Source organism: Cryptomeria japonica, chromosome 10 (genome assembly GCF_030272615.1).
Source record: "Cryptomeria japonica chromosome 10, Sugi_1.0, whole genome shotgun sequence".
In the NCBI taxonomy this organism is placed as follows: Eukaryota; Viridiplantae; Streptophyta; class Pinopsida; order Cupressales; family Cupressaceae; genus Cryptomeria; species Cryptomeria japonica.
Window position 1 is genome coordinate 508,765,890 of NC_081414.1, and position 144,179 is coordinate 508,910,068.

Sequence of the window (144,179 nt, forward strand, 5' to 3'; positions counted from 1 at the left end):
TCTATATGCAACCTTCTGAGGAAGAATTCTTTGACAACTCTTTCTCTTTTGATGGATCTACCATTTGGAATGCAGTGCAATCTGCTAAAGGCTGGGCTGCTGCTGGCAGAACCTGGAACCTTGGGGATGGGAGGAAAATAAGATTTTGGGAAGATAGATGGATCCTGAATAAACCTTTGGAGGAAATCCCTATCCTCAAAGATTGGAAAGACAGTTTCAAAAGCAGGTACGGTGAAATGGTAAGAGATTACTGGATAAATGGGGACTGGATTGACTTTAGCCAGCAGTGCCCGGATCTCAAGTTCCTTTAGATTACTCTTTTTGCTAAAATCCCTAGAGACAAAAAAGATGACATTCTGATATGGGGGAAAACTCTGGATGGGAAATACTCTGTTTCCTCTATTGTGGCTATTCATAATGTCCCGGTGGAAGCTACTCCCATCTGGGCTAAAGTTTGGAATAAGAACTTAGTTCCCAAAGTCAACATCTTCTTTTGGATTTTCATCCAAAATAAGATATTAACCCTGGATAATCTTCATAAAAGAGGCATTATTTTTCCTAACATGTGTTCTCTTTGTTGTAGGGAAGAAGAGATAGCTTGCCATATTCTCAATCAATGCTCTTTTAGCCAGGACATCTGGAAAATCATCTTGTCCAGGTGGAACCTGACCTAGGTCTTCCCGAACTCTCTTGGTGACACTTGGCTTCAATGGCATTGTTCTAACTCTAATCTTAAAATTGTGGAGACCTGGAGACTTACTCTACCAATTGTTATCTGGAATATATGGAAAGAGCGCAATAACAGGATTTTCAGAGATAAAAGGGCTAGTCCTGAAGTGGTTGCAGACAAAATCTTTAGGAGTATTTTTGAATGCCTCTATGGTACTAATCAGGGACTTGCTGCTAAAGATGATTTCAAAGATAGATGGAATCTTTCTACTATGACTACTAGCAAGGACAAAAGGCAGAGAAGGTCTTGTCTGGTGTTTCCCCCCACAAGGATGGATTAAGGCTAACTTTGATGGGGCTTCTAAAGGAAATCCGGGTAAAGCTGGATATGGGGGCATTATCAGGAATTTTGCTAGAAGTTGCCTTAATGCGGTGGCTGGTCCTCTGGGGAATCAAACTAGCCATTTTGTTGAAGCCTCCGCTGCCTTGCATACTTTAATTATAGCCAAAAATCTCAATTATGATAAAATATGGCTTGAGGGGGATTCACTTAATATTATTAAGTCCTTAAAGGGGGAATCAAAGCCTTCTTAGTCTATTGAGAATATCATCATGAAAGCTAGAGAGATCATCGCCAGTTTCAAAGAAATTATTATACAACATGCCTTCAGAGAGCAAAACAGTGTTGCTGACTGTTTAGCGAATACTGGAGTTAACTTTGATGCTCAAATGATTTGGCACGAGGATGATCTCAATTTAAATATTAAAGAGATACTCAGAAAGGACCGTTATACGGGGAGAGAAGGACAATTAAATCATGACAAGTAAAAAGTATCATTTACGCCTTGCTGGAAAGGCCATCATTACTTGGTACTGTAGCAGATCTCCTACTATCTCCAATAAATCACCGCATGCTTTGTGGGTTACTCAGAGCAAAAATTTGAGTTGCATTGGGAAAGAAGGTCTCAATTTGCAGAGAAATAGAGTCAATAGCCTACATTCAAAAATGGGAGGAGATCTAAGATGTGAAGAACCTGACAACATGTCGACTTGGAAAGCAATGCCTAAAGTCTAGGCAAAGCTGGAGAAGGGCTCTCTCACCAACTTCATGGAAAAGCTTGAGGACTATGACAAAGGTAGGGTTAACTTAGTCATTTCCAAGATTTCTGAAAACTGGTCTAATGGCTCTTTTAAACTTTACGGAGTTAAATTTAAGTTGGATGTTGGGCTTATTTCAACTGTGACTGGAATGCCCCACACTGGGCTTAACTTCTTTCAAGGCCTCAAGTTCTCCAACAATGTGGTTACCTTGTTCCCCCGGAAAGAGAAAGAGCGGGCCAAAATTGGCAAGGCTACCGGGGGCTACTACGATGCTACAAACATCAAGAAGTTGTTGGGTTGGGTCCTGAATGCAATCATGGAGTATATTATGGTTGAAGGTCATTTCTCCAGGGCCCACACCTACCAATTCGTGCTCTTAAACCATTTCAGACACAACAAAAAAGTGTCTCTGCCCTACTACCTTTTTCAATCCCTCTCCAGGTCCTTGAACAAGCACAAGACTAACCCTTCCAACCTGATTATCCACTGCGGGCTCCTGCTACTCATCTATGAGCATTGCAAAACCCTCACTCTACAGGAAAATAAGCAGATTTCTGCTTCCCCAGGTAAAAGGAGGATGGAAGAGGGAGATACTAGCAAGGAGAAGGCGTCATCCAACAAGAAAAGGAAAAGCGCCCCCGGGTTGGAAACTGAGGACATTGTCAAGGAAAGCAGTGGTATGGAGACAAACGACTCTAATGGTGAAGACAACTGGAAAGAAGAGGAGCTGGGCAACGAGGAAGAAAGTGGAGATTTTGAGCCTGGTCAAGATAGCCCTATTCTAAGTGATCACCCTGGTAAGGACAATAGCCATCTGATGGAGGAGACAGCTCCCAAGGATATTGAGGAATCTGAAGTTAATTCTGAGAAGGAAAAAAACAAAGGCTCTGAGAAGAACCTAACTGAGGAAAGGGATAGCAAGGACAAGGAAAGTGCTGGTGAGGGGCTTATCCTAGATAATCTCAAGAAGCTCTTGGAGGCCAGAATGAATTTTGATAGACGGACTTACGAAACCCTGAAAAACTTGGAGAAGAAAGGGATAAATTCGGATAAAAAAAGGGAGGATGAAAACAGAGAGCATATTAATTGGAAGCAGGAAATGGAGAACAAGGTAAAATCGCTGGTAGAGGGAAAAGAAGTGATGAAAAATCTGATGGGAATTATCCCAAGTATCCTCTCTACTGTCACCAAAAACCTAGAAGACATTGCCAAGGTCTTTGACCATACTCCTAAACTGGTTGTGGATCTTGACCTGGAGGAGGAGACCATCCAGACTGGAAGTGGTGGTGATGCTACCCCGATGGGTGGAACTGCGAAGAGAACCAGGGCCAGTATCAAGAAAGTTGTGGCTGCTATGGCCAAGGACCCTCCCAACTTCAAAGATAACATCAAAGAGCTGCAAGAAATTTGCAGCACCCTGGCTAAAGCCTTGGATAAAATCCAATTCCTGGATGGTATGCTGGCTTTATGAGGCTTTTGTGGGTTTTCTTTGGTTTTCCGCTGGTTTTTTCCTTTTAGTTCTGTTTCTCGTGGCTTTGCTTTTTAAGTCTTGCTTGTAAAGGGTTTTAGGGCCCCTTCAAAACCTGCTTTTTCATTAATCAAAAACACTACAAGGAGTAGAACTCCCAGAAGATATGAGAGAAGAGATGGAAGGAATCAAAGAATTGTTTGCACCACTAAATATTTCGGTCACATATAAAGGAAGAATGCAAGTAGATGATTCACAAAAAAACTTGAATGAGTATGAATGGGGTCCAGAGCCTCTCTCAAATGCATCTACTGAGGAAAATCTTGAAGAACCTATTGATATCATAGATGAAGCACAAGAGATAATACGCTTGAAGCTGCAAAAGGAAATAGAGGAAATCAGACTCAAAAGACAAGAAGACTATGAACAACAGCTAAAAGAAGAAAGAGCACAAGAAAATTATTCACCTACTATATCTCCCTCTAAAGAGATAGAGAAAATTAGGTACGAGAATACAAATGAAAAATTGGAGGCTATAGAAGCAGCACCGATCATTAGGCCAGAGGAAGCTGAATGGAAAAGGTGACAGAGACTAACAAAGTCATCAAGGATATGTCAACAGGTATGTCAACTACAAGGGATCATTGAACCAAATCATGAAGGAACTTGCAACATCAAAGGTGTAGATATTGATACTATACATGCTTTCACTAAGCCACTTGAAGAAGAGTCAGAGGCTTCATCTTCTGACTTTGATCACTCTGAAATAAGATCTATTTATGACATTACCTATTTGACACCAAACTATGACTACTTCGTCATGAATGTCGAGACTCTGTTTGCTAAACCTGTGAGTCTGTTGAACCTGTTACTGTCAACCATGATATGTAGTCCAGTCCGAAGTAGAGGACGGTGCTAGTGGTAGGTCTGTTGGGTTAGGTCCCCTAAATACTAACATAAACTTTGATAATCATGTTATAACTCTTCCTGGTCTCGAGACGCTTACGCAAGGTAGTCTTCTGGAACTCAACTTGTCAGTCCGAGGTTGTGATGACAATACCGTGAATTCCCTTGAACCTGTTAAATCTTTATCACTGGTACATCTTGAGCTTATTAACTGTACTCTAAGATCAACCTTTGAATATACTTACCTTTGCTAACGGTTATACATTATCCTGTTATCTTCATGCAATTGAACAAATGGACTCTTCCACCTGTGAACAAAGTGAGAACATGACAGCAACAGATGTCAAGTATCTCAGTTGCAAAAATAAAATAAAAAGAAAAAATAAGAGTTCTGATGGCGAAAACCACATTGTGGCAGTGTTAGAATAAAAAATAGTAAAAATAAAGGATGTACCTAACGGTGAAAACCTCTTTGAGGTGCCTGAAGGTGAGATACTTAACATTTTTCCTGATCACTTTCAAAAGTGGTCAACAATGCTGATAGAACCTACACAACCAGTAAACATTGGAATGGAATAAACTCAACACATCATACATGTAGCTCAATCCTTTTCAGCCGAAGAACTAAGAGAATTTGTTGATTTCTTCAAGGAAAAGAAGATCAATTTTCCATGGACATATGTTGATATGTCAGGTCTGGATCCTAACCTCATAATGCATCATCTCTCTACCACTCCCAGAGTTAAACCTGTTAAGTAAAAACTCCAAAAAATGCATCCTCATGTTGCATTACTTGTTAAAGTTGAGCTAGAAAAATTACTAAAAGCTGGATTCATCAGAGCATTTGATTATGATGAGTGGATAGATCTAATATTGTACCTATTTCCAAACCTGACAAATTAATACATGTTTGCACAGATTTTAGAGATTTAAACAAATCTTGTCCAAAAGATGATTTTCCACTACCCAACATAGACATGATAGTGAACATGACTGTTGGCTATGAAATGTACTCTTTAATGGATGGTTTTTCCAAATACAATCATATCAAAATTGCACCTGAGGATCAAGAGAAAATAACATTCACCTGTGCATGGGGAAATTTCTGTTGGAATGTAATGCCCTTCGGCTTAAAGAATGCAGACACTACTTATCAAAGAGCCATAACAACAATTTTTCATGATATGATGCACAAAAACATGGAGGAATATGTTGGTGATACTCTAGTAAAATCTATGAAAAGATCAACACATCTATCAAAACTAGGTCCAATCTTAGATAGGATGGAAAAATTCAAACTCAGATTGAATCCCGAGAAATGTGCATTTGGAGTTACATCTGGTATGCTCCTAGGATACATTGTTTCAACAAAATGGATTGAAGTGGATCCATAAAAAGTTAAAGGCTATAATGGAAATTTCACCTCCGAAGAATGTTATTCAAATGAGGACTCTCCAAGGGTGGCTCCAATCCATAAGACGTTTCATCTCTCAGCTAGTAGATAAGGCTCAACCATTCACAAAGGAATTACAAAAAGGAGTCACATATAACTGGAATGAAGATTGTGAACAACATCTAAAGCAGATCAAAGAATATATTTCTAATCCACCTATATTGATGCCACCAATTCAAGGCAAGCCATTGATTCTCTACATATCAGCAACTGATACAGCACTAGGGGCACTTTTGGCACAACAGGATGAGAATAAAAAGGAAAGAGCTATATACTATATCAGTAGGACCTTGGTGTCCTATGAGATGATCTATACTATCATAGAGAAAGCTTGTTTGGCATTGGTCTTTGCATCACAAAAATTAAGACACTACATGCTAGCACATTCTATCAAGCTAGTGGCTAATATTGATCCGCTCAAATATCTTCTTAGCAAAGCAATTCTTATAGGGAGATTGGCTAAATGGATCATGATTCTTACAAAATTTGACATTGAATATGTAGAACACAAATCTATCAAGGGATAGGTCATTGCAGATCAACTTGTTGATGCTTCGCTTAAAGACAATTAACCTTTGCACATAAAATTTCCAGATGAATCTATCATGCACCTTACTCAGCGATCCTGGAAAATGTTCTTTGATGGGTATTTCAGTCAACAAGGTTCTAGTGCTAGAATACTTTTTATCACTCCTCAAAGACATTCAATCCCAAAGTCTTACAAGATCCTCTTTCCTTGCACAAACAATATTGCAGAATATGAAGCCTTGGTAAATGGTATCAAGCTAGCTATTGAATGGAAGGTTGTTGAGTTACACATCTATGGAGACTCTTAGCTGATTATCAACCAAATTAATGATGTATATCAAACTCAGGATGAAAAAATGATGCCCTATAAGAGAATGGTTGATGACCTCAAGAAATGCTTTACCTTTGTATCATTTCAGCAGATTCCCAGATCAGCAAACAGAGCAACACATGCTATGGCTACCTTGGCATCTATACCATAGCTACAAGAATCTGCTCAAGTTCCACTTTGAATTCCTCATGGAAGAGTTACATTATCTTACTTATGATTCCCCTAATTCCCAGATGGTCTATACTATCATTGGACAGAAACTAATCTCTCTATAGCCACATTTACTCTTGTGTGACCAAATTATCCCTGCTAATCTTACCCATAATGAGAAAAGGAACCTAATCCAAAATACTTCACTATATGTCATCATCATAAATTACTTGTATAGGAGAGGTTTGGATAGTACTTTTCTTATGTGTCTAGAAACTGAAGAGTCTCAACACACGTTATCTGAAGTCCATGAAGGTATTTGTGGATCTCATTCAAACCGTCTTACTCTAACTCAAAAACTGCTAAGGGCTAGCTAATACTGGCCAGATATGGAAAAAGATGCTATAAAATTTGTTAAAACTTGTGAAAGTGTCAACTACATGGAAATATCATACATGCTTCAGCCAGGGATCTAATACTTTTAATCACACATTGGCCTTTTCAATAATGGGTGTTTTACCTCATTGGCCAAATCTATTCTGCATCATCTAACAGACACAAGTTTATCATAACTGCCACTGAGTACTTCACTAAGTGGGTTGAAGTGGTTCCGCTAATCAAAGCAACTGGTAAACAAGTAACTCTATTCATCCTTAACTATATCATTTGCAGGTATGGGATAACTTCTTCAATTGTGACTGACAGTGGAGGGCAGTTTAAAAACAAAGATCTAGATGAGCTCTACGAAAAGTTCAAAATCAAACAACACTGGTCTTCCATATACTACCCTCAAGGTAATGGGCAAGATGAAGCATCTAACAAAAATCTGTTGACTATCTTGCACAGAACGGTAAACAAATCTGGAAAGGATTGACATCTGCAGCTCAATCCTGCATTATGGGCTTATAGAACAAGTATCAGAACATCTACTAGGGCTACACCTTTTGCTTTGGTGTATGGGTCTGAAGAAGTCTATCCTATTGAGGTGGAAATTCCTTCTTTGAGAGTTTCTTTGCAAGGTCTTATTATTGATGAATACTATAGAATATCTAGATTGCAAGAACTCGAGTTGTTGGATGAACATCGGCAAGTGGCCTTTGATCATCTGAGAGCCTACCAAAAGAGAATGTCTAGAGGTTATAACAAGAAATTTCAACAAAGAGAATTTCAAGTTGGTGACCTTGTCTTCAAAGAGAATCCTAAAAATCAACAGTTTCAAAATAACAAAGGGAAGTTTGAACCCAATTGGTTGGGTCCCTATATTGTTACTACAGTCTTTGGCTCTAGTGCTTATCAACTCTCAACATTGGAAGAAGAACAACTCTGTGAATTGATCAATGTCATCCACTTGAAGAAATTCTTCACTTAGTATTCTCTGCTCCAACAACCTGTACAGTGAAAAAGTCCTGAAAAAAAATCCTGAAAATCAGAAAAAGTCCTAAAAAGAAAAAGCCTTGGTGAAAACCTGGTAAAGAGGCACCTTGGTAAAAAAAAAAAGGATCTTTGCCAAGTAGGTGAAAACCTGGTAAATAGGTACCTCTAGTACTCAAGCACTCCATCTATCAATGCAAATTTGGCATTTCCTATTTTCATTCCCATTTTCCTGCATCTTTGCTTTCGCTTGTACATGTCTTTTAATCACTTTCATGACATCTAGTTATTTTTGAACCCTCATGGCTTGAAACCAATCAACATCCTAGTCTTAGGGTAATCGACTGGTCAATTTACATGTCCTAAGTAGTTTGACCAAGTCATCTTTCTCTCAGTAGTACTAGGTCATCTGCTCTGAGTTAGCCAGGTCATTCGCTCTGAGTCAGTCATCTGTCTCCAAACTACTGAAGAGTTTTATTACTGAGTAAACAAGCAAAACAAGACTACTGAAAAACAATCATTAAACTGTTTGAGATATGATTGAAATTTTCTTTGTGTGTTGTCTTTTAAATTGGTTTTTCGATTATTATTCCCTCTGAGTAACGTGAGGAAGTCTATCTTGACTAAGAGGATCAAGGATTGGTGGCATAATACTTTTCTTTGTTTTCTGCTTGTAGGAGTGATTATGATGATTTGGAAACATCTATTAAGTTGGGTGTTTGTGACAAGTTCCTTCACATCAGGGTGAAATCACCACACATACCTCGACTCCGCTTATTTGTATGCTACACGGAGGTTGGAGTCATTTCTTTGTTTGTTTTGAGGTAATTTATTTAGTGTGCAATCCAGATGCATGCATAATCTGTCCAAGGATATGAACAATAAAAGGGTCATTGCAAACAAGATAATTAATATTGCATATATAAAGTAAGGAACTCTGCTATGCTTGTTGTGTTTGTAAAAAGCCCAGTGATGAAAATTAAGCATACCAAATCCAGTGACTAATTTTAGGTTGCATTCATTCTAAATTTTATGCATTTCAAGTGATTTCAGTGTGATAACAATGATCTCTTTATCTTTTGAATGAGAGTCTGAAGCAATCATCATTTCTCAACTAAGTGGTCTCTTTTTCATCATCATTTCTCCGATCGAGTACTTGTGTATTGAGATGTTAGCTGCATACATAAAGATCTTATATAGATCCATATATTTCATTATATATTCATTTGCATTCATATTACTCCATGAAAACTAAACATTTGCATTACTAGTTACTCATTTCCATCATTTATTTGCATATGAAAAAGAAACAAAAAAATAATAATAAAGCAAAAACCCATCCATATCCATCTACATTACATACATCCATACTTAAAAAGATATGCATACATATAGATAGAAAGATATCTCATAATCAATCAACACAAGTACGAAAAAATCAAATCAAGAGCTCGTATATCTCGTCATAATCTCAATGTCTATGAGTACAAATGATATCAACTGTCATATACAATGTCTCATCAAAGCAAGAATCATATAGGCTACAAAAATGGGGTATATAACAAAATCTAGGAGATATAACAAATCTAGCTCTCTGCCTCTCTCTCATCGTCGGGTGGAGGAGGTGGTGCCTACTGACTGACGTCTTGTTTGGGTTCCCTAGCTCCCTTAAATCGAGCCATATACTGAGAATATGACACAACCTATTGTGCAACTGGAACCGCTACGCTATAAGCTACAACATAATAAGTTGCCTAACTCGTCTGATGCAAAACCTCTCACTGAAGAGCATCTCACTTTGCTCTCACCTCTGTGATCTGTCGATCACACTCAGCTCTGATCTCAATGATCTATCGGTCTCGCTTCGCCAGCTGCATCTGTGCCACTGTCAACTATGACTGTAAACCTGTCACCCTCACCCTCAAAGACCGTACTACGTCCGGTACTGCCTGCTCTCTCCCCATCTCCCCCTCTCCACCTCCCTTCTCATCCCTCAGCTGCCTAATATGTCGAGAAGCTTGTCTCTCCTCCTTACCTCCAACCTCTGCTGCCCTAGAACCACCAACCTCAACCCCAACTGCTCCTAAGGATCCACCCTCCCCTCTCTATCGTTGTCGACCTCTAGTTGGTGCCCTGTTGCTACTAGCACCAAGATCACCTCCTGTCCGTCTAGGTACATCCACTCTCTATCCCTATACCTACACTCGTCCTTGTACTTGACCTGGTATCTATGCCTGTGCTGGTACATCCTGCTCAACCTCCTCTATAAGAGGTGCATGCTCTCCAGGATCTGTAAATCAAGGAAAAGGATGTCTCTAAAACCAATTTCTATACTAGGGCAATACCCCCGCATCTACCACATCCTCTAGGTAGTCCCATATTTGTGGCTATAAACCCACTAACTCCTACATGCTCAATGCATATGATAGTCTCGATGCCCATCCTCATCTCTCCTCCTATTCATTACATCTTTTTAGTGATTATCATTATTCAAAAGTCGAGAAATTTTTCAAATCTTCATCTAAATTGGACCAAAAATCCTTTCAATCAAAGAAAATCAACCAAACCTTGTCACGGGGGGCATCTTAACTAAATCACGTTATATTAAGTTGAGATTCTTTGATGTCAAATAAAGCAATCTCTAGGGGCATATCAATCTTTTTCCTTATCTGAATCAATCTTCAAATCAATGTTCAGTTTCATCACATCAAATCAAGCTGGACATTTTCTCTTGCTAATCGGTTCTTGTTCAATCAAGTTCAGAATTGGTTTTATCGCTTTTCTCAGTTGATTCTTGTTCAATCAAGTTCAGAATCAGTTTTATCACTTTGCTCAGTCAATTCTTGCTCAATCAAGTTCGGAATCGGTTGCATCTCTCTCTCAATGTAGTTCAATCAAGTTCTAGATCGATGCTTGTTTCTTGATCAATCAAGTTCAAGAATGGTATCTCGCTCTTTGTCAGTCCTAGTTCATTTAAGTTCAGGATCGGTATCGCTTTAATTAATATGTTCAGTTTCATTGCTTCAAATCAAGCTGACCGTCTCACTCTTCATCAGTTTGTGATCCATCAAGTTCAGAACTGATATCTATTTGACATCAACTATTCTTTGAACCAACGCGTTGCTCGCACATTAATTCAAAGAGAGGCAAATGTAATACCCTAAAAATGGTCACCTAAACCATGGGCCCCTAATCTCAACAACATCACCAAGGTCCTAGCCAAAGGCAATTAAATCAACTTTGAGCACCTAATTAATTAATTCTTTAATCATTAATGTTAGATGGCAAATAAATCACTCTATATTAATTAAATATTATTTAATTAATTAAATCATTCCAAATAAATCATTTTGATCAATTATCCTCTTTATTTAATTAAATATCCTAGCATATTTAATTAATAAATGAATTTGCCATTTAAATCACAAAAAAGGAATAAATTTAAAGAAAAAGAGGAATTAATTTACAAAAAGAGATTTATCACAAAAAGAGGAATTAATCTGCAAAAGAAAGAGTTAAATTGAAAACAAAAGAAAACAATTAAATTGAGAGAAGAAATCAAACTTAAGATATTTCTTTTTCTAAAATTGAGATAACTTGAGAAATTAGAAAAACAATTAAATTGAATTAATCATTATCTCTAAAATTAAAAATCAAAGCTTTTCTTGAGGAAAGAGGTTCAGTTGCATTGAATAGGTTTTTTCTAAATAAAAAAATCTTGAGAAAATTAAAGAAATGTGCATGGAATCAACTAAATTTATCTCCAATGCAAACTTAGACTTATAATCTGAATGCATTCAATCAAGTTATAATTGGAATCTATCTCAAGATTAACTTAATCTGATCTCTCCATTATTTCAATTATCTTGAATTGTGCTTTTTCTTGAGGAATCTCAACCGCTCATTGCTAATCGATCTTGACCATTGGTCTCTCTTTTGAGTCTCTATAAATTCAACCTTCATCTCTCATTCAAAACACCCTGGAGATTTATTGCTATTGTGTAGTTTTTGCTCTGGAGTCATTGAAGATATTGTGCTTTGAGATTATTGCATCTTAGTTTATCTTTTTGCATATTTAGTTTAATCATGATTACTTGAATTCATCTATCTTAATATTCATTCATCTAGCTTAATGTTCATTCATCTAGCTTATTTTTCATTCATTTAGCTTAATATTCATTCATCTAGCTTAATCTTGCATACATTTAGCTTAATCTTGTGCTCATATAGATTAAATCCTCCGTCTTGGTGTAGTCTAGTCACTGGTATTGCTTAGACAAATCTAAGAGCAAGTCTATATTCGCATCTTTTAGAAGGCAATAGGTCAATTTATTATGGTTTTTATATTCATGATTATATCTCTCTAACCGTGCATGCAATGATTTAATTGAAGTGTTGTGTCTTACAGCTTGCAGATACTTATTCCACTTTTCACACACACTAGATTGTTGCTTGCATATGTTGCTTATAAAGTTTTCAAGGTATATTAGATGGATGCCAAGTCAGCTTTTCTGAATGGTGATCTTGAGGAAGAAGTCTACATTGAGCAACTTAATGGATTTTCATTATCAGATGATCGTGACATGGTATGAAAATTGAAGAAATCTCTTTATGGATTGAAATAAGCCCCTAGAGCCTGGTATGCTAGATTGGATAATTATTTGCTGAAATTGGGATTTAATAAAGGTACTGCTGATAGTAATCTGTATTTCAAGATTGAGAATGATAACATCTTAATTGTTGAAGTTTTTGTTGATGATATTATGTTTGAAGGAGATGATAACTTGAGCATGAAGTTTGTCAGTGATATGCAAAAAGAATTTGAGATGTCTATGATAGGAGATATGATTTCTTAGGTTTGCATATTTCACAGACTGGAAAAGATATTTTTATATCTCAAACTAAATATGTGAAGGAATTGATGAAGAAGTTTGGGTTAGATGATTCTAAACCGGTTGGAACTCCTATGGTGACTAGCTGCAAATTGTCTAAAAATGATGAATCTCCGAAAGCTAATCAGACTTTGTACATATCTATGGTTGGTGGACTACTATATCTTACTAAGAATAGACTGAACATTATGAATGTTGTGTGCATGACTGGTAGATATCAAGCTGATCCAAAAGAGAGTCATGTCGCTACTGTAAAGAGGATATTCATATACTTGAAAGGAACTGTAGATTATGGTTTGTGGTATCCGAGGAATGATGATTTCATGTTGTGTGCTTACACTGATGTTGATTGGGCTGGTGATGTTGATGGCTGGAAGAGTACCTCCAATGGTGCTTTCTTTTTGGGTAAGAAATTGGTTTCATGGGCAAGTAAGAAACAAGATTCGGTGTCCTTATCTACTACTGAAGTTGAGTACATTGTTGCTACTAGTAACTACACTCAGGTAGTTTGGATGAAGCAAATGTTGAAGGATATCAGAGTTATCTATGATAAGCCTACTATCATATATTGTGATAATTCTAGTGCTATTAATATGTCAAAGAACTCGGTGCAACATTCAAAGACTAAACATGTGTCAATCAAGTATCATTTCTTGAGAGAGAAAGTTAGTGAAGAGGAAGTGAAGCTAGAATGTGTGTCTACAAAGGAACAAATTGTTGATATTTTTACTAAGCCTTTACCCACAGATACATTTGTCTATTTGAGAGACAAGTTAGGGGTATCCACCCCTCCTGATGAGAAGTAGATGGATTGAGTTGCATCAATCTAGTGGACTTCACAATCTTATCTCTTTGTCTGGATTGATGAGTTGGTGTTGCTACTCTGCTAGAGTAGTCAGTGTGTTTATGGGGGAGAAAATCCTGATTTTCTTATCAAAGGAGGAGACTAAGTTTGGTTTTTTGTTTTGAGCATCTTTGGCATTGCTGTCAAAGGGAGACAGAAGCATGTGAAAAACTATTTTATTTGCTTGATCTTAGGGGGAGTTTATTGGAGATGTTTTCTTTCTTTATATTGATTGTTTTTCATATTCATATGTTTCCATCAATGCCAAAGGGGGAGATTGTTGGACATTGCTACTACTATGATTTGTTGTTGTCATTGATGTCAACATATTCTTGTGATTCATTGCTCCAGTGATTGCATATTGGTTTATTGGGATCATGGTTTGGTATATGGAGTATTTCTCATGTTATTACATCTTTTTGTATTAGTTTTGGTGATCCAGAAAGCTTAATTGATCATATCATATGATCTAGTTTGCATTTTGTTTTTTTCATCAGTGCTTTGTAGACTTTGGTATTTCCTCTGGTATATTCTGGTGTGATAAGATCTTGAGAAGATTTTTTGGGAGATTGTTTGGGATGGTCTTGTGTATCTTAATTTTAGATGGTTCATGATTTGGTGCTCCACAAGTTATCTTTCTTCGTGGCAATTGTTGTTGTTTGAGTGTTCTTGAGGTTCAAATGTTGATCAATGAAGATTTGATAAGTGGTGTTGGTACAACTATTGTTGATGATTCTAATGTGCTTGCTGGTGTTTCCTATTTGTGTCCTATTTTCTTGATGATCTGCATTGATCATTGTACGAGTTCTTGGTCATTTTGCTGATCCGGTGATGTTCTTCGCATTATGCGGTATTCTCGATGGTGTAGCGTGTTGCGGTTGATCTTGGTGTGATTTCCAATGGTATTGAGCATTTGGAGATTTGAATTAGCTCCATGTTATGTCATGTATATCATTATATTGGTCTGGTGGTCAATCTTTGTATCGTGTGATATAATTTTGTAATTACGAGTTGAGGGTTTAGCCGAACTTGTTGTCAAGGTTGATGATTTGTATAAATAGGTGGTATAGTCATGTAATTTAGGTTTCAAGGTTGTATCTGCATTATGAGAGATTGGTGTATGTGAAAACAAAGGAATTCATCTTTTGGTGTGATATATTGAGAAGAGATTGGTATTGCAGAGCAAACAAATATGCTTAACTGAAACTATCATAAGGCATTAGCAGATGTTGTTATTGCAGTTCATTTGATTCTGGATTGTTGTCCAAACATTTTGTAAGTCAGCGACACTTCCTTGTAAGGTAGTGAAACTTCCCTGAGGGTTGTATCCTTCTAGGTTATTGTGTCTTGAGTTGCAAGCTCTAGGGAGTGTGCCTAAATGCTGGTGCATTCCCCGTTGTAATATTTACACATACTACTGCAAGGTATCATCTTATTTTGGGTAGGTTCCCATCATGGTTTTTCCCTTAACCGGGTTTTCCACGTCAAAATCTTGGTGTTGTGCCATCTATTTTCTTATCTTTATTGTTGTTGCAATTTATCAGATTTGTATTTGTGATTGAGTTAGTAGATCTAGTGAAAATTGATTCACCCCCCTCTCACTTTTCCTTCGTTGTTGTTGCCAATAGAAGTCTCAGGAGATATTAAAAAAAGAGAAATATTTTTTATGCCTTTGTTTAAGGCAGTTATCCTATACATTTTCTACTATTGATTATCAGGTTAAATGACATAATGCTTTTCATAGGACGATACATAAGAAATCAACATCAATTTTACATTAAAAAAATGAGTTTAACTAATGTACATAGCTTCAAAGCTTGGACTTCAAGCTAATATTTGCTATAATGAAATCCTTTGTTGAAGCTAGTCTCTAGAAACTACTTTGGGTTGCAACCAAAACCATGAAAGAAATGATCACTGACTCATTGCATTGCAGCAAAAACGTATCCTTCTATATTGCTTAATGAACACACTAACAAATTTCATAAAAAAGTTTCTTTGCAAAAGTCAAATCTAGTGTTAGTTTTACGAGTGAAAGACAATGAAAGTTGCTTCAATTGCGCTACAAGCCTTGCAACACCATGGTAGAACACTCATGCATAGATGCCATTTTTAATCAGGACAAAAGACTTAAATGGTTCTTTATTTACGTGTTGTGATGGAATATATTGAGATAAAATGTATTGCATAAGTAGATTACCAACAATTTTATTTGGGTGCTTCAAATCAATGCCCTTGAACACCTTTCTCCAATTTTCCACACTAGATCCTTTACCTGAAAAATCTTGACTAGACTTTACAAATTGTTCATTCTAGACATGATTTTAAATAAGCATATATTGCACATGAGAAGTGGTTTTAGACTTTTGGTGCTAAGAATTCACCCTCCACACAAAATAAAAGAGAAATCATCTAATTATGAATTTAACAAAATAAGATTACAAGGTAAGTCATCATGATGATCCTTAGTAATTAATCTATATCTTAGATCTTAATCCTACCATTAATATATTTAGACAAATGTTACATGTGTTGACTTGAATTTCATCATCAGAATACTACCTGCAATATGTTGGTTTCACAAAATACAAAGGAAATGATACAGGAAATCCAAAATCAACCAATGAAAGTACATGAAATGAATATTAAAATAAAAATATTATTTTTACCTTCACGATTTAAGTCTCATTATGTCCTAACTCCACTGTTCCTGGTTGCAGGTGATGTGCTCTCAGACAGGTACTGATAGCTTCCAAGATGGCATATGAAGAATGGACTGATAACTGATAGTTAACTGATACTATGATATGCAATGCTAAATGATTATGCTATTTGCTTCAAGATTAAACTCACAGATGCATAAGTTTTCACAAATTATTAACTTGAAAACTCACTTGAAGACTAACTCTTTCTCAACTCCAACTCTTGATTTTATAGACTTTGAGAGGATAAGATGATGTGGCCTAGATCAATGGTCATATCTAGAGATTTAGATGGCTGTGAGCAAAGGTGAAGGTTGAGAGAAAGGGGGAAGGAGAAGACAAGTGTCAATCATCTCACCTTGACTGGGTTTCTGACTGAGGGAATCTAGGGATGACTAGAGAAGATTTAGGCATGAGAGGACAAGTGGACTCAAGTCCTTCCTAAGATGTAGGGATGTTGGAGAGAATATAGAAGAAGGTTAGGAAATATGTGTATGTACACAATATTTCATTTATTTTTGGAAGTTGGAGATAAGTGGATAATAAATTATTTATTTAATTAATTTTGTTGAATTAATTTAGCCACATGATGGATGAGTTGGCAAAGGGAAGATGAAGTGGAGGTAGAAGGTGAGTTGGAAAAGGGATTAAATAATTTATAAATTATTTAATAATTGAGACTATAGGATAGAAGAATAATCATTAAATATTAGATATTTAATTGATTAGAGGAATAATTAAATATTAGATATTTAATTAATTAGAGGAATAGGATAAATGAATTAATTAATAAAATATTTCAATTAAATTAATTAATAGAAAGACATGAAAATGAATTAAATTAATTAATCTTTTCAAATTAATTATTTAATAGAAGAATAATTATTAAATAAATATAAAATATTTATTTAATTGCTCATAGCCATTTTTATGTGTATACATTTTGCCCCTCTTTGAAATGATCTTGAGACAACATTGTTTCAAAGATTAAATCAAGTCTCGTTAATGTGCCTGATGGAGATAAAAATCCTGATTGTGTTCCCCCTCGGGAGATTGATTGTGAAATTATTGAAAATTTTGGATAAGCGGTTGATCTCACGATAATTGAAAAGGTCCTTCAATTAAATCTATTTGTGAAAAATAAATAAAATTGCCCCGTTTTAATAGCATTAATTATCCTTCCAAATGGTCAATATAAAATTAACCAAAGGTAATTTTAATTTCATTTGCATCCTTGCCATCTTGTGAAGAAAAATGTCTTTGGTGAGGTGGCGAAATGGTGATCTCATTTGAGAACCATCAATTTGAGTGCGTTCGACGATATCAATGACCTCCTAACTATGGTTATCTGGTATGTACCTTATCCCGAGCTTGCATGTCAATTTTTCGTACGATTTTGCTTCTTTTTCGATGCGTGTGAGTCTATTTTGAATTTTTTGATTTTTAGCATCCTATTTTAACGTTTTCATTTCGTTTGTTAGCACATTTGCATTGAATGTTAGCGCCTTTGATAGTTTTAGCACATATGTTTGTTTTGTTAGCGCCTTGATGATGTATGTTAGTGCATATGTTGTGTCAGTGCTTTTGCTTTGAGTGTTTGCACATATGATGACTAGGGTAGCCCTTATGACTGTTTCACGCTTTTGTTCCAAGGTTTAGCACTTTTGTGAAAAAGATTCATGCATATGTTTGGTTTAGCGCATGCGTTCAATAGAATAGCGCTTTTTGTAAAAAAAATTAGTGCTTATGCTCCAGATGAATTTGTTTGATGTTGTTCATGTTAAAATTCACTTTGATGATTAGATTGAGGAACTTTGATGCACAATTGTGATTGATGGGTAGTCGATTGATTTCTTGATTGATAGGATAAATGATTGAATGATTTGATTGATTAACAGATTAGCTCTAAGAAACCGATTCAGTTTCTGATGAAGAGCATAGAAGAGTTTGATTGATAAAAAAACCATGATTGATAGGTTTAGATTGGTTTGATAGCGTGATTTGCTTCATTTTGAAAAGATGTATCAATTGTTGATTTTAGAGATTAGTGATTTCTTTGATTTGATAGATAGATGATTCATGTTTGATAGAGATCAAATTCTTTTGTTCAACAGAAGAAACTCAATGTTCTCCAGTGTCGGGAGAAATTCTCAGCTATGCACAACTTAGTGCCAGAGCTTACACAGGCTAAGGTTAGACATATAGATGCATGTGGATTATGCCACTTGTTATATATGCCTGATATTACCCATAATAGGGGATTGTTGACTGCGTTAGCAGAGATATGGCATAGTGAACATAACACTTTCCACCTGCCTACTGGTGAGATTAGTGTGACACTCGAGGATGTCTATAGGATTCTCCACATCCTCGTGACTAGTGAGTTAGTCCAGTATGATTTTTTGGATTGTGGAGGGAAAGAGGCTTGCAGAGCCGTATTTGGTGATGAGAGAATTTCCAGAGGAGAGATCCAATGGGAGGATATGATTATGTATTACGAGACTCTCCCCGTGATTCTTGCAGATTTGATTGGGGGATTCATCTATCCAGACAAAAGATCTTGAGGTTTTTCTATTGCTTGGGTTGAGATTCTTAGAGCATGATGTAGCATCAGACTCGATATGCTTGGGGTTTTTGTATGCTCGCTCATTTGTATCATGATCTTCATCAGGTTGTTTTCGATGAGAGTGCTAGTCTGTCGACATGATGCACACTTTTACAGATCTGGTGCTTGGAAAACATTGCTATTACTCATCCTATCCATCATAGAGTTTGTGGTGAGAGACAACCATATGTTTATTTATATGCAGGTATCCTTACTCAGCATAAGTTGGGTAAGATGGAGTATTGATGTTGGGTTCTTGATTCATTGGATAGTGTTATTTGGAGACCTTATATCGATTATGAGCCATGGATGGATGATGCACATACATTACCATTTATTATGCAGACTAGATATCTGATTGGTCGGACTCCATACATTGTGGAGAGACAGTTGATTAGTCGCATTTTGAGGCAATTTGGTATCATTCAGCACATGCCTACTGGTTTTACGATATATGCACGGCAGTATAGGGATAGGCGAGATTGGGGACCGTCTTTGTCTTTTGAGATAGCATGCGCAAAGTTTTTGGCTACTCCTAGGGTGGCTTATGATTTGAGATTGCACATTCTAGATCATGGGGTGATTGTAGATTATGCTCAGTACATGCTTGCACACCTGTTTCCTTGCATTACCGATCCAACAGACCCTCCTCCCAGCTCAGGAGATGAGGAGGATGACTCAAATGATCCTATCATTAGGAGATGACGATGAAGATGAGAGCTTAGAGTGGCATAGGAGAGCAGAGTGGATGGAGATGAGGGAGGAGATGGAGGTGGAGGTGGTAGGAGACCCAGATGGAGAGGAGGTCATTTGAGAGTCCATGGAGGACCTTTTGAACCAGTTGGCAGGATTGGGAGACCACTTCCTATGGGTGGGAGAGAGGCAGGACAGATTGGGAGGGATATTGGAAAGGCATGGATTAGATCAGTGAGAGGGTTACCCTCAACAAGAGGAGACAAGATTATTGAACTAGATGGGGGTTGTGGAAGAGGCTTGAATTTGGTCAAATTCAACCAGACCCTAGGGTTATTTTAGCTCATGGTGAAGAGGAGAAGGACCTAGAGGATCATGTTCCCCTTATTAGGTGACAGGTTCTGAGATCTACTTGGGATGAGATTCCAGTAGGTGGATAGGGAGGTGGAGAGATTCGGGGTCATGCTCCTCAACAGGATGTGCCAGAGCAGGAGACCTTGGATAGTCTTAGAGCACAGATAAATTAGCTTAGAGAATAGGTACAAACACTCATGACAAAGAGAGACAGGGTTGTTAGGAGACAACAGGATACTCAAGGCCTCCTTGATCATATTCAATAGGTTGGATCAGGCTCTCTTAGATGATACCGTTAGAGAACTAATTTGGGCCAGGAAGGAGACATCACACTGGCGACGATTATATGAGAATTTAGTCACCAAGAGCTAGAGGACAGGTAGCTATCAGACCACTATGAGGATGGATACTAGCAGCCGTAGAGTGACGGGACCTCCTCAGAGGAGTGGTGATCATTCGAGATAGGCATCTAGAGGATCTTCTTGCCCACAACCACAAAGATGGACAGAGTCAGGTGGTAGTGGTATAGGATAGTCGTGACTTGATTTATATGGATGAGACATTTGTATTTTTGATCTGATATCATTGTATACTTGGACTTTTTATTGTTTATGATGATTTATTATGCATGTTACTCTATATGATGATCTATATGCATTGATTACATAGATACAGATTTTGATGATCTTTTCTTTCCTTATCACGATGATGATGTTCTATATGATGTGATAATGATGATATGAAAAATGCTTTTGATTTTTTATTTTGATGATCTTGAATGCACTTTAATGGTTACTAACATAAATGATGCAAATGCAATGATCTATATGGGAATGTAAATGAATGATTATTTTTGTTTTTAACGTGTATGCATATAATGATGTGAAAATGCAAATGATCTATTTTTTATTTCAAGTTTTTATGATTTAAATGCAAATGATGATTATGAATGCTTATAATGATAAATTAATCTAAGTGCAAAGATGCAACTAAATGACTTTAATGGATAAAAAGAACTACAATGATAATGATCTTAATGTAAATAATAATGATGATATACTACATGATTTAAATGAAATGTACTTGATTGAATGCAAACTAATGCAATGATTGAAATGCAACTAAATGAAATGGATGATGGTTGAAATGATTCTAAAGATGAATGCACCTACAATGATCAAATGCAAATTATTTTTGTTTGTCCAAGTATACTCAATCTTTATTTATAGCCATTAATCTCAGAATGAAATGATATGCTTATAATGAAATTGACAATGAATGTTTATAATGCAGATGAATAATGAGCTAATCTAAAAATGATACTTCAATTCTTCATATGTTGTCTTATAACAATGCTTGATTTCATCATTGAGCTTTGAAAATGTTGTAAGATAATACAACTAACTTGACATAATGATCCAAGCTGACCCGAGTATTTCTTACATGGATTTTGATATAGCAAGTTTATACAAGAAACTTGATATAATGAATCAAGATGGCCTGAGTATTTCTTGTAGAACAGACAAGGATTATCCCCTTTCATGCATGACTCAGAATGTCCTCATTGATCTTTTGTCGATCATATCCTTAAACAAGTACATACCTTAATAAGAGATAAACCATAGACAACAAACAAAGAAAATAATCATGCCCCATCATGGCTTCTCTAGTCATGGACATCCTTGAGTCACATAGAGTACATGATTAGCAATAAAATCAAGATATAAATACTGAATTTCATATGTCATTCACATGTTCTCATGGTAATTAACTGATATAATCATCTTGATGAATGATCATTGAAAATATTTTATTACTTGTTGGTTGATTTTTGGTATCTTGAGTTTCATGATTCAGATGTCATAAAAGGCCTTGATCTTTGTTGCTTTGTTGCTCGTTATCTGTTTCAAAATCCTATATGTTTTTGGTTTTTCTAATTTTTCTGAATGTTTTGGATTTTCAAAGATTCAAAAGATCACCTTAGCAAAACAAAATAGGATTTTTCCCCTAGCGGAAACAAAACTTTATTATGGATTTATGAATTGATCAAGATCCAAACCATGGCGGGATATAAATGCAGATATGATTGATTATGAGAAAATCTAAGACAGTGACTATGATAAGTATATCGAAGATTGATAACTGTTGGTAAGATGCATATTTTTGCTAATGGTTCAAAGTAATGGATGCGAAAGATGAAATGGATGAGCTAGGATAGATGGAAGTGATAGATGCGAAAGGATGGATAGATAGGTGCGCAAAGCGATCTCATAGATGCAATAACTCACTTTTTAAATAGAACCTATTTGCTAGGTTTTTACTATCTAGATTTATTGCATTTTTTCTAGATTTTTTTTTAAATGCTTTTTAGGGATTTTCTTCTTTTTTTGATTTCTTGAGGGCTTTATATGCTTTTTATTGATTTTTTCCATGACTTCTCATCTCAAGCATAAAATTTCTTCAGATGGATAGAATTGATAGGTTCATCAAACCAATCACCTTTAGGAGTAGATAACTTGTATGCTCCTGAGCCATATGTTGCTACTATGACAAAAGGACCTAGCCAATTTGGTTCAAAATTAACCTTATTTTCTCAGTCTTGCTGATTTCTTGGATTCTCCCTTAGAACTATATCTCCAATTTGAAAAATGTGTGGCTTGACTCTATGATTATAAATTCTTTCCATTCTCTGTTGATATACCTTTAAATGGTATGTTGCATTTTGGCGACGTTCTTGAATCAACTCAAGTTCTTGAAGCTAGAGACTCATTGTTCTTCTTCTGGTATAAGACCTTTCAAGGAAACTCATAGAAAAGGCATCTCTACTTCTATTGGTAATATGGCTTCTGATCCATAGACTAAGCAATATGGAGTTTCCCTCGTTGGTGTGCGGATGCTGGTTCGATATGCCCAAAGAGCAGGATTTAGCTAAATGTGCCAATCTTTCCCAGCTTCATTGACTGTTTTCTTCAAGATTTTCAAGATGGTTTTGTTTGATGACTCAGCTTGACCATTTACTTATGGATAATATGGAGTAGAAAACCTATGTTGGATATGAAATTGCTTACATAGTTCCTTCACATCTTGATTCTTAAATGGTCGTCCATTATCAGTGATAATGGTCATAGGAACTCCATAGCGACAGATTATATAATTCAAGATGAATGATGATATTTGTTTTCCTATCACTTTTGTCAAGGGTACTACTTCAATCCATTTAGTGAAATTTTTAGTAGCAGTCAAAATGAACTTATATCCATTAGAAGATGAAGGGTTTATCTTACCCACCAAATCAAGACCCCATTGAGAAAATGGAAATGATCATGCCATAGGATACAATTCTTATGCTGGTGCGTGAATGAGATTCCCATGGATTTGGCATTGTTTGCATTTCTTGGCATATGTGAATGAATATGTCTCCATAGTAGGCCAATAATAACCCATACGAAGAAGTTTCTTAGCCAGTGTTAATCTACTTGTGTGTGTGCCATAAATACCTGCGTGAACTTCGTTAAGAACTTTCTCAGATTCTTCTTGTTCGAGACATCTCAATAAACTGCTATCTAGACCTCACCTATATAAGGTATCAACAATAATAGTATAGCGGGATGACTGACGGATAAAATTTCTTCTCTGATTGCGAGATAGGTCAGGAGGAAGGATATTCTCTTTTAAGTACTGATAGGTTTGGCCGTATAAGGATTGATCAATTATCGATATATGGAAAATCATGTAGGTATGTTGGGATTGAATGGTAGGGCTTAAGATATCTTCCACTAGGAATTCATAACGTTGTTGATTCTCCCGATTCTGCAAGAGAGATGCTATTGTAGCCATTACATCTGCTGCTTTATTCTCATTTCTTGGGATCAAAGTGAATGATACTTCTTCAAAGTGTTCTTTAAACTCTTCTACTTTGTAGGGCATGAGCTTGTCATCCTTAGTTTGATAATCATCATTTATTTGGTTGATGATAAGTTGTGAATCACCATAGACATGTAATTCCTTGATATTCCAGTCAATAACCATTTTGAGACCAATAGTCAATGCTTCATATTTTGCAGTATTATTTGTGCATGAAAACCACAACCTATATGATTTTGGAATTGTGTGTCCCTGAGGTGAGATGAAAAAAATTCCCGCGCCTGATCCATATTGTGTATAAGAACCATCAAAGTACAATTCCCAAAATTTTGTACTTATTGTCAGAATTTCTACATCAAAAAATTCAACGTGTAATGGTATGTCATCTTGTAAAGGTGCTTCAGTTAATTGATTAGCGATGACCTGTCCTTTGATAGATTTTTTATCAACATACTTTATATCAAACTCACTTAGTACCATAACCCATTTTTCCAGTCTACCTGTCAAAGTTGACTTGTTTAGCAAATACTTTAGTGGATCTATCTTTTCTGTTAGTTTCACAGAATGAATTATCATATAATGTCACAGCTTCTGAGTTGCAAATACAACTACCAGGCATGTCTTCTCTATTGATGTATAATTTAATTCATAGCCAACAAGTGTTCTACTGATGTAATACACTTGTCTTTCTTTTCCTTCTTCATCATGTTGTGCTAGGAGAGCTCCTAATGATACATTTATCGCTGAGATATAAAGTAACAATGGTCTCCCTTTGATTGGTGATTCAAGTACTGGAGGATTCATGAGATATTATTTTATTTGCATAAAAGCCGCTTCACATTTCTGATCCCATTTGAATGGAATGTTCTTATATAAAAGGTGAGTGAATGGATGACATCTATCTGCTAATTGAGAGACAAATCTTCTGATTGATTACAATCTTCCTTGTAAAGAACACAATTGACTTATGTTCCTAGGTGACTCCATTTCCATGATAGCTTTGACCTTTTCTGGATCTACTTCAATTCCATGAGCTGATATAATGTACCCAAGAAGTTTTCCAGAGATTACTCCAAATGCACATTTCTTTGGGTTTAACCTTAACTGATATCTTTCAAGCCTATCAAAGATCTTGCCCAAAATGTTCAAATGTTCTTTTCTTGTATGAGATTTTACAAGTATATCATCTACATAGTCTTCCATAAATGTATGCATCATATCATGGAAGATTGTTGTCATAGCTCTTTGATAAGTTGCTCCTGCATTCTTAAGCCCAAATGGCATAACATTCCAGTAGTAAGTACCCCATGCACAGGTGAATGTTGTCTTTTCTTGATCTTCAGTGGCGATTCTTATTTGATTGTATCCTGAGAATTGATCCATTGATGAAAACATCTCATGTCTTAGCTGATAAGTCCACAATTATATCAATGTTGGGTAGTGGGAAATCATCTTTGGGACATGCCTTATTCAAATCTCTAAAATCTATGCAAACTCTTATGCTTTTATTTGGCTTTGACACTGGCACAATGCTTGAAACCCATTCTGGATAGGCAACAGGTCTTATGAAACCCACATCTAATAGTTTCTTTAGCTCAACTTTTATAAGAAGAGCGATGTGTGGATTCATCTTCCTTAGTTTTTGTTGATAACTCAATGATGAACGGATAGTACCAAACTGGTACTGAGAGGGGGGGGGAGTGAATCAGTATAGGCAAAAACATAATCCTAAACCGGTTTGTCAGTAGACACTGTGCTTTGATAGACAAACAATAACACCGGTCTTAAACAGAGTACAACTGACAGAACCCAGAATAACCGAGACAAGCATAAACTGGTTAACACTTATCTTTTCATACATTCTAATACTTCATTTCCATTTCACCCTAGTGCATGAATAGGTAATCTATCATCAAAAGATATAGAAGCAGCTAGATCAACATGATTTACCTTCAGACACAAATCACTCAAACCATCACAAGAATATCACCACACATGACACACAGATTTTTCACATGGAAACCCAACTGGGAAAAAACCACGGTGGGGATGAATACCCACAAGCTATTTTTGAACTCTTAAGAAGTCCACTTTGTTAGAAGCCTTGTCCAGTTAAGGACTAATACAATAGGTTCTGTTAGGAACCGATCCTGTTAGGGATCACCTAGTTAAGTGATGGATAGAATACCCAGTTAAGGGTTAAACCCTGTTAGAGGTTACCTTGTTAGAGGATTTCAAGAACTCAATGGTTTTGAGTCACTCTGTTAAAGGATTTACAGCAAGCCGGTTAAAGCTACCCTGTTAAAGGATTTCCCAACTGTTGAAGTGGGTAGAGATCAACAGGTATTACAATGATCTGGTAACAATACTCAATGCCAATGCAGATCCGCTTTAGCTCCTCTTCACCTTCTGCACTTACACTCTATAGGTATCACTTCTCTCTTTTTGGTATGGCAAGAATCATGTATCTCTTCTCTTGGATACACACACACAACTTTTGCCAACAACCTCAGCAAGGAACACAACATCAACCTTATAGGAAATAGATAGGTCTGTAGCATAAACCCTAAACGCTAAACCTATTAGTTTAAGCAATTCAAATGGTTCAATCCTGACCATTGAGCATATTGCATTAAATGCAACAATCTTGATCCAATCTCAAGAAATTCTCCATCATTCATTTTCCACTGATTTCATGGCGGCTGATAACCCATCAAACATTATCACCATTTACAGACTTCACACATTCCCGAGGTAGATAGGGACAATCTCCTTCATGCAAGATCCTTCACGCGCACAAAGCTGACGTGGCAACATGATCTATTCTTCGTTACAATGCTAACTCATCACACAAAGTCATCGATTGAGCCACACAGGCTTGAAGCACATACATATAATCCACATAAGTACATTCACTTATGATTTATCCATTAATAAAAATGCATCTATCATTATAGTCCTATTACAATCCTTTCCACTTGGAGTATCCAATTACAAATATCCTTTCAATTACAAGTATAAATATACAATTACGTATTCTTTTACATCAATTCTGAAAGATACACAACAAATACATTACAAGGGTAGAACAATATGCATCTGAATGTGAAAACACTAGAATATAAGGTAAGGTCCATCTAGCTACACATGAACAAGAACTCCAAAATCCAAGTGGATGGTAAACACTACCACCTAACCATGTGGAACCCAAAGGTCCACCCCTCGTGTTAGAGATAGACAACAAGCAAGAAGGCTAGGGATACAAGAACTAAAAAAATACCATAACCAGGATACACAAGACACCACTGCACAAGATAAGAAAGTAAGGATAACAACCAAAGGACTTCCAGAGACTTCCACATAAAAGTTGAAACAATACGATATTATGATACATGAAGGAGAGAGTTTCATCACATAGCCTCAATATGGGTTATATTGGAAGCCTCTCTAGACCTCGAACCCCATTTGATAACTCATGTGGAGCTGTACAATCCTTTCATGAAGATAAGGTATTGCACAATCATGCCAGTTCTAAACTCTCAAGACGGACATGCCTTTCCAATCTCATCCTTTGTCTATACGAGCACATGAGGTCATGAGTAGGGCATAAAACATTATCTTATTAGTGTGTAAACCCAACCCAAAGTTTTATTAATGTTATCATTTATTAATCTACTCTCCTATCGGTTATCTTGGTTGCCACTTTGGGCCCCAGCCCCCATAGAGAGCCACTCCCACATAATGCACCTAGATAACATATCCTCTATGGCTCAAAATAAGCATTATGAAACATATTATATAAAAATAGGAACATCAAGAATCCATATACACTAATGATTGCACAATCTACAAATAAGACCTCTAAAACAAAGACCAATCACAAGGTCAAGTCCTGAAACCGAATTATAACCTCAAAATTGTTGTTCCTTTTCACAAGTCAATTTAGGAAAGGGCATATTAAAACCAATATAGCCAAATTAAGTCTAATCAGACATGTAAATCCAAAACTGATAGGATATACAATCACATATAGCCTTTGGAACCGACCGTGAAACCAAATTGAACCAAAATTGCAAACTGGGACAAACCTAGAAGACTTGTGCAATTTGTCTTTGAACCTATAGAGTTAAGATTAAAGGATGCACAATTGAGCCCAGAAGCTGCCTAGTTGAGTTCAATTGCTGTGTAGTTGAGCTATGTAGCTACGTAGTTGCTCAAAAATACAAAAAAATAAAAATAAATAGAACATAAAGACTCCAAACTGAAATCTGACAAAAACCCATTTGAACAAGGCTTGATTACATCATAAAAATTTAAAAAATTATACATAGGGATTCATATAGGGTTTTCAATCAAGAATAAAGAAAAACTGATTAATTAAAATAAGCAATTCCCACACTCAATTTAAGCATATTGCAATCTTTTCAAAACATGAATAAATAATTAATTTTAGACAATAGATATAATCAAAACCACAGTCCCAAATCCTCCTTACAATCAATTTTAATGAAAACTAAAAATAAAACCGTAATGAAGATTAAAACCTATTGGGAAACCTATGAAGAAAGATAGGAGAAAAAGAGAGAATTTACAGACAAAAATATGAATGTGAATCCTCTTCAAATTAGCAACAAAATTCTAGCATACAATCATTCAATCAATACAAAAAAACTGTGAATCCGTCTCCACAATTCACAATCCAAAATTCTCCTTCAAAATTCTTGACAATTGTATATATGTATATGTATGTGTATATGTATGTGTATATGTATGTGTATATGTATATGTATATGTATATATATAGGTATGTATGTATGTATGTATGTATGTTTATGTATATATATGTATATACACACACACATACATATAGATACATATATATACATACATATACATACATATACGTATACATATATATACATACATATACATATACATATACATATATATATACATATATATACATATATATACATATATATACATATATATACATACACATACATATACATCTATATACACATACACATACACATACACATACACATATACTCCCATCTAGTGAAAGGAGATCATGACATCGTATACGACTCACAAATGAGTAATACAAAACCATTCCTTTTACCCTAATCCCAAGCAAACAATACAATAAAGATCTATTCTACACATAAAATCCATAAGCATCAATATCATCAATAATTAATCTTCAAATCCAAATAATAAAATTTGATCATAGATTAACTTCTCATAAAGCATCATAATAAATTACCAATAGATGATCTGTCATAACTATACTATCATTAACATCAATATGCCCATCTCAAATAAATTATAACAGTAATCATGTCTTGAAACATATAAGCATCATAAAATAATCTAATGACATGGATCACATGAATGTATCCACACACACACACACACCAACGAAATAAACCACACATAATGAGTCGAACATATTCTAACGAGTCAAAATAATAAGTATCTAGAGAAAAGGATGGAGGGGTACTACAAAATACATAGCTGACAATTACAAGAAGTGAGTGAAGGATAACTACAAGAGTTGAGGAAGGATAAATAATTATTCAACCACACACGATCTAAGTCCTTTGGTCCCCATTGGTGATTGGAAACACTACCTAACCATGTGAAACCCACAGGTTCCAACCCCACCGTGCTCATGGAGATAATCATATGGTCCAAAAAATCATACATTCAAACAAGGGAGTCAAATAGGTTCACACGAGAAAACATAGATTGACACTCAACATGAATATACAAACAACCAAACACATAATTCCACATCAATAAGTGAACAAAAGAAAGGCATAATCCTCAATGCAACCATATACAACATGAGCATGAAAGTACTCAACAAGGAGTATCAAAACCAAAACAAGTATATACCAATCTCAAAATCCACTCATCGAAGAGATCACATGGCCAACAGGCCAACAAATATGGATGCCTCTAGAATCCATTAATAAGCACAATCACATGGAAGGCACATCCTCTTCCGGGTACTACTCATATTTACAGGGCTAGGTACATAGGAAACAAGAGCAAGGAGTGCCATCACCTAGCTCAAAGGGATGGCTCACAAAATTGAGTTGTTCACTCATATGGACAAAAAGACTCAATCATGCTAGATCAATGCCCCATGGATGGCCAAGCCTTCCCAACTCATCTTTATTCTATTCAAGAACTCAAGGCAATGAGAGGGGCATCCAATTTATCTTGGTTCATTTTATTAATGTGTCGTTAGTTTTTACTTGATTACAAAATGTCCAATGAGTTACCCTGGTGGTCCCTTTGTACCCAAGCCCCCATTGGAAACCACTACATCATTGGTCCTATTACCTATCCTAGGCTCAAGAAATCCAAAACATGAATTCATTGAAAAGATATCAAATTACAACATCAACTACTTACATAATTTGAACCCAAATTATCAAATATACTCAATTGCCCAATTGGTCAAAATACCCAGAAAATGGATCCCAAACGATCCCATGTCAAAATTTACATATATAATATCATCACTCCACAATATAATATCATCTCAAAACATTCCAATTCCACTTTTAACAAATTCATAATTTGAGACCAAAGCTAGTCATGGAGGCCATCCACCATTGATGGACCTCCAAAAACATAGAAAATTCAAAGTGCTCAGAATAGAAAAAGGAAAGAGGCTCGTATGAGGGAATATGCACAACAACATGAATCCAAAATATAAATTCCCAAACATTTATTCCACACAAATTTGGGTAGCATTTTGTTTCATAAAAACTAGGTTTTCAAATCAAAATTGAGAACTTTAAATTTAGATCATAAAATGATTATATTTCAAAAGGAAGAATGTTTTATTTGATTAAACTAATCATTTTAAACAAATTCAAAGCAATAAGATGGAGAAATTAAAGAAATATTAAACTTCCTACCTCTCATATTGCCAAAAACTTCAAATGATTGAATTCCACATACCAAAAATGAGGGCATGAAGACAAAGCAGCAAGGAGTATTTGTAAATACAAATCCAAAGAGCTATCACCCACAAAATTATACCAAGAAAATATCCCTCACTCATCAATCCAAAACCCAAATATAGGGGTTTTGACAAGAAACCAAAAAAATAGACTAAGTGCTAAAAATCATCACTTTTTCCATATAAGAACCCAATTGGTTTTAACAATTAAAATGACAAAATAAATAAATAATTAAATAAAACTTCAATTCCCATATTCATAAACTCATCCTAATGAAAAACATAATAAAATAAATATAATTAAGCCCCATAAAAATATGTCAAAACACTAAATAGCCATAAAACAATTAAAAGCCAAACCAACATTAAATAATCTAAAAATTAAATTTAAATTCTCCAAAAGTACAAATCTGACTCCAACAATCACCCATACACCCAATTAAGTAAATGTCGATTAAAATAAATACTTGAAAGGCATATATCACAATTAAATATCAAGTTAGCTCAACAATATTAAAATATCATTAATATATGCATTATATTTTATGACAATTCACATATGACCAATTATGCAGAAACAATCTTTACTGGTCATAACTGGACATTACCAAATTAGTAACCGAAGGTATAAATAAATAAAATTAAGAAAAATCATCTGAATTAGGAATGATGGCTTATGGTTGGGTAACATAAATGGCAAGTGTGCTATCTCCTATAACCACCGTCAAGGATATGAGTGTGCTCAAACTTGTGGAGCCAAGTGTAGTCGATGCTTTGTACCTGTACTAACCAAAATATACAAACACATGTACATACATATACATACAATATAATATAATTGAAAGCATCGTTAAAGTTCCCCAATAAGGGTCACATAATAACATTGTTAGTAACATGATATCTCATCAAATCAATATAGCATCTTCAAATGAATTTACTGCTAAGTAGTTAATCTCATAAAAGAAATACAATAACATAAAATATGATTTATTACTTTTAAATCAACCAACTAGATTAGCATCATTTGTTGCATTCTATTTATTAACTGAGTCAACATTAATATTAAAAAATCATAAATAGTGTAACAACCCCCAATGAATCCCATATCCAAATAGATATGTAGTATACAACAACACCATGGTCCTCACAACCAAACATAACAAGAAATCATACCTCCCAATGAAAAAGCATAGTCAGCATCATCACGAAGCAATATAGAACATCACTAGTCCAACACAAACATTGAACATATATCTGCTCACAACATAAGCTATGCACTCAAGGCCTCACACTGAAACCAAATGCAACATCCAAAATAATATCACAACACCTCCAAAAGGTTCACACCCAAGAGAAAATGTCACAATCACAGGCTCATAGACAAATCCACATCAAGGAGAAGAAATAGAGAAGATCAACTGGAGGGGCATTATAAGGATTCCCTAAAGATGCTATTATTTCTTTCTTTCCAAAATCCCCAAGCAATATAAGGAAAAATGAGAGATCAAAGAAACAAAAGAGAAGGATTCCTTGTAGGAGTCATCCATTGAGATAAAAAATTGTAAAGTGTATTGATAAAAACCAAACAAAGAGCCCAAATGGAGAGAATATGAGCCCAAATCTCCATAACAAAGTTGTAGCCAACAAGAAGGTGAAACGTGATAACTCAATGATGAATGAATAGTACCAAACCGGTACTGAGAGGGGGGGGTGAATCAGTACAGACAAAAACACAATCCTAAACCGGTTTGTCAGCAGACATTGTGCTTTGACAGACAAACAGTAACACCGGTCTTAAACAGAGTACAATCGGCAAAACCTAGAATAACTCAGACAAGCATAAACCAGTTGACACTTATCTTTTCATACAATCTAATACTTCATTTCCATTTCACCCTAGTGCATGAACAGGTAATCTATCATCAAAGATATATAAACAGCTAGATTAACATGAATTACCTTCAGACACAAATCACTTAAACCTTCACATGAATAACACCACACATGACACACAGATTTTTCATGTGGAAAACCAATTGGGAAAAACCATGGTGGGGATGAATACCCACAAGCTATTTTTGAACTCTTTAGAAGTCCGTTCTGTTAGGAGCCTTGTCCGGTTAAAGACTGATACAATAGGTTCTGTTAGGAACCGATCCTGTTAGGGATCACCCGGTTAAGGATGGCTAGAATACCTGGTTAAGGGTTAAACCCTGTTAAAGGTTACCTTGTTATAGGATTTCAAGAACTCAATGGTTTTGAGTCATCCTGTTAAAGGATTTATAGTAAGCCAGTTAAAGCTACCCTGTTAAGGGATTTCCCAACTACTGAAGTGGTTAGAGATCAATAGGTATTACAATGATCTGGTAACAGCACTCAATGCCAATGTAGATCTGCTTTAGCTCCTCTTCACCTTCTGCACTTACACTCTACAGGTATCACTTCTCTCTTTTGGTCTGGAAAGAATCATGTATCTCTTCACTTGGATACTCACACACAACTTTTCCCAACCACCTCAGAAAGAAACACAACATCGACCTTATAGGAAACATATAGGTCAGTAGCATAAACCCTAAACCCTAAACCTATTAGGTTGAGCAATTCAAATGGTTCAATCCTAACCATTGAGCACATTACATTAAATGCAACAATCTTGAACCAATCTCAAGATGTTCTCCATCGTTTGTTTTCCACCGCTTTCATGGCAGCTGATAACCCATCACGCGTTATCACCGTTTACTGACTTCACACATTCCTGAGGTAGATAGGGACAATCTCCTTCATGCAAGATCCTTCACATGCACAAGGCTATCATGGCAACACTATTTTTTCTTCGTTACAATGCTAATTCATCACACAAGGTCATCGATTGAGTCACACAGGCTTGAAGCTTATCAACCGGAAACCCTGAGACTACCAACCGGTAATCATACAAAGCTTCCATGTACCGGTTCCCATAACCACATGCCCGTTCACCTTGAACAAACACACCACTTCACTTTGGCACATATACCGGTTGACAATGTTATACCGGTTCTCACATATACCGGTTCTTGGTAACATATCGGTTCTCTCTTCTTCAGCATATTGACATCAATGACAACATACAATGTCATCATGTCCTCATACTGGTTCACATAATGCCAACAATCTCCCCTTTTTGACATTGATGGCAATATACAAAGATATCTCTCCGCTTCACATCTTCTCCCCCAATTTTTGCAGATATCTTCTCCACTTCACTTCTTCTCCCCCTTTGACAACAATGCCAAAGTGGAGGCACAAGTTTCCCTGTTCCATTATGCTGCTCCCCCTGAGGAGTAGCATCCTTCAACACATCAATCCTGAAGAAAAATTTGACTATGCAATACTTGACTAATGTGGAGCATATACCTTTAGTTTACCTCCTGAAGGGGCAACACCCCTAATTCACCTGTTAAGTACATAAATGTAGCCTTTGGGAGAGGCTTGGTGAATATGTCTGCTAACTGCTCCTTACTGGAAACATGTTCCAGTGCAATCTCTTTGTTCTAAACCTTTTCCCTTAAGAAATGATACTTAAGCTCAAAGTGCTTGGTTCTAGAATGTAAAATCGGATTCTTGGAGATGTTAATTGCACTAGTATTGTCACAAAATATACTTACCGGTTCAGATACGGGAACTTTGAAGCCATTTAATACATGCTTCATCTAAATTGTCTGAGTGCAGTTCATGAAAGCTGCAACATACTCTGCTTCCACTGTAGACTGAGAGATACAACTCTGCTTCTTACTCATTCATGAGACCAGTCTACCATCGAGAAAGAATACACCACCGGTTTTGCTCTTCTAGTTGTCCACATTACCTACCCAATCAGCATCTGTGAATACTTTCAGGTTGAAATCCTTGCTATATGGATACCACAACCATAATCAATAGTTCCCTTCAAATACCTAAGAATCCACTTGACTGCAACCAAGTGGGATTCTCTTGGACTTTTCTGGAACCTTGCAGTAATGCCAACTGCATGTGCAATATCCAGTCTGCTATGCACTACATAATGCAACTTACCAATCATTGATCGGTACTCCTTCTCATCAACCAATGTTGAGTCTTCCTCCTTGGATAGTTTACAACCGGTCACCATCGGTGTACCAACCAGTTTGCTATCTTCCATGCCAAAGGTCTTTAACACCTCTTTGACATACTTGGACTGAGTGATAAAGATTCCATCTTTCATCTGTTGAATTTGCAGTCTAATGAAGAACTTAATCTCCACTATGAGTGACATCTCAAACTCTTTCTTCATCTCATCTGCAAACTCATGACTCATCTTGTCATCTCCACCAAAGATAATGTCATCAAAAAATTCCTCACAGATCAGGATCTGATCTCCTTCAGACTTCAAGTAGATATTGATATCTTCGCTTTTTCTCTCAAATCCAATCTTCACAAGATGGGAGTGCAGGCGTTCATACCATGCTCTATGTTCCTTCTTTAGACCATATAAGGCTTTATGTAGCCTACACACCATGTCACTACCTTCAGATAGGGCAAACCCATCTGATTTCTCTATATACACCTTCTCTTCAAGTACACCATTTAGGAATGCAGATTTTACATTCATTTGATATACTTTGAATCCTTTAAAAGCTGCATCTGCAAGAAGCATATGAACTCCTTCCAATATGGCTATAGGAGAAAAGGTTTCTCCATAGTCTTCTCCTTCTTCTTGAGCATATCCTTTACACACCAGTCTGGCTTTGTTTCTAATCACTGTGCCATCCTCATTCAGCTTATTTATGAAAACCCATTTGGTACCACTGACATTTTTATGCTCTAGTCTGGGTACCAAAGACCATGTACCATTTCTCTCTATCTGGTCAAGTTCCTCTTCGATTGCCTTGAACCAGTCTTCATCTTTATGTGCCTCTTTGAATGATTTAGGCTCAAATTCAGAGATCATACATGAGTTTTCTCTAACCTTTCTTCTTGTAAGGATTTCTACATCCTTATCTCCTATGATCTGCTTAGGATCATGATTTAGCTTAACATACCGAGGAATGGTCTTGATAGATTCCTCTTGCTTTTCTTCTTCATCCTCATCTCCATCAGTATCAACATCTACATTTATCGATGTAGGAACACTGTTACTGGTACTTGGTTGACTGGCAACTGGTTCCCAGAAGGTTACAACCGGTTCATTTACCGCTTGCTCACTATCGGTTTCCTCAGTTTTCTTTGAGGTCTCATCAACTCTTACATTGATACTTTCCATAATTCTCTGAGTCTTATTATTGAAACACTTGAGAGCTTTTCTCTTGGTGGAATACCCCAGGAATATTCCCTCATCACATTTCACATCAAATTTGCTCTAGTGTTCACTCCTCTTGATGTAACATTTGTTACCAAACACTCTAAAGTAGCTAACCGCAGGTGTCTTACCAGACCAATACTCATAAGGATTTTTATCCTTACCTTTCTTGATGAGTACCCGGTTCATTGTGTAGACTATAGTGCCCACCGCTTCTCTCCAAAAGGTGTGAGTGACCTTTCCTTGAATCAACATAGTTCTAGCTGCTTCAACCACAATCTGGTTATTCCTCTCTGCTAGGCCATTCTACTGTGGAGTCTAGGGGGCAGATAGTTGCCTCTTGATGCCATGTTCTTCACAGTACTTGTTGAATTCACCGGAAGTGAATTCCCCTCCTTGATCAGTTCTCAAGCACTTGATCCTTTTACCGCTTTCCTTCTCCACTAATGCTCTGAAAGCTTTGAACTTTACAAAAGCTTCAGACTTATCTTTCAAGAATGTGACCCACATCATTCTTGAGCAGTCATTAGTGAGAATCATGAAGTACCTATCACCCTACGCACTCCTACTTTTCATAGGACCATACAAATCAGTATGCACAAGATCAAGCAAATTGTTAGCAGTGAAGGGTTTACCTTTAAAGGTTGAGGAAGACATTTTCCCCAGTTGACACTCTTTGCACAAGGTATTTTTTGGTTTTCTCAGCACCAGCAACCCTCTAACTGCCTTGATCTTACTAGCCTTCATAATGTTATCAAAGTTTACATACCAGAGTCTCCTATTCGATATCCAGCTATCATCAAATTTAGCCATAAGACATGTACTTATATTTGCATTCAACTGAAATAGGTTACCTTTGGTCTGCATGTTGATAGCCACCAATTCACCATTCTTTCCTTTGATTTTGCACACTCCATTCTTGAATTCTAGAGTGAGACCACTATCATTCAGGTGGGCAACACTTAGAAGGTTGTGTCTTAGACCATCAACCCAATACACATTGTCAGCACTACTCTTTCCATTCAGAGAGATGGACCCTCTGCCTTTGACCATACATGGTGCATCATTACCAAAGTGAACCACACCACCATCATACTCTTCCAAGCATAGAAACTTGCTCCGGTCACCAGTCATATGGTGAGAACAACCACTGTCAATAATCCACTCATTGGAATTATCAAAGCGAGAGACAAGAGCCTTCTTGTCTGACACATCTTCCTTGATAGCAACAAACACAATATCTTCATTTTCTTCATCTGTGACACCTTCATCAACTGCCAGAAAATAGTTTCTCCGATTTCCTCCTTTGAATTTCTTGAACCTTTCCCATTTGTCCTTGTTGTCACCATTAGGACAGTTTACAACAATATGTCCTATCCGGTTACAAGAAAAGCATTTTAAAGGGAGCTTACCTCTGTATTTACCGGTTCCTTTAGGAAGTTTCCTGGCAAGAAGAGCTTCAAATGCCATCAAAATCTCCTCATCATCCATTTCTCTGCTCTATCTTGGTTCACCACTAGTGCTAGCTTCTTTTCCTTTTCTGGATGGTACAACAGAAGCTTTAAAAGTTGATTCAGTCTTTTGAACACTGCCATCAAAACTATTTAGCTCATAGGCTGTCAACTTTGCAATGATGGAGTCTAGGGATACCTTAGTCTTGTCTATTGATCTCAACTCCTGAATAGCAGCAACCCTTATTACATAGACCGGTAATAAGGATCTCAGGACTTTGCTTACCATGGTGGAATCTTCCATTTTACCACTTGCACTCTTGATATCTCCAACAACAGTTTTGATTCTTATTCCATACTGTTGAATAGTCTCACCTTCAACCATCCTTATGTCTTCAAACTTCCCTCTAAGACTTTCTTCCTTAGCTTGTTTTACATGTTCATCACCGCCATAGATTTTTTCAAGAGCATCCCATACATCTTTGGGATTTACTTTATCTTGGACATCAATAAACTCAATGTCAGATAAACTACTAATTAGGGCTTCCATGACTTGCCCATTCTCCTACACCTCTCTCTTTTGGTCATCGGTGAAAGTACTGGTATGGGCAACATAGCTCCAATGTTGAGCACCCATGCTTCTGATGTATATCTTCATTCTGTCTTTCCATATACTGAAATTATCTCTGTTGAACTTTGGACCTTCCCTCTTCATCGTTAGACTAGGATCTTTTCCTCAAGTGGTTAAGCTTATAACACAGAGGACCTGGAGGATGCTCTGATACCAATTGATAACTCAATGATGAATGAATAGTACCAAACTGGTACTGAGAGGGGGGGGGTGAATCAGTACAGACAAAAACACAATCCTAAACCGGTTTGTCAGTAGACATTGTGCTTTGACAGACAAATAGTAACACCGGTCTTAAATAGAGTACAACCGGCAAAACCCAGAATAACTCAGACAAGCATAAACCGGTTGACACTTATCTTTTCATACAATCTAATACTTCATTTCCATTTCACCCTAGTGCATGAACAGGTAATCTATCATCAAAGATATATAAACAACTAGATTAACATGATTTACCTTCAGACACAAATCACTTAAACCATTACATGAATAACACCACACATGACACACAAATTTTTCACGTGGAAACCCAACTGGGAAAAACCACGGTGGGGATAAATACCCACAAGCTATTTTTGAACTCTTTAGAAGTCTGCTCTGTTAGGAGCCTTGTCTGGTTAAAGACTGATATAATAGGTTCTGTTAGGAATTGATCCTGTTAGGGATCACCCAGTTAAGGGATGGCTAGAATACCCGGTTAAGGGTTAAACCTTGTTAAAGGTTACCTTGTTAGAGGATTTCAAGATCTCAATGGTTTTGAGTCACCCTATTAAAGGATTTACAGTAAGCCAGTTAAAGCTACCCTGTTAAGGGATTTCCCAACTGTTGAAGTGGTTAGAGATCAACAGGTATTACAATGATCTGGTAACAACACTCAATGCCAATGCAGATCCACTTTACCTCCTCTTCACCTTCTGCACTTACACTCTACAAGTATCACTTCTCTCTTTTGGTCTGGCAAGAATCACATATCTCTTCACTTGGATACTCACACACAACTTTTTCCAACCACCTCAGAAAGAAACACAACATCGACCTTATAGGAAACATGCAGGTCGGTAGCATAAACCCTAAACCCTAAACCCTAAACCTATTAGGTTGAGCAATTCAAACGGTTCAATCCTGACCATTGAGCACATTGCATTAAATGCAATAGCCTTGAACCAATCTCAAGACGTTCTCCATCGTTCATTTTCTACCACTTTCATGGTGGCTGATAACCCATCATGCATTATCACTGTTTACTGACTTCGCACATTCCCGAGGTAGATAGGGACAATCTCCTTCATGCAAGATCTTTCACGTGCACAAGGTTGTCGTGGCAACATGATCTGTTCTTTGTTACAATGCTAACTCATCACACAAGGTCACTGATTGAGTCACACAGGCTTGAAGCTTATCAACTGGAAACCTTGAGACTACCAACCGGTAATCATACAAAGCTTCCATGTACCAATTCCCATAACCACATGCCGGTTCACCTTGAACAAACACACCGCTTCACTTTGGCACATATATCGGTTGACAATGTTATATCGGTTCTCACATATATCGGTTCTTGGTAACATACCGGTTCTCTCTTCTTCAGCATATTGACATCAATGACAACATACAATGTCATCATGTCCTCATACTGGTTCACATAATGCCAACAAAATGAACTGTCCAAAGCCTCCTCACAAAGACAACATTTATTAGGCATTGGGAGAATATTCTTACTTAAATTATCAATAGTAAGCACTTTGTCCTGAGCCAAAAGCCTGGAAAAAATATTAAGCTTGGGAACTTCCAATCACCATATAAGTTCCAACACACATGATACTCCGACCAAGAAGAGGGATATGAACAAAAAAAAGCATAATCTACAAAGTCGTAAGAGAAAGATTAACACACAAAAAAATATTTCCACTTACCATCAACCAAATAATCAACAATAAAACAACCAAACCTAATCCTCCCTAAAAGAGGAAGCCCAAGTGATATCTTTAAGGGGGCAATTCACAAATCACCAACCATCCTAGAAAAGAATTCTACTACCACTTCTCATAGGCCATCTCAAACCCTTCTCAACAACACATCTAGAATTCATTATGCTATTGTATACCAAGAGGAATACACTAATGGGAATCAAAAAGATTCTGAAGCTATCATAACTACCAAGATATTTGCTAGTGAAGATTTTGATCCACTCATTTCTATCCATCAAGAGTCTCAACAATTGTTTAGCCATCAGAGCATAATTAAACTCCCTATTGTTATTTATCAACCACCAAGTTTCTTGGGATGTCAGATTTGATCCCAAGCCGCAAGATGCATTCTTTTCCTATCTTCGGTCCCAACCCATAAAAAGTTATTTTAAATGAGTTCAATATTTTCTACAAACATACTAATAATTTTAAAGGAGTTCATAACATAAACATGAAGATTTTGAAGAGTAGATTTAAGTTATTGGAGCTTACCAGCTTGACTTAGTAGTGCCCTCTTCTAACTAGTAAGCTTCGTTTGAAATCTTCTCATAATCCCCAACCAAAATGAGTTTGGAACCTTCTTTAAACATAAAGGCAGACCAAGATGCATAGAGGGGAGATCACTCATGGATCATTGAAGAATTCTAATGATTCTTCACTTCATTTGGTCGAGATTATTTGTAAGCAAGTTTCTAGAAAAGATTGTCTGTGAGTTTCATAGATCAATGTTGTGGATCACACTACATGATCCATCACCAAGATGATTGAGAGTGCAAGATACAAAAAATAAGTGGTTGTATACCAAGAGGAAACTTAAAAAGGTGGGAGAGGAGAGAGAAAGAAAGAAAAATTACATAGAGACAAAGGAGGAAAATAGACAATTAAAAATAACAAAAGCTAATGTCTGTTGGCCTCATGGCTTAGAGAAGTTTGAGAAATTTGATGCTTATGTTAACAACATTGTGCATTGCATCACCTTCACCAAGGAGATAGAATCGAATAACCAACTTTTGTTTTTGGACATCCTATTCATTAAGAAATCTGATGGTTCCTTGGGTCATCGTGTATATCATAAAGCTACCCACATTGACCTCTACCTTCACTCCTCTTCCCACCACCACCCCAACCAAAATATGGGGATCCTTAAAATTCTCACCATTAGAGAACATTGAATTTGGGATGAAGGATACTTAAAGCTGGAGTTGAACCATCTTCGTAAGGTTTTCATGTTGAATGGGTATTCTTCTAAACAAATTTCTAGAGATTTCAACCATGTTAGGTCCTAGCTCATTTCGGATCCTAATCCATCCTAACCTTCTATACCATTTAATGGATCCCTTCCCTATATTGAAGGTATATCCCAAAAAATCAACAAGATCCTTCTTATTAAAGGCATTTTTTGTGCTTTCAAACCATGTGCCACAGTTAAAATTTGTCTTCCTCCCCTCAATGACTCCAAGTACATATTCCTTGACTCAGGTGTTTACAAGGTAGTTTATTCCTATGGCACACCCTATATAGGTGAAATAGGTCATTCTTTCTCTGCCCAGATCAAAGAGCATTGTGTAGATATCAAGTATAACCAAGTATACTAATCTACTCTTGTTTATCACTCCTCATCCACCAAACACCATATTTGTATGGAAAACATGCAAATCTCATTCAAGGAAGATAGTTACTTCAAAAGGAAACTTTTGGAGGCTAATGAGATCCATAATCACCCCAATAACTTGAACAGAGATGATGGATAGAGTTTGAGTTTTGAATGGCACCCCTTGCTTTCCAACCTTGGCAAGTGTCAAACCCCCCAAACTTAACCCCTTCCTCCTTTTATTTTTCCTTTTTCTTTTTTCCCCTTTCTTGTCTCCCTTTGTTTCCTAGTTTAATTTTGGCCTTTTGGTGTGTTCATTGTCTTGAATCTTATTTTTTGGGTTCCTTGGTGTGTTGTGTTTATGTATTGGTTTATATATATACTCTCTTGGTTTGTATATATATATATATAGAGAGAGAGAGAGAGAGACAGAGAGAGAGAGAGAGTTTTTTTTATTTTATAGAGGCTATAGTTAGCTTCCTTTTTTACCTTTTTCACTATTTTTGGATGGTTTCCTTTAGTTTTTTTATGTCTTTTCTTATTTTTTACATACATGCATATGATTTATTTTGTTTAATTTATTGGCTATTTTTTTATGTATTTTGGTTATTTTAATTTTTCTTTCTTTATTTTTTATTGCCTTTTTAATTGATTATTTTGTTTATTTGTGTCTTTTAGGTTAGGTTTTGGCTTCTTTTTTATCTTGTGCTTATTTTGGGATTTCCTCCTTAGTGTATTATCTTTATTGTATTCCTTTTGGCCTTATTTGTTATTTTTTCTTTTTGGTTATTATCTTTTTTAGCTTATTATTGAGGTATATTATTTTAGTTTATTATTGTCCATCGCTTTTTTTTTTTTTAATTGTTTATTTTCCTCCTTTGTCTCTATGTAGTTTTTTGACTCTCTCTCCTCTCCCACCTTTTTAAGTTTCCTCTTGGTCTACAATCACTCATTTTTTGCATGTTGTGCTCTCAATCATCGTGATGATGGATCATGAAGTGCGATTCGAAACATTGATCTAAAAAACTCACACACAACCTTTTCCAAAACCTTCTTACAAATAATTCTATGGATTATATAAATATTATATCATTAATTGGTTAGACTGTTCAAAAAATAAATGATTCTTTTAGGAAGACCAATTTTTTGTCCCAAAGAAGCCTCATAACTCAACAAGATTGTTTTTAACTACTTGGATTCAAAAACAAAAGCATCTCCTAAGATGATTGTATCATCAACAAAGTGTTGATGAGAATAGACCTGGCCATTGGAAGAAGGGGACAATCCTTTGAGATCACCACTATCAACCACCTTTTGAATAAGCCTACTGAGAGCCTCCACCATAATGATAAAAGTAAAGGGGAGATACGATCTCCTTTCCTTATACTCCTAAAACTAAAAAAGAAACCAAAAGAGGAGCCATTAAGAACTATAGGAAACTTCAAAGTAGAGATAAGCTACCGAATAATTTGAAACACCTTGCTATCAAACCCAAAGGATTTGAGAACACTGAGTAGGAATTGTCAATTAACTCTATCATAGGCCTTCATGAGGTCTAACTTCAATAAAAAAAAACTAGGTTTTTTATTCATCGATGAGAGTGAATATATTCATGAACGGTGAGAATCGAGTTAAGAATTTGGCAACTAGGAAAAAAGCCATTTTTTTGATCTGAGATAGTCGTAGGAAGAATATCTTTGAGTCTCTGAACTAGGACTTTAGAAAAGATCTTTTAATTTGAGTTAAAAAGATTTATCAGATAGAAATCAACAAAATATTGTACACCAATTGATTTGGGAATGAGAACAATAAATGTCAAATTCAAATCCTTAAGCAAATTTTCACTTCCAAAGAAATCCTTGGTGGCATCAAAAACATCCTTTTTCAAAATATTTCAAAAGGTCTATAAGAAGATCATAGGGAAGTCATTAGGCCCAAGATTTTTGTTTCCTTAAAATTTCATTCATTGAAGGAATGCAATTGATTCTCTTGTTCATCTCTTATGTGATAAGATTCAGAATGACATTAAAGAACTAGGCCTAACAATCTTGATCCAATTTTTTTCCCCAACCGCAAGAATATTAGAGAAAAAATAGGAAGCAACCTGCATTAAGTCCTCCTCCTTGCCCAATAAAGACCCATTATACAAAATAGATTTGATACAATTGAAATCTTGGTGATTTAAAGTGGAAATATGGAAAAAGTTTGTGTTGTGATCTCCACTTTGCAACTGTAGAGCCCTCAACCTTTGTTTCCAAAACTCATCTTATTTAGAAATAATATCATGAAGGCAAGAAAAGAGAGAGAATTATTATTCAATTAAAAGAGGATCAGAACCATTAGTTTGGATCAAGTTTTGGACACCATATAACTCAATCTTAATTTGTTCCTTATCTTGAAAATTTTAACCAAAAGAAGATTTGATTCATCTCTAGACATTATATTTTACAAAAGCTAATTTTTTAACCACCCTGAACATAATAGACCCATCCACCCTGATATCTAACTATTTGCTAATTTTATCTCTGATATTAGGATGTTCTAGCCACATCTTCTCAAATCTAAAAGGAAACTTCTTTCTATGCCCCAAAAAATTTGTAACAAGAGCAATGTAAAAATTATCAAATCTCACTCTAGTTAGAAAAGATAAAAATAAAGAATAAGAGAACATCCAATCTTGAAAAAGAAGGGCATGATCAAGCTTGACTTGAATAAGAGACTCCCCCATATGTTGATTCAACCACATAAAAGCCACACTCTAAATATCCAAGTCCATCAAAGCTTGATCATTTAAAAAGTCCATCAAATATAACATACTATCTTTAGGAACTTGGGAGACACCCTGTTTATCTTCCTTTTTTAGAGGAGTAGTAAAAACCCTATAGCCTGCAATCTATCATTCTAGAATCTTGACTTGAAAGAGCTTAAAGAGATCCACAATCTTTTTCTATAAAAAATTTTATTAGGAGCATAAATGTGAGATATAATGCATGAAGTATCATCTCGCAAGTGGGAGAAATGAGTAGCAATATGATTAGAGTCAACATACAAAGGTGACCCATTAATAATCCTAGGGTTCTAGAAGGTAGCAATAACTTTGGAAGCCCCATCGGAATTACAATAGTGAAGACCACAATTATTAAGAAATATGTTCTTAATCTTATCCAATTTCTTAATTTTCATCTTAGTTTCTTGAATCTGTAAAATATCTAGCGTGTTATCTCTTGCCAAGTTTGATAAAGGTCATGTTTAAGAGGTTTATTGAACCCTCTAATGTTCTAGGAAATAATCTTAATTTGGGTTTTTGAGGAGTGTTGTTCAAGCTCATCTTAAACAAGGCTTTCTGAGTACAATCAACAATCTCTAGTTTTCTATCCTCTCAACTTCATTGGGAATTAGGTCTACCTTTGCCCCTCGATTATGATCCACAATCTAATTTTTTTTCTACTACTAGTCATTATACCTTGGCTGAAAGGTGAGGAAGATTTTCTCCTATTTTTAGGTTTAACCAAAATGAAAGGAGACCCTCGGTATCCACCAAATAAGAACAATCAGAATATTTCAACCATAAAAGTTCTCTTTAAGAGCTTCAAAGCCACCATAAGGAATAGGGATATGGGGGTCCACCTACAAAATTATCAATTAAATGAACTTCTCCTTTTGTGAAATCTTGTCGGACATATCTTGAGTAATAATACTCCCTAAAGAAATCTCATTCTTACAAGCTCTTTTTAAAAAACTCAACATTAGAAGAATCAATAAGCTCCCTTTTTAACCCATTAGAACTAGTAGAACCAATCTTAAAATTCCCTTCCCCATCTTGAGAGATGGCCCCATTACTAGAGGCATTTAAAATCTTTATTTTCAACAACAAGCGTCTAAAAACCATTAGGAATCTCATAAGACATATCTCCAATCATATCCTTCTCTAAAATTACTTCAAAAGGATCAACGAGCTTCTTTGGAAAACCCTTCTCCCTTCAATTTTTTGGGGGAGGTTTTTATATCATACTAGGGTATTTCTTAACCCAATGACCAACCTTCTTGCATAAAAAAATAGGCAAAAGCAATAGATTCAAACTCAATAGTTTGACTCCAAACACCAAGCTTGGAATTAATTTTGTAACACTTGCCAAGAATACCCTAGAGAAACTAACCAACTAACTAGAAAATAGAGATCATGTTTTTTTTTAAATAACTACTACAACACATAAACCTCAAATTAACAACATACATCATCTAAACATGATCTTATATAAATGCACAAGCGGAAATAACTTACATCATTTAGATTTACATTCCCTAGGGTAACTCAATGTCATTACTTAACATAATATTTAAGATATGAACATCATCAGATAACACTAATACATGATTTTCCTTCATTAATCTATTGATTATTCTATTTAAAAGAACATATGAAAGTAACCATTAACCACACTAACTCTCATTCATGATTTATAACATTTAACTCTTCTAATGCAATAGGTTCATTTTAAAGCACCAATTCCAAATGTTCCTAAGCAATATTCCCAACAACAAGGAATTCCATACAGCTCTATAATATAATCAAAACCATTCTAAATAGAAGAAACCATGTAAGTCCTTTACATATTATATATTACATCTCTTACAAGAATGATTAGTACAAGTATACATAATCTACTTCAATAAGGAATCATAAACTCTAACTACAAGAATAATTAATCAAGTTACATATTATAATGACATCTCTCAAACATAGAGAATAGATCATAACTCCTCCAAGAATCCATAGCACACAAAATTGAAGAGATGAATAATCCTCAATCACACACATGAACATCATATGAAGCAAGTCTCAATGGAATAAGGCATCAAACTACCTGACTATGTGGAAAAAAAAAGGTCAACCCCTTATGCTTCATAGAATGACATAAGGTCCCACTCATACTCTAAACCTAGGATGACACCCAACTTCCAAGGAACATAGAACAATATACTAGCCACAACAAGACATAAACAATACACCAAACAAGTCTTAACCATAAATCACAAAACTCACCAGAGGCGACAATCAAAACACAAGGCTAAGGTAGTAGGACACATATAGGGAAGAGTGTCATCACATGCTATCAATAAGGATTTTACTGGTATTCCCTAGACCTTGACACCCATCAACAAGGGTTTCCCTGGTAGACTCTCTCTAGACCTCGGATCCTAAGTGATACCCATGTGGAACCAACTCAACCTTTTGTGAAGACAAGGGAGTATAGTCATGCCAACTAGGCCTTCCCAAACTCATCCTGAGCCCGAATTAGTGCTATAGGCCATGAGTGGGGCTCCAAAAGATTTCTTATCTTGTTAATGTGAAATCTACCCAAACCCCTAAATGATTTAATTAATATTATCACTTTCTTATAGTAAAACTTCGAATGAGATTCCCTAGTAGTCTCTGTCTAGACCCCGACACTCACTTGGAAGCAACTTCCCCTATCATGATCCTAAAACTTAGGGTAAAACATAAATACCAAGAATCTCAAGAGAATTACATGATACGTCTTATAAAGGCTTCATATCAATCTGAACCATAATCACATATAATTCCAAAATGCCATATTCCAATAGCCTCATACAAAATCCAATCATGAACCAGTAATCTCAACAACATGATACAACCAAAATATGAATCCAACATTTCACTACAAGACATATCAATCTTTCCCAAAAGATATAATGCAATCATATATCAAAATCTTAAACCAAATAAATAAAAAACTAGAACATCACAAGAAATCACAGAAATCCCAAATCAAGCCTTTGGTTGGACACAAACTCAGAAAATCAACTAGAAAGGTCAAAATGACAGAAGAACGCTTTTCAAAATTAACTGGCACATACAATAATTACTATGGTTCCTTCATAAAATCTTTTAGCACTTTTACTATGCATATTAGTGTATAAGACACATAATATGGTGCATACAGAACAAACTATGGCATATATACTGTCAAAGTCACTGATGGACTCAATCTTCCAGGATCACCTACAAAACCAAGATCAACCTTCTACATGAGAGTAACGGCGAGGATGAAATGTTGGAATATGGTGCGATAACCAGAATAATGATATTATCACATTCCAAATGATACAATATGGATCAACACTCCCTTGTACTAACCAAGCTGATATAAACTCATTTGATTTAGCTCTGAATTAGCTTATAAGGAAGAGGTGAGTGTTGATCATATAGAAAAATGTGGGCACAAAATTCCAAGAGGAATAATAATTCCCAAATAACCAAATTAGGTGGGAGTTGTGCCTACTTGGAAAATGCCAAACATGTGGCAAACCAATTCAAGTAGGGACAAACAAATGGTTATGGGGAGGTGGCAAATGAGTCCAAAAAGGGTGTGACATTCAACCACCCAAATGTGGGTGTGAATGAAACATGTAAATGTAGGATTATGCCACGTGTCCTCACATAAACTATCCTAATATAACCTAATTATACCTAATAATGTGTAGGAAAAATAAATATAGAAAACCTACACTAGCATATACCACCCAGAACAGTGCTTTTGTTAACCAGTTTAGCGCATATACTTCTTAGAATATCGCATATACAAGATAGTATAGTGCATATGTTTACCAAAATAGTGCATTTGACACATAAACTAACACTTATAACCACTATTTTAGTGCATATAAAATAGAGGACAAAAATACAACTCAGACGCAACAAAAATAAATTGTCTAAGTTCAGAAAGGACCCAAAATCGAAATATGACTCTAGAAGGAACAAGAAAGAACTTGAAACAACCATATGCATTGTGATAATTTGCCAAGATCTAGAGGCAATGGAAAGAATAAATAAGAGAACAAAATGTGACAAGAATAAAGTGTATTCCTATCAATGATGTCAAAAGAGACCAATTGGATCATCAAGTGTTACATACAATGAATATGAGCCTACTTATATAGGCAAGGCTATATGGATATGTGAGCACACAAACATGACATGTGGATCAATGAGAAACAAGGGTAGGTAGGAAATAGGTGTGGTAGGTAGGAGAAACAATAAAATATTCCACATCAAGTGGATCACCCACCAAAGGGGGAATTATCATCCCACAATAAGTGGATATGATAAAGTAATAACAAGATCACACCATAAAAGGTGGAAATCTCCTACAACACACTATCCCAATGTGGCACATCTCCCTAAGTGTCTCATATTTAAACTACTATGATATGCATGTACCTAAGTAAACTTAAGTAAAGTGTAATTATATCCAACATGAGTAAATAATTACACCAACATGCATAGTTCCAACAATCTAAAACGAAAGCCATAAGTCACAAATGCTAATCATAAGGACCAACCCAGCAGGAGAGAATCCAAAACTTAGTAACTCCAAAAACCAAAGCACTAGGAAATAAACACATAAATTCCAAAAAGAGGAACAACTCTCATAGGAATCCAAGCACATTACAAGCCCCAGGAAAATGAAAAAAAAAAAATCCCAACCAATTAACAGATCTGAAAAAGAGAAATAGAAAGTTTCCAGATTACCAATAGACACTAACTAACATACAACAAACATTATTTTTCCTTTCACAACACAGTGCAGACAATATTTTTCTTTTAACAAAATTTCATAGACCAAGTTACATCAGAACCACCAACCTTGAAAATATGAAGAATGGACAATGAAATTTGAAGAAGGAAATGCATGGCCAAAACAGATGAAGTCAAAAAATCCACAATATAGCCAATCCTCCCACACATACACAACAACAACGCAAGTTTGAAAACCAATCTCCAAATCCACAAGCATATGCCAAAAACTATCCTAAAAAACCAAGATCAAAATCCCATACAAGAACTCTCCTAGCCCAAAAAAACTTCACGGCAATATCCTTCTCCCAATTTAAAAAAAACACAATAGTCATACCTCATCACAACCCAAAAATAAAAATAATAAAAAATAATAATATTATCAACAACCCTTCACAATTAATGAGATAAAATAATTTAAATAATGTTATCCTCCAAATGCAACTCTCAAAGACCAATAGTAAGAAAGGGTAAGTAAATAAACAATAAAACAAATGGATAAATAATCAAACAATTAAATAAACCAATAAATAAATAATCAAATAAATTAAATGCATAAATAACATAAATTCTCAACTAAATACAATCCCACAAAAATAAACATTAATTTATTATAAACTTCAATAAATAAATATATTTTTATTTAAATATCCAAACCAATCATCACAATAATTTAACATCAATCAACTATGTATAACAATTAATTAACTAATTAATTAATTACCTCAACTCACATAATCAACCAAACATGAAATTAAATAAAACACAATGTAACACCTAACAAGGCAACTCAAGCCCAAACACTAGGACTAACAAGACCAACTAAGCCTAGAGTGTGATGAGACCTCATGTCACCTCGGATCAACTTGTCATTGGGATTAGAGACACACTCAAACCTGTGAAACTAGGTGGAGTCAAATGTCTAGGCCGCAGAGGTCGATTCAACAATCATGAATGATTCCCCCAAGTCTCCATGAAAAGATACAACATTCAATATGATGAATTTCATACTGCAAAATTCAAAAATTATCAACACGAAAAAATGGAAGAAGCTACTTCGGCGAAAAGAATGCTTAAGGAGCGTCAGTACCAATAGAAGGGAAAAATCTAATAAAGGTGAGTATATTCCCCATCATGTTTTCCCCCAATGTGGTGAGGAAAATAGGAAGGAAAACGAGACAAAAGTATCCCGAAATGAGCAAGAAAAATTTTGGGCAAAAATTAGGCTATATACTCGAGGATGGGCCCCAAGAAAGGTCATTTTCACTATTCACCGTGGGTATTGGAGCTAACATTTGAATAGAGTCTAAGAAAAAATTTCATGCAAATGAGAGCATAGACCAAGCAAGATCGAGGAGTTGCGAACCACAGTAGACCAAGGCCATGAGCCCGACCAGGTACGTCTCGAATCGTACTCTATCTTTTTATTTTATGCATTTTTTTGACTTTTTATTTCAGATGACTGCGCAAGCATCCATGCAATGTGTAGTGATCTAGACATTGTGTTGTCATCTTTGACACATGCTAGTGTCCAGACTTCACACTGAAGTCCTTCATAGACGTCGTTGTCCATAAGGTGCGCTGGCCTCTTATGGGTGCACAAGCGTCAAGAGATAAACATGATGGGCACTGATTGAACTTTTATTTTGTGTACAGACATTGCCTGAGATGCAGGAGCATACGTCGAGACACATACTACAGATATTGTGCAATCAGGTGGAGGAGCTATTGGTGACAAATAGACAACTTCTCTAGAGAGTAGGTCTATATTGGACAATCTGTCTGTCATAGTTCTAGTTCCACGCCTCGATGATGTGAGTTCTCATGGAGAGGTGGTACGCAGACACCGTGTCATTTCATCTGCCTGCGGGGGAGATGATAGTGACACTGATCAATGTATATCATATTCTCTGACTACCCATTTGGGGGGAGTGGGTATCACCAGCCATACTATTGGTCGTAGAGTTGGTCAGACAGCAAGAGTGGGCCCAGGGACAGAGGGTTGATGCCACAGGACATTTGTACTTGCGAGCATTGGGCCAAGGGCGAGTATCGATTCCCTTGGTATGATGCATCATGATAGTGACCATCACATGATGGGTGTTGACAGACAGTCAAGGTTCAGAGTTGACCATGGGGTTCATGCCCTTGATTCAAGAGATGGAGGAGAGGTAGACAGTGTATGCATGGGGACGTAGCATGCTCACCCACCTATAATATGAGCTATCCTGATACGTCCATCACAAGTATCAGACCTTGATAGCATGCACACTTGTATAGGTCTGGGATTTTAAGCACATCACCTGCACACAGCCAATCAAGTTCCTAGTGTCGATGCTCTTAGACATGCCACAAGAACATGGGTATCCATTACGACATGAGGGATGATGCAGGGGAGATTTGACCTACTGGAGGGTTACCCTGGACCAGCTCAGGATCAAAGATGTCATCTAGCAGCCATACTGAGATATGGGGGTCTAGGTTATAGACTGCACATAGCTTCCGTGGATGTAGCGTGATCACTTTCTACTAGACCAACATGACCATATCATGATGTCGTACTACTCACAGCGATGCATGCAGCAATTTGGACAGGTGAAGGCTATTCCACCTGTCACACCTACGTACATGTGGTTGACCAAGATCACATTGAGGCAACAAGATCTACCTCACCCCACCTTAGGAGATGTGTGGGACAGCTTTGAGGGTCATGATGATGATGACATTTCCCCATAGCTAGACATTGACAATTTTAGAGTCACTCCAGACTTCCTAGACTAGTTGGGTAGGGTAGGTCCTACGCTGATCTTCTCGCCGAATACAGCAGGAGGAGATATTGGAGCACTAGGAGGCAATAGTGATGACCAAGCCTCCTTGAGTGATAAGGCTGAGAGGCTCATGCAGAGGTACCAGAGGGAGAGCGAGAGCCCAAAGAGACAAGTTCCCACATCTAGGGCGCTCCCTCCATCACCTACCACACCACCATCTGCACCACTAGCGCAACTAGTAGCACCAATGACAACCATAGAGGGATCAACTAGTAGAGTACCTCCATGAGATCTAGACTGGCAGAGGGCAAACCTAGTACATGCTTTGATTTCAATTGATGTACTTCAGTCTTCCTCATACATATGTTTATGAACTTATAGATGTAGATATTTTGATGCTATGGGTATTGATATTGGAATGTTTTATGTTTAAAGAGGGCATCACCCAATGGTTGATCTTAATTCATTAGGAACTCGAGGATATCATCCTTGCTATATAGTCTTGGAGTCTTGTGTTGGACACCTATCAGCCACTCTAGACTTCAAGGAGACACATCCATCTGTTTGAGCCTATAGCACATGTATGGACATCATATGAGGAGAGGCAGGTAGAGCTGGTGTAGGGAGCATTGAAGCTAGCCACTATGACGAGACAGAGAGACCAGGCCTGACTAGAGGCTCGTCTTGTTCTTGAAGAGAGAGACAAAGTTGTGACATGAGCCAAGAGTGCCAAGAGGACACATGATGCTTTGCAGAGGCAAGTCAATGACCTTTGTCAATAGGATTATGTCTCCCAACAAGACACAACTGGTCATCTTGACCACCCCTAAGTACGTCAGCTGATGGCAGATCTAGAGGTAGCTCACCAAAGAGAGATGGCAGCACATGAGGATCTCATGATGTAGTGAGAGATCATGGTAGAGATACGAGGGGAGATGAGGGGTTTATAGTCATAGAGAACCACTGTTGTGAGATCACAATCCACCTCAGTGGGACAACCCTCACTCTGAGACTAGGACCCTCCAACACCTGCAATATCAGAGACCCATCCACCATAGGGGTTATGAGACATTTTTGATCTAGCACATGTACAACATTCTTTTGATGTATAGACGGATGCATTTATGTATTTCAGAGACACATATGACAACATCATGTGTTTTTGTAGTGATATGATATATGTACATTGATATTGACATTATACATTCACAGACACACACACACACACACACACACACACACACATACACACACACACACACACACACACACACACACTCACACACACACACACACACACACACACACACACACACACACACACATATGAGATCATTGTTCCAACCTTTATCTTGTGTTATCATGGATAGATGTGCTTGTTATTTTACATATTGTCATATATATGCATGATTAAATTTAATGATGGTCATTGTATGGATGTTTGGAGATGTAGATGGAACATATGCACACACACACACACACAAACACACACACACACACACACACACACACACACACACACACACACACACACACACACACACACACACACACACACACACACACACACACACACACACACACACACACACATGCGTAGATATAGATATGCACAGTCACTTCATAACACAAAAAATGGGTAGATGTCATGTTGATGAAGATATGCATATATCGTGGTGTGACCACCATTGAAATCTAGGTGTCATGCATAGGGCATATACATAGTCTATTTTCTATGCATAGTATTGACGCAGGTGGGCTACGTTCATAGGCTCTTTAAGAGGCATGCCATGTATGTAGGATAAACCATAAGCACCTGAATCATAAACAAAGGTGACAATGTATGGACCTAACCAATTCAGACTAAACTTTCCTCTTTGGTTAGGTTGCATGCTAACATTCCTCTGATTCTCACAAAGAACCAGGTCACCTACCTTGAAAGTTTGGGGTAGCCACTTTGATTATATTGTCAAGATAAATATAGATGTTGAAGAGAATTCAAATGATGTTCATCCAACAATTCAAGTTGGTTAAGATGAAGGGTACGATAAGATTCATCATCAATCACCCTTTAAAGGAGACACAAAACAATGGGATCTCTAACTCAAGAGGCATGATAGAATCGATGCCATACACGAGGTTGTAGGGTGTCCTCCCTATAGTCATGCGAACACTCATGCGATAGGCCCATAATGCGTAGACCAACTAAATATGCCAATCTTTGCCATGCTTGGTAACGGTCTTATGTAAGATGTGTTCAATGGTTTTGTTAGATGCTTTCGCTTCACCATTAGATTGAGGGTAATAGGGTGTAGAGAAATGATGTTGAATGTGAAACTTTTTGAGGAATTTCCTAACCTCTTTCTTCTTAAATGGTGTACTACTCTCGAAAACAAGGGTAGCAAGCAAGCCAAAATGGGATATAATGTTAACCATGATGAAGCCACAAATTATGTCAGCAGAAGTGGATCTCAATGGTATAACTTTGACCCACTTTATGAAATAATTTGTAGCAGTGATGATGAAGACATGACCCTTAGATAAAGGGGGAGATATATTGATAATGATATCCAATCCCCATGTCTAGAAAGGCCATGGAAAAATTTGAGTTCGGAGCTCCTATGCAAGAGCACGAATCAAATTGATGTGTTGTTGACATTAGGGGCATTTCTTGACAAAGGCAAAGGAAGCTTGTTCCATTGTTTGCCAGTAATACCCCATATGAATTAAGTATTTTCCCCCAAAATGGGCTTCCTAGAGGGCAAGGGGTATTTCATCTTTTGATAAGAAACATAAGAGAAGACCATTATATGATCTTAGATAAAGAATATTAGATAAGAGGATATATTTAATGGCTAGCTTTCAAATTCGCACACGCAAAATCTTATTGGTGTCATCGAGAAAGCTTCTGGTTTTTAGGTAATATAGATGCATGAAAATCATTCTCCTAAAAAATATGAGAACACATGAATTTATTGAATTGGATTTGGTCAGTCACAACCGGAGAGTGCAGCACTTGTACCATAAAATGATACTCATCCTGCCAAAAAATTGGGCCTACAAGGGAAGCAGCACTTGCCATTACATCCACATGACAATTTTCTCTTTGGGAAATGTTGTTGATCGTGTAAGTAGCAAAATTCTCCAGTATGGTTACAATGAGATCTTTATACTGAGACAATTTCAACTACTTCACATGATAAGCTCTTGTGACCTGATTTATGATAATCTCAAAATCTCCAAGGATGCATATATTCTTTCCCCCAATGGAAATCGCATCACGTAGCCCCGTAGTCAGGGCTTCATACTCAGTGATGTTGTTACTACAATGGAATTCCAAATGGAAAGAGAGAGGGAATGGCTTAGCTTTACTTCAAGTGAGACCAAAACTACACCTTCTCTTGAGCCAATCTGACATCTCGATTCGTCGAAATACATGTCCCATACAGGGTCATGATCGGTAACAAACACATCCTCATCAGGAAAAACATCTAAAGTAGGAAAAAAAATTCAGATGGGGCATCAGCCAACTGATCGGCAATGACCAGCCCTTTGATTGACTTTTGAGTTATAAATTTTAGGTCAAACTCAAAGAGAAGCATAACCCACTTCACCAATCTTCCTAAAAGATTAGATTTTGAAAAGAGAAGATTAAGGATATCATTCTTAGCAATAACTTGTGTCTCTACATGAAGGATATAATGCCTTAGCTTCTGAGTCACAAAGACGAGAGCTAGGCATTATTTTTCCATGACAAAATATTGATTCTCGTATTCTATCAAAGTGTGACTAACATAATAGGCTACTCATTCTCGACCTTCATCATCGTGTTGGCCTAACAAAGCTACTAGTACATGAGATGAGGCAAAGATGTACAAAAATAAAGGTCTATCATACATAGTTGGCATTAAGATGGGAGAATTAGTAATTCTTGATAGAATCAAAAGCTTCTTGGCATTCATCATTCAATTTGAAACAAGCATCTTTCTTTAACAGTCGTGTAAAGGGAAGGGTATAATCATCCAATTGCGTCACAAATCTACAAATGGCTTGAATTTTCCCTTGTAAACTACAAAGTTGAGAGATGTTTCTAGATGAAGGCATGTTTACAATCTCATTAATCTTATCAGTGTCTATCTCAATTCCTCAATGAGAGGCAATAAATCCAAAAAAAATTCTAGCATCAATACTGAAAACACACTTTGAACTTTCCAAGTGCTTTTGATTTTTCTCTAAGAAAAGTAACCCAACACATTCTAGAGTAGTCATCAATGATTAGCATGAAATATCTATCACCTTGTAAGCTTTTAGTTCTAGCTGGACCACATAAATCAGTGTGAATCAAGTCGAGCATTATTGGATTTTTCTGGAATACTTTTGAAATTAGCTCTAACTTGTTTTCCAAATTGACATTCTTTACATATTGTATTGTGAGGTTTGACAATTTTAGGTAAATCTCTAACTGCCTTAATAGTACTGATCTTCACCATGCAATCAAAGTTTACATGACAGAGTCTCTTATGCCATAGCCAACTTTCATCAATATGAGAAATCAAGCATGTCTTTTCATTGTTATTTAAATGAAAGATGTTACCTCTAGTCTGATTACCGGTTGCAATTTCCAAACCACTTCTATTCATGATTTTGCATTTTCTATTTTTGAATTGTAACTGAAATCCTTTCTCAACTAATTGACCAACACTCAAAAGATTATGCTTTAATCCTTCAACATAGTAAACATTGTCGGTTTTATGCTTACCATCAAGAGATATTGTACCCTTACCTTTGATCAAACAAGCTTTGTCATCTCCAAATCTCACTAAGCCTCCATTGTATTCTTAAAAGTTCAAGAATTTACCTTTGTCTCCTGTCATATGATGTGAGCATCCTGAATCAATGATCCATTCATCCTTTACTTCAACTTTAGCTGCCAAGGCCTATTCTATCGGTTGAGCAGTAGGTGCCGGTGGATCTTCTGTTATAGCAACAAAAACCCACCCATTATTTGCCAGATCCTCATTTGAATCATCAGTCACACCTTCATCAGCAATGTAACAAGATTTGTCTTTATTCTTCTTAAATCTGTATCTCTGATATTCAGGGTTAGGCTTGTATGTTCTTCTATCTTCTTCTCTTAATCTAGAATGTCTATCATGGCATCTTGAAGCCATATGACCAATCTTATTGCAATTAAAACATTTAAAGGGTGCTTTACCTTCATACTTACTTCCAACTGGACCTTTAGGCATTTTCCTTGCAAATAGTGCTTCAAGTTCTTCAAGTTCTTCATTCTCTTTCCTAGTTTCTTCAAGTTCTCTTGCATAAAAGGCTTTCCAATTAGATTTGTCAAATGATGGAGCGGATGATGTTGATGCTTTAAATTCCAAATCTATCTTTATAGTAGCAACAGGACCAAATTCTTCAATTTCAAAAGCTGAAAGTTTCCCAATCAATGTATCCCTAGTTACTGATGTACTAGGCATTGTTCTTAATTCATTTATAGCAGTGACTTTCATTTTATATGCTGGTGGCAATCCTTTTAAAACTTTTGAAACAATTTCATCCTCACTTAAGGTTCCTCCACAACATTTAATACCCAAAACAATCTCATTTACTCTTTCCATAAAAGCATAAATCCTTTCATCTTCTTCCATTTTCAGATGTTCATACCTGACCTGGAAGCTTTCAAGTTTTGCAATTTTCACTGTGGAATCTCCTTCATTAAGTGTTTCCAAATGATCCCAAATAGCTTTAGTAGTAGATCTATCTAATAGTCCCATGATTTATTGATCTGATAATGCACTCAAAAGTGCTTCTCTTGCTTTGCAATCATTTTCTTCATCTTTACCCAAGGTAGGTGGATTAGGCTGACCAGGAGTAGGAGCAGTATAACCATTCTTTGTAACATCCTAGATGTCCTTTCCAATGCAATTTAGATGTGTCTCCATTTTGATCTTCCATATGCCATAATTGGTTCCATCAAGTTTAGGACTATCCTTTCTGAAATAGTTAGTAGACATTGGATCTCCTCAAGCTGTTAAACTTTTGCAAAAGAGGACTAGGCTCTGATACCAATTGTTAGGTCTTGGAGACAACTGAGAGGGGGGGGATGAATCAGTTGTCTAATAAATTCAAACCAAAAACAACTTAACCAACTTAATGCTTAATACTGGTAAACTAGTTTAATATGCCGGTAGGCAGATTTAACAGTTAATTGCTATATTGGTAAGGATTAGTGCATGAAACATAAAGACAAAGTCATCCACAACACATAACACCAATATTTGTACGTGGAAACCCTGTAAGGGGAAAAACCATGGTGGGAAACCTTACCCACAATCAGATGATACTACTATAGATAGTAAGTGTACATAAATGGGGTATGAACATGCAGAAAGGCCAAGCACCTAGAGCTCATTGCTCAATCACAAAAGGGAGTCACACTGACTTCAATTGGATGGTTAAATCCAATAAGAATGTACTGCACAAAATAGCATCTTCATATGTTGGATTCAGTACCGGTGTAGTTCTGATTGTCTTCACAAAAACCCTCCTTCAATCTTCAAATGATGTCTGCATGTATAGCTCTACTTATTCTCGCATATACCTTCTCACAATCCTTTTTCGCATTCCACATTTGATCTTAGAAATAAGATCTTATATTTATACCATAACCTAAGACCAATTTAAGTAGGTCAGCACTACAAGATATTTATAATAAAAGCATTTTACAAACAAAACAATATCCAATGCAATAACTGATTGAACATGTCAGCTTAATGCATTTACAACAATAATTAATCATCTCCAAAGCGTGCCTTGCTGATCTGGAAAAGATAAACCTGTCGGTGTATACCCTGGACCTATTTGTTGGTAATAGCAAATATGCAAATGTGAATATACCAATAACCAATTCTCCAAAGCAAGATGTCAAAATGATGTTTTTGACATTACCAAGTGTTTTCCACACCATTCCAAGTGTCGGTGATCATTATATCCTATCGGTGTACCATATACCGGTGACTGTGCAAAAGTCACTTGTTTGTCAGTGAATGTTGTTGGATCTCCAAAGTGCTAGAGTTTTAGTAGGTGTTGACATTAATGACAAAACCATACCAAAATACCAACACGTGACTTCTTCTTTCTCCCATACTTCCTTTCCAGGGTACGAGATAGAGGTAGAAGTTGCCACTGAAGAAGACAAAGTAGGTACATAATTCTGGAATGAGGGTGCAACCTAGGCTTGGCCAACTGCTTCTATTTGACATAAATGCATAGCTTTGGGGTTAACCTTGACTGTGACAACTTGATTGTTAGATACAAACTTCACTAATCCATGAAGTGTAGATGAAACAACTCCCAAGGCATGAAGCCATGGTCTACCTAGAAGGAGGTTAAATGATAAAGGACCCGACATCACATGCACAAGGGTCGAGATAGTGACAGTTCCAACCTTTAAGGACCATATGATGGTCCCTACAATAGTTTTACCGCTATTATCAAATCCTTGAATAAACAAGGAAGAGGCTACCAAAGAATTTGGGTCCACCTTGATTTTTGGTAGTAAATCTAAACTACAAACATTCAACACAAAGCTTGTATCAACAAGTGTTTGTATTATACCAATGCCATTTACATGAACAATTATCATAAGAGGATCAACTAGATTTCTTACTTCGAGAGGTGGAAGTTCATGCAGATAGAAAGTAATAGTTGGTGAGTTTGCACAAATATGATCCATCAACACATTCACATCTGTTGGTCTCGCAGAAGAAGTAAGATCTTTTGCAAAGCTTCTTGTAGCATACCTTGGTACATCAGAGCAGTTTGGAGTAAATCCCATCACTAATACATTTGGACTAGATTTTTGACTGAATTTTTCCAATAGAGAAGGTATATTGTGGCCAAATTTGATTTTTTTTTGAAAAAATGCCCGCATTCATCATAATTACGATGGAAATTACCCATTTGGTTTCGACGAAGAAGGCATTAGCAATGAGAATTTTCTTTTTTTCAAAAAAGTGCTCGAGTTCGTCGTAATTCTGACGACAGCGGCCATTACAAAATTAAAAAAAAGAGGCGGGGAATTCATTTGTGAATTGCAATCCCGCATAGGCGTCTGTGGCGACTTCAACCCCCAAGAACATCAAACTCGTGTCGAAGGCAATCCCATGCAGGAGGTAGATTCAAATTGCCCTAGTTTTTAATTTCATGTTGCAAAAAATATACATGTGGTGGTTAATTGTCCTAGTTTAATCTCGTAAAACCATAGAACTGTGATTGAGGAGTGAGCGTTCAATTTTGTATCAGCAATCCCTTCCTCTCGTATACGCGTGTGTTGATTGTTCAAATGAGATCACATCTCTTTGCGGCATCATATCAAACAATTCACGAGCCTTGTCCATGTTTCCACATTTTGCATTCATGTCAAGCAGGGCATTTGCAAGTAGAACACCTAACAAAATTCCTCTATCCATTATGCTTTGATGGATGTCCATACCCTGTTCCAAAGCTCCCATTTTTGCACAGGCAGGGAGGATGCTGGAAAAGGTTGTGGAATTTGGCTTTATGCCTTCCAATTTCATTTTCTTGAAAGTGTCTAAAGCCTTTTCGACAAATCCATTTTGTGCATATCCAACAATCGTTGCAGTCCATGAGACAACATTTCTTTCAGGCATTCTATCAAATAGTTCACGTGCCTTGTCTATGCTTCCACATTTTGCATACATGTCTACCAAGGCAGTTACAACTACAACATCTGACAAAATTTCTCTATCCTTTATGCTTCGATGAATGTCCATACCCTGTTCCAAATCTCCCATTTTGGCACAGGTAGGGAGGATAGTAGCAATGGTCATGGAATTTGGCTTTACACCTGCCGATTGCATTTGCTTGAAAGTTTCTAAAGCCTTCTCAACAAATCCATTTTGTGCAGTTGCAACTACATCTGACAAAATTCCTCTATCTTTTATGCTTTGATGGATGTCCATACCCTGTTCCAAAGCTCCCATTTTGGCACAGGCTGGGAGTAGGCTGGCAAACGTAACTAAAGAAATGCAATGATCATCTCCAAAGACAACAAACCACTACTAAAAAAATCAAGAGTCTAAAATATGATAGGGAATAGTGTTAGTTGTCCTGAAATAAAATATTTTAGTTTCAATTTCAACTAAAACATAATTACTCAGCCATTTAATGTTATTAATAAGTGTTTAATTTATGAAAGAGATAAATGGTTGGCCACGAGTACATGAGTTACTAAATGCACACAAATAAGTGAATTTGATATTCAAAACTATCTACAATGAATTCAATTCTTGTCCATTAGTCATTTATGTTTGCAATAAGCATCTTTCTTTGTTTTTCTTAATCTTTACTCATAGTTATGTGCATATTTCACATTCTATAATTAGGATATCAATTGCTATGGCTGAACACTAGCATGACATTTGTGTTGTGGTATAGATGCGTGGGAACATAATTATGGGATTGTTATATTATAGAGATCATAAATATAGATATCGCATATTAGTTATAGCTCTTCTTGGATAGAGTCTAAAGTTGACATACAGTCATAAAGCCATTATTAGTAGATCTATCCATTTCTAGTAAAGACAATTGAGAAAGTCATTTTGATATTGAGAGTTTCTTATCTGTTTACCTATTGATCATTATTAAGCCATAATATTTAGGTCTATTTATCTCTCTTGCAAAACCTCTGTAAGTGTCCTAGATTGTCCCTACTACTCACTCTTCAATTCAGAAAAATGGAGTTCTAAAGATTTGTTGCACAAGATGGTGTTGAACGTATCAACAAGGCTAGCATGGAAGGCATGTTCAAGCTTCCACTTATACAACTTACAACAAATGATTTGTTGATAGAAGAAATTATTGAAATAGGGATACAATCAAAAGACAAGTAAGTACATACAAACCTCCTCAGTTGAAAGTAAAATCTTTGTATAAAAAGAGTACATTGAATCCCAATCCATAAACACAATAGAGATACCGATGGAGACTTAATTGGATGTAGCATGTCGCACCAAGGTTGTTAGAGTATGCTAAGCTAGTACATAATGTTTCGTAAAGCCACATTAGTATTTTACCTAGATCATTATCTACCAAAACTAACTATAGTAATCCTTTTGAGGATTAATTTCATGGTGCTAGATCTTCATTTAGTTCCACTTCTTGTTGGAGAAAAGAACAGTTATTTCTTGAGGTAGATGAATATCCCATCAACAAAGGACAAGACCCTTTCTAGAATATAACAAATTCTACTCCAACAAAAGATCATGGGGGTTTCACTAGAGATATTGAATAAGAGATAGATGTCTACTGCTGCATTAAAAGCATTGGCATGTTCTTCATTTATTGATGTAAACTCTCTGTGATGCCACCACAACCAACAAAGGTGTAAAAAGTTGTTTGCAATGCATGGATTTTTAGGATTGTCCTTTGAGAAAATAGAATTAAAGTATGGAAGCAAGATCTGCCAGCTCCTAAGGGAAAGACCATGTCAGACAATAATTTATATTTTCTTGCCTATGAAGAAAGACCATGTCAGACAATATCAACGAACAACAAAATAAGGAGACAAATGCTAGATTGTGGTCTAACTTGAAAAGAAAAGGTGATGGAAAATGTTATTGTCCATGAAAAAATTGTAAGGGGTTAAATACTCGAAGACTTCTAATCAAAACAACAAAGAAACATTGTAGGCTACATGGTCACATTGAAGGTGGACATGATTATCATCCATTGGTAAGTTTTTCATTATATCATTTTGACAATTTATATACATAATAAATCACGTGATGATGAGATCATGATCATGGTTTATTTATGTATATCAATTTTATATAGGTCAAGCACCCCAGAGCACATGGTATGGATCAACACAACCCTAAGAATATGGTTTTCAAAGTGGATGAACATGGAGGTGTGAATATCAAAGCTGAAGATAATGATCCCATGGAAGATGACGATCATGAGCCAGAAAACACAATTGAAGATGATGGTACAAATACATTGATCCATGACTCATTTAGTACACGCACAGTTGATCATGATGATGAAGATGACCTTGATTTTTTTCATGATGTCCCTCTACTTGAGAAGGCATCTGAGGCCCTTTATGAAGGCTCACAGGAAACTCTTCTCTCCGCTGTATTGTTGTTGGTGAACTTGAAGGTTATGAATGGTTTATCCAACATAACAATGTCACGTATGTTAAGGCATGTCATATATGTCATAATAAACTGTGATTCATGTTGTACCATTAATATTCTTTATTATAAAAAATTATATTTTGTTGTTGTAGATTGATAGGTGAGTTTTTGTTACCACCATCAAATATTCTACCTTGCTCATACCGAGAATTATCTGTCATTATGAAAGATATTGGAATGGAGTATCAAGCAATAGATGCTTGTCCCAATGATCATATTATATATCACAAACAACATGAATTTTGAACTGAATGTCCTGAATGTCATATCAGTAGATATCGAACAGATCAAATAACAAAAAGGGTTCCTCTCAAGGTTCTTCACTATATTCCCATTATTCCATGTATGCAACGATTATTCAAGTGCACTAGCTTGGCACAATTTATGGATTACCATTCATGCAATAGAAGTCGAGATGGCATTATTCAAATGCCTGCGAATGGTTCATCATTTATGGAAATAGAGGAAAAGTGGCCACACTTTAAAGAAGAACCTCGCAATCTCAGGCTTTCATTGGCAGCGGACGGTGTCAATCCATTTGGAGAGATGAGATCTGTTTACTCAGTGTGGCCTGTTTTTGTTATCAATAATAACATTCCTCCATGGATGTCAATAAAGAGGGAGCACATAATGTTGGCAATGATTGTTCCAGGTATTTTATCATTTAAATATAGTCGTCTAAATTTAATTATAAATATTGCAGTAAAATGGTCATAATAATTATGTAATGTTTTTGTTCATTCGATTAGGTAAGTACCAAGTTAAAGATATGAATGAATATATCGAGCCTCTTATCGACGAGTTGCTGGAGTTATGGAATGGTGTCACTATGTATGATGTCTCTAGACCAATAGGACAAAGACAATTTTAATTCCATGCGATGCTTCTATGAACAATACACGATGGCCCGGGGCTAACACATTTTTGTGGTATGTTATAGTGCTTAAGTTGTGCATGAACATTATAATTCAAAAAATTATCATATTTAATCCAATTATACATTATCTTGTAGGTCTTCAAACAAAGGGAAAATTTGCATGTCCTGTTTGTGGTCCAAAGATGAAATCTCATCATTCAAAAAGTTTAGGAAAGCAGGTGTTTGATGAGTATAGGCATTTTCTCCACAAAAATCATAAGTATCAAAATACTGAAAAAAATATATTCAATGGGAAAGAAGAGAATACACCAAAGCCACGAAGAATGACACCTCACCTATGGAAGTTGGAATAGAATAGAATTAATCGTCAAGGTAATGCCATTCCATCTATTGGTTTGTCATAAAACATCTTTTCTATTTTTTTTTGTTTACTGATGATGTGATTGATGATCATGAAGGTCGTGAAGGCATAAATGACCACCTTCCTAAGGGAATAAAAATTTATCCCCGACAATTTAGTAGGTTGCCCTACTACGAGCAGTTACAAATTGTTCATTTGTTTGATAGTATGCATATTGGAAAGAATATAACAGAGACATTATGGAAAATATTGGATGGAAGGTGTGACAAAGAAAAAATTGTCAAAATATGTAGTGACATTCAGGATTCCAATCATGCAATAATAAATGTCATTCAATCAAATAGCCATGGAGACCAAATTAATATAAGTGAGCTTCCTTGGTTATTAACGGACCAGCAAAGCAATGCTATAAAATAAGTCATACGAAAAATTTGATTTCCCACAGGATTTGCTGCAAACATAAACAATCTCATATCAAAGAAAAGTGAATTTGGGCCAGGGATGAAAATGCATGATTGGCATACCTTCATTAAGGTAATTCATGTTCTTGTGTTTTTAGTATGTATTTAAGTACTGAGCGTACGTGTACTTTTCATTATGTTACAAAAAAATGAAAAGATAATTTTATAATTGTTGCAGTACGTTCTACCTCTATCTCTCCCAGACGACTTCGACAATAATGTCAAGCAAGTCATATATGATCTTAGAAAATACATAAGGTAAGTAGTGATATTTGTTTACTTCGTTGTATAGATATTATATTTGCGATTTGTTTTACTTCTTATGTAATTTTTTTTTTGCGTCTTGAATACCTTGTAGGTGGTTGTCATGTAAAGAAATCCATAAAGATGATATAAAATATTGGAAGAGAAAAAATCCTCATTTAATGTGTGAAATGCAAAAGTGTCTACCTCCAGCTTTTTTCAATGCACAAGAACACTACCTCATACACCAAGTTGAGGAGATTGAATTGTGTGGACCTGTACATACTAGGTCAATGTGGATGGTTGAGAGGCACTTGAAATTTTTGAAGGCTTTGGTTCGACAAAGAGAACATCCTGAGGGTTCTATGGTGGAGGGATATATGGTATACTAGACTATGGTGTACATTTCTGAATATCTTCCTAAGTTTGCAGCAAAGATCCACGTGGATCGCATTTGGGATCCCAACACCATTAACAAATTTGAAGGGGAGTACTTGATGGGGAAAGGTAGATTGAGGAAAGTGAGCGGTAATTATAAGATGTTATTGTAGTTAATTAATTCTTAATCTTCAAAATAAATCGATTGTAAGACATCTATTTATTTCTTGTACAGTTGGTCGAGAGTGGGATGCACTACATTTGTATATTGCAAACAATCTTGATTGGATGATGGTATGGATTGAATGTTGTCAATATTCTAGATGCAATTTAACATGGGAAGGTGTGGCTTCATTGGTTAAAGAAGCACATCGTAATGGAGATTCCAATGTTACGCAAAGGAAAATTGATTTAGCATGTGATTTAAGAGATAAATAGGTACGTATAAATTTATTAATCACCCATATGTTTATTAACTCACAATGCAATAAATTTTACATGTTTGACATATCGCAGGTCAAACACCACAATGCTATGTGTTGCAATGGTCATAAATTTCGCATAAAAAAGTTGGATGACATGAAGAAAACTTGTGATTCTGGCATCACTGCAATCTTTGAGGTGACAAATATTTCATCGAGAAATGACATTCATCCTCAACAGTCTCAAAATCAATACTATGACATTTTGGATGATATACTTGAGTGTGACTTTAATTCCTTCAAATTAGTTTTGTTCGTCGTCAAATGGTACAGGCTACGATTGAATAAAAACGATCCTGATAGAACTGTTATTGAACGTGATAATGGTTTTATAATGCTAAATACAAGGTCATTTGAACCAGTTGGGGATGAGCCCTATGTTCTTCCAAGCCAATGTGAGCAAGTATTTTACTCAGAGGTTCCACATAAACCAGGTTGGTCATTTGTTGTTAGACATGATCCAAGAGGAAAGCCGATAAAGTATAATGTGATGGAAGAAGAAGATACCGAAGAAGAAGATATCGAAGAAGTAGAAGATAAAGTGGATGATCATCATGATCGACAGTTTCACAATGACGAAGAAGAAGAAGAAGAAGAAGAAGAAGAAGAAGAAGAAGATGATGATGATGATGATGATGATGATGATGATGATGATGATGATGATGATGATGATGATGATGATGATGATGATGATGATGATGATGATGATGATGATGATGATGGCGAAGACGTTGATGACAATGATGATGATGATGATGATGATGATGATGATGATGATGATGATGATGATGATGATGATGATGATGATGATGATGATGATGATGATGACCTTGATGTTCATGATGATGAGGAATGTGATTAGTATATTATCTATTGAATATTGACTTCTTGATAGAATTTTTTTGACATAATTAACTCATTCTGTTTTGAATTCTAATGCCATTACATAATTAATTCATGATACACCTTTTAATAGGGAGATGGAGATAGGGGGTGTGACTATTTATGTGACAATTTTTAAACTGTGTTTATTTATGGAAATTGGATTGTTTATTAGCTATGTGACTATTTATGTGACCATTTAGTTGAGGATCCTGCATAGTCTACATAAAGTAAAGGTAAGGAATTACAAAATTTACAATGATTTTGATGACAACATATTTTTATTATTTAATACTCTTTTTGTCTACAAAGTTCATGTTGTTCATGTTGTGTATGATGTAATTTCGTTAACATTTTTTATATTTTTTCTTTGTCATAGGCCGACATGGATCCATCACATATCGCAGATAGAGATGTACCTTGCGACACTTCTACCAAGTAGGTAAACCTCATTGTAATTATACAAATTAGGTAGAAGCAAACTGTTACATTATTATGTTCTTTTTTTTAGTGATTCATACTAATTTTGTAATTGTTAATGATATTCTTGACATAGATGGATGTTCAGGGAAAGGGAAAGGGAGTTGTAGTACCTGAGCACCTTTCTATGGATGTGGAATCATTAGGGTTAAGCAATGATGACCCTAAAGATCCCACAAACCTTGTGAAATTCTTTAAAATGCCTCTTATAAAAATTAGAAAAGAGATTGTTGTTTTGGCAGTCGTGCATCCTACCACTGATGAGATATGACGGATGGTGGAATTATTGTATTAGTAATGAAAGCTTTAATTATAACAAAAGTTCAATAATGGTTTATATTTTATTCTCTTTTTATGTCATTAACTAAAATATGTACGTATTGTTTTTACAGCAATTTATCTGCCCTCATGAAAGTCGTTCCTACGATCAGGGTATTGCAGGATCAGGTGATGATGATTTTCTTGTATTATCACTTGCTTGGCTTATCACTCTGAGTACCCAAAATACATCATACTTGATACTATCAATTTTCAAAATAAAGGTTCATCCTTGTTTACAATTCTTGCACTTTTCATATATTTAATGTTTGATATATTTAATGTATTATTCTTTAGGTGTTGTCAATGTTACTGTGCAAATGCTGACACCGCCTCATCAGAAGTCACCCTCACTTGTATTTCCGACTACAATGTCGGCAACATGTAGCATGCAGACATCCTCTAGTGCACGTCATATTGGCCTGCCCACTGTTGGTAGATCCCTCTTTTACTCTATCTTCTGTCATGTTTTTATTTCCCTTCAAGCATTCTTTCTTGAATTCTAATGCCATTTCATAATGGATTCATTTTTTGTAGGAGGAGATGCACATGAGGATGTGCCACAGGCGACTACTGCTGATAACATAGCATCGTTTCCTAGATCTTCTTGTATTGCTAGTATGGGAACATTGCATGCCACATTTGTGGTGAGCGACGAAGAAATGCTTCCCTTAAAGATACAAAAGGTTCCAGGTACTTTAAAATTATTATTATATATACTCTAATTGTAATTTACTTTATGATCACTCATTTTGGACTAATATTGATCGCATGAATTTTTTGCAGGCAATGATATTTTCTATAAACATCTTAGTGACATTGCATTGCAGATATTTGGGCCCACCATACATAAAAGGTGGTACATCATATGTGAACTAACCCTTATCCACTTTTGATTTCATATCATTGCTAGAATACTTTTCCTTTGATCCATTTCTTGAAGTGTAATAAATGTAGTTTCAGATCATTTATGAATCTAACAGGTTTATTTTTTCTTTAAAAGGTGGAATGACCAAGAAAAAAGGTTAAAAGATGAATTGACAAACCAAATGGTTGAGTGGTTTGGAAATGACACCTTTGACAAAACCAAGCTCCTTGAAAAAGCTAGCACATATCTAAAGTATGTGAGGGACCAATACAGGACCCATTTGGAGAGGAACCTAAAGTATGAGCATCCCCCCATGATTCCAGAGAGGGAGTGGAAGGGCCTGATTTTGGATGCCAAGGAGAGAATTGAAAGGAAAAAAGGAAATACACCAGTAGACACCAGAAGAAGGTACAGGATACTATTAAGAATGTAATTATGTACTAATTAATTACTCTTTATATTTATATAATCTAACATATTTCAAACTTTTTATAGACTGAGTGACACATCAAAGGCAACCAAGGCAAGGCAAGAAAAGCATGGGCAACACAAACTCGGCTCTGGTGGTTACATGAAACTTGTTGCACGAATTGTAAGTATCTCATGTAAACTCCCATATTGTCTCAAAATATTAATAAATTGCAAACGTTTTTTTTTATCAAACAATGCAAGCAAAATTCACGGTACCAAGAAAAAATGCAAGGCTTTGAATTCAATAGAGCGCCCACAACAGATGACAAGAGAATTGCCTACCAGCAAGGCTATTCAGCCGTGGTTGATCGACTACGAGAATTGAGTGGGCATACACAACATTTGAGTGCATCTATCACACAGGTAAATATGGTAAATGGACGTTGTTTCAAATTGAATACTTTACCAATAATCTAATTGATGTTGAGTTCCAACATAAAGTGACTATATTTGTTTTAAATAAGCAAGCAATGATAACAATGTGCATGTCATTGGAATGCAACCTGCTAATTGTGAAACACCACCTGCACATGAAGGTCCGGATGTGCATCCCAGTAGTGGAGGTATTCATTTGCTATTCAAATTTATTTATTTAGCTATTAATACATTTAAACATCTTAATTTGTAATTAGAGTAGTAATTAATGTAACCTTTCTTGTTAATATTTTAGAGCATGTAGTCATTGGTGAGCAAGTGGAGCATGATCTGGGTACACAACCTCAAGAACATGATGTTCCCCACTCAGGTGAAGAGGACCATGGTGTTCAGCATGTTGAGGTTGAGGCTACACAAAATGATGTGGCCCCATCAAGTAAAGAGCACAACAATTATGTTCTCTAAATTAATGAAATACTTGTAACAATAATATTTTATTTTTTTTGAATTTAATCCATTTCTTTGTTATTGCAGAGGACCCCCCTTTGCTTCAGTTTCCTCATCCTCAGTATAGGACTAGGCATACATTGAGATCACGAGCAATTGGCAGAACATCTGCAGAGGGGGGAAATGATGAAGACACTCATGTTCCACTTAGTCTTTTCATAGCTTCAAAGAAAAAACAAAGAAAGAAATGATTGTAATCTAACTTATTTGATAATGACTGATTTTTATGTGTTAGTGAATGTAATTATGTGTTGATTAATGGTTATGGATGATATGTGTTAATTAATATTGATGAATGTTGCGTGTTAATTAATGTTAATCAATGGTATGTGTTAATGAACATTATGTGATATTAATGAATGAATGCTATATTTTATTAATGGTAGAAAGAATTAATGAATGAATGTTATAAGATGTTAACGGGGAATTTAGAGTAATGTTGGGGGGGGGGGGGGAGGGGCCAAATGAGCTTCCACCTTCATGTGGTTGGCCTTGTTAAGTAGAGAACATTAAACTATTCTCGAAACCAAGCGAAGCTCAACAAGGTAACACACTTTTCAATATTTCATTATGTTGCATAGTTAATCTTATTGACTAATGTATATTGAATCTTAATTGCAGGGTCCAACAGAGCCAACATGAACAACAACACCATGAGTTGCTGGGTATAATGAACTCCCATATTGTCTTGTCTTTACACGAACAATATGAGTTGCTTCTAGTGTTGATATCCAAGGTGGGACTGCAAAAGTTATGAATATGCCTCATCCTTGTAATTTTTTTTTTTACAACTCCTAATTCTTGAGACTAAAATTTTTGTTCTTGATGTTTTTCACTAGTTATCATAACCTATGACTTTGATGCTTGTGCCTTAATAGAACTAGATGTTTCTTGTATGTATACTTGGTCAAGGACTACATTATGATGCTATAGGGCTACAAACTAAGATTATTTATTGTATTGAGTTGCACATTTGACATGAGTTTCCCTATGATTGCTATGCACATTTATGTATATACACTATTTCTAGTCTGTATATTGATATTAATTTTGAGAAAATATTACAAAACTCAGTATTCTCCATAAGACTAGAAAAAAGCCCAGATAAATTTCTGCAGCGTTTTCTTATAATTACTTGTGATCATTTTTTTAGGAGTCCTGGTATCCATTTATAATAGTATGGATACATACAAGCTTTGGACCCTTCAAAAGAAAGTTTGTTACAAACAACTGGTCATTTTCAAGAAGTGGTTATAGGTCCTTTTCAACATCTGCAGCTTCCTCTGCTTGTTGTTTTGTTGCAACCTCCTGTAACTACTCCCGAGCATCTTCTTTTTGTCCCATATACTTATCTTTCTACTCCTGATACACATCATCACTAGGCCAAGTAAAACTAGCAATCTTTTGTTTCATATCTTCTAGCTACTTCCAAGTGACTCGTACATGCCCAATCTCTGTTTCTATGAAACCATAATGAGATTTCACTTTTCCAATTTCCTCAATTGTTTGGACAAATAAGGATGTGTCATCATTACTAATAATCTGATTGATCCTTAGGGACAAATTATGGTCCACCTCCTTTAACCAAGTCTTCTCTTCCTTTAGCTGGACAGGACCAATGAAACCTCTTGGAAACATTTCAAATTTATGATTTGAATATTCTTTCCTGTAAAGTTGGGCTTTTCTTTTTATACCTGCTCCTTCCACTGAAACAATATTCATCTCTTTTATAAACTCACATGTGGACCTTAGATTGTCATTCTCTTCTGCATCTGCATGGGAAGAACACATGAGCTCTAACTCTTTACCTCTAGGCACCCACTTATTCAGGATTGGTTCCAAAGTGGCTTCTTCTTCTCTCAATTTGATCAAAATCTCAAGAATCATCTTCATATTTATGTATACATTGGAGGTTTTGACTGAGTCAACAAACTTCAAGATGGTGGCTTTCACCTTCTCCTCATATTTGTTTGCATACAATGTCTGAGCTTGTTTCAATTTTTCCAACTCATGCTGGACATTTTCAGGTAATTGGGAACTAGAAGGCATAGGAGAAGGGGGATATTCAATGATGGGACTAGTAGGAGGGGGTCTTACTAGAGAGGAGGCTATCATGAGTGTAGAAGATTCACCAGGATGATATTGACTTGCCAGTTGAATCTGGAGTCTAGCAATTATGTTGTCTCTGTTGGATATTCCTTCTTTAGCATCATTGTAAGCTTTTAAAATAGTCTCCAACTTTAATTGGAGATTAGCCTTTTCTTGTGCCTCTTTCTCTACCACTGCAACACTGAATTTTGCAGTCTTTAGGACTGTGCTTGTAGCTTCCACTACCCTTGTGTCTTGGACTCTTTTAACTATCATGCCTCCTAAGAGGCTAGAATCTGATGCATCCTTCCTTCTTTTGTTTTCATCCTTCTTTAAAGTCCACATGACAAGAGCAGCATTATCTTTGCTCAATGTCACTCCTTCCATAGGCTTTGTTTCTTTCCTCACTGCATTAAGCACTAAGGCATCAGCTATATCCCATTCAAGGAGAATCAACACACCAGCCTTCGCTACCATTTCTCTTCCTTTCTTAGGGGTGATTGCTTTGAACTCCTCCATCATTTCTTGCTTAACCTCTTCTTCTACCTGAGTTGTATTTTTAAGAGGTTGTTCACTTTTCCTCTATTCACATCTAGTCTTGAATTGATCAATATTTTGCTTCCATAGAAACTGTATAAAAGCTCCTGATGTGACAAAATTACTGTCAGCTAGGAATTCTTCACTAGCTTGCTTAACAATAAGGTCCATTTCTTGGCCCTTTAACTCACCATTAGTCAAATCCATTTCAGCATTAGGTGGCTCTTTGGGCATCCCCTCTTGGGTCTCCTTATAGTTATAGGCAATCTCACCGAGACTCCCTAACTGCAATAATTGTTCAGCCACAGCTTGTTCATCTCCAATGTGGATAGGAGACTGAGATGGAGAATATAGAGGCTCATTAGTTTCAATTTCCTTTCCCACTCTCTGCTTCTTAGGGGAATCTTGGATCTTCAAAATAAAGAATCAGGAATTTTATTTTCTCCTCAAATGGATTGAAGCTAGAAAGGGGGTCATAGCCAGTGTCAAATTGATGGATAAAATCAAGGGCTTTCTTATATGCCACCCACTTCTCCTTCCTCAGTTCTTGCTCATCTAAGCTGAATTCATTTCTAATCAGATCTTCTGGGAATTGAAATTGATGTGGCCTACCTCTGCACACTGCTCTTTTTCTGAACATGCCATTGAAAAAATCCTCGGGGTCTGCATATCTTGACATTGCAGTAGACAGCCTATATGGCTTAAATAATTCTTCAAAAAATCTCCATCCACCCTTAGTGATCACAAAATGGTGAGCCATGGTAATAGTTGGGAAAATAGTCCCTTTACCTCTATTGGTTAGCTCTGCTTCTTGTACTCCCCCAATTTGTCTCAGGACTTTTGCAATCCCTATCTTCAATGGGACCTGATAGGGTAGTAAAAAGGGGGTGCCTCTAAATCCAAACACTCTAAAAATAGTAGACACGGGGTACAAATATATGTCTCCCCAATTGTGAACAATCTTGATATCCTCTTCAAACTCCTTTGGTCTGAGAAACTCCAAAAGAGCCTTAGGAATTCTAGGGTTTTCTCTGCATAGAAGAATCCTAATTTTAGATGCAAAGCATCTATCAAACTTTAAATAACTTGCATCTTCTCTATCCCAATATAGAATAGTACTCCACAATTGCATTGGCATCTCTTCTTTATCCTTGACCTTAATCAGGTCCATCTCCTTTCCAAAATAATTAGCCCCTTTGAACAGAAACATATGCATTAACATTGAGTACCATCCAAATGGCCTATCCACCTTACCATTTTTTATTCCTACTAGCCCTTTATGAATTGCATCAGCAAGGTATGAGGCATAATTAAATGTTATTGCTAGGGAGGGGTTTAGAATTTGTGCAATCATTAACATATAATGGGTTGGCATATTCTTTTCAGCATCCTCTCCAAAAATCTGGCATAATGCCCAATACATACCCTTAGCTTTCAGAGTGAATAGGTTGAGAGAGAATGGTTCCATTCTGCTGGGGCCTACAACTGTTAACCCCCTATCTTTACAAAGAATTATTTCAATGGGCCACTTCTAAGATGATCCCTTTGTGTGTTGTAAACCTGGGCTAACGACTCAAAGTCAATAGGTTCTAACAAATTGGAGGAATCACTGAGTTTAAACACTTTCCTGAATTCATCTTCATTTATCTCAATCAAGACTGATCCCTTTATGTTCTTGATGCATCTTTCCACAGAGTCATAATTCTGTGCAATCAGGGCTAATAGATCTACATCCATAAAAACACCTAGGACCACAAACTTTCCTACATCCTGCTCCCATATGCCATTCAAAGGAGCTGGGGAATTCCTCTACCCAAAACCAACTTTGAAGAGTCCTAAGCCTAACAATCCTATTTCAGGGTCCCTCAACCAATTACCCTTATCATAAAGGCCATCTCCAATTTTTAGACGAGGGTTCTTAGGTACTAGCTCTTTGGCCTTAGCCCCAGCATTGGTGGACATGGTTAATTGCTCTAAAAAATCATCACAGATATTTCGGTCCTGGTAATTCACTTTCCCTATAAATTCTCTTCTGGGTGTCATTCTAGTCAAACAATTATACCACTAGAAGCTAGCACAGACCTCTAATGAAGTAATTCACACAGCAGTATTTGAGAATGAACCAAGAGTTATCAAGAAAAGCACAAGAAACCTGATTATTCGCCTGAAGAAAATCACTCTGCAACAATTCGCTCTGCAACAAATTTCGATGAAACAATACTTAGCAATCAAGTTGATGTGGACTGAAAAGGGCAAGTTGGCATTTAATTTTTTAGAAATTAACTCCGCATGCTTCGGCTTTCTTTTCAGAATTAAATTCTCCAAATTGAATTCAAAACTGGCTCCAACGGGTCATAATTTCTCTAAGTCTTTCCTCTATTTCTCTCTTTCGCTACTTCGCAGAACATAAAACCCGTGCTCTTTTCTTTCACGAAATAATGTTGGCCATTGGATCTCGAGAACTTACATCGCCTTTATCTCCATTTAATCTCTTTGCTTTAGTGTCGGGCCCTACCTCCTTTTCACCACTTCGCGGAGTTTAACAGTCGTGCACTTTTCCTTCATGAGGTTGTGCCAAGCATTAGATCAAACTCAAATCACCCGGCCTTTAACTCCAATCAGGACCGTCAATCCTTTTAACTAACTGTACCTCATCTTGACGACTAACGGTTTTCACCATTTTGTTGAGGTTAAGCTGTGGGCATCTTCGGGTCACAAAACAATGAGAAGCATTGGATCAATCTTGAGATGAATGCCTTTTAAGTGGGCCCTTTATCTAGGAATTACTTACCCCACTTGTTATCTGGATAATAAACACCACATGGCAGTCGGCCATTAGCCCTGGAAACTCCTTTTGGTTCCACCCTTAATTCGCCATGTGATCCCTTTTACTATTCCCACATAACTACCGGTTACACCTAGGTGGGCCCTCAACCACTTTTTTAAACCACGTGTCATGTCACTCCTCTGTGTGATTTCCACCTGTCTTTCACGACTTCGCAAACATTATTCTTCGTTTGGCTTGCAGCCACAAAACCATGAGAACCGTTAGATCAAAATAGACCTGATCTGCTTTTAACTTCATACCATGCCTGTCCCTTGGGCCCATTGGCCTTTTCACTACTTCGCAATGACTAACTTGCTAGCATCTTATCTTCGCAAATTTATGCGAGTCGTTAGATCTCAAGAACTTGCTCGTTGTTTACTCTTTTTATGACAACCTTTCCCGGACCCACTGCATACCGCTAATTGAGTGCCTTGTCACCACCATGTCATCACCAACTGGGGTTACCACATTTACTACCACTCTTAGCGGGACCCTCCACCTTTTCGCTATTTCGCTGAAGGTATAGCTCGTGCATCTCCCAGCCATGAAACAACAAGAAGCCATTGATCTTTTTCCAAGCTCTACAAAAAGCGGCAGCTGTTATGCCACGTCACTCCTCCATGTGATTTCCACCTATCTTTCGCAACTTCGTGAACATTATTCTTCGTTGGGCTTGTAGCCATGAAACCATAAGAACCATTAGATCAAAACAGACCTGATCTGCTTTTAACTTCATGCCATGCCTATCCCTTGGGCCCATCGGCCTTTTTGCTACTTCGCAATGACTAACTTGCTAGCATCTTATCTTCACGAATTCATGCGAGCCGTTAGATCTCAAGAACTTGCTCGTTGTTTACTCTTTTTATGACAACCTTGCCCAGACCCACTGCATACCACCAACTAAGTGCCTTGTCACCACCATTTCATCGCCAATTGGGGTTACCACATTTACTACCACTCTTAGCGGGACCCTCCACCTTTTCGCTATTTCACTGAAGGTATAGCTCGTGCATCTCCTGACCACAAAACAATGAGAAGCCATTGAACTTTTTCCAATCCGATCATTCTTTAACCAAAGAAGACCACTTATCTCTGGGACCCGCCAAACACTTTCGCCACTTCGTGAAGGTTAAAACACGTTCAGCTTGATCTCACGAAACCACGTTGTCCGTCCGATCAGATGAAACTTGATCGGTGTTTAGCTTTGGTCCAAACCTATATGTCGGGTCCACCTTCGCCTTTCGCTACTTTGTAGAAACTAAGTTTCAAGCACTTTTTGGTCGCGAATCAACGCAGGCCGTCAGATCAACAGAAAATTGCATGATACTTATAAGGCCCGACAAACATTAGAAAAGGCAGATTAAAAGCGAACATGAATAAAATATTTAAAGGGACCGCCTAGGTAAATAACAAGGGGAGAACACTTTTATGATAAATGGACCCATCGCTTAAGTGAATACAGTAATGCCAAATTAGAAACCAAAAGGGCTTTTCTCAAGTATTGAAGTGACTTAAAATCTAAACCCTGAACCCCTTAGGATTTAAAACAAATTGAAACAAACTTCCTTCCTTCGATGGCTCTTTTATATTTATTTTTTTTATAAAAATGATCATCGTCGGAATTACGACGAATACCAAGCTTTCGACCGACGACTTCTTTGACCATCGGCAGAGTCCATTGGATTGTCGAATTTATAACGGGCATGGCATCATCGACCAATCTGACGCTGAGTTTTTGACGGTGGATTTTGTCGACACTCCGACAAAAATTCGTCAAAAATATGACAAACGACCGTCAAAAATCAGCTCCAAATGTACTAGTGCATAGTGAGATCTTGGCAGGAATAACTTTAAGTTGCTCAATAAGATCATAATCATTGGGTCACTTATCTATTGATGAAGGTGATTTAGGAAGATTAGGTTGAGAAGGTGGTAAATAAACTTGTGGTTGATCGAGAGTTTGTTTGTTTCTTTGAGTATTGTATGTACGAGAAATGGTGTTATAAGATGGTTGCTTGGATTGCATGAATCTAGTATATAAGTTAGAAGTTTCTCCTTTAAAAGGTTTCCTATTAATGGACTTAACTTTCTTAGGAGAAATACTTTCTGCAATCACATGAATATAAGGTATTTTAGGTCTTTGAGGGGCCGCATAGACAACAATAACATTCACTGACTTTTCATCTTCAAATGAGGATGTTGTAGAGGATGACCCCTTTTTTACATCCCTTTTAGAAAGAGGTGCTTCTAAGAAATCATCTAAAACTTCATCCAACATGTCAAAGTCATCCTAAGAGAGTGCTTTATCGAAAGCATCAAACTCTAAGAGAAAGAGATCCAACATTTGGCATTTCACGTCGAGTTCACCAAAATGTAGAGGAAATTTCCCACCTCTATGATGATGAATCTTAGAGTACAAATTAATTGTTTCTACCTCACTCAAACTGGCCCTAAGATGAGACGAGGGATAACAAATCTAAACTTATGCTAAGGCAAAAATGAAAACAACTTTAAAGAAAATGAATGACAAGATATGAAAATTTGGATGAACAAAATAACATAAAATTCAAAGTAGTTTATACCTTCGAGTTGAGGAGCTCTCACGTCCTGGACACCAGCACGGAGCATGGACTATAGCATGGCACATTGTAATTTGTATGGCCTGCAAACACAAAAACTCCAAAAAATTTGTTGTATCTTCCCTCCAATGCACGACACCTGTTCGCCACCTGCACACATAGAGACAAGAAAATTGTTGGGGGTTGTATAGGGGCCTAACTCAGTCAGACCCCCATTTAGGTGTTTCCACTGCCATGGATAGCTAGATAGATAAATTGGAAGATAAAATTGGTAAATTGGTAAAATGCAAATAGAAACTACACTCCGCTTAAATGAAGCAAATCCCTATTGCAAATGATATAAGATTAGTAAAATTTGGTAAGATGAATGCACCTAAATAATAGATACACCCACAATATAACAAGATAAATTGCATGCAATGATAAAATAGAGAACAAGATAAAGAGAAGACAAGGTGTGTATCCAAACCCCTTCTTCTGAGTTGTGAGTGTGATGAAGCTCGAGATACATGCAAATTGGTAAGATTGTTGTAGCTTGATAGTATTGGCAGTATGTCCAAGAGAGCAAGATTACAAGAGAACAATAGTGTAGTATGAGAACCAAGAGTCAAGAATCCTAGGAGGGAACCCTTTCAAATGAGCTAGAAAAAGGTTTTTTAAACCTGAAAGAGGAGTGGAGAGTTTTTATGACCAAAGACGAGCCAAAAGGCACACATCGGCTACAATCTGACTCTCTATAGGATTCTAGATTTCATAATTTTATCGGGACATAAGCGCGGTGCACAAACATCAACGTGTCGTGCCTTTTTCCTATCAAAGATAAGACCAAAGAGGGTTTTAAGGCATACAAAGGCACTTTGTCTTTGGAGCTCATGATGTCAAAATGATGGGATTGTGATCATGAGTTCGCCATTAGTGCACTGCACGCCATGTATAAGTGTCATAATTGCACTATGCACAATTTAGGACACTACAACAATCATGGCGAGCATAACATTTACAATAACTTCATCATATCCAATATGAGCATGAAGTAGGTTTAGCACATAACAAAACATCATCATAAACAGATATAAACCCCAACATGCATATAATGAGTGCACATTAATAACCACATATGTCCCATTATCATAATAGTGCTGAGTATATCATCATCCACACAAAACCATAATGTATCTGCTTTCAAAATGTAATATCTAACATTAAACTAGAAGCATCAAAAATATAAATAAAACCATAAGTGTCTATCAAGAGTATCATAAAAGAGTACAATTTCGAAGGGCATTACATCCTCCCCCCTAGGTCTAACCTTACTCCTGGAAGCCTTAGAACAAATAGGGAAAGATCTTTCTCATTTGCACTGCATCCTCCCACATCACTAGAGACTCATCATTTATGTCACATTGGACCCTTACCTTCTCTATATCGTGACCCCTGAGGGTTATCCCTCGACATTGTAAAATGTGCATGATCTCCAAAGAAACTTGCTCATCCTCTACCTACAAAGAATTCCACTCCAAAACATGGGTCACATAGAGAAAGTAGGACCTCAAAACTAAAACATGGAACACATCATGGATGTGGGACAAGCTGGGCGATAAGGAAAGATTATAATCCACAGGACCAATCCTCTCCAAAACATCGAATGGTCCAACAAAATGAGGTGCCAACTTAGAGCCTTTTCCATAATGGATAGGACTCTTTTGTGGTTTAACTCTCAAGAACACCTTGTTTACCACTAAAAAACTATTGATCCACATGATGAGCATCTACACACTTCTTCTACCTATCCTACACCACCACTAAATTCTCCCAAATATGAATCACCTGCTGCTCCATCTCCTAAAGAATTTCTAGCCCCAAAAGAAATCTATCCTCCAAATGATCCCAACATAGAGGTGTGTGACAAGTTCGACCATACAAAGACTAAAAAGGAGACATACTAATCAAACTATCATACCCATTATTATAGGCAAACTCCATCAAATACAGGTAGTCCTCCCATCATGACTATTGGTCCATGACATACATCCAAAGCATATCCTCATAACTTGATTAACTCTCTATGTCTACCCATCTGTCTCGGGATGATATGTTGAACTAAATTTTAGTTGAGCCCCCAATGTATGCTAAAGATAATTCCATAATGATAAAGTGAATACAAGATCTTGATCTGATATAATCCAGTAGGGAAGTCCATGTAACCTCACAATATCCACCATGAAAACTTGGGCCAGTGTCACTACCATATAGGAAGATCAAATAGGAGTAAAGTGTGCCACCTTGGTCAACCTATCAATGATGACCATGATAGCATCATGTCAATGAGAATAAATCTGCAAACCAACAATTAATTCCATTTAAATGATATCCCATTCCACTCCATAACTAGGTTCGGTTGCAACAACCTAGTGGAATGTTGATGTTCGCCCTTCACTCTCTGACATTCCAAACATCAAGACACAAAATCTTCTATACCATATCCAATACTAGACCAATGGTACAATTTTTGGAGATCCATGTGCATCTTCTTGACACTTGGATGTATCGAGTAAGGTGCATGATGTGCCTCTATCAAGATCAAAGTACAAAGCCCCTATAATGGTGAAACATAGATATGACCTAAATGGAAAATAAGACCATTCGAATGCAAATTATATCCTACAAATCTCCCCTCTAGAACTCTCCCTAAATAAATCTCCACTCTCACCTCCTAGTACCAAGCATCTGAAGGAAACATGCTAAGAATCTGACTCCTCAAATCCACGTTGAGAGTTATCACTAATAACTTGTGTCTCTTGTGACTCAAAGCATTCAACATGACATTATCCTTCTCTTGAATATAATTAATCTCAAAATTGTACTTGCAAAGGAACTTCATCCATTGATGTTGCCTAGTATTCAAGTTCGACTACGTAAAGATGTATTGCAAATTTTGATGATCACTATGCAACTCAAATTGGTGCCCAAGAAGAAAATGCCTCCATTTCACCAAAGCATGAACAATTGTTGCTAACTCCAAATTGTGAGTGGGATAATTTAGTTTGTGTTCCTTGAGTTTGTGAGACTCATAGGCAATCACATGTCCATCCTGCATAATAACTGCTCCCAAACCTTCCAAAGAAGCATTAGTACACACAATGAAATCTCTTGCTAGATTTGGTACTGCTAAAATGGGTACTATAGTCAGACACTCCTTAAGGGTTTGGAAATTTTCCTCACACTATTATGATCAAACAAACTTCTTCCCTTTCCTCTGAAGAGAAGTGATGGGATGAGTTATCCTAAAAAAAACCCTGAACAAATTGGTGCAATCGTAGATAGGAGGATCCCCAAAGGGGAAGTCCAGTCCATGCAGTAAGATCAAAACAACTCAAAATAACACAGGAGAGAGAGAGAGAGAGACAGAGAGAATGCTAGATCAGGAGTGGATCAATTCATTAATTCAAATGCAATTGTCGGTAACATTTGGCTTACATACAGGCAACTGCCTTATTACAGAAATACATCCATATGCATCAATCTAGAAGCAAACATTGGATTCAAATTATAATCTACTATTATATATCCTAAATACTAAATCTGATACAATCCAATACATCATAATATAGCATCTGAGAACATATAGGTTGGCCAAGAAAGATCACATTCCCCAAAGAAAGGAAAATGAAACATGTAGATAGGTCGGCCCAGAGATGAGATGAAAATCCTCCAGAAAAGAATAACCATGAAGTGTGGAGCAACAAGAGGGTCAGTCGGGCATCGAAGATCATCCCACACATGATAGATCAGCTCCACAAATCAAGGAATCACTCTACAATATCTGAGAACACCAACCTGTCGTTAAGCTCAAGCATCCGGGGAAAACAAAAAATTGCCAGCCAATTCAGAAGTGATAACTTCCTAGAAAGAGATCCAAATAAAACATAGATCCAGAACAAGAAAGATGAACAAGAATGAAGTTCAAATATATCTCCATAAGAGAAATGATCAACGCCAAGGTATTTGATAACTCTCAGAAACAAAACTGTTGAAAAGAATAAAGAAACTGAAAGGAAATATTTTTGGGTGATGCAAGATTGCCAAGAACCATGGATGCTCCTACATCAGACATCCAGGGTTAATGAAAAGTGAGTCCCTCACTTTGCAGGGGCTAGAGGAAAACCAAGATGGTCTACCTCAGCCTAAGAAATCCAAGATGAATCCTCAACTGGTATGCCTTTCCACTTCACAAGATACTCTATGTACTGATTGTTGTGTGTTCTCTGACTGACTCTGCTATCCAAAACTTCTTCAATCTCATCTAGTTTATTCTCAGGAAATTGCTTCAATTCTAGTTCACTGTCACTGAGTTCTACTTCATGATATTAATAAAATTTGCAATATTGAAATTAGGTGATATATCTAGGGTGTCTAGTAGCTCCACTTCATATGCATTACCCGAATCAAATTTCCTCAAGATCTTACACGGTCCAAACTTCCTCATCCTCAACTTATTATATTTTCCAATAGGAAATCTCCCCTTTCTCAGATATACCATCACTTCATCTCCAACTTCAAATTCCTTATGTCTTCTTTTCTCATCTACCTTCTCCCTATATTTATGGTTCACATCTTCCAAATACCACTTTACGTCCTAATGTAATGCCTCCATATGATCTGCAAATATTTTTGCTTCTGCACTTCTCTTAGCTTCTTGACTGATACCTTTCAATTCTGAAACTCCCTTAGGATTCACTCCGATAACTATCTCAAATGGTGTCTTCCCTGTACTTTGATTTACTAAATTATTATATGCACTATGCCTGTGCAAATATCAAATCCCAACTTCCGGGTTTATCTCCACTCAAACATCTCAGCAAATTCCCCAAACTTTGGTTCACAACCTCGGTCTATCCATTTGTCTATGGGTGAAACGTAGAACTGAACTTTAAATCTATCTTCATCTTCTTCCAAAGTGTCCTCCAAAAGTAACCAACGAACTTAGTATCTCTGTCAGAAACAATGCTCTTCGATAACCCATGCAATCTCACAACTTTGAAAAATAGATCTACTACATGAACTGCATCAGTTGTCTTCATACAAGGTATAAAATGTTTCATCTTTGAAAATCTATCCACCACCACAAATATAGAATCATTTCCTCTCTAAGTCTTCGTAATCCCAATATGAAATCCATGCTTATATCTTCCCAAGGTCTCTCTGGTATTGTCAAAGGCTTATATAATCCAGTATTCTGACTACTTCCTTTTACAACTTGACAAATTTTGCAACTCTGAACAAATTTCCTAACATCCTTATTAATCTGAGGCCAAAAGTAATTCTCACTCACCATAGCCACTTTCTTATCAATCCCAAAATGTCTTGCTAATCCTCCACTATATTTCTCCTTGATCAAACTATCTCTCATAGAACTCCTAGGTATACACAACTGTTTCTCTTAAACAAAATCTCATCCTAAATAAAACCATCCAACCACTTACTCCAATCTGCAACAACAGGTTCAACACAAGCTCTCCAAGGTTCTGCAAAATCAGGGTCTTTTGCATACAGGGTCTTCAATTCAACAAATCCCAATACTGCAACTCTCATCTCTATTATCAAATTTCTTCCTCTAGTCAAGGCATCAATGACCATATTTGACTTTCCACTCCGGTGTTTTAAAACAAAATTATAACTCTACATAAACTCAGCCCATCTCATATGTCTCTGATTTAACTTACTCTGACTGCTCAAATATTGTAAAGCCTTATGATCTGTGTACAACACAAACTCCTTAGGCAATAAATAGTGTCTCCACTTCTTCAAGGCTTGAATTATGGTATATAACTGCTGATCATACACTAAATATCTTCTTCTTGCATCATTCAACTTCTCACTGAAATATGCTATAGGTATTCCTTCCTGGGTCAACACAGCTCCAATTGCACTTCCACTAGCATCGCAATCCACCTGAAAGACTTTACTAAAATCTAGTAAGGCTAACACAGGTTGCTCAGTCACCTTTTGCTTCAACAATTCAAAAGTTTGGTTTGCTCCAAATATCCACTTAAAATCCTTCTAGTCTCCCCTCATTGTCTCAGTCATAGAGCTACAAATTGCATTGAAATTTTTGATGAACTTCCAGTACAAACTAGCCAGTCCATGAAATGTTCTTACCTCTCCAATACTCTCTAGTGTAGGCCATTCAACAATTGCTTTCACTTTCTCAGGGTCCATCTTCAGTCCATCCACATATATCACAAAACCCAAGTATACAAGTTCCTCCTTCATGAAACTACACTTTTTCAAATTAATTAACAACTTCTCTTCTCTCAGTCTCTGCAAAACTTGTCTCACATGCAAAAAATGTTCCTCTTTTGTCTTACTGAAAATTAGAATGTCATCTAAATATACAATCACAAACTTACCCAAGAATTTCTTCAATGCCTCATTCATTAATCTCATAAAAGTACTCGGTGCATTAGTCAATCCAAAGGGCATTACCAACCACTCATACCTTCCTTCATTCATCTTAAATGGTGTCTTCCATTCATCACCTTCTCTAATTCTAATATGATGATATCCACTCTTCAAATCAATCTTTGTGAAATATCTAGCTCCACTCAAACAGTCCATTATGTAATCCATCCTTGGCAAGGGAAATTTGTACTTTACTGTAATTTGGTTTATTGCTCTTGAATCGGTACACATCCTCCATTCTCCATTATTCTTTGGTACCAACACAGCAGAACCTGCACAAGGGCTTAGACTTTCTCTGATCAGACCTTTCCTCAAAAAATATTGCACTTCCCTATTCAACTCTTCATTCTCTGTCAGTTTCATTTGGTGTGCTGCCTTATTAGGTAAACTAGCTCTGGGAATCAAATCCATGCAATGACTTATGCTTCTCACAGGGCATAATCCATCAAGTACATTATCTGAAATGATGTCTTCATATTGTATCAGTAACTCTTTTATCTCCTCCGGTTGTTCTTCCTCCAATTTTAAATCAAGTTCTTTAGGTATCAACGCATAATGTAAACATTTTCACTCTTCAACCCGTCGAGAAAATTTCTCCCATCGACCAAATAGATTCTAACACTCGTGCATATCTCACTTCTCAAGGGTTCCTCTGGAGGCAACAAAGTTTGATTCTTCCCATTTATAACAATAGTATAAATATTCCTTCTCCCATCATGCATAGCCTTTCTATCATGCTGCCATGGCCTTCCCAACAAAACTTGGCAAACATCCATAGGAATAATATCACACAAAACTTCATCATAGTATTCTCCTATCTTCAACTTAACCAACCATTTCTCACTTACCAAGATCTTATGATCATCCTGAATCCATGCTATCTGGTAGGGTTAGGATGTTTCAACCCTTGCAACTTCAACTTATTCACCATCTCCTCCAAGGCTAAATTATCTAAACTGCCACTATCAATAATAAGCTCACAACACTTACCTTCCACCTTACATCTTGTCCGGAATAAATTCTTCCTCTACAATGGTTCCTCATCTGTCTCATTTTGGCATAGGGCTCTTCTTATCATCAAAGCTTCACCATCCTCCAGTTTGTTCAACGATTTGGTAGGTTCTTCTTCTACAAAAGAGGTTCTTCCACTAATCTCAGTCCTCTTATTCCCTTGTCTACATTCAAAATCTTGGTGTCCTTCTCCACCACACTTGAAACAGGTTCCAGTAAACTTTCTCTTATCATCTCTCTTAAAACCCTCATTCCTAACCACCTTGTCCACCATTCCGATGGTAATTTCCTTCATTCCTCCGATTTGAATTGTCATCACTCTTATCTTCTGCCTTACCTTTATTTAGTTCTGAAAAGGATCTACCACCTTTGGTAAATGATCTACCTCTACCAAATCTTCTACCTCTTCCCCTTTGTCTCTTCTCATGCCTCTTATTCAATCTTTCTTCAGCTTTTAGGGCATATTGATAAGCTTCTTCCACACTTTGCAATTTCACCATACCAATCTCATCTTTTATAGACATTCTTAAACCATTAATATACCTCACAATCTACTCAACTTCATCTTTAACATGTCCGGATCTAATATTCAACTCATAGAACTCCTCGGTGTACTCCTTCACACTAGATTCTTTTTGCTTCAGATTCTGTGATCTCCAAAACAAATTGACTTGATAATCCATCGGCAAAAACTTCACCTTCAACTTACTCACCATCTGATACCAAGATTTATTTTTTTCCTTTCATTTCCTCTGTCTATCAGTCTGCAAATGTTCCCACCACAAGGAAGCATGTCCCTTCAACTTTGTGCAAGCAAATTCCACCTTCTTCTCTTCACCGGTACCCTCGAAATCAAAGTATTTCTCCATCTTGGTAATCCAATCTATCAACTCATCTGAATCCAACTTACCACTATACTTTGGTGGGTTAAATTTTGGTTTATTGTTCACATTTGTCAAAGCTCTAATCAATCTTTCATCATCTTGCACCAATTCTAGTTGACCTCCATTTTCCAGTTCAGCATTATGTTCTTCTTCTTCATCACTTACATCCTCAATATGTTGACCTCTTCTTTGTGCGGTCTCAACATTTCCATCATCATCAGATCAGGGTCTCTCTGGTTTCTACCTCTCGCATTACCTATTCAAGCCATAGGAGCAAGTCCTTTGCAACTGCAAGTCGAATCCACAATCTGCCACCCTACAACAAAATTCAATAGGATCAACCTTCGCTCTAATCTCAAAACAACACAGGAGAGACAGACAGACAGACAGAGACAGAGACAGAGAGAGACAGAGACAGAGATAGAGATGGAGACAGATAGACAAACAGACAGAGACAGAGACAAAGACAAAGATAGAGATAGAGACAGAGATAGACAGAGACAGAGACAGAGACAGAGATAGAGAGAGATAGAGAGAGACAGAGAAAGACAGAGACAGAGATAGCGACAGGGAGACAAAGAGACAGAATGCGAGATCAGGGATGGATCAATTCATTAATTCAAATGCAACTGTCGGTAATATTTGGCTTACATGCAGGCAACTGCCTTATTACAAAAATACATCCATATGCATCAATTTGGAATCAAACATCGTATTCAAATTACAATCTACTATTCTATATCCTGAATACTGAATCTTCTATGATCCAATACATCATTATATAGCATCTGAGAACATTTGGGTCGGCCAGAAAAGATCACAATCCCCAAAGAAAGGAAAATGAAACATGTAGGTAGGTTGGTCCAAAGATAAGATGAAAATCCTTCGGAAAAGAATCACCACAAAGAACAGACCAACAAGAGGGTCAGTCTATTGGAAATTGACACTCATTAGATTCATATGTTTTCATTGATGGAAACAAGATTCTATAGAAGGCATACACCAGCAAATACCAGTATTGGAGTAATCAGGGTCATTATCGACACTGGCATCCAGCACTTCAGTGAAGTTGACATCAGTTTGGGATCGGAAAGGTTTTATTTATAAAATCATTTTATAATTATTGTATAGGGCTGGCATTGAATATCTTTTGTAATGTATTGTAAGTCGACATAAGGCATATTGTTTGTATAGGGTATATAAGTTAGTCTGCTAGGTCATTTTGATATATTACAAGGAAGTGGAATAGTGTGATGCAAAGGATATGTATGTAGTTCATTTATATGTGAAAGTTATACCACGCAATGATCAGTAGATGGTTTGTAGAGCATTCTTGGAGGAAAGAAGATACCGGTAAAAGGGTTCAGGGTTTATGAACTAATACAGAATAGAGCTTTAATTGGAACTCTTTTTGGCATTGCAGATGCATTTTGTGAGTTCACCATTACTGTTTTATCTCAGCAGAAGCTTGTAGTCAGTGAAACTCTTTTGTGTTGAGTAGTGTGCTCTAGGCAGTGTGCCTTCCTGCATGTGCAAGCCCCCATTCTATGTAATATCTTTCATATGGCCAGTGAATTGATATTATGGGTCACAAATCCCATCATGGTTTTTCCTCTTTGAGGTTTTCCACATATAAATTCAGTGTGTTATGGATTCCATTCATGTTATATGTTTCTTCATTTATCAGTTTGTATGTGCATGTTATAATAAGATAAAATCTTATATTACCAGTAGAACACTGATTCACCCCCCCCCCCTCTTAGTGTTCTTGGATTCCAACACAGTCGGGCATCAAAGATCATCCCACACATGATAGGTCAGCTCCACAAATCAAGGAATCTCTCCACAAGATCTGGTAACACCAACTAGTTGTTAACCTCAAGCATCCGGGGGAAACAAAAAATTGTCAGCCAATCCAAAAGCGATAACTTGCCGGAAAGAGATCCAAATGAAACGGGGATCCAAAAAAAGAAAGATGAACAAGAATGAAATTCAAATCCATCTCCACAAGAGAAATGATCAATGTCAAGGTATTTGATAACTCTCGAAAACAAAACTACTAAAAAGAAATTGAAATGAAATATTTTTGGGTGATGCAAGATTTTCAAGAACTAGGGATGCTCCTACATCACAAATCGACAATAATATTCTGCAAGTCCCATTAAATTGTGAACCTCAACCACATAAGTAGGTGTTGGCATCCACTATGATACCCTCTCTAGAAATAACATGGCCTAGATACTTCACCTCAATCTGAAAGAACACACACTTAGCCAAATTGGAATACAATTGATTCTCACAAAAATAGTGCAACTCCTGCCTCAAATGCTCCTCATTCTCCTCCACAATCCTCAAATATTCTCCTTCTCTTGTCATTAAGGAATACAAGAATAAATCTATCAAGGTAGGTTCTGAATACGCCATTCATCAAACTCATGATAACTAAGGGTGCATTGGTAAGCCCAAATGGAACTACTGTAAACTCATAGTGTCCATAACGAGTGTAGAAAGTTGTCTAATGAATATCCTCCTCATGAATCCAAAGCTGATGATACCTTGACTTAAGATCTATTTTAGAGAAGACCTTAGCATCCTTAATCTTATTGAAACCTGAATTAGGAAATCATAGATAACAAGCATCCCTTCAAAACTCAGGATGTTCATGAATTCTATGAGAATTTCCATATTCAACACACTTTTTCTACTCCATATTATCCTCAAGGCAATGATCAAGCTGACGAGTCTAATAAAACCATCCTAAAAATTCTTAAGAAGACAATCAATGATGTTGGTTGTGATTGACACATACAACTTAATCTCACCTTGTGGGCATATGGTACAAGAGTTCATACTCCCACTGGTACCAAACCTTATTCACTTATCTATGGATTCAAAGTTATAGATTACCCATTGAGTTTGAGTTACCGTCTTTGTGGGTCTCTATTCACGATCTTGTCAATGATGAATATTACAAAGTCTCCCAACTCCAAGATCTTGAATTATTGGATGAGTGTCAACAAAATTCTTTCAATCACCTTAGAGCATATCGACAATGCACGTGTTGTAGTTGCAACGTGAAGGTTAAGCCTCACACATTTGAGGTGGGTGGCTTTGTTCTTAAATAAAATCCCAAGAATCAACAAGATTGAGATAAAATGGGCAAATTTGAACCCGACTGGCTAGGCCCCTACATTGTTGCAACAATATATGATTTTGGAGCATATCAGTTATGTACTCTTGAAGGTGACCACTTGAAGATCCTATCAACAACATGCACCTTTTCAAGTTCTACACATAGTCCTTCAGAGAATCCCTTGATATCAAAAATACAAAAAAAGAAAATAAAATAAAAAAAGAAAATAAAATGAAAAAATCATCACCTTAATGAAAACATGGTAAACAAGCGTCTTGTGTGACAAAAAAAAAAGTAATGAGAAATAAATTCATCCAATGGTGAAAACCACTTCGGTGGCACCTTGGGAAAGTACCATGGTGAAAATTAGGCAACTGATGCCATGTATAGGAACTTTGTTCCTCTCTCCTTTAGGGTTCTACATAATCCTTTCATTTTTCACACACTCACACCCATCAGTTCATAATAAACATTTCATCCCATCATGGCTTGCTATTATTCTACCAAGGTCTTCACCTTCCATAATATATCTTTTCTCACTATTTCTTCACCCATATTAATCAAGTCCTTATCTCTAACTGGGGGAGTATTCTTGACCTATTGATGGAATTGGATCCTTGGTGCCACATGTTATGAGGAACTTTACTTTTCATACCTCCTTTCTTATGCTCCCAGTGTGCAATAAAGCATTCATTTTATGGAGTGAGATACTTTCAAATGGACATGAGTAGTGTTGAACTTCCACCAAATCATTCTTTCAATTAGAACAAGTTCCTAGCATAACTGACGATCTTGTTTACCTAAGCACTATATGTCCTTTATCGGGATACTGTCAAAAATTTGACTAGATCAAAATCTAAACTGGCCATAAATATCTGTGGCATGAGGATTTTATTGACTATTGTTTTTAGGTTTTTTATTTTATTTTGATTTTATCTTTTGTGACATACGCTTTCTTCTCAAGGATGTTTATGGACTAGAGTGGCCAAGATGGGGCATGGTCACTAGATTGGTGCTTGTGGTTTATTCTATAGTAACACTATGGATTGTCTAAGGATTTGGTGGTCTATGATCATCGAGGACCTAATGAGTTTTGTGTGTACAAGGGAATTCCTTATTTGTGAGTGTCTTCTCTCCATGCAAATGGTATGTGGATTGTCTAGGTCCAACCCATATCTAGAGTGTCACAGCTATTTGTCATAACAAGATCAATGATGATATAAGCACTTTAGAAATTTGTACAAGAGCTCATCAAACATCTATCCCTCATTCCCTTAACAATTCACTGTCACTTCTTTCTTTTATGGCAAATTGATCATCATTCCCTCCCACATTTTGGTAGTCCCACAATGATCAACTGAGTATGTTGACACACAAAAAATACTAGGGGCATGCAATGCATTAGAAAACATCATACATAACCACATATTAGTACTGCATATATAAGCATCTCATATAGTATCACATCTTGCATCTGATAAATCAATGATGAACCACTAGTACCAAACCGGTACTGGGGGGGGGGGGGGGCATGAATCGATACCAACACAAATACAGTCCAAAACCGATTTGATAGCAAATACTCCAAATGACTGGCAAATAGGGATACTGGTCAAAGTAGAGTGCAACCGGTAACATCCAGAACAGCTCAAACAATCATAAGTCGGTCACTCACTAAGCTTTCCTCTTAGCTCAATACTATAGTACCATTACACTCTCATGCATGAACAGGTAAACTCACATCAGATCTTTATAACAGTGAGTTCAATATGTTTTATTGACAGGCATAAAGCATAGAACCATCATATGCTCAACAGGTGAAACAAAGCATCACAAGATAAAAGCATTACACATGACACACATATTTTTCATGTGGAAACCCAACTAGGAAAAACCACAATGGGGATGAATACCCACAAGCTACTTTTGAACTCTTTAGAAGTCCACTCTGTTAGGAGCCTTGTCCGGTTAAAGACATTACAATAGGTTCTGCTAGGAACCGATCCTGTTAGGGATCACCCGGTTAAGGGATGGCTATAATACCTAGTTAAGGGTTAAACTCAGTTAGGGTTACCTTGTTAGAGGATTTTAAGAACTCAATAGCAAAAGGATCTCCAGAGATCTATAGCTTTTCAGAACTCATTAACCTCGAGTTACCCTGTTAAGGGATTTGAATCAAGTCGGTTAAGACTACCCTGTTAAGGGATTTTGCATCAAACCCAGTTAAGGCTACCCTATTAAGGGATTTCACAACTGTTGAAGCGGTTAAAGATCAACAGGAATTACAATGATCTGGTAACAGCACTCAATGCTAATGCAGATCCATTTTGGCTCCTCTTCTCCTTCTGCACATTCACTTTGCAAGTATCTCTTCTCTCCTTTGGTCTGGAAAGAATCACGTATAACTTCCCTTGGATACACACTCACAACTTTTGCCAACAAACTTAGAAAGAAACACAACATTGACCTTATAGGAAATAGATAGGTCGATAGCAAAAACCCTAAACCCTAAACCTGTTAGGTTAAGCAATTCAAGCGATTCAATCCTGACCGTTGAATCATATTGCATTAAATGCAACAATCTTGAATCGATCTCAAGACATTCTCCATCATCCATTATCCACCGATTTTATGGCAACTGATAACCCATCACACGTTATCACCATTTGACAAACTTCGCACATTCCCGAGGTAGATAGGAATAGTCTTCTTCATGCAAGATCCTTCACGTGCATAGAGCTTACATGGCAACACAATATGTTCTCCATTATACTGTTGACTCATCACACAAAGATCACCGATTGAGTCACACAGGCTTGAGATACTCCAACTGGAAATCCTAAAGTGGAAACTACCTACCAACCGGTAGTCACACAATGCTTTCATGTGCTGGTTCCCATAACTACATGTAGGTTCATCTTTGAACAAATATGTCGCTTCACTTTGGCATATAAACCGGTTCATACATATGCCAGTTCTCTCTTCTCACCTATCACTCGCCTATCACATGTGCCAGTTCACATCATGTCACATATTGACATCAATGACAACATACAATATCATTATGTCTTCATGCCGGTTCACATAATGCCAACAATCTCCCCCTTTGGCATTGATGGCAATATACAAAGATATCTCTCTGTTTCACATCTTCTCCCCCATTTGCTGCAGATATCTTTATATCTTTTCCGCTTCACTCCTTCTCCCCCTTTGACAACAATGCCAAAGTGGAAGCACAAGCATCTCTGTTTCATTATGCTGCTCCCCCTGAGGAGTAGCATCCTTCAACATATCAATCAACAAAAATTTGACTATGCAATACCTAACTGATGTGGAACAAATACTTTTAGTTCACCTCCTGAAGGGGCAATACCCCCAATTCACCTCTTAAATGCACAATTGTAGTCTTTGGGAGAGGCTTGGTGAATATGTCTGCTAACTTCTCCTTACTGGAAACATGTTCTAGTACAATCTCTTTATTCTGAACCTTTTCCCTCAAGAAATGATACTTAAGCTCAAAATGCTTGGTTCTAGAATGTAAAACTGGATTCTTTGAGATATTGGTAGCACTTGTGTTATCACAGAATATACTTACCGGTTCAGATACAGGGATCTCGAAGCCTTCCAGTACATGCTTCATCCAAATTGTCTGAGTGCAGTTCATGAAAGCTGCAACATACTCTGCTTCCGCTATAGACTAAGAGATACAACTTTGCTTTTTACTTATCCATGAGACCATTCTACCACTAAGAAAGAATGCACCACTGGTTGTGCTTTTCCAGTCATCCACATTACCTGCCCAATCAGCATCTGTGAACACTTTTCAATTGAAATCATTGTTGTATGGGTACCACAATCCATAGTCAACTGTTCCCTTTAGATACCTAAGAATCCTCTTGACTGCAATCAAGTGGGATTCTCTTGGACTTTTCTGGAACCTTGCAGTAATGCCAACTACATGTGCAATAGCTGATCTGCTATGCACTACATAATGCAACTTACCAATCATTATCGATATTCCTTCTCATCAACCAGTGCGGAATCATCCTCTTTTGTCAATTTGCAACCAGTCACCATCGGTGTACCAACCGGTTTGCTATCTTCCATGCCAAAAGTCTTCAACACCTCTTTGACATATTTGGACTGAGTGATAAAGATTCCATCTTTCATCTGCTAGATCTGCAATCCAATGCAGAACTTAATCTCCCCTATGAGTGACATCTCAAACTCTTTCTTCATCTCATCAGCAAACTCATGACTCATCTTGTCATCTCCACCAAAGATAATGTCATCAACAAAAACCTCACAGATTAGGATCTGATCTCCTTCAAACTTCAAGTAGATATTGCTATCTTCACTCGTTCGCCTAAATCCAATCTTCACAAGATGGGAATGTAGGCACTCATACCATGCCCTAGGTGCTTGCTTTAGACCATATAAGTCTTTATGTAGCCTGCACACCATATCACTGTCCTCAGATAGGGAAAACCCATCTAGTTGCTCTATATATACCTCCTCTTCAAGTATACCATTTAGGAATGCAGATTTTACATCCATTTGATATACTTTGAACCCTTTAAAAGTTGCATATGCAAGAAGCATACGAAATCCTTCCAATCTGGCTACAGGAGCAAAGGTTTCTCCATAGTCTTCTCCTTCTTCTTGAGCATATCCTTTGCACACCAATCTGGCTTTATTCCTAATCACTATGCCATCCTCATTCAGCTTGTTTCTGAACACCCATTTGGTGCCAATGACATTTTTATGCACCGGTCTAGGTACCAAGGACCATGTACCATTTTTCTCTATCTGATCAAGTTCCTCTTCCATTGCCTTGATCCAGTCTTCATCTTTATGAGCCTCTTTGAATGATTTAGGCTCAAATTCAGAGATCATATATGATTTTTCTCTGATCTTTCTTCTTGTAAGGATTCCTGCATCCTTATCTCCTATGATCTGCTTAGGATCATGATTCAGCTTGACATACCGAGGAATGGTCTTAACTGGTTCTTCTTGCTTTTCCTCTTCATCCTCATCTTCATCAGTATCAGCATTCACCGGTTCAGGAATAGTGTTACTGGTACTTGGTTGACTAACAACCGGTTCATTTACAACTTGCTCACTGCCTGTTTCCTCAGTTTTCTCAGAGGATTCATCAACTCTTACATTGATAGTTTCCATAATTCTCTGAGTCCTATTGTTGTAACACTTGAAAGCTTTACTCTTGGTGAAATATCCTAGAAATATTTCCTCATCACAATTAGCTTCAAATTTTCCCTGATGTTCACTCCTCTTGATATAAAATTTGTTACCAAATATCCTAAAGTAGCTAACCACAGGTGTCTTACCGGTCCAATACTCATAAGGAGTTTTGTCCTTACCTTTCTTGATGAGTACCCAGTTCATAGTGTAGACTGCAGTGCTCACCGCTTCTCTCCAAAAGGTGTGAGCTACCTTTCCTTAAATCAACATGGTTCTAGCTACTTCAACCACAGTCCGGTTATTCCTCTCTGCTAGGCCATTCTGTTGTGGAGTCTGGGGGGCAGACAGCTGTCTCTTGATGCCAAATTCTTCATAGTACTTGTTGAATTCACTGGAAGTGAATTCCCCTCCTTGATCGGTTCTGAGACACTTGATCCTTTTACCGCTTTCCTTCTCCACTAATGCTCTGAAATCTTTGAATTTCACAAAAGCTTCAGACTTGTCTTTCAAGAATGTGACCCACATAATTCTTGAGTAGTCATCAGTGAGAATCATGAAGTACCTATCACCCTGCACACTTCTAGTTTTCATAGGACCATACAAATCGGTATGCACAAGATCAAGCAAGTTGTCAACAGTGAAAGATTTACCTTTAAAGGTTGAGGAAGACATTTTCCCCAATTGACACTCTCTACACAAGGTATTATTTGATTTACTTAGCACTGGCAACCCTCTAATTGCCTTGATCTTACTAGCCTTCACAATGTTATCAAAGTTTACATGACAGAGTCTCCTATGCCATATCCAACTATCATCAAGCTGAGCCATAAGACATGTACTTATATTAGCATTTAGATGAAATAGGTTACCTTTGGTCTGCATGTCAGTGGCCACCAATTTACCATCTTTTCCTTTGATTCTGCAAACTCCATTCTTGAATTCCAGAGTGAGGCCACTGTCATTTAGCTAGGCAACACATAGAAGGTTGTGTCTGAGACCATCAACCTAGTACACATTGTCAGCACTACTCTTTCCATTCAGAGAGATGGACCCTCTGCCTTTGACCATGCATGGTGCATCATTGCCAAAACAAACCACACCACCATCAAACTCCTCCAAGGATAGAAACTTGCTCTGGTCACCAGTCATATGGTGAGAACAGCCACTGTCAATGATCCACTCATTGGAATTATCAAACTGGGAGACAAGAGCCTTCTTGTCTGACACATCTTCCTTTAAAGAAACAAACACAATGTCTTCATTCTCTTCATCTTTTGATTCCTCATCTGTGACACCTTCATCAACTGCTACAAAATAGTTTCTCCAGTTTCCTCCTTTGAACTTCCTGAACCTTTCTGGTTTATCCTTGTTTTCGCCATTAGGACAATTTATAGCAATATGTCCTATCCGGTTACAAGAAAAGCATTTCAAAGGTAGCTTACCTTTGTATTTACCGGTTCCTTTAGGAAGCTTCCTGGCAAGGAGAGCTTCAAATGCCATCAGAATCTCCTCATCATTCATTTCTCTGCTCTGACTAGGTTCCCCACTAGTGCTAGCCTCTTTTCCTTTTCTGGATGGTATAGCAGAGGCTTTAAATGTTGATTCAGTCTTTTGAACACTGCCATCAAAACTATTTAGCTCATAGGTTGTTAACTTGGCTATGATGGAGTCCAAGGATACTTTAGACTTGTCTATTGATCTCAGCTCCTGAATAGCAGCAACCCTTATTGCATAGACCGGCAACAAGGATCTCAGGACTTTGCTTACCACAGTGGAATCTTCTATTTTACCACCTGCACTCTTGATTTCTCCCACAACCATTTTGATTCTTATTCCATACTGCTGAATGGTCTCACCTTCAACCATCCGCATATCTTCAAACTTCCCTCTCAGGCTTTCTTCCTTAGCCTGTTTTACATGTTCATCACCACCATAGATATTTTCAAGAGCATCCCATACCTCTTTGGGATTTGCCTTGTCCTGAACATCAATAAACTCAATGTCAAATAGACTACTAATGAGGGCTTCCATGACTTGCCCATTTTCTTGTATCTCTCTCTTTTGGTCATCGGTGAGAGTACCGGTAGGGACAACATATACATTTTCAACATAACTCCAGTGTTGAACACCCATGCTTCTAATGAATATCTTCATCCTGTCTTTCCATATACCAAAATTTTCCCTGTTAAACTTTGGACCTTCCCTTTTAATCATTTGACTAGGATCTTTTCCTCAAGCAGTTAAGCTTACAACATAGAGGACCTGGAGGGCTCTGATACCAATTGATAACTCAATGATGAACCACTAGTACCAAACCGGTACTGAGAGGGGGGGGGGGTGAATCGGTACCAACACAAATATAGTCCAAAATTGGTTTGATAGCAAATACTCCAAATGACTGGCAAACAGGGATACTGGTCAAAACAGAGTGCAACCGGTAACATTTAGAATAGTTCAAACAATCATAAGCCTGTCACTCACTAAGCTTTCCTCTTAGCTCAATACTATAGTACCATTATGCTCTCATGCATGAACAGGTAAACTCACATCAGATATTTATAACAGCGAGTTCAATAAGTTTTGTTGACAGGCATAAAACATAGAACCATCATATGCTCAACAGGTGAAACAAAGCATCACAAGATAAAAGCATTACACATGGCACACATATTTTTCACGTGGAAACCCAACTGGGAAAAACCACGGTGGGGATGAATACCCACAAGTTGCTTTTGAACTCTTTAGAAGTCTGCTCTGTTAGGAGCCTTGTCCGGTTAAAGACATTACAATAGGTTCTGCTAGGAACCAATCCTATTAGGGATCACCCAGTTAAGGGATGGCTATAATACCCGGTTAAGGGTTAAACCTGGTTAAGGGTTAAACCCGGTTAGGGTTACCTTGCTAGAGGATTTTAAGAACTCAATAGCTAAAGGATCTCTAGAGCTCTATAGCTTCTCAGAACTCATTAACCTCGAGTTACCCTGTTAAGGGATTTGAATCAAGTCGGTTAAGACTACCTTGTTAAGGGATTTTGCATCAAGCCTAGTTAAGGCTACCCTATTAAGGGATTTCACAATTGTTGAAGGGGTTAAAGATCAACAAGAATTACAATGATTTGGTAACAGCACTCAATGCTAATGCTAATCCATTTTGGCTCCTCTTCTCCTTCTGCACATTCACTTTACAGGTATCTCTTCTCTCCTTTGGTCTAGCAAGAATCACGTATTACTTCCCTTGGATACACACTCAACTTTTTCCAACAACCTTAGAAAGAAACACAACATCGACCTTATAGGAAACAGACAGGTCGATAGCAAAAACCCTAAACCCTAAACCTGTTAGGTTAAGCAATTCAATCGGTTCAATCCTGACCGTTGAATCATACTGCATTAAATGCAACAATCTTGAATCGATCTCAAGACATTCTCCATCGTCCATTATCCATCGATTTCATGGCGGCTGATAACCCATCACGTGTTATCACCATTTGACAAACTTCGCACATTCCCGAGGTAGATAGGAATAGTCTTCTTCATGCAAGATCCTTCACGTGCACAGAGCTTACGTGGCGACACAATCTGTTCTCCGTTATACTGTTAACTCATCATACAAAGATCACTGATTGAGTCACATAGGCTTGAGATACTCCAACTGGAAATCCTGAAGTGGAAACTACCTACCAACTGGTAGTCACACAATGCTTCCATGTGTCGGTTCCCATAACTACATTCCGGTTCATCTTTGAACAAATATGCCGCTTCACTTTGGCATATAAACCAGTTCATACATATGTCGGTTCTCTCTTCTCACCTATCACTCGCCTATCACATGTGTCGGTTCACATCATGTCACATATTGACATCAATGACAACATACAATATCATTATGTCTTCATGCCGGTTCACATAATGTCAACAGTATCCATGATAGGTTAGCTCATAATCACATGATCGCATGCATCGTCATCACATAACATATATAGAAGCATCATCGATCCATGCACATATCCCCATAAGATCATTATACATCATAAGTCCATCTGGATCATGTATGCATACATATAGACATCAAACATCATAGAAAGCATATAGAACTATCATATAGAATCATAATTATCTCATCATTCCATAAAATGCATTGCGTCATAGAATCATATAGAACATAAGTGCATCCATGAACATAATAGAAAGCCATCACATAAAGAATACGTGCATATAGGCCAGGAATCAGGTATGTGTGTGTGCGTAAAAGTTAAGATTTTTAAACTTTCACATGTGGCAAGTGGTTAAGGGATGATAAATTCAAATTTGCAATTGTATAAACATGGTAACAATGCATATTTGTGTGTGTGTGTGTGTGTGTGTGTGTGTGTGTGTGTGTACATATGTGATATATATATATATCTGTGTGTGTGTGTGCGTGCGCGCACACACACACATATGTATATATGTATATGTACATATACATATATGTATATACATACACACACACATATATATGTATTGTTACCATGTTTATACAACTGCAAATTTGAACTTATCATCCCTTGACTGCTTTCCACGCATGAAAGTTTAAAAAACTTAACTTTTATGCAAAATTTTCCAAAAACCTTAAATTTTGCAAATTTACAACCTCAAACCTTAACTTTCACACTTTTGAAACTCCAAACTCTAATTTTCACATTTTGAGAAGCCCAAACCTCAACTTTCACATGAAATTTTTCCAAACCATAAATTTCTACATCTTTTTGCCCCCAAACCCCAAATTTTGCATTTTGATATCTCCAAACCTTAACTTTCTACATGAATTCTCCTTGAACTCTAAACTTCATGTTTGGGTTTTCAAGAAACTTAACCTACAAACTTCTTGTAACCATTTTTTAAGAATAGTTGAAAAGCTTTGCGCCAAGTACACTGACTATTTCCAAGATCATCCAGTAGATTTGCATGCAAGAGTAGAAGCACAAACAAATGGCATGAGCAGTTTGACAGGAGTTTCAAAACAAATGTGGGCTTATGGAAAATGTAGTTGAGTTGTTTGACAGAATGCCTTAAGGAAATGCCATCTTTAAGGAATGGAATGAGATAACTACAGAATGTGCATAAAGTGGATTGTGCAAGGAAATCTCTCAAAGCCTTAGAACTAATGAAGCATTGATCGATATTAAGGCGTTAATCCAAATTCATCAACCTTTTCCAATTATCATAGTATGGAAAATGGAGGAACAAAGACACGACATATGAATAGTTTTACCAAATGCCGCAAATAGATGTTTCCTGGAAATTCAGTGACTGGCATAGTTGTACAAAATATATTAACTATATACATTTTGAACAGTTTGAGTGAAGCACAATTAGCATGTGTAAAGCCAAATGCCCAGTTGGAAGCTTTGAGCGATTGCATATGGACGTGCATCAGAGCATTAAAAAAAAGTGATATTTTTTCCAAATATTATGGTTGGATATGCATGGTCAATACACATACCAGACACAGAAGCAAACAAAGCACATGAATTGTTTGACAAAGCGCCTCAAAGATTTGCCATTGTATAAAATGGAATGATCGTGCAATATGCAGTAAAAGAATTTGTTGAAAAAAATTTAAGTGAATGCAATTGGTAGGTGCAAACTCAAATTCCAAGTGTAAAGACTAAATCCACAACCTTTGCCCATGCCTTCATTGGCAACTTGTACAGCTTGCAGTTGATTTGTTTAACAAAATGCCTCAATTATATGTCATCTCAAAGAACAAAGTAAAATTATTGCAGGGTATGTACCAAATGATTTTGTTCAAAAAGCTAAGGAAACTTCCAAGCAAATGCACTTGGTTGGTGTAATTACAAACCTCACAACCTTTCTCCATGCTCTCGGCATGCATGATAATGGAAACTCTCAAAACCTTTGAATTAATGAAGCACCTTCAAGCACATTTTAACATTGTTTTGAACAATACTATTTTGTTCTTAAAAAGAGCTTTGGAGCTTTAAAGCAGACACAGCTAACTGTTTGACAAACCGCTCAATAAAATATGTAACACGGTGATTATCCGATATGCATATAAATTTGATTTTTTGAAAATCTTTTAGAGACTTTCAAGCAAATGCAATTGGTAGGTGTAATACCAAGTGTCGTGAGTGTGAAGTAGGGTACATGCAACTACAGCACAAACACTCAATAGATCATTACAAGCATGGTTAGCAAATTGAAATCAAATGAAAGATAAACCATGGCAAAGAAACCTATCGCCTCCTAAGAGATGCGAGTGTGGATTTGCTCTCAAATCTAGATGAGCAATCCCAGTGACTTGACTACACCAAGACGGAGGATTTAAAATGATATGATGTGCAAGTTAGATGAATGCATGATTAAGCTAGATTGATCCAAGAAGCTAATTATGCTAATGATATACATGATTCTGCTATATGATAGATGTAATGAAGATAGATGGGAGATTGATTATGCTATATGATTAAGCTATATCTAAGATGCAATAAATGATAACAATGCTAAACTAGAATGCTAGAAATGATATGCTTAAAATAACAATTCTTGAGATGGGATCCTTTGTGCTCCAATATGGGGGATATTTATAGGATTTCCAAGGCTAGGGGTGAGGTGCCAGGAATCAATAGTCAAGATTGAATCTGAAGATATCAAGGGTCAAATTGGAGGAGGTTGGGGAAGAGGTTGGAGGGAGCGACGCTTGTCATCTATGTGGTGACAAGTCTCAAGGAATTTTGCTCACAAGAGGGCAAGTGTCCAAGGGAGGAGACATGTGGCATAAGTGGCATGTGTCTCAAGGGGAGGATATCCAACCCATAGGAGGTTAGGATAAGGAGGTTAGGATGTGCAAGAGGATAGGGTTAGCTAAACCTAGTATTAGGTGGAATGAGTTAGGTTAGGTGGTTAGAAGTTAGGAGGCATGTGGGGAATTTGAATTTAAGAATTCAAATAATAGGGAAAGGCTAATTAACTTTCAACAAGTCATAAATTGATTTGTTTTAATTAATTAGGGGATTAGAAGAATGAATTAAATGGGGGGGGATTAATTAATCAAAGGGGACTATTGAAATGAACTTATTAAATAAATCCTTAGATTTATTAATAAATAGATGATTGGGGAATTTAATCAAATTGCTAATGAATTCAATTAAATTGGGAAGGAGGATTAATTAAATAATTGCTTATTTAATTAATTATCTTCAAACCATTTTTAGGTGTATACATTTTTCCCCTCTTTGAAGCGAGGTGTGATGATGCGTTGATTCAAATAAATCCTAATTTGATGATGTTGATATGATATTGGTTTGATGCGATGCCCCAGACATTGATTGCTAAATTTTGATACAATGATGCCCCCTCGGAAGATAAATTTAGATAATTGACCTTTGGAGTGTTTGAATTCATGCAAAATTGATTTCCCGATTAGAAATGATTTGATTTATGCAACGTTGATTGATGAAAGTGTGAGTTCTTCGATCACTATAATGTGGTTCTTGATATGATGATTGATAGAGCTTGATTGAATTGATAAGATTGATTAGATTGATGAGATTGAGATCAAGTCTGGTTTCAGGAATGACACCTCCTATATAAGAGAAAGATGATCAAAGAGTCTGGTTTCAAGAAGGATACATCCTCTATAAGACATGATAGAATGGATCAGATGAGATGGATTGATAGAATTGATAAGATTGATTGGATAAAGAACTGACATTTTGTTGATATCCTATTGTAGGAAGATTCAGATGTGTTGATGTTGGTACATTTGAGGGAGTAGCATAAGATTCACATTGGGTTGACAAGATCTATGATGATATGATGAATCACTAAGGATCTGGACAACTACTAAGAGGGGGGGTGAATCAGTAGATAGAATAACCAACTAAACTTTCACCAAACTCAAAACCTAGCTCATAAATCAATCATTGAACTACAAACTGCAATAGCACTGTCAAGTTAACCAATTGACTAGCATACCAAAATAATAGTATAATAGATCTGAAACTCTCAAACTATTTAACCAAAACATCAAAATACTTTACTAACATCATTAGAAGCATTATTCAAATCCGTTGGTGTAAATAATTATTCATCATGGATATTATTAAACTTTACTTAAGTTTTCTTAGGTACATGCATTTAATAGTAGTTTGGGTATGCGACACTTGGGTGTTTGTGCCACATTGGGATAGTGTGTGTAGGAGAATTTCCACCTTTTATGGTGTGATCTTGTTACTACTTTATCATATCCACTTATTGTGGAGTGATAATTCCACCTTCGGTGGGTGATCCACCTCATGTGGAATATTTTATTGTTTCTCCTACCTACCACACCTATTTCCTACCTAGCCTTTTTTCTTGTTGAGCCACATGTCATGTATGCGTGCTCACATATCCATATTGTCTTGCCTATATAAGCAGGCTCATCTACATTGTATGAGCAACTATTGAACAACTTGTAATGATCCAGTTGATCAGTATTTTCATCTTGATAGAATACAGTTTATTCCTATCATCTATTTTGTTCTCTCTTATTTGTGTTTTCCATTGCCTCTAGATCTTGGCAAAATCTCACAAGATCATTGTCGGTTATCTTAACACATCTAAGTGGCTTTACCAGTTAAACAGATTAACCATATCAAAACATAACCACAAAAACCATTCACCACTTGACACAATGATTTTTGACGTGGAAATCCAAATGGGAAAAACTATGGTGGGGATGAATACCCACAAGTATTTTGAACTCTTCTGAATTTTGCCCTGTTAGGAGCCAAGCCTTGTTAGAAGATTTACAATAATTGTCTTGTTAGGAACAAATCGTGTTAGGGACCACCCGATTAAGGGATTGACTATAATGCCCTCTTAAAAGCAATACCCTGTTAGGGGTAACCTCGATAGAGGATTTGAAATCCAAGCTAATGGATCACCTAGTTAGAGGATTTAGAAAGCACTAAGCCTGTTAAAGCTTACCCGGTTAAGGGATTTAACTATTGTAATTGTTAGAGAACAACAGGGTTTTGTTGATCTAGTAAATAGCATCTGCTTGATCAGATCCTTTTCATGCTTCTATCTGCCTTCAAACATTCTGTAGATACTCCTTCTATTTTGGCAATCAATCACACTAACATTTAACCATAATTTCCAATAAAACAATAAAACAACTCATCGACCTTATAAGAAAAACAATAGGTCGGTAACACATCACAAACCTAAGATCTCATAGAGATTACAAACAAATTGGTTCAAACATGACCGTTAGATCACATAGCAATCATTTCACATTGTACAAGATAACCTCAACCGCTCCTTGATCACCACTTATCAAATCTTGTAACTCATCACGCGGTTTCCTCTTCATGCAATGCACTCGCTCATTCCCAAGATACAATAGTTATCTCTATGTGCCAAAACCACTTTGAAACTCATCACATGCATCATGCATGCGTGGCATAATCATCTCCAATCACCATTTGATCATAGATCAACACAACCGATTCACCAAGCTCCATCAATTAGGGTTTGGCATAACAACAGGTAGGGTTACCGGTTGATCTCACTGCTTCTATAGTAATATCGGTTTCCTTCACTTACTCAACTACTGGTTGCAAAAACAACTCCATTACTGGTTATAATTAACATTAATGACAACACAATAGTTCATCAATGCAAGCTTAATGCAAATGCCAACAATCTGGAGAGAGATGAGTCATCATTTTGATTGTGTACACACCTATGATGCTACATTGATAATTCCTATGAGAGATTTGGCCTTGGATAAGATGAGCTTTTTGTGATCCTATGCAAGAATGAAATGCAAGCTAAATGCAAATGCAAATGCAAATGAAATGCAAAGCTTTAATGTCATCATTGAGCTTTTTAAAATGTGGGAAGTGAGTGCAAACATCGATGGTATAATTGAACCATGATGACCTGAGCACTACTTTCCTGGATTTTGATATTGCAAGTTAGCACAAGAATTGAGGTATAATTGAACCAAAATGACCTGAGTGTTGCTTGCGTAAAACAGGCAGTATTAACCATTTCTATATGCAAATCGGAAATATCTTCGATGATACTCCAATCATCATGTCCTAAGAAAAATTTGCACATATCAATGATTAATTTACAGACAATAGACAAGAAAAATGTCATGTTCCTTCCTTGTTCCTCTAGTCAAAGACATCCTGGAGTCACTAATAAATCGTGATAGCAAAAATCAAGATAGATAAGTTGAACCAAAGTGTTAAAATCATTAGTCAAAAGAGATCATCCATGGATATGTGTCTTTCATGTTTAGACTGACATGTGAGAGTTTGATGGTTGACAAAGTGATCTTGTGTTCAACATTGGATGTGTCTCAATTTTCGCTTGGCAAGTGTTGTCTAACTATTGCTCTACATGTTTTATTAAGCTCAAAACGATCAAAAATTTTGCCCCCAGCTAGGTGTAGGTATTTTCCCCAAGCCTAGAAATAAATTTATTATGATAAACTCAATGATCCAAACCATGGTGAGAAATCACCTGCGATGTCTGTGTATGTACAAAAACTTATTGGTGGATATGAACAGTGTTGATGCAAAAAGAAATGCAAGCGGAAGGATGCATGAACTAATAGATGGAAGAGCTAGTTGAAAGATAGCGCCTATTGCTAGGTTTTCACCATCTGTTTGTATTGCACTTTTTCTCATATTTGATTTTTTTTTATTTTCATTGTTTTTGTATTTTCTAATTTTCCCCTGTTTTTTATTTTTCTGCTTTTTCAAAAAAAAATTATTTTCTGCTTTTCCACTGTTTTTTTATTTTTCTGTTTTTTCATTGTTTTTGAATTTTTCTGCTTTTTCACTATTTTTTATTTTTCTATTTTTTTCACTTTTTTGGATTTTTATGCTTTTTTAGACATAAAACTTCTTCAGATACATGCTATTAATGGTTCTTCAAGTTGATCCATGTCTGGCATTGATAGCTAATAGGCTCCTAACCCAAATGTTGTTGTGACCACAAACAAACCCAACCAGTTTGGTTCAAACTTCCCTTTCTTTTCTCGAGTTGCCTGGTTGCATGGATTTTCCTTTAGTACTATTTCTCCAACTTGAAAAGCTCTTGGTTTGACCTTGTGATTATAACTTTGGTATATTCTTTGTTGATACAACTTTAAATGATCAAATACATTTTGTCGTCATTCATGGATCAGTTCTAACTCTTGCAGTCTAGATACTCATTGTTCTTCATCTGGGATAAAGCCTTTTAATGATACTCATAGAGAAGGTATCTCTACTTCTATTCACAGTATTGCTTCTGATCCATAGACAAGAGAGAAAGGTGTGGCACCTGTTCGTGTGCGGATAATGGTACAGTAGGCCCATAGAGCAGGGTTCAATTGAACATCCCAATCTCTGCCAGCATCATTCATTGTCTTTTTGAGGATTTTCAGAATAGTTTTGTTTGATGCTTTTGCTTGTCCATTCCCTTGGGGATAGTAGGGTGTGGATAATCTGTGTTGGATCTTAAATTTCTCACATAGTTCTTGTACATCCTGATTCTTGAACGGTCACCCATTATCAGTGATAAAGGTCATGGGTATGCCATGGCGACATATGATGTAGGTCAAGATAAATGCATCAATTTGTTTTCCTGTGATATTTGTGAGAGGTACTGCCTCAATACATTTGGTAAAATATTTTGTAGCTACGAGGATGAATTTGTGACCATTGGATGAAGGAGGATGTATCTTTCCTACTAGATCAAGACCCCATTGATAGAAAGGCCAAGAGGTTGCCAAACCATGAGGTTCTTGTGCTGGTGCATGAATTAAATTTCCATGGATCTAACATTGTTTGCATGTTTTAGCTATTTGAAAATAATCTTGTTCCATAGCTGGCCAATAATAGCCCAAGCGTATGAGTTTCTTTCGAAAGGGTAAGACCACTTGAATGAGTGCCACAAATGTCATTATGGACTTCATTTAAGGCGTTCTCAAATTCTTCTTTCTTGAGACATCTTAAAATAGTACCGTCCAAACCTCGTTTAAAAAGGGTATCCGCAACAAGAGTATAATGGGAGGATTGGCGAATAAAGTTTCTCTTTTGGTTCTTTGAAAAGTCAGGAGGGAGGATATTATCTGTTAGGTATGTATAAGTTTGGCCATAGTGGGAGGAATCATGCCGAACAAGGTGACAAATAATTTGGGAATCAAGAGAATTATGTGCAGGGTAAAACAACTCTTCCACCAGGAATTCGTAATGCTCTTGATTTTTTTGTCTGAAGTAGAGAAGCAAGTATTGCCATGGTATATGCTGCTTTGTTGTCATTCCTCAGAATCTACTCAAAAGTCATTTCGACAAAGTATTTCTTGACATCATCAACCATCTTCTTATAAGGCATTAGCTTTTCATCCTTTGTTTGATAATCGTCATTGATTTTATTGATGATGAGTTGAGAGTCTCCAAAGACCTGTAGTTGTGTAATGTTCCATTCTATGGCCATTTTGATTCATGTGACCAAAGCTTCATATTTCATTATGTTATTGGTACATGTAAATCTTAATTTGTACACCTTTGTAATTGTATGACCTTGTGGCATGATGAACAGAATGCCTACTCCTGATCCATGTTGTATATATGAACCATCAAAGTACAATTACCATGTCTTTGTGGTGACCATTAGGATATCAGCATCTATAAATTCAATATGTAAAGCACGATCATCTTGATGTGGTGTGTTTGCTAGTTGTTCTGCAATGACTTGCCCCTTGATAGCTTTTCTATCCACATACTCAATATCAAACTCACTTAGGATCATGATCCATTTTGCTAATCTTCTTGTTAATGTTGCCTTGCTGAGCAAATACTTCAATGGATCGATTTTAGCAATCAACTTGATAGAGTGAGATAGTAGATAGTGTCTCAATTTTTGAGAAGCAAACACTACTGCCAAGCATGCTTTTTTTATGGTGAATAGTTGAGCTTGTATACCACTAATGTTTTGTTGATGTAGTAGATAGCTCATTCTTTTCCTTCATTATATTGTTGCGTGAGCAGAACTCCTAATGATACTTTTGTGGTTGATACATATAGTAACTGTAATACCCTAAAAATGGTCATCTAAACCAGGAGCCCCTAATCTCGACAACATCACCAAGGTCCTAACCAAAGGCAATTAAATAAATCTTGAGCACACAATTAATCCTTTAATTATCAAATGTCACATGGCAAATTAATCAATCAATATTAATTAAATATTTATTTAATTAATTGATCATTCCAAGTAAATCATTTTAAACAATTATCCTATTTATTTTATTGAATACCCTAGCATATTTAATTAAATAAATCAATTTGCCACCAAATCTTCAAAAAAGGAAACAAATCAAGAAAGAGGAAGTGGAAATTATGAGCACAAATCTTCAAAAAAGGAATTAATTGACAAAAAAGAATTAAAAATTGAGAAAAGAATGGAGATAATCTTGAAAAACAAATTAAAAATTGATGAATAATCTCAAAGAAAGCAATTAAAACAATTAAATATTAAAATTGAATGAAATAGAGAATAAATCAGTTTTTCTTGATTTTATCTTAATTTTAGTTCAATTTCCTTTAAAACTGAGAAAAGCATCCAATCACATCAATTCACTTGGATTGTGCTTCCTCTTGGAAAATATTGACCCCTCATCATCATTTGATCTCAGCCTTTGGTTTCTTTCTAAATTTTCTATAAATTCAGGCTCTCATCTCTCATTAAGAGATCCTAGAGAATATATTGTTATTATGTCATTATTGCTCTAGGTTCATTGAGAATTTGCATTGAGATATTGCATATTATTTATTTCATATTGTTTAAATCACTTATCTCATTCATTGCTTAAATCATGTTAGATTAATCTTGCATTCATCTAGCTTAAATTCATGCTCATATAGATAAAAATCCTTCGTTTAGGTGTTGTCTAATCACTGGATAGCTTAGCAATCTGAGAGCAATCTAAACTCGCATCTACTAGAAGGCAATGGGTCGATTTGTTATGGTTTTCATATTCATATTTATATATGTCTAACCATGCATGTAATGACTTGATTGAAGTGTTGTGCTTACAGATACAGGTCCACTTTTCACACACACATTTTTGGCGCCCACCGTGGGGTCGAAGACTACTTTTTTCGGCCTCCAAGACTGACTTTTTATTTTTGTTATTTTTCAGTTTTTTTTTACTTTTTGGATTTTCGATCGTACAGCCTCTATGTAATCTTGTACGACATTTCTCACAGGCTGAAATGACAAACTGCAGGTGTCATACGAGCAGAAATCCTCTATCGTGCGAGAAGAAATCCTCTGTTGTACGAGAAGAAATCCTATGTCATACGAGCAGAAATCCTTTGTCGTGCGAGAATAAATCCTCTACCATACGAGTAACTGATTTGTCATTTTTTTATTTTTTTTACTTGTTCGGTTTGGTGAGAATTATCGTATGGTTAGGTGAGAATACTCGTATGAGTTACTATTTTGTCGTATGAAAAACAAAGAGTTTTTGTTTAAGATTTTGCTTGAAATAAGGCTTGTGGAAGGTCAATATATATGGAATATAACATTTAAGTATAAGTGGTATTTCCTCTTCTCTTCTCTCTTTCTTATACTCTAAGTTATATTCCATATATATTGTCAGGATGTTTGAGAGAGGTTTCGGACCTCTAGGAGTTATAATGCAAAATCTAGTTTCTGGAGGATCCTCCAAATTTCAGACTTAGTCAACTTTCAGGGCATTTCAGCATTAGGAGTGAAAAATTTGTAACCAAGATTTGAAATTAGGCTTGTGTAATCCCACCAAGAGATTTGATATTTCACTAACTTTTTCTTCTTGCAGGTTTCTAACAATTTCTTGCAGGTTGGAGGAGTTAGATTAGGATTTCTTGAAAAACAAATTACTTTTCAGGGCTTTTCTTGAATTAAATTTTGATGATACTGACACTAACCCTGAATCATCTTTTGTCTGCTTGATATTTTCATAGCCTAACCAATTTCTTGCAGGACACTTGTCAAAGAATTTATCAATCAAACATATGTCTGTCAAAGAATAAAAATAATATAACTACTGATACGTTGTTTTTGCAGGTTGCCTAAAGAGAGTCAACCAGACATCGTGTATTCTTTAAATTCATTTTTATTAGGAACCTAACTTTCTATCTGGTTAATGAACAAATCTGTCTGTTGTGTTTTTAGAAAAATCTAAGAGGTAGGAGAGTATGCTCTTGTCTTTTATAGACAATCAGAAATCTAGACCCTTGAGGCTTTTTCTAAAATTGAGATTTGTGTACCTTTAGCGGGCCTGTCACAGTGGGAAAAAGTAATCACCCTGTGAGAACGACCCAAGTGAGTACAGCTAGACCTGAGCATTCCAACTCACTATAATAAATAGGCCTTTGATGATTAAAGTCTCAGAGGATGGGATTATTTGAGTTTTCTCTTTGAGATCTCTCATATTGAGCATTTTGTAGGGCCTCGCGGTCTCAATCACGTTTACGTGACTACAACTTGTTTTGGTACCTTGTTGGGCTATAGGCCTCAATCATGCTTGCATGACTTCAAGGGGTAATTTCAAACAGAATTCCTGACTAAGAACTATAAAATTAGAAGCTACCCGATTCACCTCCGAAAGGTTGATAATCTTTGTGCAAGAGAGATAGTAACTCTCCCAAGACACTTGTCATATCGTGCCCCCATTAGCATTTGGAGTCGGCTAATATGACAATGAGAATCCATTGCATGAGACTCAACGGCCATATTCTGATTAGCTATCGGGTGTGTACCGAAGTCAACAAGCAAAGGTTTTCTTCTCTAAGCCAACTTCCATAGGGTTTGCATGTTGTGATTGGAGTTACTATTCATACTGCGTGTTTTCTATGTTTTCATCCCTCAAACTAAAACTGGAGAAAATAAATCAACAAACTCAGTGATCAAAACTTTGTCTGTGTCACAAACTAGTCTATCCTAGTCAAAAATTAGTCCATTTCAAAATTGGTCATACTCAGTTGTCATACCCAGCCATTGAAAAACTTAGAATTTTTGTCTCTGTCCTTTTAACAGTCGTACGAGCCTGATCATTTGTCGTCCTGCACCATATTCTATGTCGTACAAGTATGCTAATTTGTCGCACGAAGCTAATCCTCTGTCGTACAAGATCAACAAGTCTGTCATTCTAAGTTAAATCATGTGTTGTACGAGACAGAACTGCACAAAATCGTTTGTCGTTCGGGACCTACCCATTTGTTTTACGATACTAGGCAGCAACTCATATGAAACAGAATTGTTGCCATACTAAAGTTGTTATACTGTCATATGGTCTCAGAAATTCTATCGTACGAGTCTCTGATTTTGCCAGTCCAAAACAGTCAAACCTATCCAAAATAGTCTACAGCGAGCCTAAAACTGTTATCATCCTCTTGAGCATAAACAACCTTGATAGTGTACCTCTTTCATTGCGTTGCACGATTTTGTCGATCATCTTTAAGCTAGTTCAAACAAACATCTTATCAAACCTAAGTTAACTTAGATAATGTCTTACACAGGATAGATCATTCCTAAAACTAGAACAGATCTTAGCGACAATTTGATCTTGACTTCTGCAACACATCTAGCTCTCGATCCCATCGGTTGTAAATGCCTGTTCAAACCAAAAGCTCTTCTAATTTTTTTGACAAAAGTAAGAATCCCATGGATACCTTAGCTCCAATTCCCATGGCTACCTTTGCTCAAATATTTCACGATATCAAGAAAGAAATATATAACATGGAAATTCAACAAAATAAATCAATGACTCCATTTGAAAAACAAATGCATGATATCAAGAGTGAGAAACTTCAAGGAATACTAAAACAATTATATGATTTGACAATCAAATACCAACAAATAATTGACAATCAAAGACCAAATCTCAAACAAGCTCACAAGACACCTTCAGCAAGACATAAAGACATTTCCTCCAAATATTCCCTAGATAGATAGTTTACGCCTTTGGGGAAATCTATTGAGTCAGCTTTGGAAGAGCTTCTTAAGAACAATCTTATCATATTACCTAAAAAGACCACATGGGGATGGGAATTTTTTAGTAAGTATTGTGCTTATCATAGAAAAAATGAACATAAGGCTTCGCATTCCATAGAATTAAAACATAAGATTCAAAATCTCATTGATAATGGTATCATTGAAATTGAAGATCCTAATGACTCACCTAAAGAAAAAGAAGGAACTATTTCTAAGCATGATCAAAATAGTGAACCTATGTCTAGCAAGGCTCCATATGTAGCCTCCATTCCTTCCATGATGCCTTCATCTCCTAAGACTTCTCAGCAACAATCCATACCATCTCCTTCAAACAATGAAACTTCTCATGTTGACCTTCAAGGGATATCTCCTATGGAAATCCAAGTTAATGGCAATATTGATACAAGTTCCTTTGAAGATTTGAAAATCTCAGATCCTATACCATCATGCACTCCAATTCCAATCATACCCACTCCAGAAGGCCCTTTCCAAAATGCTTCCCCATCATGCCAAAATATGGAGATCTTCCAAGAATCCCCTAGGCCTATGAAAAATCCTAACCCTTCCTTAGAAGTGACTCCATGTCAAGAGGATAATTTGAAGAACAAAGAAACACGTCCTATTATAAATCAAGATCAAGACACCAAAACTCCTCAATCCCATCTAAAGATTGAAAAATATCCTACCTCCCTAGAATCCCATGATGATCCCCTTATACCTTTCCATTTCTTCCAGGATGATCCCTTTCCATCTCAAGAGAAAACCATCCTTCCAAATCTCATTCCTAATCCACTTCCTAAGTAAGATCATGATGCCTCTTCCACCTTTTCAAATGATCCTATTCAAAATGAAGAGTCAAACACCCTTCCTACTCTATCCAATGGTCCTCTTCCATGTCAAGATCAAAGTATCCCTTCATCTCCTTGTCATAATCCTCCATATTCACCTCAAGGATCCATCATGCCTACAAATCCCCCTCATGATCCTATCACTTCCTACATTCCACCTCCATCTCATAATGGACTCGTGCCTTCTTTCCAAAGCAAAGTGTATCCTACAAGTCAAAATATTTGTAAAGGCAAAGGGGTAAATCTCCACAAGCAAGAACCCCTCCATATTAAAGAAAGTGTTAAAGGTCATGGCCTCAAGGAAATTTCTCAAGATGTTGGTATCCCTCATAAATCCTACATTTCTCTAGTTAAATCCAAATATACGCTTTCCCCATCATCACTTCCATCCATTCTAGGCCCCTATATCCCTCCATCCCTTATGCGGGATCAATAAAGGCACACATCTTTGAGTACCTTCCATCCATCTAAAAGACCTCCATGTCATTCCTATCTATCCACGCATCTCTCTCCAAGCAATTTGGATGCCAAGCATAAAATTCATAAGTCAGGTAATCCACATGTATTCAAGGATCAACATGTCCCATCTAATCGACATGTCAAAACAAAGAAAAATATGATCCAAAAAGAAAAAGAAAAATACAAAATGCCACAAATGCCCACTAAGAAAGAAGAAAAGTCAAAATTTATATGGGTTCCTAAGGCACTTGTACAAGCAATGCACTCTAAGGAGCTACAAAAGCATGAAAAATCAAAAACCATGTGGATCCCTAAGTGGCTGCTTGAAGTACAACAGTCTAAAGAAAAAACAAAATTGGCATCCAAAATTGTTGTTCCTCCATCCAAACCTTCTGATTCTATTCCTCCTTCACCTCCTTCATCCATTTTGGGTTCTTATGCCCCAAAATCTGTAACCTTTCCTCCATCCAAATCTCAAAATTTGAGATTCACTTCTCCTCCATATGTCCACCATCCCTCAAGGTGTGTGCCCATGTTGATCTTTCCAGCATTTCCATCTACCCATACACAATTATTCCAACATCCCATCCATTATCCAACACCTCTTTTTCACCCTTCCATCCCTCTTATCCAATCCTTTGCATAAATCCTTAGCCTAGTTTCATTTCATTATCCTGCCAACATCTTTGAGCATACCTTCATAGCCATGGTCTATTGCAACTCATATTCTAAGGGCACCATCCAAAGCAGCAAGACGTTGCGGTCCTTCTTCCATCCCCTATCATGCCTTCAATATCTTTCAAAAAAGAAAAAAAAAATGATGAAAAAGTGAAAGAAAAAAAAAACAGAAAAAAAAAGTAAAGAGAAATAATTCATCCTTGTGTGAAAACCACTTCTTGTGGCGCCTTGGGAAAGTACCATGATGAAAACCTGGCAAACAAGTGTCATGCGTAATCCATTATCCTTTTGCACTTTACACTGGAGGCAAGTTCCATCCATGTACATCCATCTATTATCCTTCTTCCTCCATTATCCTTCATCCTCCATTATCCCTCATCCGCTCTATCTATGTTCATATCCCTTTTCCACCTTTGATCTTGACAAGGTTAAGGATCTTTACAGGTTTCATGTGTCCTATCTATTACACTTGATCTAGACCCTTTAGCTCCTATCCATTGCTCGCTTACATCCTTCATTACCACCTTTGATCTTGATTATCCTATTTGCCTCCTATCCAAATCAATCCCTTGATCTTGATCAACACTATGGATAAAATGCAAAAACATGCTTCCCACAAACCTATTGACATGGCAACTTCTTTGGACCATATGGCTTCATTACGCTATATCCTTGCTTTACATTGCTAAAATCCTTGCTTTGCATTGCTAAAATCCTTGCTTTACATCGCTAAAATCCTTAGTTTACATTGCTATATCAGGTCCCTATGCTTCGATTAACATTGTGAGATAGTCATTGAAAGTGTCCACCATCGTTCGCTTATCCATTCATGTACTCAAAATCCTTTTTGCCTTGCTAGACACTAGGGGCAAACATTCGAAAAAATCCTTAAAATGATAAAATGTCCTGAACAAACTCCTAAAAAAATTCTAAAATGTTCTGAACAAACTCCTTAAAAATCATAAAATGCCATTAAAAAATCCTAAAAATCAGAAAAAGTCCTAAAAAAAATCCTAAAATCAGAAAATGTCCTGAAAAAAATCATAAAAATCATAAAAAGTCCTGAAGAAATTCAAAAAAAAAAGGAAAAAGAAAAACAGAAGCAAAAAAAGGAAAAAAGAGAGAAAAATGCCTTGGTGAAAACCTGGTAATTAGGCACTTTGAAAAAAAAAAAGTGAATCTCTCCCAAGTAGGTGAAAACCTGGTGAACATGCACCTCTTGTACTCGCGTGCTCCATCTATCAACGCAACATTGGCATTCCCGCTTTCCTGCATATTTGCTTTCACTTGTATATATTTCAGTCACTTTTGTGACATCCTAGTTCGTTGGAACCTTCATGGCTTGAAACCGATCATTGTCATAGTCTTAGGTTAATCGACAAGAGCACATTACATGTCCTAAGCAGTGTCAACCAAGTCATCTTTACGTTAGTGAAACCTAGTCATCCACTTTGAGTCAATTACCTGACTCGTGACTATTGAAGAGTTTTATCACTGAGTTAACAAGCAAAACAACATAATGGAAAACAATCACTAAACAGTTTGAGCTATGCATGAAATTTTTCTTTGTGTGCTATCTTTTATATTGGTTTTCGATTATTATTCCCTCTGAGTAACTCGAGGAAGTCTATCTTGACTAAGAGGAGCAAGGATTGGGGGCATAATATCTTCTTTGTTTTATGCTTGTAGGAATGATTCTGATGATCTGAAAACATCTAATCAGCTGGGTGTCTGTGATAAGAGCCTTCACATCAAGGTGAAATCGCCTCACATACCTTGACTCCACTTATTTGAATGCTATAGGGAGGTTCCATATCATTTATTTGTCTATTTTGAGGGAATTTCTTTATTGTGCAATCCAGGTCCCTCCGAAATCTGTCCAAGGATATGAACGAAAAAAGGGTCATTGCAGACAAGATAATTAATATTGCACATGAAAAGCAAGGAACTCTAATCTACCTACTATAATCATAAAATGCTCAATGATGAAAATTAAGCTTTTCAAAATCTAGTGACTAGGTTTAGGTTGCATTTTGCATATCATTTTGCATTTCATCTTGCATTTTGTGAATTTAGAGTGATTTTGGTACGGTAACAATGATATCCTTATTTTTTGAATGAGCACTGGAAGCTTCATCATTATTTCTAGCTAAGTGGTCTCTTTTCATCAATTCTCCAATCGAGTACTTGTGTTTTGAGATGTTAGCTGCATACATGAGCATCTTATATAGATTCATACATTCACTATCATTCATTTGCATTCATCTTATTGCATAGAAAAATAAACATTTGCATTACTCATTACTCATTTTCATTCATTTTATTTGCATATGAAAAGAAAGAAAAATAAGACATCCATATTCATTTGCATTCATATATCTATATTGAAAAGAAATACATACATATAGAATAAAGCATATAAAAAGATATCTCATAAGAAAATCAACACAAGCATGATGAAGTCAAATCAGATCTCATATATATATATCATGTCAAATATAAGAGTACAAAATGATGTCGAATGACATATACAAACTCCCATCGGAGCAAGAATCGTATAGGCTACAAAAAATGGGTGTGTCTACAAAAAATATCCAAGCTACAAAAAGAAATAATCTAGCTAGCACCCTCTCCCTCATCGCCTGGTGGAGGAGGAGGAGCCTGATGCTTGGGATCCTGATGAGGTGCCCGAGTTCCCTCTGATCGTGCCATATACTATGAGTAGGGTATCACCTACTGCGCAACAGGAACTGCGACACTATATGCTGCCACATAGTAGGCTGCCCTACTACTCTAGAGAAGGACCTCCTATCGTAAAGCCTCTATCTCTGCTCTCGACTCTTCCCTCAATGATGCGATCTGGTGATCACACTCAACCCTCACCTCGGCAAGTTGTTGGTCTCGCTCCGCCAGCTAAGTCTGAGCCACTGTCAACTGTGACTATAGCTCTGCAAGACGTGCTCTCATCGACCACCCTGTGTCAGTCTCCTACTCTCTCGCAAGCTCTCCACCCCCATCTCCACCTGTGGCTCCACCCTGCTCATCGCGTTACTGTTGGACCTATCTTGAAGTTATTCACTCCTCCTCAGTCCCACCCAATCTCACTCCTACATGCCCTAGGGATCCGCCCTCACCCCTCTATTGTCTAACATCAGCTGGCACCCTACTGCTGCTAGCACTAGGATCACCACCACTCCGTCGTGGAGCCTTGGCTCTTTGTGCCTATCCCTACCTGTGGCCCTGTGCCAGTGCGGGAACATCATCCTCAACATCCTCAATATGAGGAGCCTGCTCTGCTAGATCTGTGAATCGAGGGAACGGATGCTACTAAAACCAATCTCTATACTAGGGAAATACCCCCGCATCCGCCACATCATCCATATAATCCCACCTCAGGCGATGTAAACAATTTAGCTTCGGAATCACCAAAGCATAGGACAACCAAGGAGACCATCCTTGTCTCTCCTCATCTGTGTAACGTGCATAAGTTGTGTACTCCTACAAGATCCCCTAAGGCCGGCCATACTGCCTCATCACTCAGGAAATGGTGAATTGCTCCACAATGGTCTGTGATCTCTCGATAAGAGGGCGCATAATAAAAAAAGTCCCTACGAACCATCTGCCAGTCATCCCACTGCTCCAAGCCTATGTACGGTCTCCATACAACGGTTATCAGGTCATCGATTTGTCGTCTCCAAAAATCTGTCTTGCCCAAATGGGGCTGTGTAATATATCCGGCATACCTATATATGATTGGCTGCCCGAGATCTCTACTGTCATCTACTATGGCCAACAAACGGGAAGGTGCTCCCAAGCCCACACCTGCAAAATATATACACTAGCAGCCATGCTCCGCCCATCTCTGTACATGATCTCATGCATCTCTCAATACATGTGGGCCAATAAACATGAACCCCAGCCAAGTCTCTGAGGGGTCTCTATCAACCTCTCTAGCATCTGACCCCATCCGCACTGGAAGCCCTATTGCCCTCTGTCTGGCATTAGAAAACAGCCTATGAACCCTGCTAGAACACATGCCAGAGGAAACTCCTCGTTGTACCTGCTCATCAGTATGTCCCAACTCATGGAACAAGTCAAGATGTCAAGAACACTGAAGACATGCCTCACTACCTGTAATCCTGGAAGGTGCCCTGAATCATAATCCACCTTATCCCCAGCAAAAGGGATACGGAGGATCCTATATACATCCTCAGGAGTGATAGTCAACTCCCCCACCAGCAGATGAAACGTGTTATGCTCTGAATGAAAATGCTCTACCAATGTCGTGAGCATTCTATGATTCACACGGATATCAGGTAATCTCAACAGATGAGTCAAGCCGCACAAGTCAATATGAGCCTGCTCAACCTCAGATAAATGTCGCACTACTGCCATAGTAGGAGGATAAACACATCTGAACAGCACAGGAGGTAATCGAACTTGCAAAAACCCAACAACAAAGCATCAGAAAACATTCCAAATGAGCTTACAAAAGAAGCAAAACATCACGCAAATCCAAGTAAATCAAATGCAAAATCAAAATTTCACATTTACACCTTCAAAAATGTTCATTGTCTCTCAAACGAAAAAACACAGATAAGCAGCATCTTGTACGAGCCAGGAATAGCTTTAGTATGATAAAACAGCCTCAAACGAAAAACTTTTAGACCTCGCACGACAAAATGGTCTTTTTATAGACCTGTCGTATGACACGAGGGTGCATCCCGAACGACAAAACTAATGACCTTAAATGACAAAATAAATTATGCCAGTTACTCATACGAGACAAGATCCTGTCTCGCACGATAAACCATGACGCCCGACCCCAAACATGCAAAACACTTGCAAAATGAACAAAAAAATTCAAAATTGAAAACATAAACAGGCTTAAGATCGATCCCTTACCGTTGGCTCATAGTTTCGGGGTCGATTATGTCTTCTCTGGCACTCGAATCGATGCAGATGAGTAGGGACCACCATTTTCTTCGCATAAGGCTTTTTGAATTTTCAAAGTTGGAGGGTTAAAATGAATTGAAAATGACACTTTTGTCCCATATATAGCCAAAAACCTAATTTTTCAACTCCCTCCGATGGACATGAAAATTGTACCCTTAGCTAATTTGATCGTTTTGATTCCATTTTCGGGATCGAAATCAAAATTCGAGATCATCTTGCTAGTCAATTTCAGAATTTGGACCACTTAGCACTTTTCATCAAATGCTCATTCTTTCTTTAACTTTGCGCTCAATTTCTCATGTTTCAACGCTGAATCTCAATTTAATTTCTACAAATCAACTTTACGCTCAATTTCTTATCAATCAACGCAAAATTTTCAAAAATTCCTCGGAATCAATTTGTGCTCAAAACAACTTATCATCGCTAAAGAAATTGCCTATCATCATGAACCCTTGCTATCTTTCGATTTCGCTCCCGAGGGGACATACCTGTGACCTTATGACCTTACATTTTCAAATGTCAAGAAAATTTTCAAATCTTCATCAAAAGTCAAGCAAAACATCTTTTTCAACTAAAGAAAATCAATCAATCAAATTCTTATTGCTAGGGGCATCTCAATTTCATCGCTTTATATCAAGTTGAGATCTCTCAACCATCTGAATCGAATCAATCACTAGGGGCATATCAGTTTCATCGCTTCATATCAAGCTGATATTTGTCTTCGTTTGAATCAATCTCTTAACGGTAATCAATTTCATCGCTTTTCATCAAGCTGATTATTCGTTTAAACTCAATCAAGGGTTTAAAGAGTATCTTTGATCACATTCAATCTAAGCAGATGTTCAGTATTCGTTGCTTTGGATCAAGCTGGACAGTTTATCTTCACTCATCGTGTCTTCATCAATCAAGTTCAAGATCGATTTTTTTATCATCACTCACTATGTCTAGTTCAATCAAGTTCTAGATCGGTAAGATCCGCTTCTTGATCAATCAAGTTCAAGTTCGGTATCTTTTATTTTCTATTGTTCCTAGTTCAATCAAGTTCGGGAGCGGTATCTCTTTAATCAGACTTCATTCAGCTTCATCGCTTCAAACCAAGCTAAACACCTCACTTTTAATATAGTTCGTGATCAATCAAGTTCAAAACTGGTATCTTATAGACATCAACTTTTCTTTGAACCAATGTGCTGCTCGCACATTAATTCAAAGAGGGGCAAATGTAATACCCTAAAAATGGTCATCTAAACCATGAGCCCCTAATCTCGACAACATCACCAAGGTCCTAACCAAAGGCAATTAAATAAATCTTGAGCACACAATTAATCCTTTAATTATCAAATGTCACATGGCAAATTAATCAATCAATATTAATTAAATATTTATTTAATTAATTGATCATTCCAAGTAAATCATTTTAAACAATTATCCTATTTATTTTATTGAATATCCTAGCATATTTAATTAAATAAATCAATTTGCCATCAAATCTTTAAAAAAAGAAACAAATCAAGAAAGAGGAAGTGGAAATTATGAGCACAAATCTTCAAAAAAGGATATAAATCAAAAAAGGAATTAATTGACAAAAAAGAATTAAAAATTGAGAAAAGAAATCAATTGGAGATAATCTTGAAAAACAAGTTAAAAATTGATGAATAATCTCAAAGAAAGCAATTAAAACAATTAAATATTAAAATTGAATGAAATAGAGAATAAATCAGTTTTTCTTGATTTTATCTTAATTTTAGTTCAATTTCCTTTAAAACTGAGAAAAGCATCCAATCACATCAATTCACTTGGATTGTGCTTCCTCTTGGAAAATCTTGACCACTCATCATCATTTGATCTCAGCCTTTGGTTTCTTTCTGAATTTTCTATAAATTCAGGCTCTCATCTCTCATTAAGAGATCCTGGAGAATATATTGTTATTATGTCATTTTTGCTCTAGGTTCATTGAGAATTTGCATTGAGATATTGCATATTATTTATTTAATATTGTTTAAATCACTTATCTCATTTATTTCTTAAATCATGTTAGATTAATCTTGCATTCATCTAGCTTAAATCCATGCTCATATAGATAAAAATCCTTCATTTAGGTGTTGTCTAGTCACTGGATAGCTTAGCAATCTGAGAGCAATCTAAACTCGCATCTACTAGAAGGCAATGGGTCGATTTGTTATGGTTTTCATATTCATATTTATATCTATCTAACTATGCATGTAATGACTTGATTGAAGTGTTGTGCTTACAGATACAGGTCCACTTTTCACACACACATTAACAACGACTTTCCTTGAATTGGTGATATTAGGACTGGTGGTTGCATGAGATATTCCTTGATTTTGTTGAATTCTTCTTCACATTGATTATCCCATTTAAAATGGACATTCTTGTGCAATAGATGTGTAAATGGTTGACATTTATCTTCTAGTTGAGCAACAAATCTTCTGATTGATTGCAGTCTTCCTTGGAGTGATATGAGTTGACTGATATTCCTAGGAGATCCCATTTCCATGATTACTTTGACCTTATCTAGATCTACTTCAATACCCCTAGCTAAAAAAATGTATCACAATAGCTTACCTGAAGTAACACCAAATGCACATTTCTTGGGATTGAGTCCTAGCTTGTATTGTTCTAACCGGTCAAAGATCTTTTCCAGTATTCCTACATGTTCCTCTATGTTGTATGATTTTTCCAATATGTCATCAACATAATATTCCATAAATGTATGTGTCATGTCATGGAATATCATTGTCATGGCTCTCTGATATGTAGCACCTGCATTCTTTAATCCAAATGGCATGACGTTCCATCAGAAAGTACCCCATGGACATGTGAAAGCTTTCTTTTCTTGATTTTCTAGAGCTATTTTAATCTGATTATATCCTGAGAAATCGTCCATTAGAGAAAACATGGAATGTCCAGTAGTTAAATCCATAATGATGTCAATATTAGGCAAAGTAAAGTCATCCTTTGGACATGCATTATTGAGATCTTTGAAGTCTATGCATACTCTGATACTTGTATCCAGTTTGGAAACAGGAACTATGTTTGATACCCATTGAGGATATGCTAGAAGTCTAATGAATCCCACATCTAGTAATTTCTCCAATTCTGCTTTGACAAGGAGAGCTATATGAGGATGCATCTTTCTCATTTTTTGTTTAATTGGTTTGGCTCCTAGACTAACATTTAAGTGATGCATTATAAGATCTGGATCCAACCCTGGCATGTCTATATATGACCAGGAGAAATTGATTTGTTGTCTTTTGAAGAATTCCATATATTGTTGCATTTCTTGTTCTGATAGAGAGGTTGTTGGATGTAGAATCTTTGGTTGCTCTATTGTCCCAATGTTAATTACCTCTATTGGTTTGATCAATATGGATGACCTTTCTTGATAGTATTTAGGTAAGGTGTCAAATCTCCCATCCTTCGGCACCTCAAGGAGGTTTTCACCATTAGATGCATCCTTTCTTTTTACTTTTCCTTGGTCTAATGTTGCCAATAAATGGTTTTCAGCATTAGATCCGTTATTGTTTTCTTTATTTTCACTTTTGTGACTCAAAGATTTTGCACCCACTTGACTGGAAGATGCGTTGTTGAAATCCCTGGTGAAAGTTGTTGCGGGTTCGATTGCATTAAGATAAAAGGATATGGCATGGTCATTAGGAAAGGTATCAATGGCAGTATGTCTTTCATTTTCTCAGTCAATAAGTTCAGGAAGGATTAGAGGTAAGGGGTCCTCAGGTTGAGATGCTTCAAAGGTATTAAGAGTCATGATAGAGATTTCAAAGTTTTCGATATGTATTTCATTGTCTAGAATGATACTCTCATCAGAATGACCTCTTGCAAGTAGCTCGATACTCTCATCAGAATGACCTCTTGCAAGTAGCTCTTAATTGTCCTTGATTAAGTCCAAGTCAACCAAATGTGATTCTAATTCAAGTCGGCTAATTCCTAACATTTTTCCTGCATATGCATGAACTACATCGACACCTACATCTTCTTCAAAGCAAGTTTCTTCAGCTGATTGTTCATAATGATAGGAATCCCATTCCCATTCATTAGAATTTGTCTCACTTGCAGCTTGCAATCTACAGATTTGTTCATATAGTGTTTGATTTGTTTCTTTTTTTTTCTTGCTATATCTTTTCTTCTCTCATATTCAGCTTCCTTTCGGTTGATATTGAGTTATGTCAACCTTTCTATCAGCTCTCCTTGATTTGTACCAGCTTCTTGTCTATTTTGATTAGGATTTAACTCTTCTTGGGAAGTACCTTTAGTTTGTTTTTCCTGTTGATTAGAAGCTTTCTTCTTTTGCCATTTTATGTTTGCTTGTTCTTGTTGTTTGGAAGATGTGTCTCCCCTTTCAATTTCAAGTTGCTATTGTCTTTTATCATGTTCATCTTTTTGCTACCTAGAAGGTGTTTCTTCTTGTGGAGGAATTGGTCCATACCCTAAGCCTGATTTGTCTGTAGCCTGCTGACTATGAGGTTTGTATAGGTTCTGAGATACCTTCTTTTCTTTTTCCTACAGGACTCGCTCCAGTGTATCCCATTTTCTGAAGGATGTTAAATCCTTTTCCATATTTTTCTATGGGTATTCTGACATTGTTGATCTTTTGTTGGACTTCTTCATCCTTGTATAGCCATTGTAGCACATCTTTGTCCTTTGTTTCCTCTGATAAGGTCCCAGCACTAACAAATGTTCCATCAAATATTGGAAGATGTTTCACAATTGGTTGTTGTTTAGAGTTTGATGGTTTTTCATAGGATTTAGGAGAAAGTGGTAACTGTGATAGTGAATATTCTTCGTTCCCTCGATCTCTTAAATGCATTTGTTTTTCCATACTTGATAAAATTGAGGCAAATGATTTTTCCTTGTGTGCTTGAAGACAATGCCTCCCTATTATGAGGAACAATGACCTCTTGAGCCGGTTTTAGATTACTATAGTACTGGAATGGATTTGAGTCTGCTGAGATCGTGATTTCTTGCCTATTGTATGGAAACTTTGGGCACTGATGATATGTTGATGGAATATCTTGTATGTCATGTATCCATGGTCTTTCCAAAAGTATGTTGTATGATAAATCCAAGTCTAGAACTTGGCATGTTGTGTCTTTCTACAAGGGTCCCACTCTGATGGGTAATACCACAATTCCTTTGGAGGAACTCTCTTCTTCATCATATGCTTTGATTGTGACCTTTTTCCGGGGATCAAATGCATCTTCAAAATAACCTAGAGCACAAACAAGACTTAATGAGAAAATATTTAAGCCAACTTCCCCATCTATTAGGATATGTTTTACGCGCATCTTATGAATGAGGACTTCAATATGCAAGGGAGTGTTATGGGGATGTTGCAAGGACATGTCATATTCTTCGGTGAATGATAAGCAGTGAGGAGTTGTGAGGTGTCCCACCATGGTTTGGAATTGATCTACATCAAGATCTTTGGACACAGTCATATCTACTAATTCTCTTTCTAGAATTTATTTGTGTGTAGGTGAAAGCCTTAAAATTTCTAAGATGGATATTTGCACGGGAGTTTTCTATAGTTGATCCACTAGACTGTATTGTTTTGAAGTGGATGACGTGTTAGTTGTAGGACCTGACCAAACAAATTTGGCTTTGCTTCTTGTGATAGCATGAGAAGGTTCTTGTTGTTGTTTCTCTTTAACCACAATCACATTTACCACATTATCATATGCATGAGCATAGTTCACTTTTGCTTTACCCTTACCATTATGTGTTGTTGATGATTCACCCTTCTCATAGTTAGGAAGTAGAGTTTTGAAAGTTATATGATATTCGTTTGTTGTATGTCCATCCACAGTTATCACTCCATTATCAATCAAATCTTGGATGAGATGTTTCAACCACTAACAAATATCTATTTGGTGTCCCTAGTTTCGATGAAAATAACCATAATGGTTGTCGTTCCACCAAGAGGGTTTCACTTGAGGTTCAAAGTTTCTTCCTTCTGGCAAAGTAATCAACTTGTTTGTAAGAAGCATCTTTAATGCTAACCCAAGTGGTTCGCCAATGTTGGTAAATTTTCTACGAAAGAAATTATTGAACGTTAATTTTTGGTGATTGTTGTTTTGTTGAGCCGATGCTGAGTGATTGGATAAATTGAAAACCAGTTGCTTTGGTTTTACATTGTTGTTATCCACTATCCCATCGTTGAATAAATTTTGATTTCTATTCCAAAATTTGGGCTTATCATTGTTGTTGTTAGGAGGATTAACTCCTTCTTTGTATAGCTTCAACTCACCCTTATTTACCATAGCTTCCTCCATTCTAATTCCATTATCAATTATTTTTTCAAAATTTTGATGACATTGCATTTTTAGATGATAGCTCATTTGTCCATTTAGACTATCAATGAATATGTCCATTTTCTCGTATTTTGGCACCGTACGAGGATATCGTGAAGCTAACCATTGATGAGTTGAGACATTCTCATATTTCTATCCTCAGAACTCTTGAGCTTTTGTCATCTTTTGATTTGCATAGTAGTAGTGGTGTATTGGAAGTTTACTATATGTATTCCATATGTTAGCCTGAACCTATTAAATCATGTTTTATCTTTGCCAGTTTATTCCTGCAGCCATGTGATTTATTCTTGTTTCTATGTAGATTGTTTAGGACAATATCATATGTGAAATTAATAGATGTCTTGATTAAATAAAATGTGTATGTATATTCTTGTATGTTATTTCTTTTTTAGTGCGGGGAATAAATGATGTTGTGGTAGATGTTCACCTATCATGTCAGTTGAAGGAAAGGATACTCAAGAAGATGACTAAAGATCGAACAGCAGAAAAGTTGAGAAGCGTAAGGAACGACATAAGAGGAGAAATCAAGCGATACTACCGATGTTTAACTTAGGTAGACATTGAAGTTGCAAATACCGCCACAGTACGTTATGACTGTGGTTCGGTTTAGATCCGCATTTCCTGTAGCATAACTCCAGCTATCTCCTTTCTCGGTCAATTATCCGCCTCTTCTTTTCAGCGTGATTTGTGTTGTCTATTGTAGATGATTTCTTTTTAATAATAAGCTCTTTATCTTCTCATAGGTTAGATAGAAAGAGAAGGAAAAACAGAGCAGAGGATTTTTCATAGGTATTTTTGAGTTTCTTTTCATATTGAATCATGTAATGACTTCCAAAGAACGATGAATAAAAATATGTTATTCTGAGCTTTTAGAGTTGTTTTTGGGAAGCCTAGTATCACTCATCCAAGGGGGGCCATTGGTGAGTGTTCCTATGCATTTGTTAAGATTAGTTTTCTTTCCTTAGCTGCAGTAGATGTTCTTGCATTAACTGTTCCTATAGCTACAAGAAACAGATCCACTGACTGTTCCTGCAGCCAAACCAAAACAGAGTAATTTATGTTTATCAGCATTGAATTTATCTAGTATTTCTTTTACGAATTTATGCAGAAGTTTTCTTGTAGCCTTTATATAGTTTCAATTTTTGCTTATCTTTTCCACATAATGTTAGTTATTGCAGTAATGCAAAATAGTTGTTGCAGGAACTTAGTGCATATATAGTGTAGACCCATTTCAAGTATTACGTCCCTGGGTTGACAATCAAATGAACACTAGCTATGGAAATAGTGACTTTACCAAATAAATGTCCAAACTTCGGGTTGAGACTTCAAATAGAGTTATTATTCTTATTGTTGGGTTGAACATTTTTGGCACTGTTGTCGAGGATGGTGTCAAACTAAGAACCTATTATGGTTATTGTCTTTTTCAGTTTTCAGTTAATTATTTTTTTTTTGGCATACCTGATTGTTCAAAAAAATTTCATGAATCTGCATGCATAGGTGAAGAAGAGATGTTCTAGGTAGATTTCTACCCAGTCATCCTAATCACGCATAAAATAATTTCCCAGATATAAATCCTTTTGTTGAACTTTATCAAACCCTAGAGAATTTGAACCATCCTGAATCTGAATTTCCAGAAGGTAGTCTTCAGTTCCTCTTTGGACCTCAAGAAGAACAATTTCATATAGTAACTACCCCCACAAGTCCAATGCAAGGAAACCCACCTCCTAGTGGAAATAATCCACCACCACCACCTTTGGACCCAACTTTTGAGTTCCCCATATCTGATCAGCATGATAATGCTAATCTCAAGAACATTCTAGCTTCTTCCCTCCCTAAATTCTATGGATTGGTGACAGAGGATCCAAAACACATTTTTGTTTGAGTTTTATGTTCTTTGTAGGAGTTTTGACTATACTACAGATGCCCATAGACTCAAAATATTTTTTACCACCTTGAAGGAATCATCTTTAAGATGGTTTATGAGCTTAGGTAGTAGCACAATCAATACATGGGATGAGATGAAATGATTGTTTCTTACAAAATATAAAGATTATTGTAGAGGCACTGATCATCATGGGGATGATATCTTTAGAATGACACAGAAAGAAGATGAGATTCTTGAAGATTATCTGGAGAGGTTTATGTTTAGTGTCAAAAAGTCCAAACATAGTACTCTAAATGAAGATTCCCTCAAGTTGATATTTTTGAGGGGAATCAATAATGAATACATTGATTCTTTGGATCTTATGGGAGGAGGTGACATTACATTGTCCACGTGGGTTGAAATAGGACAAATTTGTAAGAAGTATTCTAGATCTGCTTCTAAAAAGAACAGGCATCTCAAGCCAGGAGCATCTTCATCAACATCTGGTACTGGAGTTTCTAGAATGGAACTTAGCCATTTATTGAAGGACTTTAAGGAGGAAATTATAAATTATATGGCTACTCAGTTGGATACACTTTCAGCTAAGAAGAAGCATGAAGAAGTTGATGCATTTCTTGCAGAATTTTGCCCTCATTATAAACAGCGAAAGAAGGATTGCATATGTAAAATGGTTGTAAATGTTGAGGTTCCTGACTTCAAGCCAATACAAGGTGAGGATGAGCAAGTTTTCTATGTTTCTCAAAGAAGGCCAAATTTCCAAAGACACGGTATGCCTTCGGATCCACTTTCTTTTTTTGGTTATAGTGGAAATTCTTATGTACCAAATAACCAATGGCAATCACCATATGCTCAAAATTTTGGTAATTATCAAAACTGGTATGGTTCTCAAGACCAAGGGCAGCATTTTGCTAATCAAATGCCACAGTGGCAGCAGCCACAAGGGAATTGGTATCCACCTCAGGGCCAAGGAAGTCTGTTTCAAGGGAATTGGCAACCTACTCCTCAATAGAGGGGGAGTCAGCCATGGACTGCCCAATCTTCTGGTTATCAACAACCTATTCAGCACCCTCAACCACCAGCAATAATGCCTCCCCCTGCAGCCACTATTGTCCCACCTAAACCAACGCAATTGCCCACTAACCCAATGCCAAATCCTAATATTAAATCTTAGCAACAACAACAAGCTTATTCAGCTGAGCTTAATCAATACCCAACCTATTCTCTATCCCTAAGTGATATTCACCTCCGATCTGGGACAACTCTGCCTAATCCATCTCCTCCAATTATCACTGAGGTACAAGAAGAACAATAAATCTCTAATCCAACATATACAATACCTCAGAAGTAGATATTACCACCATTTCCCCAGAGATTGCAAGAAAAGGAAGTTCTCACAGAACAAGAGCAAGGTTTTGATATTATAGATCAACTGAAACATGTTTGTGTTAAAATTCCATTGTTGCAAGCAATAAAAGATGTTCCTATATATATTAAGGCACTGAGAGAAGCATGTCTAAAAAAACCTGGCAAGAAGAAGAAGGATCCGCAAACAGTGCATGTTATGGGTCAACTGGCAGATATTATTTTAGGCAAGGTTGCAATTCCAAAATATTCTGATCCAGGTAGTCCTATTGTAAGTATAGTCATTAATGGTAGCCAGATAAGAAATGATTTAATTGATTTAGGGGCAGCCATTAATGTGATGACAAGAGAAGTAATGAAAGAGCTTGAAATCAATAGTCTAAGGCCTTCACCCACAGTTCTACAACTTGTTGATAGGTCTACAGTGAGACCTAATGGTATGATTGAAGATGTGGTGGTTATCTTGGATTCCTGGGAATACCCTATAGACTTTATGATTCTATCTCCAAAGGCAACACTGGGAGGATATCCGGTGATTTTGGGAAGACCTTGGCTTGCCACAACTGATGCATATATTAGATGTAGATCAGGGGATATGACTATTTCAGATGGAAACTCCACAAAAACATTAGCTTTGTATTCTCCTGCACAACCCCAGTTTGATCAACAACAAGCCGTTTGGCCAATTTTGGGAGAAGAATCTGAGGGAGTTGACTCTATTAATCACCTTATGATGATTAATCGAGGGACATTCATGCAATTACATGATGAAGACTCAATTCTTTATAAATTTTTGATAAATGAGCTGATACAAGAACAACAATTGCAGGAGTTGGTACCAAATATTATAGATTTAGACTTTCCTGCAGCCACTAATTTATTGCATGCTCTGTTGCCGCAAGAAGTCTGTACTTCTCATTTTTCTGATATGTCCCAGATTGATCTTACTACCAAGATAGAATTTGATTTGAATAAATGTTTGAATATCAATAGAGATATTTTAGATACTCAAAAGGGGGCCCTCATGGACTTGCTAGAATGTCATAAAAATGCTTTTTCATGGGATTACAAGGATATGCATGGAATAGATCCAACAGTTTGCAACCACCGTATCTATATAAAAGAACAATGTTGCCCACTCAGATAGCCACAAAGAAGAATCAATCCTGCATTAAAAGAAATAGTTAAAGAAGAATTGCAGAAGTTGTTAAAGGTCGGGTTTATCTATCCTATCTCTGATAGCCAATGGGTATCACCTTTGGTAATAGTTCCTAAGAAAGGAGGAAAATTGAGGGTATGTGTTGATTATAGAGCCTTGAACTTAGCAACAAGAAAATATCATTTTCCATTACCATTTGTGGATCAAGTATTGGATTCTTTGGCTGGTATAAGATATTTTTTATTTCTTGATGGATTCAGTGGTTACAATCAGATTCAGATAGCCCCGGAGGATCAAGAAAAAACAACATTTACTTGTCCTTGGGGCACATATTTATATTTTGTTCTTCCTTTTGGGTTGTGTAATGCTCCAGCCACTTTTCAATGAGCAGTGATCAGTATCTTTTCTGATATTGCTCAAGGCATCATGGAAATCTATATGGATGACTTTACAACTTATGGCTCTGAATTTGAACAAGCATTGGGGAACCTGAAAAAAGTTTTGCAGCGATGTGAGGACTATAGTTTGTCATTAAATAGTGAGAAATGTTTCATCATGATGTAGGAAGGAATAGTCCTTGGTCATCATATCTCTATAAAAGGAATACAGGTGGACCCAGCAAAGATTGAAGTCATTCAGCATATCAATGCCCCTGTGAAGCAAAAAGATGTAAGAAGTTTCCTTGGTCATGCTAAATACTATAGAAGGTTTATCAAAGATTTCAGCAAAATTGCAAGTCCCTTATATTCACTTCTTACCAAGGATATTGAATTTAAATGGACCTCTGCATGTAATGAAGCTTTCTTGAAGCTTAAGCATGCCTTGACCCAAGAACCAATTTTTAAAGGTCCAAATTGGTCTTTATCATTTCAAATTCATATAGATGCATCTGATTATGCAATAGGGGAAGTATTAGGATAGAAGATTGATAACTTGGAAAGTGCAATATATTACATTAGCAAGAACTTACAAGGGCCTGAGTTGAATTACACAGTAACTAAAAAGGAAATATTAGCTGTTATATATGTACTCAACAAATTCAGGCACTATATCATAGGATATCCCATATTTGTGCATACAGATCATACTGCAATTAGATATCTCGTGAATAAGCCTTTAATTACTGGTAGATTAGCTCGTTGGTTATTGTTGATGCAGGAATTTGATATCACAGTTGTTGATAAACCAGGGAAGTTTAATGTGATTGCAAACTATCTTTCAAGACTTCAGTTACAAGAAGATTCTATAGTAATAGATGATGCTTTTCCAGATGAACATTTATTCCTTATACAATCTCACACTCCCTGGTATGTTGATATTGCCAACTATTTAGTTGTTGCTAAAATGCCAATTCATTTCTCTCCTAAGGAAAGAAGGTTGTTAGTAGAAAAAAGTTTTAACTTCTCATGGATTGTTGATTGTTTATTTATACTGGGCGTGACCAAGTCATGAGAAGATGTGTAAGGGAAGATGAAATAGATGATATTTTGCATGCGTTTCATGATGATCCATGTGGAGGATATTTTGCTACCAAAAGAACAGCACTCAAAATACTAAATACAGGATACTATTGGCCCACATTACACAACGATGCAGCACTGTATACAAGAAAATGTGACAGATGCCAGCGTATGGGAAGACCTACTAAATCTGATGAGATGCCATTATATCCACAAATATTAGTTGCACCATTTGATAAATGGGGATTAGATTTTGTTGGCCCAATTGATCCACCTTCTAATGGAAAATCCTAAATTTTGGTATGTACAGATTATGTAACAAAAAGGGTGGAAGCTCGTGCCATGACACATGCAAGAGATAATAAGGTGGTTGAGTTTCTTTATGAGGAGATATTTACAAGATATGGAGTGCCAAGAGAAATTGTATCAGACCAGGGCCCACAATTTACTTCAACATTGATTGCAGCTTTGGTCAATGAATACAATATAAGGCACGGAAAATCTACTCCATATCATCCACAAGTTAATGTAAAGGTAGAGGTTACAAATAGGGAGCTTGAGGCTATTCTTACCAAAATAGTATATGTTCATAAAAAAGATTGGTCTCATAGGCTTTCAGAAGCAATTTGGGCATACAGAACAACTTGGAAAACACCAATTGGTTTTCCACCTTTTGAAATGGTTTATGGAAAAGCAGCAATGATGCCTATTGAATTTGAGCATAAAACTCTGAGAACAACTTTGCAATTAAATATGACACTATCTGAAGCACAAAAAGTATGAATTTGGCAATTGAATGCTTTAACCAAATGGAGGAAAATGGTTGTCTAGCAGACAGAATTGATCCAAAATCAGAGAGCAAAGTGGCATGATAAATATATCAAAGAGAAAAAGTTTAAAGCCTGTGACTAGGCAATATTGTATGACTCCAGATATAAAGATTCTATCGGAAAGCTGTAAACTAGATGGTTAGGTTCATATGAGATAGAAGAAGTTTTCAATAATGGATTTGTTTGTTTGACCACAATTGACCCCATTCAATTTAAGCTTTTGGTGAATGGTCACTGATTGCATCTTTATCATACATCGGCCACTAAAGAGGAGTTCCTGCAGCAATTTGCCCAATAGGATGCAACACAGGTTTCTATAGCAACTGATAAGGTTCCTATTGCAATTGAGCAAAATAACAAAGGTAAGGTTCCTGTAGCCACTACAGTGAACATGCTTGCTGCTTCATAATTCTTCTCGCGTCATTTCACAAAAATATTTCCATGTCTTATGGAAATATTATTCTCCATAAATAAAATTCCATCCACGTCATCCCATCTCATTTTCTTATCTATCATTTCATTTCATTTCGCCTTCATTTTCATATGAATGCAGGTATGTACATATTGTATTTTATTTTAATTATGCATTTATGATTTTATTATGATTATTGCCTTCCTAAATCCGTGTACACTCCCCTAAATCTCATCAACTTGTGTGGACACATGCTAAGTTAAGTTGGGGGGGGGGGGGGGTGTTTTATGGTTCGATTTCCAAATTTAGTAATTATTCATCCTTTTCGGTACCTAGAATTGATTGCTTGCCATCATTGTTTTTAACAAGATATTCTTTCATGCAAGGAAGTAATAAATTATGCCGCCAAATTTGGAGATATGTATGGAATTTTCAATTTTCAAATCTGTAGGATATTTTGGTTCTCCGTTTCTCAGCTACAGAGTGTGCTATACTAACAAAGTAAGAAATGGGTGGAGATCCAATCTACCATGAACCAACAGTCCATGATGTATTTCTGCAGGATTCTCTTTGTGAGCATTGTTTTAAACACCATGGCTGGATTGATTACTTTTTGAAAATCAGGGATTTTGATGAAGAAATTGTTGCAGAGTTTATGCATTCCTTCAACGAAGGAGAAGCTACGGTTAAAGGATTAAAGGTCATCGCTACGGAGTAGTGGATAGCTGAAGTTATAGGGTTGTCGCAAGAAGGAGAATTGTTTCCAGAATAAAAAGACGCCAGGAGCGCCAGGGTAGAGTTTACACTTCCCGCAGATGGACCTCTAACGGTGGACAAGCAAGGAACTAGGAGGGTTTCCCTACTAGCAAAGTGGCCTCAGGTAGCTTTATATGTAATGAAATACATTACTTGCAAAGGGAGGTATTCAAATCTACATTCACCACATTTTAAATTACTTAGTCATCTACGGTATGGTCAGAGGGTGAATGTCCCTAATTTTCTATACCACCTCATTTCTACAAGTACCAAAGAAACACAGAAGAATGGAAATCATTATGTCAACCATCATTGTTTGATTAAATTGCTTGTAGAACATTCTCTTAGAGACGTTTCACAGATGGAATGGGGGGTATTTGAGGACATATTGCAGTTTAGGGTTGAAGATGCTCCTGTTGTAGATGATCCACCAGTCGAAGAAGAAAATATTGTAGAACCCTCTTATCTCGTAGTTTCTGCAGAGAATGATTTGCTCGTTGCTGAAGGAGCTACGGTTATTATGGAAGAAGAGATTGTTGAGGCAAATGTGGAGCAACCCTCCACTTCTCTTCAAAGAGATTCACCATTTACTAAGAGAAAAGGGAAGGAATTGGAAATAAATGAAACAGATGAAGAACCTATGGTTCAGTCGCATGCAACTCAAATTTCTCCTGCAGCCAAGAGGCATAGGTCAAAAAGAAAAACTCCTGCAAAAAAGCCACAAGTAGAAACCATTCCTGCAGCCACTCCAAAGGTTTATGTGAGAAGAACTCAGAGTAGGACCCAGAAGGCTCGTCCAGCAGGTGATTCAGTAGAGGTTATTTCAGTGGAAACATCAGAAGAAGGGAGCCCTACAGACGTTGAAATCTAGGAACAAGGTGATGTAGATAGACTGTCAAATCTTGCTTATGTGGCAAAGCAGCTTGAGGAACCTGTCGAAGAGATTCCATGGCCTAAGGTAACACCTATTAGACCTCCATCATCTCTGAGCAATTTATCTATTGCGTTAACATTTTATAGACAATGGGAAATAGAGAAGGCTAGATTGCAAGGGGTTATTGACAAACAGCAAAGAGAAATTGAAAAGAGGGACAACAAAATTGAAGAATTAGAAGCTATAGTTGAAACAATTACTAGTATGGTCCCCGAATTGATGAAATGTAGGGCACCTCTAAGGGTTTATGCTCTACATTTAAGGGAATGGTATTTAAATTTCCAATTGAACCTCATTGTCAGGGACCTTAGCCCCTCTTTAGAAACCCCTGAGGAATTTTATGATGCTTAGCAGACTTCTCCAACAGCTGTGAAAAATTTGTTATGTGAATTTTATTTACATAACTATGTTATAGCTTCAGATAGTGAGTGGAATCCTTTGTTATATATTGGTGATATCCATATAAAAGCTTTGATGTCATGGATTCAAAATGAGATTAGCATGGGGGCACAAGCTAGAGCATACAAAGATTTTGAATTTGATTGTCCATTACCATTGAGGAAGGAAGAAAAAGAGCTAAGAGTTCTTTATTATGAATGGCAGAAATTACTGGTAAGAGATGATGTTAGGAAGCTAGTGCTTCCAATGAGGGAGGAAATATACCAGGCATATGAGCATTTAGTTCAGACTGATAGTGCAGTTGCAATAGATGGGTTAACTCAGTGCTGGAATAACTTACCAGAAGAATTAAAGCAGGAAGAACTTCATTCACTGCCAAATTTTAAGGTAGCTATGCAAAGAGCCCCCAAATATATACAACTGGGCAAAGAGAAGACCAATAATTGGTTACCACTGATCTTTCAACCTCCTATTCTTATGTGGCCACTATTGGGATGTAAGACTATGGATAAGCCCTATGAAGCAGTTACAGAAGAATCAGCTAGATGGTCCAGGATGGAAAAGATGAAAGGATTTTACTAGAATTTAGCATCAAGAGGAAGAGGTCAAGGAACCATTGGTGATCTAAGAATTAGTGCAAGAATCAGAAATTTTCCTATTGTTGTAGGATCAGCAAGCTCTTAAAGTTGGGGGGCATGATGAGTTGAGACATTGTCATATTTCTATCCTCGGAACTCTTGAGCTTTTATTATCTTTTGATTTGCATAGTAGTAGTGATGTATTGGAAGTTTACTATATGTATTCCATATGTTAGCCTGAACCTATTAAATCATGTTTTATCTTTGCCAGTTTATTCCTGCAGCCATGTGATTTATTCTTGTTGCCATGCGGATTGTTTAGGGCAATATCATATGTGAAATTAATAGATGTCTTGATTAAATAAAATGCGTATGTATGTTCTTGTATGTTATTTCTTTTGTAGTGCAGGGAATGAATGATGTTGCGGTGGATGTTCGCCTATCACGCCAGTTGAAGGAAAGGATACTCAAGAAGATGACTAAAGATCGAACAGCAGAAAAGCTGAGAAGCGTAAGGAATGGCATAAGAGGAGCAATCAAGCGATACTACCGATGTCTAACTTAGGTAGACATTGAAGTTGTAAATACTGCCACAGTATGTTATGACTGTGGTTCGGTTTAGATCCACATTTCCTATAGCATAACTCCAACTATCTCCTTTTTCAGTCAATTATCCGCCTCTTCTTTTCAGCGTGATTTGTCTTGTCTTTTGTAGATGATTTCTTTTTATTAATAAGATCTTTATCTTCTTAGAGGTTAGATAGAAAGAGAAGGAAAAATAGAGCAGAGGATTTTTCATAGGTATTTTTGAGTTTCTTTTCATATTGAATCATGTAATGACTTCCAAAGAACGATGAATAAAAATATGTTATTCTGATCTTTGAGAATTGTTTTTGGGAAGCCCGGTATCACTCATCCAAGGGGGCCCACTTGGTGAGTGTTCCTATGCATTTTTTAAGATTAGTTTTCTTTCCTTAGCTATAGTAGATGTTCTTGCATTGACTGTTCCTGCAGCCACTAGAAACAGATCCACTGATTGTTCCTGCATCCAAACCAAAACAGAGTAATTTTTGTTTATCAGCATTGAATTTATCTAGTATTGCTTTTATGAATTTATGCAGAAGTTTTCCTATAGCCTTTCTATAGTTTTAGTTATTGCTTATCTTTTCTGTATAATGTTAGTTGTTGCAGTAATGCATAATAGTTGTCACAGGAACTTAGTGCATATATAGTGCAGACCCATTTCAAGTATTACGTCCCTGGGTTGACAATAAAATGAAAACTAGCTATGGAAATTGTGACCTCATGTTGTATGTTGTAAGAGTATTATGAAACAAACTTATCCACCAATTCTATGAATGATCTAATCCTGGGTTGAATTTTGGAGAACCATTCCATAGCTAGTCCACTTAAGCTCTTTAGAAATAATCTCATCAGGTATGTATCCTCATGTGCAAACTCTATACTCATCGTGCAAAATTCTCATATATGATCTTGGGGATTAGTGCTTCCATTATATTTATCATATCTAGGAGTTTCACAACCTGTAGGAAATGGTATCATGTTTAGATTTATGTCGAATGGGTAAGGACAAATTTCTTGAAGTGAATATCTTCTAACAGTTTCTCTCTGCATATATTGAATCTGTGTTTGCAGCGTTTGTATTTGTTGTGTAAGAGTTGTGAGAGGATTATCCATATGATTTATTCTTGCATAACCATGAGTGTGTGTTCTAGTATGATCTTGATCTCTTCTTATATCATCCTGACACTTTCTAGTGTCCTCATTAGATTTGGCATTGTTGAGAATTTCTACGTCATCCTTTTTGGAAATGGAAGTTTCCTCATTAGTTCTTGTGTTATCAAGAATTGATGTGTCATCCTTTTTGTGACCGGAAATCTCCTCATGTCGTTCATTATCATGGAAAGGTTCATTTCTCCTTTGTCCTAAATTGCTGACATCAAAATCTTGGGGGAGTGTAGCACTAGATTTTGCTAACATTAGGAAGTATTTTTCTTTTTCTCCCTCCAATATTTTCTCCATAAATTTATCGAACTTAGGATCTTGTTTGATTTCTCTGATATGTTGATATGTTATGTCCTCTTCTTGTATTTCGCTTTGGTATGCCATGTTCCTATGATCTTTAGCTATTTCAAATGTTTCTATTTCCGTTTTTGCGATCTTATGTCTCTGCAGTCTAGTTAAAACGGGCATACACATGTGTTGAATATTGTGCAAGGATTCAATTATGTAAAAGGTGTTGCGATAAGTGACCGACTGTCAATCTAGATATGATAGTGTGATATAACACAAAAAGATAATTCAAGTATTTGTAAGTTTGTAAGATATTCAATCTTAGTTTGGAGTGCAATGATGATGATTTTGATAAGACCAAGTCCAATAGGAACGAGGTTATCCTGATCAAACATTGTAGTTTCATGATAAAGGATGATAGATCCTAATGAGAAACTATGTTTTGAGTGATCAATTTATCAAAGAAGGTGATGATGCACTTTGAGATTTCAGATCTTGAACTTGTTGAAGATGAATACTTGAAAATCTTGGGGTGTCTAGCTCTAGAATCCATTTTGACAGAAGATTACTTAACCGAGCGAACCAAGAAGACAACCTAAGCACGGGATGACAGATATCAGGTGTATAGGCTCACTGTAAATTAATCAAGAAAACATGACAGATCTGGAAAATACATGCAATAAGATAGCTCTGGACTGACAGAGACAGAACCTCATGCGATAGATTAAGGACTCCTAGATGACAATTTAGACAATCCCATATGACAAACTAGGAATCTCGTACGACAATTTAGAGAACACCATACAACAAATTGATAATAAATAATCTCTACTGATCTGACTCTCATGACAATTTAGACAGAACATAACGATGAACTAGCTTTCTGGTACGACAAACTAGGAAACTCGTACGACTTATGATGGAGCAGAGACAAATTTTTTACTTTGACATATTTTTGACAAATGATGTTTGATGTTTTGATTATGTTTTCCAATTTATATGTTTCAATTTCAGTGCCAAGTATGGAAACACAACGAACACGCGATATGATAAGTGACCTCAAGCATAGCATGCTAAATCCTAAGGAAGTTGGCTGAGAGAGAAAACCTTCGCTTGCAAACTTAGGTACACACCCAATAGCTGATCAGAATATGGCCACTGAGTCTCACGCAATGGATTCTCAACATCGTATTATCTGAATCCAAATGTTAATTGGGGCACGATATGGCAAGTGCCTTGGGAGAGTTACTATCTCTCTTGTACAAACATTATCCCCCTTTCGGAGGTGAACCGGGTAGCTTCTATCTTAGGGTTCTTAGTAAGGTTTTTCGTTTGGAATTACCCCTTGCAGTCATGCAAGCGTGATTTAGACACATAGCCCAACAAGGTACTGAAATAATAAGTAGTCACGCAAGCGTGATTGAGACCGTGAGGCCCTACTAAATGTCTAATATGAGAGATCTCAAAATAGAAAACTCAAATAATCCCATCCTCTGAGACTTTAATCTTGAGAGACCTATTTTTTAGAGTGAGTCAGAAAGCTTAGGTCTATTTGTACTCACTTGGGTCGTTCTCACAGGGTGATTACTTTTTCCTACTATGACAGGCCCGCTAAAGGTATTCAGATCTCAAACATAGAAGCACTTCAAGGGTCAGGAATTATGATTGTCCAAAGGGACAAGAGCATACTCTCTTACCTTTTAGAAAAATTCTCAAGCATAATAACAAGATTCTTCCTTTACCAATAGCAAATTAAGTGTGCCTAGAAAATTTTAAGAAGACAAAGTTTGGTTGATTTTCCTTAGGCAACCTGCAAAACTAATATATTAGTAATCATGTTATTTTGAGTAGTTGATTATTTGGCCCATGTAATCTTGGATAAGCATTCTACAAATTACTAGTTAGGTTGCTAGAAAACTCACAAACAAACCAGGGTTAGCATTAGTAATAGCCAAATTTAAGCATAAAAACCCTAAAATGAACTTTGTTTTTGAAAAGATAGAAACAGAAATTCATACGAGTTTTCTCACCTAGCAGTACGAGTATTCCCACATACCCATACGAGTGCCCAAAGAAACTCGTATGGTACTGCAAAGGTACTCATATGATATTCTGAAGATAGTATGGCTAGAGATCCATGAGATTGAAGATTTGAAGATGCAAGAGGCTAAGAAATGAGATTTCCGACCCCACGGTGGGCGCCAAAATGTTGTGAGTGTGAAGTAGGGTACCTGTAACACAAACACTCAATAGATCATTACAAGCATGGTTAGCAAATTGAAATCAAATGAAAGATAAACCATGGCAAAGCGACCTATTGCCTCCTAAGAGATGCGAGGGTGGATTTGCTCTTAGATCTGGATGAGAAATCCTAGTGACCTGACTACACCAAGATGGAGGATTTAAAATGATATGATGTGCAAGCTAGATGAATGCATGATTAAGCGAGATTGTGTTAGACAGTTCAAATAATCAAAAGACAACTGAGACAGGGAGTGAATCAGTTATCAGCAGATTACTGGAACCTTAACCAATTAAAACTTTAATACCAGAACACATAAGATCAATACCAGAATACATAAACCAAATACTGAAATAGAAGATATACCAATTAAGCACAAGAAACAACTAGAGAATAAATATCATCCACATGAAACCAATATTTGTACGTGGAAAACCCAGTAAAGGGAAAAACCATGGTGGGAAGACTACCCACAGTCAGCTAATACTTTTGCAGTAAGTACATGTGATTACAAATGAGGGGCCTGCACTTGCAGGAAGGCCAATAGCCTAGAGCACACTGCTCATTATAAAAGGAGTCTCATTGACTACATAGAAATCCAGACTACAATCTGGAAGGAAGAATGAACTGCAATCATAGCATCTCCTATGCATGAATACAGTTTCGGTTAAGCTCAATATCCGAGGACTTAATCCTCTTACATAAACCCAACTCAATCACCAATGATCAACCAAATCCTCTGCATGAATGATTATTACATTATTCGCTCCTATACATCATTTCCTATATATTCTACAATAAAATATTACATCAAATATATGCAAACCCTCGACCACAAACAATAAGGTCGACCATCAGATAATAAATCAATTACATAATTACAAAACATGTCGGTCTGAGGCCAAACAAATAATATCTAACCCATAAGACATCTTGAAAACACATCGAGAAGTCCAATCAACACATTACATTAAGTCGGTCCATAACCTAGATAGCACCAGACCTAATTTAGGTCCACACACACGAAAGCAATGATCCCAATCAGCCAAGTCTCAAACATGATCACCATCAGCATCTTGAATCTCTACTAGAAGCCGCACCAACACCACTTATGCATAATATCAAAGATCTTCAACTAAGCTTTGTCGGTGAAACCCTCACCGAATCAACAAACCAAGCTTACCAGCATACAGGATAGCATTCGATCACCAAATCAAAACCAACTAACTGAACATGAATCTGAGTAGCATGAATAGAAGATCTAAACCAATTCCAAAAGTCAAAGCATACCAGAGCATACTGTATCATCATATCTAATCCAACCAGAAACCAAACAACCTATCAGGACCAAAAGGATACCAGTAAACAACCAAAATAGCTAGTGTTGACATTAATAACAAAAGATCGATGCAACACATAATCAATTCCTCCAAATGGCGCCAACAATCTCCCCCTTTAGCATTGATGGCAACACTAGTTTTGAAAAACATCCAAGAGCAAGAAAAGCCAAACAAATCTCACATACAAGAATATAGCGATGAATTTTTGATCCATACTCTCCCTGTAAATGATATTGTTAGACAGTTCAAATAACCAGAAGACAACTGAGACGGGGGGGTGAATCAATTGTCAAAAAGTTACCGAAACTATTAGAAATTTAAACTTTCATATCGGAACCCAAAACATAAATACCGGAATGCTTAAACTACATACCAGAATAGCAGTTAAACCAATTAGGCATAAACAATAATCACATAATAAGAGCCATCCACATGACACCAAGATTTATACATGGAAAACCCGGTAAAGGGAAAAACCATGGTGAGAAGCCTACCCACAGTCAAATAATACTTCTACAGTAAGTATGTGAATTACAATTAAGGGGCCTGCACTTGCAAGAAGGCCAACAGTGTAATGCCCCGCTAGGAACCCTAAAGGAAAACAACACTACTAGGCAACTAAAGGGGTGAAATTATTTATTTTTTTAAAAGATTAAGTGCATTAATTATAACATTGCACGTTTAATAACACAAGCGAAAGTCTAACACATGAATTCCTAAAGGGTTACCAATGAAGATTAATTTATAACTAAAATAACACCATAAGGTTAATCCAATTGTCCATCTAATTAGGGAGCTCGATTACATTTAATTAAATCATATTCATATAACTGAATTCCACATTGAAAGATTTAAAGTGATACAATATATTTACTTTCAATGAAGAATTTACACATAAGAATTAAGATAACAGAAATAGCATACATTCAACTGAATTAAGATTATAATATTCAATAATTACATGGCTTCCAATAGTACAAATGAATTACATAAATTACAATGCCAAGGTTACATAGTTTATTGATACAATGACCACATGGGTCTCAAATGTACAATAATCATAAACATGAGCTGATACACAAATCACGAACCAAAGGTACACCAGCAAAGCCAATCCTTGCATGAAGGTACGAACAAGAATATTTGATGGGAAGTGGCACTACCACCTGACCATGTGATCCCAAAATGGAATCACCCCATTGTGCTAGGAGATAGCAGAAGACCCTCAAGCAAGAATAAACAAGACAAGTATGACAGTACAACATGACTCCACAATACTCATATTACTCGACTCACAAAACACTAGTGACCCTAAAGAGAGAGTGTCATCGCATGGCTTAAGATGGTTACCCTAGGTAGGCCTTGATAGGTCCCGGCTTCATCCTGGGTTATCCTGGTAACCTTTCCCGAACCCCTAGCTCCATCTAAGTATCATGCGGACCCTACCAACCCTTCGTGAAGACAAGGTGGTAGGTTTGTCATTCTAGGGCTTCCCACTACATCTTGAGCCTATACGAGCACTCAACCATGTGCGGGATATAATATCTTAATTAGCATTACAACTACCCACCCTCTAATCAATTATTAGATTATCACTTATTAACTAACTTTCAAGGGGATATCCTACCAACCACTTTGGGTGTGGCCCCCACTCGAAAGCCACTCTCTCATAGGACACTAACAAGTATGGTCTCTCTACGAGAACCCTATGGCGAAACTGACAGCCATATCTAATCCTGACAAAATACGAGTGAAGGATACACAAATCAATAACCCATGATTGACCATTTGAAACAAAACACACAATGGTTCACGTCAACAAGGTTACACAAACAACACCTGATTGATAGGGTACATCAACCATTACGACATGGCAACAACTCAAAACCAGAATTGCAACGTAAATAAGCTCATACCAAAAATACCATTTATACTAAAAACCCTAATACAAGCAATCTTTTTAAAATAGTCAAAATCATTAAATACTTGCAAATATCGATATTCAAGAATTAGAGAAAATACAACTATGTTGATAAAAGAAATTCAGAGTTGTCATTTGTCCAGTAAGGCTAAAATTAACCACATAAAAATAACCCCCTAACATATATTCATGATTTAATTAATAAAAGAAACCCAAATATATGTTTTCAATAAAATAAAATAAATTTTGAATCATATATATATATATATATATATATATATATATATATATATATATATATATATATATATATCAAAATAATACCATATAAATATATATCATATTAAAATATATATATTAAAACGTAAAAACTAAATTCCACAAATATAATCTATTCTCAAATATCCCAAAACAATATTATATTATTATTTCTTTTAAAAACTATATATATATATATATATATATATATATATATATATATATATATATATATATATAATAAACATAAAATAAAATTTCCAAACTTCATAACTCTCTGCAGTCATAGCGCTGCACGCACAGGGAAGGGCAGATTCAAGTCTTTCTTGGTAGCTTTGCTACCATCTGGTAGCATGCTACCCGTAAGGTAGCACTGCTACCGTATGGTAGTTTTTCTACCGTCCGGTAGCAAGCTACCGTCCCCCCTCCAATCTCCCTTTTTTTTTAATTAAATTTTTTTTTTAATTTTTCTTTTAAGATTAAAAAATCTCATTCCCAGCACTCTAAGAAAACAGAGTCTAAAAAAATCTCAGAAAATTTTTGTTTTTAAACTAATTTTTCTCAAACAAAAGTAGATTTTAGGCAAAATTATGAGGATAAACAAGCCATAAGGCAAAATTTTAAACCCAAATTTTCTAATTTTCTCCACACGCGGGAAGAACACAAAAATACTGAGGGAGAAGAAATTCCCAAAAATTTTACCAGCATAACTTTCCTTTCACCATAAAATTACAAATTCACACAATAAGCAACCAAATTCCTTTCTCAAACTAGGAAATAAAGAATTTAAACTCAAATTTAAAAACTTGAAATAAGACACAGGAAGAATTAATTTTCTAAATTAAAAATCCATCTCCTTCAAATTTTGACAAACTAATTCAAGGAAGAGTTTAAACAACCAAAATCTAATCCATTTCCCAAATTTAAACCAATTTTAAAACTCCCCAAATAGAGATCTTCCAAAAAAAATCAACACATAGAGAGGTATTTCCAAAGCAAAATTTAAAATTTTCAAAACCAAATAAAGAGAGGAAAACACCCAACCTGTAATAGCAATCCTGGATGAACACTCTGAAATCAACCTGAATCAAATCTCCAAGCTCCAGTTCTGGTTTCCAATCTGGCCTCCAAAATTTCTCCTCCCTTATTCCCATGAGCTCTCAAGCATATATGGAGAAAAATATTTCTAACCTAAACTTTTAGGTTGAAAATTTTTTCTCATCCAATCACAATTTTCAATTTAAAAATTACCTTTTTAATTTCTCCCAAAAAGGTAAATGGAAAAGTCATTTTTTTAAAATCATTTTTTTTCTTAATGGAATTTAATCAACTTTTTCTAAAAAGTGATAAAGGCAATAAGTTAAACTCTATTTTTAGTTTTTTTAAAATCTAAAAAGCAATAGCATGCAAT